At 42.2% G+C, this 121,896-nt stretch overlaps 17 protein-coding genes and 2 long non-coding RNA genes across 30 annotated transcripts; 9 read left to right on the top strand and 10 right to left on the bottom strand.

The window, feature by feature from the left end:
* On the top strand, positions 584-6,321 carry LOC8080689 (protein RFT1 homolog). Of its 3 annotated transcripts, none has more exons than XM_021454783.1 (14): positions 584-848; positions 976-1,112; positions 1,683-1,777; positions 2,645-2,793; positions 3,440-3,591; positions 3,783-3,901; positions 4,013-4,176; positions 4,276-4,347; positions 4,569-4,640; positions 4,834-4,971; positions 5,337-5,492; positions 5,592-5,644; positions 5,729-5,901; positions 5,986-6,321. In XM_021454783.1, the coding sequence occupies exons 1-14, from the start codon at positions 743-745 to the stop codon at positions 6,053-6,055; spliced, it is 1,656 nt and encodes a 551-aa protein (XP_021310458.1). In that variant the 5' UTR covers positions 584-742; the 3' UTR covers positions 6,056-6,321. The 3 variants fall into 3 exon arrangements, with proteins under 3 accessions (XP_021310458.1, XP_021310459.1, XP_002462871.2); XM_021454784.1 differs by having other exon boundaries at positions 585-848; positions 976-1,061; XM_002462826.2 differs by lacking the exon at positions 1,683-1,777 and having other exon boundaries at positions 587-848; positions 976-1,061.
* On the top strand, positions 8,171-8,908 carry LOC8077446 (mucin-7). The gene has a single exon (XM_002462825.1). It carries the CDS (start codon positions 8,171-8,173, stop codon positions 8,906-8,908), a length of 738 nt encoding a protein of 245 aa, XP_002462870.1.
* On the bottom strand, positions 10,159-23,584 carry LOC8080688 (DNA mismatch repair protein MSH4). The gene is made up of 24 exons (XM_021454747.1): positions 23,400-23,584; positions 21,964-22,167; positions 21,850-21,885; positions 21,638-21,750; positions 20,407-20,452; positions 19,772-19,818; positions 19,490-19,597; positions 19,206-19,281; positions 17,045-17,117; positions 16,823-16,968; positions 16,631-16,716; positions 15,981-16,120; positions 15,776-15,915; positions 15,644-15,694; positions 15,268-15,331; positions 14,210-14,353; positions 13,774-13,841; positions 13,609-13,667; positions 13,360-13,516; positions 12,096-12,148; positions 11,915-12,013; positions 11,310-11,424; positions 11,102-11,224; positions 10,159-10,701 (listed from the first exon to the last, which is right to left on the bottom strand). The coding sequence occupies exons 1-24, from the start codon at positions 23,493-23,495 to the stop codon at positions 10,534-10,536; spliced, it is 2,412 nt and encodes an 803-aa protein (XP_021310422.1). The 5' UTR covers positions 23,496-23,584; the 3' UTR covers positions 10,159-10,533.
* On the top strand, positions 23,696-26,560 carry LOC8080687. Its single transcript, XM_002462824.2, has 4 exons — positions 23,696-23,999; positions 25,203-25,293; positions 25,382-25,649; positions 26,077-26,560. Exons 2-4 carry the CDS (start codon positions 25,210-25,212, stop codon positions 26,262-26,264), a joined length of 540 nt encoding a protein of 179 aa, XP_002462869.1. The 5' UTR covers positions 23,696-23,999; positions 25,203-25,209; the 3' UTR covers positions 26,265-26,560.
* Positions 27,056-28,978, top strand: LOC8077443 (WAT1-related protein At5g47470). The gene is made up of 6 exons (XM_021454715.1): positions 27,056-27,426; positions 27,521-27,586; positions 27,668-27,784; positions 27,897-28,278; positions 28,370-28,521; positions 28,723-28,978. Exons 1-6 carry the CDS (start codon positions 27,164-27,166, stop codon positions 28,868-28,870), a joined length of 1,128 nt encoding a protein of 375 aa, XP_021310390.1. The 5' UTR covers positions 27,056-27,163; the 3' UTR covers positions 28,871-28,978.
* On the bottom strand, positions 31,253-36,700 carry LOC8080686 (asparagine--tRNA ligase, chloroplastic/mitochondrial). The gene is made up of 15 exons (XM_002460659.2): positions 36,252-36,700; positions 35,692-35,760; positions 35,458-35,562; positions 34,914-35,021; positions 34,321-34,458; positions 33,637-33,714; positions 33,428-33,505; positions 33,262-33,330; positions 33,098-33,172; positions 32,856-32,939; positions 32,643-32,729; positions 32,193-32,288; positions 32,046-32,120; positions 31,808-31,934; positions 31,253-31,669 (listed from the first exon to the last, which is right to left on the bottom strand). The coding sequence occupies exons 1-15, from the start codon at positions 36,603-36,605 to the stop codon at positions 31,554-31,556; spliced, it is 1,659 nt and encodes a 552-aa protein (XP_002460704.2). The 5' UTR covers positions 36,606-36,700; the 3' UTR covers positions 31,253-31,553.
* LOC8077442 (beta-ureidopropionase) lies at positions 37,426-40,229 on the top strand. The gene is made up of 6 exons (XM_002462822.2): positions 37,426-37,767; positions 38,404-38,511; positions 38,656-38,844; positions 38,960-39,187; positions 39,293-39,517; positions 39,619-40,229. Exons 1-6 carry the CDS (start codon positions 37,639-37,641, stop codon positions 39,979-39,981), a joined length of 1,242 nt encoding a protein of 413 aa, XP_002462867.1. The 5' UTR covers positions 37,426-37,638; the 3' UTR covers positions 39,982-40,229.
* On the bottom strand, positions 40,274-43,498 carry LOC8077441 (probable trehalose-phosphate phosphatase 10). The gene is given in 11 exon segments (XM_021454281.1): positions 40,274-40,573; positions 40,744-40,836; positions 40,915-41,055; positions 41,140-41,217; positions 42,231-42,332; positions 42,402-42,458; positions 42,591-42,663; positions 42,665-42,690; positions 42,770-42,841; positions 42,906-43,046; positions 43,136-43,498. Coding segments are annotated over 11 exon segments (1,044 nt in total). The 5' UTR covers positions 43,340-43,498; the 3' UTR covers positions 40,274-40,516.
* On the bottom strand, positions 47,661-56,458 carry LOC8077440 (spindle and kinetochore-associated protein 1 homolog). Of its 3 annotated transcripts, none has more exons than XM_021454997.1 (9): positions 56,097-56,458; positions 55,889-56,013; positions 53,986-54,128; positions 53,827-53,911; positions 53,659-53,717; positions 53,458-53,563; positions 53,339-53,368; positions 48,665-48,778; positions 47,661-48,151 (listed from the first exon to the last, which is right to left on the bottom strand). In XM_021454997.1, the coding sequence occupies exons 1-9, from the start codon at positions 56,200-56,202 to the stop codon at positions 48,074-48,076; spliced, it is 846 nt and encodes a 281-aa protein (XP_021310672.1). In that variant the 5' UTR covers positions 56,203-56,458; the 3' UTR covers positions 47,661-48,073. The 3 variants fall into 3 exon arrangements, with proteins under 3 accessions (XP_021310672.1, XP_021310671.1, XP_002460702.1); XM_021454996.1 differs by having other exon boundaries at positions 53,659-53,720; positions 56,097-56,456; XM_002460657.2 differs by having other exon boundaries at positions 53,659-53,720; positions 53,986-54,101; positions 56,097-56,454.
* LOC8080685 (probable inactive purple acid phosphatase 1) lies at positions 57,910-61,595 on the bottom strand. The gene is made up of 12 exons (XM_002460656.2): positions 61,242-61,595; positions 61,071-61,162; positions 60,877-60,937; positions 60,623-60,745; positions 60,406-60,498; positions 60,053-60,182; positions 59,837-59,918; positions 59,581-59,713; positions 59,273-59,478; positions 59,033-59,158; positions 58,611-58,920; positions 57,910-58,492 (listed from the first exon to the last, which is right to left on the bottom strand). The coding sequence occupies exons 1-12, from the start codon at positions 61,578-61,580 to the stop codon at positions 58,181-58,183; spliced, it is 2,007 nt and encodes a 668-aa protein (XP_002460701.2). The 5' UTR covers positions 61,581-61,595; the 3' UTR covers positions 57,910-58,180.
* On the top strand, positions 64,560-72,346 carry LOC8077439 (E3 ubiquitin protein ligase RIN2). Its single transcript, XM_002462821.2, has 12 exons — positions 64,560-65,023; positions 65,988-66,065; positions 67,556-67,642; positions 67,710-67,831; positions 68,232-68,328; positions 68,808-68,913; positions 69,419-69,576; positions 69,679-69,816; positions 69,902-69,969; positions 70,842-71,051; positions 71,533-71,896; positions 71,996-72,346. Exons 1-12 carry the CDS (start codon positions 64,811-64,813, stop codon positions 72,053-72,055), a joined length of 1,701 nt encoding a protein of 566 aa, XP_002462866.1. The 5' UTR covers positions 64,560-64,810; the 3' UTR covers positions 72,056-72,346.
* Positions 73,173-74,412, bottom strand: LOC8080684 (actin-depolymerizing factor 2). 2 transcript variants are annotated; one of them, XM_002460655.2, is made up of 3 exons: positions 74,280-74,412; positions 73,888-74,153; positions 73,173-73,750 (listed from the first exon to the last, which is right to left on the bottom strand). In XM_002460655.2, the coding sequence occupies exons 1-3, from the start codon at positions 74,280-74,282 to the stop codon at positions 73,600-73,602; spliced, it is 420 nt and encodes a 139-aa protein (XP_002460700.1). In that variant the 5' UTR covers positions 74,283-74,412; the 3' UTR covers positions 73,173-73,599. The 2 variants fall into 2 exon arrangements, with proteins under 2 accessions (XP_002460700.1, XP_021309437.1); XM_021453762.1 differs by lacking the exon at positions 74,280-74,412 and having other exon boundaries at positions 73,888-74,159.
* Positions 82,727-88,388, top strand: LOC8077438 (FT-interacting protein 1). Its single transcript, XM_002462820.2, has 2 exons — positions 82,727-83,215; positions 85,052-88,388. The coding sequence occupies exon 2, from the start codon at positions 85,099-85,101 to the stop codon at positions 88,117-88,119; it is 3,021 nt and encodes a 1,006-aa protein (XP_002462865.1). The 5' UTR covers positions 82,727-83,215; positions 85,052-85,098; the 3' UTR covers positions 88,120-88,388.
* On the bottom strand, positions 83,765-85,053 carry LOC110432253. Its single transcript, XR_002449664.1, has 2 exons — positions 84,458-85,053; positions 83,765-84,359 (listed from the first exon to the last, which is right to left on the bottom strand). It is a non-coding gene; the product is annotated as an uncharacterized LOC110432253 (long non-coding RNA).
* Positions 93,533-95,837, bottom strand: LOC8080683. The gene is made up of 6 exons (XM_002460654.2): positions 95,512-95,837; positions 95,325-95,391; positions 94,965-95,013; positions 94,477-94,521; positions 94,222-94,318; positions 93,533-93,851 (listed from the first exon to the last, which is right to left on the bottom strand). The coding sequence occupies exons 1-5, from the start codon at positions 95,770-95,772 to the stop codon at positions 94,252-94,254; spliced, it is 489 nt and encodes a 162-aa protein (XP_002460699.1). The 5' UTR covers positions 95,773-95,837; the 3' UTR covers positions 93,533-93,851; positions 94,222-94,251.
* LOC8077437 (putative disease resistance protein RGA3) lies at positions 102,147-108,755 on the top strand. 4 transcript variants are annotated; one of them, XM_021454601.1, is made up of 4 exons: positions 102,147-102,433; positions 102,782-102,908; positions 103,401-103,721; positions 105,587-108,755. In XM_021454601.1, the coding sequence occupies exons 3-4, from the start codon at positions 103,434-103,436 to the stop codon at positions 108,533-108,535; spliced, it is 3,237 nt and encodes a 1,078-aa protein (XP_021310276.1). In that variant the 5' UTR covers positions 102,147-102,433; positions 102,782-102,908; positions 103,401-103,433; the 3' UTR covers positions 108,536-108,755. The 4 variants fall into 4 exon arrangements, with proteins under 4 accessions (XP_021310276.1, XP_021310274.1, XP_021310275.1 ...); XM_021454599.1 differs by having other exon boundaries at positions 102,147-102,443; XM_021454600.1 differs by lacking the exon at positions 102,782-102,908.
* On the bottom strand, positions 111,701-115,996 carry LOC8077435 (putative disease resistance protein RGA3). Of its 2 annotated transcripts, none has more exons than XM_002460652.2 (2): positions 115,682-115,996; positions 111,701-114,854 (listed from the first exon to the last, which is right to left on the bottom strand). In XM_002460652.2, the coding sequence occupies exons 1-2, from the start codon at positions 115,955-115,957 to the stop codon at positions 111,780-111,782; spliced, it is 3,351 nt and encodes a 1,116-aa protein (XP_002460697.1). In that variant the 5' UTR covers positions 115,958-115,996; the 3' UTR covers positions 111,701-111,779. The 2 variants fall into 2 exon arrangements, with proteins under 2 accessions (XP_002460697.1, XP_021309428.1); XM_021453753.1 differs by lacking the exon at positions 115,682-115,996 and adding an exon at positions 115,547-115,674.
* LOC110432836 lies at positions 115,993-116,554 on the top strand. The gene is made up of 2 exons (XR_002450107.1): positions 115,993-116,122; positions 116,308-116,554. It is a non-coding gene; the product is annotated as an uncharacterized LOC110432836 (long non-coding RNA).
* On the bottom strand, positions 116,523-120,173 carry LOC8080682. 3 transcript variants are annotated; one of them, XM_002460651.2, is made up of 6 exons: positions 119,953-120,173; positions 118,535-119,297; positions 118,155-118,213; positions 117,919-118,047; positions 117,440-117,575; positions 116,547-117,156 (listed from the first exon to the last, which is right to left on the bottom strand). In XM_002460651.2, the coding sequence occupies exons 2-6, from the start codon at positions 119,237-119,239 to the stop codon at positions 116,857-116,859; spliced, it is 1,329 nt and encodes a 442-aa protein (XP_002460696.1). In that variant the 5' UTR covers positions 119,240-119,297; positions 119,953-120,173; the 3' UTR covers positions 116,547-116,856. The 3 variants fall into 3 exon arrangements, with proteins under 3 accessions (XP_021309430.1, XP_002460696.1, XP_021309429.1); XM_021453754.1 differs by lacking the exon at positions 119,953-120,173 and adding an exon at positions 119,436-119,946; XM_021453755.1 differs by lacking the exon at positions 119,953-120,173 and having other exon boundaries at positions 116,523-117,156; positions 118,535-119,239.

Raw genomic sequence — 121,896 nt, 5'->3', positions numbered from 1 at the left:
AAAAGAAATAACCTAGATCACATGTTATAGTCCTCGTCGAGCCCTGCCAACTAGTCACCGCTATCGTTTGGATTTTAAAAGGCTAGAACTTGGGTCCAGAGGTTTTGGTATTATCCACTGCAGCCGGTGATCGTGTGATGAACTAGTGATCGTATCACCGATACCGCTGCGTCTCTCCTCGCGGTCTCGCGGTCTCACAGAAAGTCAAGAAGTTACGACTCGTGTATGGGCACCGGCTCGGCTCCTTGGCTCACAATTTTTTAGTGATAGGTCGCTGCACTATATATATATATATATATATATATATATATATATATATATATATGTGTGTTAATAGACAAAGACTATAGCTAAAAGGTATGTGGTATTATATACTTAGGTTTGGACCCCATCCTGCGAGGACCTCTCGACTATCGCACTCCTGCCCTCTCTTTAAGGCTAGCACTGACTATTAATACATAACTTACTTATCTTTTTTACAAAGTTTATTGGTTCTTATGTCCAAGCTAACTGTTATCTCAGCATTTAGCCAGTACTTGCTGTCGGATTGAACGAACCGGATGGCGTTTTAGGGGTGCGAGGCCCGAGGTCAAGCTGACACGCGCCACTGCCCGATCTGTTTTTGCCGCATCAGCTTGGACTCCTTGCCGCCGCCCTCGCCTTCCTGCCGCCGCTGGGGCCGACTCCTCTCCTCCGTCCGCACGAAACACCGGCCGGCCGAGGCGCCACTCAGTAAGCCGCGATGGATGAGGCGGCACTTCTCGCTGGAGCAGGGGCGGCTGCCGCCGCGGCGCCCCCTGCAGCGGCTGCTGGAGCCGCCGTGATGGGCGTCTTCAAGTACAACTTCGGTTAGTGCGCCTCGCTCCCACATACCTAATTTGATCGCTCGATCTCCGGTTGGTTATTGACTGGCGGATGCCGAGGCTCTGGGGGTGGGGATCTAATACTCGGTGTGCTTTTCTCTGTCTGTATCAGCGGCGCAGTTCCTCTCGAGGGTTATCCCATTCGTGTTCAACATCTGGTTCGTGCGCCAGCTCGGCGCGGACGATGGCGCGGTGTCGGTGTGGATCTCTCCTCTGCTTTTTTTCATTCGTTTACTGCAGTGTAATGAGGTTAGGATTTCCGTTGCCTCCAGAAGCGAGCGTTTGCATTGTGGAATCCACTGGAGTTACTTTTACAGCATGATGCTAGAATTTGGTGCTTCAGGTTTCAACTATGTCGTAGTTCTCATGTGGACCTTAGAATTTTGTGCACGCCTTTTGTGTTTAGGTATCATTTTATTCTCAGACATATATTCTTTGGCTTTTGGTGATGATCTAGTTCAGCGTTAGAGGCTTTGTGATTCTATCCATGTGTGGCATCTGCTAAAGTGTTTAGGTATTATCAATCATGTCTTGGGTGGTTTAAGGTAACTTATGGCGTTATGCTGTTTTCTCTTCATGAAATCCAGTAGCAAAGATGTCAATGATTCAGAACACCTAGAATGCCCTGATCTGATAGATTTTTTTCAACCAATGGCGCTTTATGGGTTAATGTAAATGTATGCTTCTGTTTATTAATATTATGTAATAGAAATGCCATATAGATGTCTTAACCAATGACACTCGTACAAATGGATGCTTCTGTTTATTAATAGTATATGATAGAAATGTTTACTTATTTATTTCTTGTTCATTTGGCAGGCATTCGCATTGCAGCTTCCTCTATTTATGAACTGCATCTTATTTTTAAGCCGGGAGGGGTTTCGACGTGCATGTTTGCGTAATGATTCCCAGAGGTATTAAAATAAATCTATATATGTCATGAACCAATTTAGGCTCAAATTGCTCATCTATTTATGTTCAATTGTGTGGCATACCTATGCATTGTGATTTCGCAGAAGACTGCAATTACCAATTATGTACGATGCATAGACCATATTAAATCTAAGAATTTTCACTTGCCACAAAATACCACTTAATACGAAAGCAAATTGGTATGACCACCTGATTGTTGCTCCTATGTGGTATGATGTCTTTTTTTTCTTTTTGGATGGAGAGAATATGAAAAAAAAAATCTCAGAGAAATGGTTATCTTCTTTGTTAGGGTCTTTTAGGAGTGAAGAAAAAGGGGTACGAGAAACGAATCAGGGAAAATGAGCCGCATAGTCTGTCCTTTGGAGAAAGGGAAGTGTTAGTTTCACAAGTGTGACACAAACTTATGTAGGAGTAAGGCAGTCTATAAAATTGGATAAAGACTATTCTAATTCTTATTTCTTCCATTATTCCCCAATATCCAACCAAAGAGCACAAAATTTTGGCTTCATACTTTTCATATCCATTTCCAACCAAAGAGCAGTAAATCTCATTATATTATTGCCTAAGATAAAGCAGTCACAAGATGGCAGGATTACAAAACTTGTGGCTGCAGCAGATTGAACGTAATTCCTAGATTTTAAAATTGTACAAACGTGGCCATTCCATCTATACACTAGTCACCAAAAAAAAAAAAGAGAGTAGTTTCTATACACTACTGCAGTTGGTCAGTTCTATACTGCAAGAATTTAATTACACCTTACTCTGTGCTTGTAGTTCTTTCTAATCCTTGTTGCCTTGGAAATTGGAATAACCTTTTAAAATGACGGCTTTATATGTTTATGTTACAGTGATGTGTTGACTGACGAAGCGATACTAATGGTGGCTTGGATGGTAATTCCAATGTCCATCTTAATTACTTCTATTGGCAGCATACTTGTGTTGAGTTTAAAGAAAGTGAAGCTATCTGACCCCTATGCGAAAGCTGTATTGATCATCGGTATGCCATCTTGCGTGCACTAACTTTATCTTGCAGGCTGTTCTTCCCACTTCTCTATGTTCATTCATACTGAACACAAGTAGTTGATACTTGATATTCCTTTGAGGATTAATTATCTTGTGCCAATGATCTTGTTAGTTTATTGTTGGCTCAACTTGACAAACTAATAGGACGAACCAGTGAGTGGAATGGATTTGACATTTAGAATCAGATTGTTCGACAGTAGTGTGAGTACTGCACATGCAAACAATTCTTTTCAATGAAACAAATGCTTTGGTAGTTTGATGTGCCTTCTTCTGGAGTTGTTATGTGTCATAATCGAGTAGTTCAAGAGCTTGCTAATTTAGCTAAGCATATGGCCATGTGGTCTGGAGGGACCCCTGGACCATACCTGTATGTGCTAGGGAGCTGCTCATTTGTGATTGTAATGAGTCTGACCCAACATCCCTTTCCAAACCAAAAGGAGATAATCAATATGCACATTTTTCCTATTAGCTAACCATCTACTTCGGGATCGGGATGACACAAATAGCTGCATGAAAAATCTCAGACCTTGCCCTTGCACGTTACATGCTGTTACACCTTGTATTCTGGCACTTCCATATGCTAAGAGCTAACTTTTTTTTTTCCCTTTTTCAAATAACAGGATTTGCTTGTATTCTGGAGTTAATGGCAGAACCATTATACATTATTTCCCAGAAAAAGAAATACTATAATATAAGAGTGTACGTTGAACCGACAGCTACACTCTTCCGTTGTTTAACAACTTTCATCCTCATAAAAGGACGTATTAAAGTGGTAATAATCATGAACCATTTACTTTATTGAATCCCTATTATAGTTAATTGCCTGATTTACTCTTGTTCTTTTAGCTTAAAATTTTACTCATGTTATGAACTACCTTAAGCTCATCTTAGAAAAATAATATACTTTTCTTATTGTTTCAATTGATGAATACAGGACTAAAGTAACAATTTATTTTCTTGCAGGACAAGCTGGTTCTAGTTTCTTTGTCCCAGGTTGTCTATGGGGCCTGCATTTTCTTTGGGTATTGGTCATATTTTCTTATGTTTACTGATACTAAACCCTCACATCTTTTTCCGTTAAGGTTAGTTGTCAAATTGTTTTTGCATATTTTTTATATTTTTTATTATTAACTTTGATTTCTCATTAAGTTCAGTTCCATTTGCTTATCGATGCCAAACATGCCTATTGTCAGGTTATCAAACCTGATGGACTACGATAAACAGTTATTGCACATGTGCATGTTGTTTACAGGCCAGGCTTTCAGGAAGTTGATACTCCAAGAAGGCGAGAAATTTGTTCTTGTCTCATTTGATACTCCATACAACCAGGCCGCCTATGGTATTGTGGATAAATTAGGTAAGCATGAGAAGAATCTTTTTTCAGTTATTACTTTTGTCTGCTAGTATTGTAGTAGATGAAATTAATATATGTATTCATTTCATTTCATTTCTGCAGGGAGTCTGGTTGTTAGGATAGTTTTCTTGCCATTTGAGGAGAGTTCATATGCCACCTTTGCCCGATTGGCAGGTTCTTTCTTGTACACTTGAACTTTGAGCTGACTATTGTTTTACCTCAAGCTTTTGGCCTTATTGAACTTTGCACTCACATTATTGGTATGGGCTATTATATCTGGAGAAGGACCTATATATATTTTTTTGCCTACTAAGCATCTATTTATTAACAAAAAATACTGTGTACTGTTATCATATCTTTTGATTTATATTTACCTGTATGGCATTTTTCAACAGGAGAGAGTCCCCGAAATATATCCAATATTGAAGACTCTTTGCTTGGGGCTCTAAAGCTTATTATGCTAATAGGTACGTTTTTTTGACACTGTTATGCTAGTATTCCAGCATCAATCTACTCACACACCTTATCTAGTTGAAGAATCAGTCAATTGGATTGCTTGCATTCTTCTTAAGAATAACTTTTAGTTGCTATCATCTTCCTTGTCCTTGTTCATTCAAGAACTTCACAATCAGTGAATATAGTCATTCTCTAACTGTGCAGGTTTGGTGATCATTTCATTTGGTCCAAGTTATTCATATACCCTTCTAAAACTACTCTATGGGGAAAGACACAGTGATGGAGAGGCTCCAGTTATTCTTCGTTACTATTGTTTATATATCATCAGTTTAGCGATGAATGGTTTGTATTCATTACATCCACTTTGTGATTATTTCATGATTGTACTATATTTTTCATAAAGTTAGTTGATGTATGTTTCTTTTCTACTTTGACCTAACAGTTTATAGTTGCCTCTACTTATGTTGTTACATTTTGTCTCAGTTTTGATGCATATAGCACAGTAGACAGACAGAAGTTTAATGACCTATGTGGTCCCTGCTCATATTGAAAGCAATTACTAGGCTGAATAGTTGCTGTTACCACTGTTTAACTTAGCTTATAGTTCAGTACTGGGTAATCTTATCTTAACATAGATTATCATAAATGCTAGTATGTGGTTCCAGTACAGATGGAACTGTGCTGATTATGTTCATTTGTAATTTCAGGCACTTCTGAAGCTTTTCTTCATGCTGTTGCAAATGAAAACCAGCTTAAGCGGTCAAATGATATGTTGCTTCTGTTCTCGGTGATTTACATCATTCTAAATGTTGTTCTTATTAAATCTTCTGGAGCTGTTGGATTAATTGCAGCTAATTCCATTAGTATCCTTTGATTAACCATTGTCCAGTCTACGATTCTAATTTTTCTTGAATGCATTTTTCCTCTGCATAACTTGATTTGTGCCTTGACTATCTATAAAGATATGCTGCTACGAATAACGTATTCTGCAACATTTATAAAAGATTACTTCAAGGTATAATTTTGTTCATATTTCACATTGGGATCTCGCAGGTTCTGTTCTTAAATGGAAGTTAATACCTGATGATATTGTTTACAGGGCTCATTCTCTTTCTGGCGCTGTGTGCCAGCAGGCTGGGGCATTTTACTCATTTCTGGTCTGACCACTGTTTTCTCCGAGAGGGTTTTCTTGAACAGAAAGAGGTTCAAGCAAACTGTTCCCATTCACATAGCGGTTGGCATCATGTGCCTGAGCATCGCATCATTCGAGATGTAAGCACCAGATCACTGCATAAATGTGTGTTTGCTCAATATTTTTACTTGTGATAATCATTCTACTGTGCCCTGTTTGAACAGTTACCGTGGTGAAAAGCAGTTCCTGAGGCAGATAATCAGAACTTTGAAGCATCGTGACAAAGCTCAGTGATTTGAAGAGACAGTGCATTTCATAGCATATTCTGGCTTGAACACCTGATGAAAGAGAACTGGTAGTATAGTGGGTGACTAATAGTGTGTATACAGGAGATCGGTAGTTAAAAAAAAGAGGAGGATTTATAAACCAGTCAGATAGATAAATTGGTTGCTTATGGGAATCGCTGATTTTTCTTATTGACTGAAACTTTATATTACAGATCAATTGAGTTAGTGATTAGTGATTCTATATTTTATAATTAAAGAAGAAGTTTAGGTTCATTTTGTTAAGAACAGCTTGGTTGAATGTAACCACTGAGCCAGATGCCCAGATGGATCCCCAAGCGACCAAGCCCAACGGCTGGAAGCCATCCGACGCCGGCCCATATGCGAATCAGCTGCTAAAGTCACCTACTGATCACGTGGAGGAAGCTATTAACCGCTTAATCTGCCAATCCTAAACTACTTCCTCTATCTCTAAGGCTAATCTCAATGCATGTTTTATGAGAGTGTCATGCACATTAAACAGAGTGCTACATAAACAAAATTACTGACTTGGTAGAGTCATTAAATGAAGTAGTTTTATCAGATGAGAGAGAAGTTTTATCCCCATTCTATCTCTAAGGCTAATCTTAATGCATGTTTATGAGAGTGTCATGCACATTAAACAGGGTGCTACATAAACAAAATTACTGACTTGGTAGAGTCATTAAATGAAGTAGTTTTATCAGATGAGAGAGAAGTTTTATCCCCATGAAACTTATGTGGCTCGGTTACCTAGTTTATAGTCTTAGTAACCGTGCCATGAAACTATGCATTGAGACTGGCATAAAAGCTTTAACTTCTAGAATCCGTGCTAATCAAACTTTTTTAACTTTGACTGACTTTATAGAAAAGAGTATCAATATCTATGACATAAAATGAATATTTTATAAAAATATATTCTATAATAAATCTAATGGTATTAATTTGATACTTTCCTATAAAATTGGTCAAAATTTTAAAAGTTTGACTTAGGATAACTCTAAAGTTGCAGCTTTCAAGGATAGCAGGAGTACGTATATAGGGGATGTAGTTACCTTTCTATTCCAAAAAAGTTTGGGTTTTAGTTCATTCTTTTGCATAATGAAAGTAAACATCATGTAAAAATTTTAGTAAAATGGTGGTTATTCTCCATTTTGGATTTTAGCCTAAAGAGGTAAAAAAAAGCTCAAAAGAGTTTCAAGAGGCCCTAAAATTCTGCATTTTGGATGAAACTAAACATAACCCTAACATTTTTAGTATTTTATATTCCATCGTTCCAAAGTGGTTGATATTTTATATTTTGTTTTTTTAAACTAAACACCCCATAGTAACATTTTGTGTTAGACCATTGGAAGGGGTGGGTGTGGTGTTGGGAATTTGTCACATGCTTGTGATCAATCAAATCGGACTGTGCTGCTACTACAATCAATAAGGCCTTGTTTAGTTCGCGATTTTTTTTTGAATTTGGCTACTATAACATTTCTGTTTTATTTGACAATTTTTTTTAATCATAGACTAATTAGGCTCAAAAGATTTATCTCGCAAATTACAAACTGTGTAAATAGTTATTTTTCTCTATATTTAATGTTCATCTGTCCAAAGATTTGAACGAAAAGAATTTTTTTGGAAACTAAACAGGGTTTAAATCCTCCTATCAACCATATTGCTGCATTTGTGCTTTACTGTATTACTTTGCCGCAAATGGATTGATGCTTCTGTTTTAGGTCTAATCTCTTGTCGCAAATATTGCTGCAAAAATGTTTTAGTCAAATCTGTTTAGCAAATGATTGAAATGCTAAAAATAAACACCAAAATCCGGCACATTTTTTTTCCGCCTGTGGATTAAAAAAAAAATTCCGACCTCGATTTCCACCTGGCCCTCACGACAACTGGCCCATCCATCCGACTTCGGGTCGAACTCGAACGCGCGTCGTGGCTGGGCCAGATCTGAGATCCAGCCCAGCTGCTTAAATCCCACGCCCTCCCCTTCCCTTCTCCTGGCGCGTAATTCCTCTGCTCCCTTGCCGTCTCCTTCCTTCCGCAATCCACCCACTCTCTCTGCTTTTTCGTCGGTCCAATCCACCCACACATCTCTCCTCCGCCAGCCATGGTGATGTATCTGCCGCCGAGCTCCTCTTCCGCCGGATTGCGCAGCATCCGCCGCGATCTCCAGCGCAGGAGGTCCGAGCCCTTGGCGCCCACGAGGTCGGTCGGCAAGAAGCCGTCCGCGTCCCCGCCGCCGCGTCAGGGTTCGAGCGACGCCGTCCGAGATCCCCGCCCTCGTCCACCGCACCGGGAGATCCCACCGTTGACCATCTCCCATTCCCGAGGCTCCACCGTCACCGACGCGCCGCCACAGTCCCAGCCTCGCGCTTCGTCGTGCTGCTTCGCCGCCTCTCCGCCGCCGCCGCCGCTTCGGTGCAACCCCTCCTCCGCCGGGTCTGCGTTCAGAGCTACTACCGCCGTCCCCGCACAGCTGAAGCCTGGGACGGTGGTTCGTGTCCGCACGAGGACTGCGACGCTGAAGACGGGGCAGGTTCTCGTGCTCTGCCTCAAAGCCACGATCATGTCGTCGTCCACCGACGGAGGCTACGAGGTTGTCTACGACGCCAACTTGCCACGCGGCGATCCCAAGAGCACCGTCCACGTCGCGCCGGACCAGGTCAGGGTGATCGATCCGTCTCCGTCGCCGACAGCGACAACTCCACCGCCGTCCCTGCCTCCGCCCACCGCCACTGTCGCCGCGACTACGAAGAAGGAGATGCTGAGGCCAACCACGGCAGGGAAAAGCCTGCGCCTCATCCGCAGCCTCTTTCCGGAGATGGAGCTCCCCGCCCGGGCTTGACAATTTACCGTGAATCGGATTCTGTGCTGGATATGCTTTGCTTGTTCGTTCGTGAGTAGTCGATGTTTTTGTTTGATTAGTTCATGAATCGTGCAAGTCCCCGTGTGTTGTCGGCAAAACTATACTGCCAGTGCCCCGCATGGCTGTTGTAAATCCTCCCCTTTTGGTGACTCATATGTATGCTTGTATGATTATTATATGTTTGTAAACGTACGTTATTGATGACATCATCAGTGAGATTAATTTTCTTTTCTGAGTGATTGCTTTTTTTTTTGGTGAACACTTTTCCAATTTGAGACGGTTCATCAATACTTATGTGGTATTTTGCATTAATAAGCAATTGATAGTGCTGGTAGGCAACTAGGGATTTAAGCAATTGATGGTGCTGCATTCAAATCACTGGCTGCTGCTAGATGTGATGCATCGCATTGCATTGCTTGTTCAGTTGTATGTTCATAAGTTTGTCTCTGTTTTTAATTTGTTTTATTAGTTCATGAATCGTGCAAGTCCCAAGTGATCGTGTGTTATTGGCAAAACTAAACTGTCAGCATGGTTGGTGTAAATCCTTCCCCCTTTGGTGATTTACTATATACGTATATGCTCATATGATTATATATTTGTACGGTCAATTTGCTTCCATCTCATGTTATTGTTCTTCTTACTTCCCAATAATCTAAGACACGTCATTGTTCGAGATGATTGCTATGTGATGTTTTGCATTAAGGAGATGGAGGTTGGTAGGGTGATTTTTACATGAACCATGAGCCGTGGTGCTGCTCTCGAAACTCGTGCTGCTGCAGTCAGGATTCAGGAACCTACCACTTTCTCATTTTGTTGGGAGTATCTGCAAAAAGCGGTCATACAGGCTGGAAAGAATGCCCATGTGTAAAAAAATTGATGTCAAATGAAAGAGCTAGGCTAATTAACGGTCTACTAGTTGCCTAGTCTAGCAGCCGATTTCAGATGGATCTTTCAGCACAGCTGCTGGAAAGTGGAAACTATCCGGCCTCTGACCCACCCAGTACTTCCTCCCCAGCTCTCCACACAGCACGTGACCCACCCAGTACTTCCTCCCCAGCTCTCCCCACAGCACGTGACCACCCCTGCTCTCCTCCTCGCTCGGTACTTCCTCCAGCGCAATCCCCACAGCACGTGACCACCCCTGCTCTCCTCCTCACTCCTCAATCCTCCCCAGCTCGTGCTACTATGTATCGAATAATGTATTGGCAGAAAACAATCCAAAAAACCCGTTGTTTAAACCTACAATATGCATCGACCAATGTAATCTTTGTTTGGCGTTTCATCTTTTCCGGTAATTCTTTTTGTAAGAGCTAGGCTAATTCATAATAATCGCTTTGCTCTAGACATTCACATGCTCTGTCTTGCTTTGTAATCATCTATATGAAAAAAGGGATAAGATGCTGCATTACATGTGAGATAACAACTGATGTGCCATGTGCCCCAAGATAGTTTCGCATTGACAGAGGAACATATACATTGGATGATGGATCCTCCAGAGGCATACACATGCAAAACAACAAAACATGTCACGCGAACGAACACCTTGGAATCGAAAAACTCTTATTTAACATTTAAGGGCCAGAGCTCATACCAAGGAGAACATCTTATGTTAGCCGGCCTGCAGCATAGCTCTCCTTGAGATTCTGCAGTGCTTCACGGATGTAGTCTTCGTCATGGTTTGAGTACTTCAGGCAGATAAGCCGCTGCACAACCTGGTACGTCATCTGAAGCGACCGGTACTCCTCGCAGTTGGCATCCATCCTTGTCATTTCCTGCAAGAGGAAATACGAAAATTTACATGCACAATTGAGACAGATTCCTTCCCCCCCTGTCTGCTTCCTCGATAGTAGAGAAGGAAGTCCTAGAAAGGGCACTATTTCTTCTAAGAAGTGCAAGAGGGGAATAAGCTATTGACATCGCTGGTCCAAAGATAGAGAGGAGCCAGATTTCTATCAGCTAGTGCAAGCTCAGTTGTTTGTTTTGGGCACAAAGCCCTGCTCTCCCCAATCAAGGTATAATAGTTGGCTGGCTATTGCTACAAGCAAGCAATCATTGTTGTTCACTTAGTGAATATAGAACTATGGTTGGGAACCATAGAAAGATGACAATATCTCAGTTGCAAATGATCAGCAGTTGGGTGCATCCCTACATATCATATAGGTGCCAAGTTACCTGCTCCGTGATCTGTGAAGTGATACTTGTTGAGGTGTCAATCACTGAAGTAGGGATACCAGCTACTCTGGCCAGCAGAAGCCCATAGTGCGGTACCCGTCGGACGCCATCCTTTAGGCGGAACTGAAGCGGGAGTTGGTATAATGTTAATGTAACAGACATGAAGAAGCAAATTCCTGAAATCGCTAGTGTGACAGGTACTACTGACCTTGAAATCCAAGCGGTCATTTCTTAAGTCAACTTCAAAATGGAGGATCTTCACATTTGGATACATTGTTGCAAGTTCTGACAAGCGTTCCATATGAGTGGCAAAAACAGTGTATCTACACGGGTCAAAGACACAATGTTAATGAGGTGCAATTATATATCACTTTCCACCCAAAAATCAGTACAAAATAACCTTATATTTTATTGAAATCTCTGTTTACAAAGAATTGAGTCTATTGCAGAAAATGAATTGTAATAAGAGGCAGGCATCAGACATGGCTAGTGCCTATGGCTTGATATCTAACCATGTCAATACTAGTATAACTACTTTTGACAACTATAATTTGAAACCCAACAGTGCAGAGCTGGTCAGGGAGACAAATACACACTCTTGATATGCTAGACTATCAATAACTGTAAGCAGCCTAGAGGTTAGAAAGTACATTACATTATACATACTTGATCAAGAAATCAGTTTACTATAGAAGGGTGCAGGAAATGCACCAAAAGTCAAGAATGAAGAACAAGGAAAACCATGCAGTTGCACCAATGAAGAACACATTTCCTGTGAATCCTGAGATCTAACAAGAGGTTACTAGTTCTTACGCTTTCACAGAAAGAAGGTATTCACAGCAGCTCCATGCGATTGCCAATCCATCTGAGGAAGATGTTGCTCTTCCCAGCTCATCCACAACAACCAAGCTCCTACAAGTTCATGGCCATCAGAAGAAAGCAAGAGTAATACAAAGACATCAAATTTCAGTCTTCAGCGACGAGGTAGAAATACCTTGAAGTAACATTTTGCATGATGAAAGCAGTTTCTTTCATTTCTGTCATAAACTGTAAAGACACATTAAGGTACTTAGATACATCAAGAATAATATCATGTGTGACAAACAATAGTTGAACTCAATAGAAAATGGAAGCTGCTACGTACTTGCTCCATTCAAATTATAGTTCACTTTGGTTTTGTCCTAAGTCAACTTTTCTAACTTTGATAAAATTTTTAGAAAAATATATTAGGATCTACAAGTTTAAAAATGCATTATCAATTAAAAAAATAGTTCATGAAGAATTTAATGAAGCTAATTTGATGTTGTAGTTGTCAGTGCATTTTTCCTACAAACATGGTTTAAGTTAGAGAAGTTTGAATTAGGACAAAGCCAAAGTGAACTAGAGTATGTACGAAATCTGTGTACTCACTAGTTATGAAAAGATATAAATGAAATACAAAATCACACTTTTCCAAATCATATCAGTTTGATAAGAATCAACTGTTGCAGACTACTGTACTGATAAGAGTGGCAAACAGACTTCCTAGTGCCTATTGATGAATAATCTGTCCTCTGGAAGAAACAGTACATGTAAATTTCTTCTTCAAATAGTCCTATATAATAATCAGGTGCCATAAGGAAGCAGACTGCAATTGGTAAATAAGAACAAACTTAAACAATACCTCAGTCTAAATTTCACAGAAGTACAAACACAAAACCCAGTCTCACCAACATACTATCCAACCGTTTATTTTCCTCCTTCATATTCCAGATGTGTATTGAATGTACGACCAATGAGCTTTTATACCATTTCAAGAGTTTCATGCTCCAACCCAGTCTCACCAATGTACTATCCAGCTATATTTTTTCTACTTTTTTTCCTCGAACACGCAGCGCATCATTGTATTAATAGAAGAAGAAAGAGTCGTAATTGTCAAGGAAAGGTGGTAGCCAAGGAAAGAAATGTGTGTATTGAGAATTTGAGACTTGAGAGGTGGTAGCCAAGGAAAGAAATGTGAAGAATCTTAAGTAATTGTCAATGTCAATTATCATGGAAATATCATAGAAGTTAAACTTTGTGTGCATAGTTGTGGTATGACAGATATAAGGACAGTACTATTCATGTATTTGCAGAATACTTTGTAACTCCATGAACAGTTTGCATAACAAGGCACAATAAACAAGGTTGATAACTTGATATCACGTAGAAGAGATCCGGCTTATCCTTATCTGGAGATTACATGTTTTGCAATTAACACAACCTTTTCAAACACATACCGTACTCGAGTTGTTTTCAACATTGTCCCCGTTACCAATCCGTGTGAATATACGATCAACAACTCTTAAGGATGCAAACTGAGCTGGAACATAACAGCCAATTTGTGCAAGAATGACAATTAAACATATCTGTTGGAGATATGTGCTTTTCCCGCTCCTGCAACAGAAAAGAATCCAGATATTAGATGAACTTCCACAGATAAATGAATAGCCTGCAGCATCAACTAAGGTCCAAATTATACCACTCACATATTTGGCCCCATGATAAGAACCATATTAGATGCTTCAGAGAGAAAGATGTCGTTAGGCTGTATGGCAGAAACAATACTTAGGCCATGGATATAATCCACATAACTAACAACTAAAGTGATTATGAAGTACACATCAAGAACATCAACAAAAAAAGTAACTTACAACAAAATCAGTACGCAAGGTCTCAAGAATAGGATGTCGTCCGGCATTGATAGCCATTGGACCATCATCTGCTTAATTACAAAGAATCAAAATTCATGAACTAGAGATAGATACCTATGACACTAAAATGAAATAATTCACACTTGCAGTAGATCTTTCCACTATGTTTGTCCATGATCTTGGGATTATTCATTTCAAACATTGTCCAGATTTTAACTGAGGATGTTTTGTTGAGATTCTCCCTTTTATGCCTATCATAAAGTCCAGGGAATAGAAACTTTTTTTTCAACAAATGTTTAATTCAAAGTGTGCAATTACAGCACGCATGCATGTATAGAGCATTCAATTCACCCATGCACAACGGTTGGCTTCAACAAATATATATTACTGAAATGGATGGTCGAAGAAAATACATGACAGGAGCTAAATTGCACACCTGTGAACTCTGGTCTTGTGTAGCGATCAACGGGCTTTGTAGATATTGTATGCGCAAAAGAATTTACAATCATGTCCAGAAGACATAATACTTCCGCGAGCAATGTAAGGATACCAATGTCTCCTCTGATTTCGTCAATAAGCCCTGAAATGATAAACAAGCAACTCAGGCAGCTTAAAGATACTTGCATCGTAGTCAAAATGTAGCATTGCATGAAACTCAAGTGATCCAGTGCCCACAAGCTTCTTTTTTTATTTTTTTTACAACACTGTAATTTGATTTGCATGGAAATTTTCATATAAGATAATTACAAACAGCAGTGCATTCAATTTTGTAGATCCAGCTGTTCATTGGCATGATCTGCAATCCTGAAAGGTATCACTCCTTAGGTGACTAAAGGTATGGTTTATGTAATCTTGTTACCAAATTGCTGACTAAAGGTATCACTCCTAAATTGGAAGCATGGGAACAGAAACACAAATTTAGAATAATGGCATGCACTCTTCAGTAATGGTTAACTGCCGCCATTTGCTATATAGGATCTCTCTGGCTCTCTGCAATAGCAATATATGGAATAGGGCCTAAACTTGCTCATCATATTGGGTGTATGGATTTTGTGGAAACACAGAAATAAATGTGTTTAATGGTGCTACTCCGAACTTATTTACAGTATTATCTCTCACAGGGGAAGAATCACATCTCTGGGGTATGGCAGGAGCTAAGGGGCTCTTCCTTAACTCATTTACCCTGGGACCTGGTGGGTAGCTAAGTTTCTAGGTCAGGTCGTTCTCTTACTCATTTGGATAGGCGCTAATGTAATTGTTTTTTCATTGGGGTGTGTATGTTGTAACTCTCTTCTATTAATGCACTGATACACACCTGTGTGTTCCAGAAAAAGAATGGAACATGTTATATAGCAGTAAGTAGAAGCTTATAATTTTATTTCCTAAGAAAAAAAACTAAGTTTTAAGTAAGCTGAAGAACTGCTTGATCCGTGTGATGACTAAGATCAAGAAGTAAATGAAATAAAAATATCAGTGCTTAATTGCTACAGAAACCTTCCAAACAAAGTTCTGTGCGCGAGAAGCACTCAGCAGCAGCTGTCTTGTTCCTAACATTCAGCTGCAAAATTGGATAGAAAGTACTTGATCATAAAGCAATCTTGCAATATAATTGTGCTTGCCAGGGTTATGCACCAATTAATAAAAGGGAAGTGCAGCTTTTGAAAGAAATAAAGTAGTAGTGATCCCAAAGCTATATAGCCAACAAGCACATTTGCAGTTACAGAACAATGTAAGGGAAATGGATAAAGTATACGGGGGTAGTCATGCACTCTTGAGTAAGATTTATCACACTGGAAATTTGAGAGTCAGCAGAAAAACTTTTGTGGTCAATACTAAGATGTCTAAGAATAATGCAGGGAAGTTAACTTACTGAAGCAAGCTCCAAACTTGAGCAATGGATATTCTTCCCATGTCTAACAACCTTTCATCATCAAGAATTCAGAAATACTGGTTAGCATATTACAGCTAACAAGCTGATTTTGGAAGATCATGTTCATATTACCTGGATAAATTTATTAGGAAGCCTATCGGTGATGTCCTTTTGGGGTATCATAAAGTAAAATCCTTGCCTAGTATTATAGGGCATCTTCAAATTTGGCATATTATATTCTTCCCTGTACTGTTTGGCGAGGTTATGTACGGCTGCAACACAATTTGTTAAGAATGTGAATAATACGAATTAGAATGATGTACATAAGAAGCATCACCTTCACTGGTATCACAGAAAGATCGACGAGCAACATCAAGCAGCCCATCAATTCCTGCCTTAACAGCAAAACATTCCTGAGTGCAGGCTACAAATGGAGCCCTTGAATGAACCACATCCTCGTCAATGACATCTCCAATTCTAGAACCACAAAAAAAAAACATAAGAAGATAACTGTGGCAATAATTATAACTGTGGCCGAACACTAAATACAGGCATTCTGCACTCTGGCTAAGAACTAGAAATCTAAGACGAACCTGATCTAAGGATGCAATATGTAATCATTATGGTTGACTAAAAACATAACTGCTTCTGTAAGGTGAAACAGTAGAACTACAAGCAGAATTTGGAACAAACTGGTAAATATCTTGTTCGGAATTTAGTTTAAACCATAGAAGAGCTCTTGCTTTAATCATTAATACTTGGAGGAAACAAAGCAAGATATATTAGTGAAAATTATTTATTCATTGAAACTCCAAATTTGTTTTCAAGTGTAAAGTTACAGAAAAGGATACGTGAAATTCTGAAGGAAACCAAATTCTTATCGTGTAATTTACTTATCATGGTGCTACTGGATGATAGTCGCTACATATTCCGTGGATTGAAAAGATCATATGATTTTCTCTTTGAAGCAGGAGGTCATAAAACTACCTCTTTCTCATATTCGCATACTTGGGGTTTTCACATACAGTCTGATAAATGTTGTGAAGAAGAACACTTTTTGCCCCCTTCAAAACCTGGATGATGGAAAGAGTACACATTAAACACATTGATAATTAGTTACAATTCCAGTGATGATGTGCATTTCTTTTTACAGAAGGGAAATGAAATGGTTTATCAGACCTTGGACAAGAATGGTATGGCGTCCAGAGCAGTTTTAAGAACAATAATATCAGAAATCAACTTCTGGCTCTTTCTACCATTGGCAGGCTTCAATACCTCATCTCTAACCTTTTTGGGCTTGAAGCAGAAATGACAGAGAACCTTATCTAATGTAAACACAACAGTGAGAACTGAGAGTCGTATTTGTTTACAGAGCAGGATAACCAGAGAGCACTTTATTACCTGATTCTTTTGGAAATTTCCGTAGACCTTGAGTCAAACCAAAAAACAGCTCCTCATTGCTCATTAGCTCATCCTGGAAACAATTAATATTTTAGATCAGGAAACATGGTGCTAGTGTAACATATCATTGTCTGCTTCTGGGACTTAACATAAATGATAAGCAAATACTTATGAGATCCCAGATTTCAGTTTAATTGCACAATCATTGTTATGGGCTTGGGCCTGTGCAGCGGCGGCGGCATGGCCAGGGAGCAGCAATGGCAAGACCTAACAGCAGCAGACCATGGTGTGTGTAGCAGTTAGCACATTGCAGTCTTAACTTCTAGATGCATAAATTAATTAGCTAGTAGCCGCATGCAGATTAGCTTTGTTCAATGGCTAGCCTGTTAGATGCTTAGAGATAGAGTTTCTTAGTTGGACTTTCAGCATGCTGCTTATTTAGGGGAAGCTGTGCATCTATCTTGCTAAATGCTAAGCAATAACAAATAATCAAAGGAAGGTTTGCTACTAATCCTTCACATGTTGCATCAGCCTAGCGCCTCCCCTTCTTGAGTTCCCTTCTTCCTCTAGCACTTCCTTTTACTAGCATTTTCGACCACCGAGCGGTCACCGACTGGCTCCTCTCATACAGATGTTTACCCTCAAAATCCAATCCATATCACATGCTGAAGAGCATGCACATGAAGATTATAAGAGTGCACACTTTCTAAAATAAAAGAATCCTTCAGACAAATGTAGAGCTCTGCATCTGAACATGGTCAATTTTGTTCTGCCAAATGAAGGAACAGATGCAATTGGTACAATCACGATTGGAAGAAACCGTGCAACTTTTAAAATATAGAACTGGCAAGTTAGAAGTTAAGAGCATTCTCTCTCTCTCTCTCTCTCACACACACACACACACACACACAAACATTACTCTAACAGGAGGAAAACAGGTAGCATACAGCTTTTAAAATGCAATACCAGAACCTAACAATGATAGGCATATATTCTTATGAACAATATTTTGAATAAAAGAGGGCAGCTTAATAAATAATAATGTTCTGTATTTAAATTTGCTTTCGTGTGGATTTAATAGACATATCATACATCATAATTTACCATTTACCCTTTTATATGTCAAGGAAGTCTTTTGCACTAGATGCAGGAAGTGCAACCTACAGGTTGGAAGTTCTCTCCGTTCTCACCAAAAAAGGCCACTTGTGGTATTTTCAGTGAAATACGTGGTCAACTAACGGATGCAGCATGATACGTGGCCGCAGGCATGTCCTTGCTGTTAGTGCATGTCCTAACTAGCCCTGGTTTATGGCCTTTTCTTGACCCTGCAGAAGAGAATCTTCTACCTTTCAGTCAATGCCTCGGGGGAGGTCGTACCCCCAGGGGTCAAGTTTTTTTAGTATTCACTTTTCAAAGACATAGGTAAATGAAGTATGACATTGTCGAAACTCATTACTATTCACATCAAGACTCAAAAACTTCAGCTACAAGCCAATGCAGATGTATGGGAATGGGACAGTATTAAAATATGCTTACACGACAACAGAGTATTTCTGACAATTGTTTAGAAACAAAGCTTAAGAAAAAGGGGAAGCCAATATGCTTCGGACTTAAAGCAATCCGAAACGTCTAAACTGCATTCAGACATCCATTAGTTATATACTTATATGACACTTCAATTTAGCCCTCAGAACACAATGCTATCAGATGATTTTCAAAGAAGCCGACTTAAGGATTCAGTCAAGGGCTAAGCGTCTCGCCGGGCTGGGATGACCGATCAATACTTCAGCTGCAGGGGTTACATATTCTAGACAGTAATCACAGCACTAGGCTCTTTGGTTGTTCTAGTTGGTCGTATAATTCATGTAGTGCTTGCGTTCGTCAAGCATGCGTGCATCATTTTGGCCCATGTTATAAATAGTAAACTATTTTCTTCCTAATGAAAAGATACACAGGTCTCCTGCGTATTCTCGGGGAAAAAGAACACAACACCACAAGTAAAGCCAATGGGACCAAGCATGTAATACATATTCCAACATTAACTCAACAACATACAAATCAGAAGCTTTTACTATACTTCAATTGTTTTAAATGTTAAGCAATGATGAACCATAAATAAGCCGCAGGTATTCTTCCATAAATACATCTTAAATCTACTTACCAAGCAGCCTAGACGAGCATTGATGGTCTGAATATCTTTTAATGGTTGTAATAAATTGGCTCTCAGCAATCTAGCCCTGGAATAAGCACGTCAAAGAGAATAGCTTCATGTTCTCACATGTACAAGTAAAAAAAATGATTGGTGAATAGCTTACACTAGAATGATTTCTAGAGTACGCAAGATAAAAGTAGTTCTAAATTGAAAATTAGCATGATTGACCCTATTAGAAAACTATCAAGTGGCAACAAGTGTAAGAGGGAGTAATTGGTAGTCTGAAGGCATACCCTCCTGTAGTCTTTGTAGTCTTCAGCATCTGAAAGAGGCTTTTCTTTTTGTTGCTAGTGCCCCATAGTTCGGTATGGAGAGGATCAATAATTTCCAATGTTTGAACACTGTTGAGTGCATATAAAACAATTAAGGGAATTCAGGTCCATGCACAAGTTTTTGAGTATATCTTATTCTTTCTCATTCAGTCATTTGGTGCAGGAGATTGAGCAAAACAGCACTGATACAACTTTATTTGACTCAAAGGTTGACTCAAAGGTGCATCATACCAGAATAATTACCTAGTTGAGTCGATACTCATATGGTCAAATGACCCATTGAATGTAACCTGATAATAAAGAGAGATTTTTAATACTGATGAATATGGTTCTAATAGATAGAAAAGGGAGAACAACAACTTCCAAGTCCCAGTTTCCCAGTTTAGTAGTAGGACACATGATTTAATGGGCACACCAAAAGTTGTAGGAAACAATGAAGGGAATTGAAGTAACAAAATAATATATCTGCTTATTTTTTTTCTAAAAAAATCGCTCCCTGAACCTGAAGCAATTATCAAGATCCCAATGCATACAGAATGTAATGCATTAGCAATCACTAGAATAATTGTTATGTTAGGAATTGAAACGTCATAAAAGATACACACAATTAACTATCTATTGCCAATAGCAACCGGGATTCCACTTAGAGCAAGAACTTTCTGGAGACAGTGCATATACAGAGAAGGGGTCATCCAATGGGAACAATAGCGTGCATCAAATTTCTGCTTGTTCATAATAATGAATAAAAAAATAATGAACATCAAGGTGAAACAACAGTTCTCTTCTTAATGAAATGAGACACAGCTCTCCTGCGACGTTCGAGAAAAAAAAGGTGAAACGACAGCTGCAAAATAAGACCTTCCTGCCTAAGAACTTACTGATAATGAGTGATTGGTAATGAACACGCCCTTTTCTGATTCTATCCTGTAACAAAGTTTAAAAAGTTCGACATAAGATTCATGTAATAGGAGATATACTTGTAATTGCAAATGAACTGAATTACAGAAAAAGATGATATGACCATATCAACATTAGAGCATAAGTGAAATTTTTATTCAAAGAGAGATTCAACTTGAAACAGTTATTAAAAAGGGAATGACGGTGCAGAAAAAGAAAGAATGGCTGAGAAAGACAATTAAGGGCCTGTTTGGTTCCCTTCACGAAAATTTAGCTACAAAAACTATTTTAGCTAGTCTTGGGTAACTAGTGGGACTAAACTACTTTAGCTCCTTTTTCATCAGTGTGTTTGGAAGTTTAGCTATTAAAGTGACTAAAGTTTAGCTGACTAAAATTTAGCAAAGGGAACCAAACAGGTTCTAAATTAGTAAGCAAATGGACAATAACACCAACTTACAATATAAAGGTAATCAACTGTAAATGTATGAAAAATCAAACCAAGTATTGGAACAACAACATCTTTTTCAAGCTTGATTACTAGGACTACTGTTACTGAGATATTGTCTTCACAAAAAGACTCGTAGTTATCTATAACTTAAACTAAACAGAAGATAAGGTGATAAATTAAAAGTACAGCTTTATGTTGAAAATTTCTAGATGAAGCCATGTGGGATGCCTTCCTGGAGTTCAGAACTTAAACTTAAATCTGGCCCTTTATAACAGACCAAGTAAGAATGAATGTGCAGGAACATTACTAAATTGGTTATCATCAATGTCAAATGGAAGTGCTTAGATATGAGTATGATCCTTGTGTTATGGACAGAACAGTAAAGAGCACAATTTTATGGGTTTTATTACGATATTTCAACAACAAGAAAGCCTTTTTGTGTTATCATTCAAATCTGATCCAAAGAAATGTGGCAACACAGAGAACATCTCTAAAATTGGAACTGCATGGCCTAAAATTGAGTTGATTTTTCATGGAGTTGCAGTAACTTTTATGCTCCAGTAACTATTGGAACAATTGGAAACAAGACCTAGGTAATTGGCAGCATGAACAGATACTGAAGCAGTATTGCATTATACGCACAGCAGATATATTACAGTAAATAAACATGCAGTTACTTCAAAAGTTATTACTATTCCTTAACAGGGCAACCATAGATAAAAGTTAAAATCATGATGCTGTCATAGTGTGTTGAGCACACATACCATTTAATTGTTGCAGTGACAGCCGCAAGACAAAGATAATACTGCTTGCAGTAAGTATCTAAACCAAGCGCAGATGGGTCTCTAGCTGAAAGACTTTTCACAATGCCAGCACCCTTAAAAAAAAGGAACATGTACGGTGTTAAGGGGAAGTTAGTCAGCCTCAACAAAAGAAAGCAAGAGAGTGGGGTGGGGTAAAAGAGGAGAAAATGTACCTTTGTGTCATCAAAGCAACCACGTGCCATAGTGACCTATAAAAATTCTCTGTTATACTAGCACAATAGTTTTACTGAAAACATAGATAATAAATCCAAGTTAATATCAAATACCTTTTTGTTTGCTGGGTAATGCTTATCGATCAGTTCTGAAACTCCAACCATACCATCTGCTGCTGTTTTGTTCGGGGGCACAATGACAACCATGGGATCATAGAAATGAAGTAGTGTCCTTGTATTGTGGTATGAGCAACCTGTCTCAATATACTGAGATAGGTGCAATGAGGCTGATCTTAAATCAAAGGCTGCAACACCAACCTACAACAGTATATCATCTTCTATAATTAACAGATCATACTTGGTTTCTTCAAAAAAGGATGACCAAATCATTAAAAGGATAAATCATTTCACAAGATAATTCTCTATCTATGCATACATTGAATTGAGTTATTTTATTTATCATCATAATACATATCAGCTTATGCATAAAGGCATGTAAACAGAAACAACAGTACATGTCTATATTCCCAACTAGAATATTAACAGGCTACAAAAATAATATTTCCAAAACTTTCGCAACAAAGAATTGATACAATACAGCATGGGAGGGGACACACAAATTCAGATGCAACTTAAGAAAAGACTAATTAAATATAGAATTCTAAATTTGCAGTAGTTAATAAACAGTAAAACAGGTGAATAAAATTTTAATCTAATAAGGGAATAACTATATATTGATGTTTCCCATGAAAAACTTATTGCATATTCCTCTTTGCTGCTTCCTGCAACCCCCCCGGGGCCCTTTCGCTCTCTAGCATGCCATCTCTAAAAAAAAGTGTTCATGACATTTGTGTTTTTTCCCTGCTAATGATGAAGAGCTTGTAATCCATTATCAAAGTATAGTTACTGTAGGAAACCTTCTTCTACAGGACTTTCTGCTTAACTATAGTTACGGTGCTGCCCCCTTGTGATAAAATGGCAATGAAGTTTGTGCTATGTACTACTAGGAAGAAGAATGAACTCTGAGACAACGAAAATTGGAATATCTGACCAAATCAGATTTAGTGAACCATTCAACAGCAGGGTACTCAAATAGTTTTGCCCTCCTCGACAGCTGTGTTCATCTCAGACACAATTCGACTGTACAACAGCTGGATCAGACCGAGGAAAATAGTACACCGATAAACCAAAGGCCAATCCTCAGAACCCCTAAACCCTAGAAGAATAACTCGAGCACAATGGAAAGCGACGCTCGAACTAACTGAAAAAGTCCTACTCGAACCAATTGAAGCAAGCAATCGGACGAAGCAATAGCAGCGAACCAATCGAAGCAAACAATTCGACGAAGCAACTGTATCAGCGAACCAATCGAAGCAAACAATCTGACGAAGCAGCAGCTCACACAGTTGGAGCGCCCCGACACGCAAGCGAATGACGAACTGGGAGGGCGCCGGCGGAGGATAACGGGGTCACGAGAGGAATCGACCCAATTAATGCGGATTGATCGAGCAACCGGGGAAATGCGGAGGGGGCTTTAGAGCGTGACTAACCTCCTTGGCGCGGTTCTCGATGAGGCCGATCACGAAGCTAGACCGCTCTCCGCCGCCTCCTCCTCCTCCGTCAGCTCCGGCGGCGTCGCCCTCCATCTCCGCCGCGCTGAGCCGGGCACCGCAGCTGCGCCCGCGAGTGTGCGCGAACGCCGGCTTTTCTCGGGGGATATGTGCCGGATCCGGAATGCAATGCAGCTTGGCGCTTGACCGTTATATAGGGTGGGCCAACTCAGGCCCATGAGGCGGAGGCCTCGTATAGAGATGCCCCGTTCTAAACCGAGCCAGTGGCCCAGCCCAACTGAATTCCTGAAGGAAAGAAAAGGTAGCCCTAGGCCGCTAGGCGGCGCCGACGAGCGGACAAGGCGGTTGCGGTGGGCCGGTGGGGGGCGTGGGGCCAGCAGGGAATCGCCGGGCGCAGAACCAGGGGCAGCGAACGGCTAGTTGTGGGAGTCGGCGTTGCGACAGTGGCGCGGCCGGCACCCAGGCAGGCGGCGGCCTCTGGGCGTGGCATGCCGCGCACAGCACAGGAGGCGGCGAGTTCTAGGCGGTGCGTCCTGAGGTCCCGAGCGGTTTTGAGCTCTCAGGCATAGTCAGCTCCCTGTAAGTATAAACTGAACCGATTCTCTGCAATGTAGGGAAGGGTAATTTAGCAGTTGTATGAGGTTGTAATATGCACTTCAGCTTTTCGTATTTATCTGTATATTTATGTACATACTTTTCAAGAAAATAGAAGTAGTGCTCCACGCAACTAGTGGTACCATGACTCAACAATTAAGCCTCAGGTGACATTTTGTTTTAGTTCTGAGAATGTATTTGACTGCAAAATTAGAGATCGATTGAGGAAAGCTTTTGTGTTGAATAATCCAATTCAGGGTCTGTTTGAGCTGTTGTGAGCTGTTTTTTTTTGCCAAACACTTATTTTCAAAACAGCTTCATGGGTGAAGCTGTTTTTCTCCTCCTCTCACAAAGACATAAGTTGGATGAAGCTAAAAAAAGTAGCTTATTGCAGCTTCTCCCTCATTTCTCTCTCTCAACTATGCATGAAGTAGTTGGTGAAGCTATTTTGCCAAACACTTTTTCCAAAACAGCTCAGCTTCATCTAGAAAGTCACTCATGAAGCTATTTTCTAAAAAAACAGCTTTACTAGTGAAGTTGAGCTGTGCCAAACAAGCCCTCAATAATTGCTTCATAATTTTCTTTCATTCCACCTATTGTGCTGTAGAACATGCTGATTCACTTAAATGGATAGCTTTTTTATTGTCAATGAAACGTATAGGATGAACAGCAAGATCACTGGGACTATGAAATTTCAGATTTTATTTGCTGTGTCGAGTCATATGAGCAGGTGCTGCGTGGGAAGCCATGGGTCAAAGGACCAGGTGTTCTACAAGCTCATAACCGAGCAACTACTCTAATTTAATCCGTGTATGGCAGTTCTTTTTTATTTGGTATACCACATGAGGCTTCAATTTTAAAATTGAAGTAGCTAGAAAACCATACTATAAACCTGAGATGTGTTATTGCACCAGCTAGGAGCAATGTGGCCAATATATTGAAATAAAGAGAATTTTGATGCTACCTCACTTCAAGTGCTATTTTTGTACAAGCATTCTTTTTATTTATACCAGGTTCCGAAATTGTGTACCTTCTGTAATAGAAGATGCATAGCTACAATTGAGACGCTGAATATTATGTTTGCCAGTTTAAGATTGTAGTGTACAATACGAGGATGAGTGTTCTTCTTAAGCAATTTGCTGGGAATCTGAGACAATGAAAAAAAAAATGATTGACATTGTTTTTCAGCTCTATAATGGATCCTAACATGAAGCAGCTTCAAGAGGCTCTGGTTGACATTGAGACTGATGCAGAACAAGTTCTTCTAGCTAGGCATCAGGTTCATATATGTTATTGGCTTGCTTTATTGATACCAGATGAGAGTCTAAATATCACTCTTCTGATTTGTTGTTCTCTGTTACTGTCAGTTGGTGGAAAATGATAAGATAAGAAATGCAAACAGGGAGGCCCTGACAGCCCTCCGGAAACAAGCTAGGACAACCAAAAGCAGTGTGCCATCTCCCTTTGAGGTCATAATGAAAGAGATGGAAGGAAACTCTGGCAAGCAGCTGATAAAGGAGATATGCCCAACTTGTGGAGACCACGACCCCAAAGAACATACTTGGCTAATGTTTCCTGGATCTGATGTTTTTGCTCGTGTTCCATTTCATGTGGCACACACTGTTCTGGAGAAAGGTATGGTCAGGAATCGCGCTCCGCAAAAGTCAGTGCATTTGAATTTATTAGTGATGTACAGGTTCGTTTCGTTAGATATAATGGAGCAAGCATTTACAGTTGATTTTGAATTTCACGTAGACCATGCTTGGGCGGTAGCTCTTGCATTTTCTTTGCAGCTTTTTTGCACAGAAACTGTTAAAATGAGTACAGAAGCATGTAAGGAACTCTGCTGACATTGTTCTTTTTTTTTACCGACTATTGTGGCATCCAAACTATTTTCTTTCATGTTCATGAAAATCCAAGAAAAAGAATTGGTGAAGCATGTTCTCTTTTCTGCAAACAAGGAAACTTATGTGCCTATTTAGTTCAACTATTTATATTTAGCCAGTTCCTTGAGGCAATACTTATGATTAACAATTGCTTATTTCACTTTGTATTGGTGCAGACCAAGAACGCCTTGATTTCGATACCAAGAAACTGCAAAGCTTCATCAAGGAGAAATCACTTGTGATCGCTGAGAAAGGCGCCCTAGCATTAAGATTCGGTGCTGACACTGTGAAATCGTTGGTCAGCCTTACAGACACACCTAAGTTGACACGGGAGGGAGCAGAGGTGAAGTATCAGTTGGGTTAACGGTCCAACCACAATGTTGTTTCTTGAATACCTACTGTATAGATGTTTGCTTTCGTGTCGGAACAAAATTTTGTGTGACTGTTAGCACTTGCAAAAATTTGTTCCAAATGGATGTTGAGCTGTTGAACCACAGCTAATCTGGGTTTTTGAGTTCTGATTTGCTGTGACATTGTAACGGAATCAGTGTGTAGATCCTGATGGGGCATCCTTGATGATGGCCTAGCTGTAGTTCCTGATGGGAAATCCTTCCTGTTTCAAACTGAAGACAGGTTGAAAGACTTGAGTGCATTTCTGCACTGTGTCATAGCAGAACCAAAGGCAGCGGAAGGCAGGTTGCATTTACCCCTGCGGTAAACCAGCCATGTTGTATATTACAAGTCTATTTCCTATCATCCAAACAAGCTCCAACTGCTGCTAGTTGCTCTTCCCCAACTCCGGCTTGACGCGTCCTCTTCTTCCTCGTCTACGGCCATCCCATGATCCCATCCTCAATTCGACAGTTCAGTTGCATCGCTCGTTCTAAGGATGGGGATGGCTCTGATACTCGCAGTTCTTCTCTAATGTAATTTAATGAACTAAACAGACAATTTTTTTCCTTATTTTTTTCATTTAGTTCATTAAACTAGAGAAGAACCGTGGGTACCCGTTTGGAGCATAGTCCCCATTCCTAGCTCGTTCCTACTCCTACCATTTCGGTTCCAACAGTTCAGACAGTTGAGCATGGCTCGTTCCTACCATTTCAGGTTCAGTCCCGGAGGGGCGGTTGTAGCGGCCGTTGCGGGTGAAGGAGGGGCCATCGCCCCTCAGAATAGCAAGCACAGAAGAGTCGAGGCGCGCGCGACGTGCGCAGAGGCCACACCAGCGCGCGCGCGCGTGCACCAGAAGAGGAAATCGAGTGCATGGCCGGCGCGCCCGCCACCGACTCTGCCGCGGCGGCGACCGGCACTGCCGCCGTGCCGCTCGATGACGCCGTGGCGGGCGCAGGGTGCTGGGAGGACGCCGCCATCTCGCTGGGACTGGTGGGCGTGCAGCTGGCCAGCGCAGCGTACATGGTGGTGCTGACGCCCGTGCTGGAGCTGGGGCTGGACCCGCTCTTCCTCATCGCCTTCGGCAGCCTGTGCACCGGGATCCTCACCGTCCCCTTCGCCGTCAAGCTCGAGAGGTTTGAATCAGTCATGGACCGCCGTGGATTGTTCGCGTTGTTTTCTGTACTTTCTCTGATCGGTCTGCATGCCAATCCGGGATGGACGGAGCAGCAAGAAATGGCCGTCGGAGCTGACCAGCCGGCTGTTTTTCCGGTTCGTCGTGCTGGCTCTGGGAGGGTAAGAAACTCCAGCAATGGCAATGGCGTGCTGCTGCTGCTGCTCTGATCCCAAATGCGCTCCGTGGTTGGTCTCTTCCAGGGTGACTGGATTCCAGGCCCTGATGCTGCAAGGCATGAAGATGACGTCCCCGGCCATTGCTTCCGCCATGCCCAACCTGGCGCCCGGCTTCATCTTCGTCATCTCCGGTTGTCTCGGGTAGTACTCCCGCTGTCCACCGGCCGGGGCCCCCCAATCCACACCCTGACTGAGATGAATTGCGCAGGCGCATCATATATAACATTAGTTTGTGCATGTTCCAAGTTTGCAGGTTCGAGAGGGTTGACCTGAAATGCCGGTACACGAGAGCCAAGATCCTGGGCACCGTGGTCTGCCTGGGGGGCGCCGTGGCCATGAGTTTCCTGCAGAGCCCGGACGCCCGGTCGGGGCACGTGCTGCCGCGATCGCCGGACCACGCCGCGAGCTGGGTGGTGGGCTGCGTGTGCCTCCTCGCCGCGGTGCTCGTGCTCTCGGGCACGATCGTCATGCAGGCGGCGACCATGCTGCGCTTCCAGGCGCCCTTCACGCTCTGCTCCGTGACGTCGCTGATCGGCGCGGCGCTGACGGCGGCGTTCCGGGTGGCCACGTCGGGGCGGCTTAGCCCCGGGACGCTCCAGATCAGCCTTCAGATCGTCCTCTCCCTCGTGTTCTTGGTACTGCCCGAAATGACGTTACAGAATCTACGGCCATGGTTGAGCTGAAAATGACCGGTTTTCGCTGGTACGGTGGCCGGCGGTGGTGCAGGGAGGGGTGGTGAGCTCCGCGTGCATCATGTTCCAGACGTGGGCGCTGGAGAAGAAAGGCCCCGTCATGGTCTCCATGTTCAACCCCATGCAGACCGTCGGCACCGTCATCTTCTCGGTGCTCTTCCTCGGCAGCGCTATGCAGCTAGGAAGGTACTGGAAGGTTCCAGATTCACCCACGCTTTTGTCTTTGCATGCTTTGCCTCCCTTCCTTCGTGTTGAGATTTTTGATAAGCTAGCGATGCTGGGATTGACATGAATCAGAAGCTGATTCTGTGCTCTGGGTTTTTGTCTTCCAACCCCAAACACCAAATGCAAATAGACTGAATTGATATCTTGATGCTTGTCTTGCAGCATACTCGGGATGGTTTTCCTCTTCTCCGGGCTACACATAGTTCTGTGGGCCAAGAACAAAGAATGCCAGGTTCTTGCTGATGCTGCGGGCAGGATGGAAAAGAGTAAAACAGCCCACAACGACATGGAGAAGCAGCTCTTGTTTTGAGATGGAGCTAAAGTTTTGCTTGTTATATTAGGCTCTTCAACGTAATACATTTGTAAATTAATAAAATCTTCCTTTATCAAAAAAAGAAAACTTGCATCCTCTTTCAAATTCTGATTGCCTTAGCCATGCGACCTAGGCCTTGTTTAGTTCACCCCGAAATCCAAAAAGTTTTCAAGATTCCCCATCACATCGAATTTTGCGGCACATGCATGAAGCATTAAATATAGACGAAAATAAAAACTAGTTACACAGTTTGATTGTAAATCACGAGACGAATCTTTTGATCCTGGTTAGTTCATGATTGGACAATATTTGTCAAATAAAAACGAAAGTGCTATAGTAGCGAAATCTGAAAACTTTTCGGAACTAAACAAGGCCCTAGTTTGATATGCAATCATAGTAAGGCGTTGTTTATGTCCACTGATTATTCCCATGCAGCTTCAACTGTTTCAATTGTTCCCATGCAGCTTCCACTGATTTTACCCTGAAGCTAGGTTAAAAAATGAAGGATATGTCTCCATAAAGCCTAATCTGGAAGCATATGGGACTTGGGAGGCAAACCCAGAGATCCTCTCTGTCCTCAGAGATGCTACTCACTCCTGAACCCAATCGTCACTGAAGTATCTTGGGTTGGGCTTCCCAAGTCGCTGGGAACGCCGAGGGCCGAGGCCCAGCTTCTTCTTGTGCCGTCGCATCTGCTGCAGACTGCAGAGTCCTCCACTGCATTCACCACTCACCAGCACAGCATCAGCATCAGTATGACAGTATGACAGACAGTATTCATTCAGAGGAACACGACACGGTAAGCAAGGGGCACGGACAAACGAACCGTGGTTAACGACGACCTCCAACGGCGCGAGCTTGTCGGCGGCGTGAGGCGTCGAGCAGCGACGAGATCCTCGCGTCCCCGAGCTTCAGGTTGCCGGGGAGGTGAATGCAGAGCCGGTTGAGCTTGGGCCGGGCCTGCGCCAGCTCACCAAGCCGGCTGAGGGCGCCGGCGAGCGAGTCGAGATCAACGTCGCCGTCGAAGGTCAGGTCACGGAGCTGCGTCCAGACGCCGCGCCATGGCCTGGACACGGACAGGGCGCTGGTGCGCGCAGCTCCGCGCGCGCACCGGAGACGGGCGAGCACCTCCAGTTGCAGGTCCAAGGGGAGGCTGCTGAGCCGGTCCTCCCCAACGCCGTCGCCGTTGCCACCGTCCGGGCTGCGCCGGCGACGGACGCAGCGCCCGGCTCTACTGGGTGCGGCCACCGGCGAGACGAGGCGACGGCCCGATCGCAGCCTCATGGCTCGTCAACTTCACCTGCAACTCTGCAAAGGCGCACGAGATGCAGAGGACTAGCAAGACAGAGTGAGCCCAGAGCACCTGCTGGATCTGTGTATATTTATAGCCCCTCCCTCCCGTCCGCCGTCCCGCCGGTCTCCTCCACGACGGGATGGACGGGAGACGACTGACGAGCGCGGCAGTAAATGGGCAACGGCCTCGCCTGGCCAACTTCCGAGATGAGGATTGGATTTTGATTTCAAATTTGAACTTCTGCTGCGCTGATCACTTCGGCCGCCGGTGGCACCTCGTTTCCTGCACGTAGCAATTCGAATTTGAACTAAGCAACTGCACGCGCGCGAACGGCTGTGAGCACACGAGCATACTAGTACTAGAAGAGATCTGCGACGCAACGAAACTAGCATGTGTGAACGCAACCAGTAGCCAGTGGCATTTTTTTTTAAGCATGGCGCCTTTCAATTAAGGCCTTGTTTAGTTCCACAAAGATTTTGGTTTTTTTGCTACTGTAGCATTTTCATTTGTATTTAACAAACATTGTCCAATCATGGACTAACGAGACTCAAAAGATTCGTCTCGCAAATTACAGGCAAACTGTGTAATTAGTTTTTATTTTCGTTTATATTTAATGCTTTATGCATATGTCCAAACATTCGATATGACCGAGAATCTTGAAAAATTTTAGGATTTTGGGTGGAACTAAACAAGGCCTAAGTAAGAATGACAAAAAAGTTTATGTACAAGTAAAAAAGAGGCACGCTCCATAGTGGAGCATTACAGGGAAGCACTCTCCTTTGGGAGGCGCAGCTATACATAAGCAAAAGGTCTCTCTCTCCTCCATATTTTTCTTAATTCTTGCAGCCACATGTATTACTGTTTCAGTTGCGTTGTTGAAAAATCTCATGTTTCTCTCTTTCCAAATATTCCAGAATGCGTAGATTACAGGAAGCACTCTCTCTTGTAGCCAGTGGCAATTGCTTTGGACCCAAAGACTTATGAATAGTAAACTAGACACGTTTCTCACTTGAATATGAATCCAAAGCACAAAACCACTAGTTAAAAAACAAGGGAGCAATACAGAACCAACAGCATCTGAACACTAGCATCAGAATTGTGCTTGCATTGCATGGGCTAATAAACTGTACCCAACAGAATCTCAGCCTTTGCAGACAAAATTGATACATTCATATTATCCGAGAAAAGATTGTATCATCCTCGAGTTACATTTCTTTGACGAAATTTACATCAAACAATGAAGCTTGCCAGAGCACTGCTTGGCTTCAGATTAATCACGAGTCAGCTCAACTCTGTACAATTATGAGTACACGTATGCATTTCCTCATGTCACATCTTAGAAAAGAATGTATCTAAAGTATACGTATATGAAACACTTCCAGGGTGCTAAAACTCAGCAGAGCCAGGAACTCGGGGAAATGGGATGGCATCTCTGATGTTGTCTATTCCAGTAGCAAACTGTACAAGCCGCTCAAATCCAAGACCGAAACCAGCGTGGGGAACTGGGCCAAAGAAAAAGTCAAAGTTTGTTATGGGTCGTCACAAAGGGGAACAAAGGTGTCAACTATTTATAACTAAAACTGGAAAAATAACAGTATTCATCCTTTTCGAAATTTTTAACATGGCTAATGTATTATAACCTGATCCATATCGCCGTAGGTCCAAATACCACCAGTAGCTCTCCTTGTTCAGATTTTGCTCGTCTAATCGAGCTTCAAGGTAATCGAGGCGCTCTTCCCTCTGGCTTCCTCCAATAAGTTCACCAACCTGGCATTGAACAGACACAGTCAGTATTGGCAATAGCTAAAGCTTTTGTTCCATTTTATTCATTCACATGCTAAGAATTGTATATATGATCTATTACTTGTGTGTGCTTACCCGAGGAACCAACAGATCCATTGCAGCAACTGTCTTCCCATCATTATTTTCTCTCATATAGAAAGCTTTGATTTCCTAATGAAAATGGAAAGGTATGATACTTTGTTTCAAAACTAATATTAACACTCAAAACTGTACACTGCAAACCTTTGGGTAATCTCTAATTATTACAGGGCGCCCACCCAAGGCAACTTCTGTGATATATCGCTCATGCTCACTTTGAAGATCCAAACCCCACTTTACCTGATGATTTTTGGAGAGAGATAAAATGTCAGCTCAGACATTTATTTTCATATGAATATCACTTAAGCTTCTGCCTCTCTCATTCAAGCTCAGGGAACGAATATTGGTATGTGGGACTCAAGACAAGTAGAAAGCACATAGTGATTTCATACATAATAAAACAACCAGAATTTGTTCAGTCAACATTCAACTATGAAGACAAATATCAACATTTCAAGCATTCAGCCATTTTCAGAAGTGTATGCTTGAATCTTCATTACAATTGTATATAAAATTCAAAAAAAACGCGTCAGATAAGTATTACTGTGACAAACATGAAAAAAAAAATCTTAGAAGCTGTCACTCATGCATTACCGGGAACTCGAATTCCTTCTTGGACCCAAGAAGTAGCTCGACAGCATCAGTGTAAGACAAGTGAATGAAGTTCTTCTCTACTACATCCTGTGGGCAAGCAGAAGAGAATTCACTGACAGCATTCCTCTTGATCAAAATGTACAACTGAGTCAAAAGCTATATGCTGCAGCCATAGATATGATAACAAAGGAAAGCTGTATATAAGAGCTATACATTTAATCGATCTATGATGCCTTTCTCAACCCATGTATTGAAGAAATCCATATCCTCTTTGCAGTTCTCTAGAATGTACTTTACCTGCATGAAACAGTAGTAGTTAGGTTAAAAGGTGAGTCTAGACCACTGCTTGAAATTTCCCTAATTTAATAGACAAGAGGCTTTAATAAAACCACACTGCAGATATGGCTAGCAGTAGACTTGAGCATCAAACGAAAATGGTAGAGGAAGGCACCTACTACATACTGGAGATATGCAGTTGCACAAGCCATGTCATCGTTTAGATCGGCAAAGGCAAGCTCAGGTTCAATCATCTTCACTCACAACAACGAAACAGCAAAAGATGTGAATTCAGTGTTTAGTCGGATTCTAAAGATAGAGAAGGTGTGAGGATTTCAAATACCCAAAATTCAGCCAGATGCCTTGCAGTGTTTGAATTTTCAGCCCTGAACGTTGGACCAAAAGTGTAAATCTGGAGCGAAAAAATGAATGAGGAAATAAAAAAACTAATTAAAGCTATCAAACATGACAGGGTTAACTGTTTCAAATGAATGTAGCAAAGGAGTTACATCAGATAGAGCTGAAGCATATGTTTCACCATTAAGCTGTCCAGAGACTGTCAGAAATGCTGGTTTGCAGAAGAAATCCTAGCATAAGTAACATTGGAAAGATTCATATTACTTGTACAGTTTTGAGAAACTAAATAACATTAAATATAGGGCATCATATGATATAATCAAATTGACTCAGGTAACATGCTAACAAGGGCAAAGGCTACCTGTGACCAATCAACCCTTCCATCCTTGGTAGCAGGAATATCTTTGAGTAGGGAACCACCTTCAGCGCTGTTTGAAAGCTATATTATAGAAGTGGACAAAAATATTAAATATATTCAAACCAGAATGCAACAAGGAAAACCAAGGAACAAGAAGGCAAAATGGATGGCTACATATCATTCTAAGGAAAAGTTTTGTGGAAAGACAACGATGCCACTAGTAATCATGAACTTAGTTATATATACTTATACATATATGCATTAAAACACATATGGGATAATGATTGAATGATTCTGGTATGACTGTTATGGTATAACTTCAATGATTACATTTACAATTCTCCAAATAATGCATGTGACCTGATCTAACAGTAAACCTGATGATGACATTTCTATGGCTTCCATACACCAGATATTTGATAGGCACAACTTTAAGGAAGTTCTATAAGCAATATAGGTTAAAAAAAAGCAACATGTCCACTCCAATAATAATACAGCTGGATTGGGCAGCTTGTTAGGCTGTATGGTTTCTGATTCAGAGCATAGGCTCAACTGAAATATTTGGGTAAACATAGAAATGGGCATAGATTCAGTTTAATATAGATGAACAGAACATTTTCTATACAGCAACCAAATTCTAAGAGTGTAAGTAGTCTATGTAAAGAAACATATTGAAGAAAAACTGACCAAAGTAGTCACATAAAACTGCTCCCCAGCTCCTTCACAATCTGAGGCAGTAATAATTGGGCTTGAAACCCAAACAAATCCATTGTCTTGAAAGAATTTATGAGTTGCATATGCCAGAGCATTTCTCACTCTTGCCACCTAAATATCCAGTTCCAGTAAGCAAATCCACAGGAGAAACTTTCATAATTACTGAACAAGAAAACTTCGGGTAAAGAATCATATTTCATATCATTTTTTAAGAGAGATTTGTGTAACTAGATCATCAGCATAGACGATAACCCATTATCTTGCAAGTCAGTGTCCAGGGGAAAAAACTCTATAACCATATGACTTCAAAACCTAGAAATTTGCATGGGCAACCATTTTAAGATGTGTACGAAATTGTAAGCTAACATATAGGGAACTAATAACACAAATAGAAAAATGGTAGCACTTGATAAAGGGCGTTCAATTTCTGTTTGAGTAATGGAAGGAAAGAAAATTTATCATCCCCAATCTCTTGGTCAACGAATCTATGTGCCTTCATACTAACTGGCAGCTTTTCAATTCCTCAGAATGCCAGAAAAGGGGGGTCAGCAGTGAGTAGAACATACTGCACCAAAAGTGTTTGTCCGAGGACGGAGATGGGCTACAGTTCTAAGGAATTCTCTTGATGCCCGCTTCTTCTGTATAGGAAAAGATGTGGGGTCACTCTTACCAATCTGCAAAAATAAAGTAAAAATAAACATTAGCACAAGAAAAGAAATAAAGGCACCAAAAATAAGGTCGTGAGACTGCAAGTTCTTGGTCTACAATCCGACAAATGAAAGGTAACTGTAGAGGCCAGATTAGTATAAAAAATTAGTTAAGCATAGCATATAGCAAAGAAAGTTACATAACATGTGTACAACTTGAAACAAAAAAACAAAAGAGAATATCGCCTCATAGGATGCTTCAGTTGACTACAGTTGGCATGCAAAATGACTAAATGAGACATTAACATTAACTAACTACAAAATAAGTATACCCTGTACTTCTTTAGAAATGAAGAAACAGACAGAAACTTCTTGACATCTTAACAAGCTAGTTAGTTACAGACTATTCTCTTTCAAAAGAATGTGTGAACTAAAAGTAATTCTAAAATACTAGAATAATTACCACAGTGATCTTTGAAACCTTCAGCTCCACTTTTTGCTTACCACCTTGGCTGCTTGCAACAACTCCCTCAACTAGTACAGATGCTCCAGTAGTGACAGAGTCTATCTGACAGCCATCATTGAAAATAATGGCGGATAAAACGTATTATAGCCTTATCAACTGCAACCATGCAGTGTAAGAGAATCTTACAAAAGTATAAATTGCAACCTTCGCTAAATGGGCAGAACATAGTACCTGGTCATAGCCTTCTGTGTCAGGAGTCAATACACATTGCATATTGGACAAGCAAGAGCCATCATTGACCTAAAAGTTAAAAGTTTTAGAATGCATTAGACTCTTAAAGTATAAATTGACTCCATAATCATAAATTCCTCTGGATAGTAATCACACATGTGCAGAAGATAAGAGCTACTTGACTACATAATCATAAATTCCTTTGTGACGCGCATAAGCATTATGGTCTGAATGGCTCGTTAGCCGAGTGTTATTACATGTTATCTAGGGTCTCTCTGTTCAGTAATTACTAAAGCAAAGGAGATACACTATCAGTTGAAACATGCAGCACTACATTCCGCTCAGAATATTTAGCCAAATATCAAGGCATTGATAACATTGTTGAAATGCTGATTGAGAACCCTAGACTGGTTCCTAGTACAAAAGCAAGACACATAACTACATTCACAAGAGTCCTAAATCACCCAGCTGCTAATCATATGTACTAACGGCACGCATCACCATTGCACCAAATTCCAATTGACCAAAACCATAGCAAAATGAAGTTGCAAGTGTGCCACCTCGACGAAGGTGACGGTCCTCTGGGCGCGGCAGGTGCGCACCCAGCCGCGCACGGTGAGCTCCTTGCCCACCCACGCGGCGCCCTCGTCCTCCCCGCCCTTCACGTCCGCCACCCGCAGCCGCTTCCTGAACTCCCCCACGGCCTCGCCCGCCGCCCCCGTCGCCGCGGCTGCGGGGGCGGAGGCGGAGGCCTGCGCCGCGGCGCAGAAACGCTGCCGCCGCCCCGAGGCAGCGGCGGCGAGCGGCGCCGTACGCGGGAGTGGGAACGAGAGCGCGGCGAGCGGGGAGGCCTTGGGAACCTGGAGCCGGCGCGGGGCCAGGCGGAGCAGCCGGGCGGCGGCTGCGGCCGCCATCGGCAGCGAGGTGGCGGCGGTGGCCCGTGGGGCTGTAAGCTGAATTTCCTGTCGCGGCGGGCCTATCTGCTTCTGCTTTCCCCCGCCTAGGAGCCGTCCGTTTCGTTTATGATCGAGCGGTTAACACGTCTCCTGCGGCTGTTAACGTATTTCAGGAACCCGCCTTTGTACCTTGGTTAACGGTTTCGCATTTTTTATTTGGCAAAACATAAAGTTTGCTCACTCATAAATAAAAATACCGAAGCTAAAAAAAGAGGTCATCTTCAGTTCGCCTGGTCGCCGGTGATTGCATCCAGCCGCCCAGCAAGTCTTCCTAGGGAGGCACGCCAAGCTAACTAGCAGACATGACACCGATGGATTGCAGGTCGCTGGAGACTCCACCAAACCGGCAACTGGAACTTCGATGGACGGAGCAATCGCACGGGAACTCCAACGGCGGCACGCGGGAGGAGTAGGCGTGCGGGAGAAGGATACGCGCGCGAGAGGAGTCTCTCTGTTGCACAAAAACACTAATGTCAAGCCTCGTGGGACTTTTGCATATATGCATAGTTTGATCCTCTATTTGCCAAGTTGCTAATTTTGTCTAAGCCAATTGCCAAACCGTTGAAAAGTAATTTTTTAGATTTTTTTTTTAAATAAGAATGTCTAACTTAATTGTAAAACCGTTTGAGTTGCTCTTACCTATCAAGAAGGGACACGTCTTTTTGTTTTGTTATTATTAATAAAGTATATAATCCTATAATTATCCCATTCCCGGCATCAGACGTCATCAGGCACATGGGTTTATCTATTCTTCAATCTAATTCCCATTTTAATTTGAAGCCAATCCAATCTTCCAACGAAAAAGCATGCAAGAAGCCAATCAAGATCATCACATCACATGTGTTTCGTCGTCACGTCTCACTACTAGTAGTGGTTGATTGAAAAAGAAGAAGAGACCTGCTCGCTTCTCCCTCTCCCCCGGCGCCCCGAGACGGTCCAATCCGAGGGAGTAAGGAAGCTCCCGGCACGCGCGCAACGCAAGCGAGAGGATATGGCGACCAGCAACGGCAAGGCGGCGCAGGGGGAGGAGGGGAAGACGCCACCGCCGGCGGGGTCGATCGGCGGGTACGAGTCCCTGCACAGGCTCCTGGAGGCCAACCTCTCCCCGGAGCTATTCCAGGTATACTACCCTACCACTCTCTCATTCCCTCGTTGGGTGGGGGCAGATTCGTCCCACCGTGCCGTCGCCCGTGCCCGTTTCCAAATTCAGTTGCGCACGCCTGCTCGGGTGAACTTTTTTCACATGCTAAATGAACGCTGTTGGATAACCAAATTATTACCGGGAAGAGTGCTAGCGGCAGATGATCGAGGGAAATCTGGTGAATTTTGTGTACAGTTTTGGTGCTATGGATTGGCCTAATAATTAAGTAATTAATGATCTAGCCGCTGTGTGTGTTGTACGTCAACTAGTCACTTTCTCTTCATATAGGTGATGTGCTACTTACTGAGTTAAGTATCTCACGTGGACTGTAAACATGCTTCTTCTAAAATTCATACTGATGGTTTGGTATGTGTCCTATGTGTGTTTGCAGCTCTCTTTGAACAGAAAAAAAATTCGATGGAAATTTATGTGTCTTTTTTCGTTCGTCAGAGAACGGTTGCTGTGAAATTTACCTATGGTCTGAGGGATCTTAAATACTACACTCTGCTGTATTCACCTCCCTTTCTGTTTCATTGTGTTGGGTCATAGGCATATGGATATCTAGATGGCATTTAGGTTCAGTTTGTGATATTGGCAACTTTTTCCTGTTGGCAGGAAGCAAGCCGGTTGCTGTTGGGACTGAATTGTGCACAGCCGCTTGAGGCTATCTCACTGCCTGACGCCACAACCACTCTTGCAGAAACACACAATTTTGATGTGCAGGTTATCTCGTAATAAATTGCCATTTTTCATGAGCAGTGCTTGTCAAGTGATTATGTGATTGCAGAGACATAGCATCAACATCAGCAGCTATCGTACAGAAACTGATTATATTGGTTACTGGATTTAAATCTATTTGTGCTACAGGCATTCCGTTTTAGTGCAGACAAAGAGTTTCTAAGGCAACCACGAGTTGTTCGAGTTGGTCTAGTTCAGAACTCAATCGCCGTTCCCACTACTTGTCACTTTGCTGACCAAAAGAAGGCAATCATGGACAAAATAAAACCTGTAATTGATGCAGCTGGTGCTTCTGGTGTCAATATTTTGTGCCTACAAGTGAGTAACTTGTACTTATTCTTTGGAACATTTGAAATGATCGTATACAGTTCAGGACATTGAGTTATATTTCCAAAAGGAAGATCGTTTCTAATGATTTATATACCAAATTCAGGAAGCCTGGACTATGCCTTTTGCTTTCTGCACACGCGAGAAAAGATGGTGTGAATTTGCTGAACCAGTTGATGGAGAATCTACTCAATTCCTTCAGGAACTTGCACAGAAATATAACATGGTAATAGTGAGCCCAATCCTTGAAAGGGATGTAAACCATGGGGAGACTATTTGGAATACTGCTGTCATTATTGGAAACAATGGCAACATAATTGGGATTCATCGAAAGGTATGCACATCGCTACATGTTTCTTTTCCTTTGGCTGCATTTTCTATTCCTTCTTTTTCCTTCTGTCAGAAAGCTTTTACAGTGTCTTAATAAACACTACTGTAGAATCACATTCCAAGAGTTGGTGATTTCAATGAGAGCACATACTACATGGAGGGTAACACTGGGCATCCAGTGTTTGAAACAGCTTATGGCAAAATAGGAGTGAACATTTGCTATGGAAGACATCATCCCCTTAATTGGCTTGCATTTGGCCTCAATGGAGCTGAAATAGTGTTCAACCCATCTGCGACTGTTGGTGAACTCAGTGAACCAATGTGGCCCATTGAGGTCAGACAAAATCCATGTGCTCTTCTGTGCGCTATAGAACACTTTTTTATATAAATGCATATTTAAATTTGGGGTGTATGATTATTTTTTTGCTACTTCAGGCAAGGAACGCCGCAATTGCAAACAGCTACTTTGTTGGATCAATTAACCGGGTTGGCACAGAAGTGTTCCCAAATCCATTCACATCTGGTGATGGGAAACCTCAACATGCAGACTTCGGCCATTTCTATGGATCTAGCCATTTCTCAGCACCTGATGCCTCTTGCACCCCGTCACTATCACGCTATCGAGATGGCTTGATCATCTCCGATATGGACCTCAACCTATGCCGCCAGATCAAAGACAAGTGGGCCTTCCGCATGACTGCTCGTTATGAGATGTATGCTTCCTTGCTCTCAGAGTACTTGAAACCAGATTTCAAACCTCAAGTCATTGTTGATCCCTTGATTAATAAGAAGGCATAAAACTGAGGTATGCTGGATACTTGGGCTTAAAAGGAGGCCACTTTGTGCTTTGACTTGAACAGGAAAGGTTTACCATTTAGCAGAATAATGCCTATGTTGAAGGTGCAAATTAGAGGAAGTTTCTTTTTTTTCCTCATCCTGTAAAAATGTGTTTGGTGTAGTTTGAGCTACTTTTACTCAATAGTCGAAACAATAATGCTTGTTTTGTTTTCATTGTATAATTTGCAAGGTATTTTTCTGTGAAGACATTCAACAATCTTGAAACCACTGAGAATAACTTAGAAACTCCATAAAACATAATGCTTAACTAATTGATGGTTGTCGTTCATATCACTGACTGGCACAGAATGCTTTGGATTCTTTGACATGACGTATGACGATATACAATGCAGTAATGTATTACCAGGCTACAATAAAGAGATTGGCTACAGAATGTAGAATTGGCATCAGGTGCAGTTGAGTTCCCTATTCCTCTTTGTCAGAGATTAACCCTAAAATCATGAACAGATATTAACAACTACTTCATTGTTATTCATTATGTTTCTTCTTCTTCCTCCTTCCATTTCACTAGTCTCTTCAGGAAGTCCATCACCTACAATTGGAATGGCACAGAGTTCAGTATCTGAATCCAAACAGCTGTTTTTCCCTGAAAACTAATGCATTGCATAAAGTTTGATATATGGCGGAGAACAAAGCAATCCAGTTATATAGATTGTTGTGCAGCAAGTGATACAGTCAGCCCTGCGCAAATCATGAATTTACCTCAGGTGGATCCACCAGGGAGTACAAGGCATGAGATTCCTTTGGTACAGATGACACCAAGATTCCAAAGCCCCGTTTATCTTCCCGTAAAACCTGCAGATTTAAACCATCAAATCCGTATCTACATGAAAAAAAGGCATGGATTTTCTGCATCTACACCAAACCACGGACCTTGAACGCGTCCTCATCTGTTCGGTCATCTCCGATGTAGATAGGGAGCACCTTGTCAGAGTCAGCTAGCCCTAGGGAGTCCAGCAAGAACTCCACAGCCTTCCCCTTGTTCCAGTCTATCACTGGACGAACTTCTAAAACCTGCATTGCAGCAGTCAGTTCCATTTCATATCTTTCAAGAGCATGCACACAGTGCCAGTGGCTTTCATTTACAGGGGTGTATACCTTTCGTCCATGGCACAGTCGGAGGCGAGGGTAGGCTTTCAGGACGTCGTCTGTGCACCGTGCAACGAGTGGCCAGTCCTGAAAATCAAATGAATCAGCAATGGCCTGAAAACCAGCTTTTGGCATGATCGTTAGCTGAATGGATCAGCGCCTGAAGACATTGCACCCCTATAAGGCTATACTACCCTTTAGCGTGGCACAAGAATCAAACAATCTAAGCTGCTATGAACCGAAAAAGTTGGATGCATGGGCTTAGGCGGATGGCAAGTGGTGCACAGGTTAGACAATTTGTTGAGTTGTGGCACCAACTAAGAGGGATTCAGCTCAACTCACAGCCAGATCAAATACAATGGCGTTTCTCAGCAGATGGTCAATACTCATCCAGATCAGCCTATAGAATGCAGTTCAAAGGGTCCATACAGGACTACTCATGGGACAAAATTTGGAAAGTTCTTCCTCTGGCTACTACTGCAAAAGAAGCTCCTAACAACGTATTGAATAATTAAGTGGGGAGGACAAGCAAATCCGGTCTGCCAATTGTGCAGGGTAAGGAATGAATCAATGACGCACATGGTGGCGAATTGCTCTTACTCCAAGAGAGTATGGCAACTAATAGAGCAGCAAACAGGTCAGCAGAACACTCATCCACAACAACTTGAAATCATGGTGGTCTGATCTTGTGGGTATGGTATCGCTCGATCCAGAATACAGAAATCAGATTATCACCACGATATGGAACATTTGGAAAGAACAGTGTCGCCGAGTTTACGATAACAAGGCGATGACAGAAACACAACTGACGGCCTTGATACGGCAGGAAGTGGCGGTGTTCAGGCAAGCCATGGAGGCACTGGACCTCTAGCAGGCTAGGAAGCCGTTTATAGTTCTGTACAGCTCTTTTTATTTCCTTCTTCTTTTCTTGTCTTGGATGTTTCTTCCAAACGCTGAGACAACTATGTAAATGTTCTTTCCAACTCTAATGAAAAGGCAGAGCACCTGCTGTTCCCCCCTCAAAAAGAAGCAGGAAACCTGTAAATGTGACTGAGTGGTTCTCCCTTCCAAATCATCTTTTAGAAAATTAAAATTTTCACCTTCTCATTGACATTGCGGTAGTGCACCGACACGCAGAATTTGTTGTTTTCAACTTTCGCACCATCAATTCCCCTGACCTTGTCAACGAGCAATCTAAAGACCTGCATCGCATGGCTGCTTTGAATACCTTAATCTCAGTATATGGAGTTGTGAAGCCTGAAAACTTCTACCTCGTCAATCATTGGTAAGAATTCGCTAGCAGCCTGAAAGATCTTCATCTCCTTGTTCTACCAAAAAACAGTAATGAGAAAAAAAAACCTCCAAACTGAAGAAATATGCATTGTTCTTTGCACTGAACATGCTAAAGATTGAAAATACATCATAACTAGTTGGCTTAATTGTTAAAAGCATTTTCACACCTGCTTCTTACTGGAGTTAGTGTTGCTTCTATGGTCAGTGATAGAACCAGTTTTTCCCACTGGACCAATGATGTTCGGTGAGTTTAACAAAATCAAACACCTAAAATGGTTTCAAAGGAATTAAGTTAAAGCCCAGGAAGAGATAAACCATGGTGAAGGATAATCTATAATGTATTCACCTTATCACAAGACCTTCCACTGATAATCGCAGTGGGAAGATGCAGTGCAGCACTCCTCACCACCTCCCGCATCTGTAAAATTCAACTGAGAGAAGGGAACTCTTTAATTAAGAGATTGATGCTACAATGCAATTACCTGATCAGACATGACAGCATGGTCAGGTTCATCAACAATTGGCGAGAGGGTTCCATCATAATCCAAGAACAGCGCTATCTTCTTGCCTTTGCCGTAGGCAACAATTTTTTCAAATGCGTTCAGAGCTGAAGGATACTTCTTCTGCAAATGACAAGAAATTGGCTATTGGTACCAGCTCTTACAGTTTCAAGGCTACAGCTACAAGGTATATAAGTAAAATGTGGACTCACAGTCCAAGCTCGGTAGATGGGATCAAAAGCAACATTGTTACCAATGTTCACTCGGATAGCAGTAGGCGAGGATATCTTCATGTCATTCAACCAGGCATTTGCATGCAGTGGCATTGTTTTAAGAGGAATAGCCGGTTCTTTCAGCTTCTCCACTGATGGAGGATCATCATCTGCACGGGTGCTGCCATTAGCATAGGAACCCATTCTGATCTTTCTCTAAAAGACCGCCGAATAGCCTAAGGGTTTGTTCTTGTTCACTGAACGATATTCAGATTCTGCTGGGCTCCTGGCTACAAAGAAACACATATCTTGAGCACCTTCCTGCCATCATAGCGCATTTGCAATGAAGTCAAAGCACCAGAGTAACAACAGACTTCTGCTTCCTGTTCATAGAAATTCAGAAGAACAAGAAAAAAAAAGAGGAGACAATGTTCTACATACTTCAAGAAGCCCCTTAGTTGCTAGATCAGCAGCACCAGGCAATTGCAAAGGGAACAGTCTTTATATACACTTCATAGACATTGATAAATGATAAATAATAGTCACCTGCAGAGGAATCCAATGGATCAAGCAACTTATGGTTCAGAAGTCAAGAAAAGGTTATGCTAGCTATCAGGGATTAATGAAATGGGTGGCTTCAAGTCAACAACAACCGATGGGACAAAGTCTTACGAACAACGACAGAATCCTCTGTACACACACATCAAGGCAGAACATATATATATTTAATCCAAACAATCACAGTCAATTAGGATTCAAAGACAGCAAGGTCGACTTCTGCTCGCACCATGAATATGCAGTAATATACTACATGTATTATATAAAAGAATCTAGCAAGCAACAATGACGACGACTAAAGAAGTTTAGCCTCACCAAGAAAGAATGGCCCGATCGCGGGAAAAAAAAAGCCTCACCAAGAAAGACCAATGGTAGAGACAATGAAGGAACGGGATTGTGTGACCATACTTGTCCAAGAAGACAATGCAGTAAGCAGTGACATCTGCTGTAACTTTGGCGATTGGTATCCTCTAATGAAATTCTAATCACATAAGGCAACATGTTCACTGATTTCAAGAAAGAAGAACCAAAATTGTTTGCTAATGTCCTTGTATAATCATACAAGTTAAGGGTATCTTCTTGGTTAGTTAGCTTTGGTTGTTTTCAAACTCCCTGCTATTTCCTTCTTAATAATGGTGAAGTGACATTCTTGGACAGTCTCAAAGAGGAAAATGGGGTATATATAACTCAAGAAAAAAAAAGAAGCAAATTAAGATTCTGCCTACCTTGATAGCTCAGCAAAATAAGTTGGAAGAAGGCACAAAATTCAGGAACGTGGACGTACATCGGCATCGAATTTATGTCATGGTTTGAAACTTCAGGTGCATTAAACAATCTCAATTAGGAGGTCATTTTCACTCTTAAAAGAAGTTCTCTCTGCAAAAAGCTAACAGACCAGTAGCACAGCGATGGACTGGCCTTCCTTTGCCAATCATAGAAGCATCGGATTACATGAAGCAAAACTCAAAGCACTAGTAACAGTAATAGAAATAGGGTGCATTTACAAGCAACAAAACAAATTGCAGCTTTGTCAAGGCATGACGCAAGCATGCTTGACAAACTAGAAGATGGTGTGTACAACATCAAAATTCAAAATGATGTGGCATTTGTCACAACATTTAAAACTCCCAGAAAATGGAAGTAAGTCAAAGACTCAATACAGTAGTCTGCTGGGTAAAAGTCTATCTGATTACTCAATACAGTAGTCTATATGCTACGTCGGTGGACCAGCTCTACGAGCTGTATGTTCTCTTTTTTTTCGAAAACCACCCAGGAGCTCTGTCTTTCAATTATAGAAGAAAAGAAATTCATAATACAGCTAGAAGACCGGAAAGCCCCACCGGGCACACACATAAAAAAAAGGAGGAACCCAGCACATCCCCCCACGGGGGTTATTTTAACGAAAGCTGTATGTTCTCATTTAATAAAAGACAATTAAGACTGCAAACATAATGCAATATAAAACCATGAATCAACGTAATTGTGTGCTAATATTGAATGACAAAGAACCTCAAATGAGGACATTTTACCCATCAAGATAGTGCCTAGTTTGAATCCTATAGTAGTTTCCTGTGACATTTGAAGGTGTTACATACTAAATTGGAACTTTTCCCGTTCTAACTGACTTCCATTGAAAATTTACATGAAGCAAGCTGAATAACAAGAAATCACATAGATAAAATCAAGAAATCTTCTACATTAGCTCCAAAGTACACAAGAACAAACATATCCACGCAATTATTAAATTTCTCCACCTAAAATATTTTATAGTCTCTAGCACATTTCATCAATTAGTTAAAATTAAAATGAACCGGCAAGCGCGTCAATAGATTGATATGGAACAGAAACAAACTCAATTTCATCATATATATATTATGTTACAGCGATTTTGTGTCTGATCTAATAACATTTTTTGCAGGTTTCTTAAACCAAATAAAAGTCGATGGGGACAAAATAGTTTCCTTCATATTCATTGCAATGAATTCAATCCATCATGTACAAATATCTAGTGGTTACTAGGAATTAAATTAGTCACAAGATATATGATCTTACCTGATTTGGAGAGGGTGGCGGAGCTAGAATTGTGGCAATCAAGAAAACAAAATTGCACAAGAGAGCTTTGCATGTAACAATTAGCCAAAGAGAGAAAAGAGGAAGAGAGACATAGAAGGTGGCTATATATAGACATCGATGCAATAATGAGAAATAAGTGGATCTTCTATCTTTCATTTTTAGAGGGGGATGTGATTCAGTGTCTTCAACCTTAGCGAAATGTTGCTTGTCAGCCTTACAACCATCAAAAAGAAGATTTTAGTTACTCTTATTTGTTTTAAAAAAATGATGTTTGTTTCTTAAAAAAATTGCTACTTTGACTTTTTTTTTTCAGGCACTTGCCCTAGTGAAAGACAACATGCACTCAGACCAGTGGCAAACACATGATGATTGTACATATATATAATATATTGTATATTATGTCATGACTATTTTTAGGTAACTATTTTTTAGAAATATAATACAGAGCATTGTAGAAAACCTTTTGTAAATATGTTCATGCATTATTATCTAATTTATGTACACTTATAATTTCATAGACTATGACCATAACAATATTGTCCTAAAAATATGGAGTCTACTCTTATGAGCGACTATAACTTATCATGGTGGCTTGGTGTGAATGAGGATGTAATACCTCTTTCCATAGGTGTTTATGGTCATTATCACATTAGAAACAAACATGGCTACTTAAGGTAGCATCGATGACTAGCAATGCTTTAGGGGGAAGCAGAGTGGCGAAGCTAGAGCAACATAAAGAGAGATGTGCTATGTCACTTGTACTAGAAGAATACCTCATGCGTTGCTGCGAGATTCTTAAAAATAAAATGGTTGCATATATAAGTTAAATCATCTACATATTCTTATATCCATTCTTATCAAAATTAGTTGCATTAAGAGGTTGAAAGTTAGTGCGATGCCATAGCTACTAGTGGAAGATGACATGGATGACTTGCATGAGGATTAGCTTTATAAGAGATATAGATTACCTAAAATCCCAAATATCAATTCTAAACTTGTATTTTTGGAAAATGATAAAAAAATATAATATAAAGTTCAATCTAACAATTTAGATTATCTTGCTTTGCTTAAAGAAACTAAAGAATTTGTGAAACATCTAGACCCGGGCTGTAGCCTGTTTGTGGGTGCAGAAGCCTAGGCAGAGGGGGTGCATAGCAGGTGAAGAACTAGGGGTTAGCAGTATTTTTTATTTTTTATTTTTCCGTTCAACAGAGCTTCACCTCTGGGGGAAAGGTAAACTATAAATACATAAGAGGCATAAAATGATCCCAAATTCATAAGAGGGCTAAGAAACTAAACAATTTATGAAAGACTTAGACATTGATTTTATCGTGGGATGGAGCTCACCAAGAACAACCTAAAACCTACCTTCATTTGACATTGACAGAAATTGCACGTAACATAGGATATGAGTGAGGGGGAAACAAGGGGGGAGGGGGGGACATGGCACGATTATGCCAAGGATATGGTTGATGCTAGCGATATGAAATTTGTGCCGATGGATAGAATTAGGGCCCATGGAACCAGGACAATTCTAATTATATAAATAAACAATCCATTTGCAAAAAGATATTTTTCAACTAATAAAGGAATACAAATGTATGGTGAATTGGTGACTAATACTTCGAAGTCGAAACCTAATCTTGCTTATATAACTTAAATGAGACATTAAGAGGGAAGAGGCGACACCGGACCAAGGCCAGCCAACGGGATATGAGGCTAGTCATAACGCAATTCAATGCAAAGCAGTTCACTGGTCAGAATTTTAGCTTCAAAGCAAATACTGTAACAGCTTAGCCTGCCAAATGAGCACAAAAAAAAAGGACATCTCACTTTCATTTTCTAGAGCTGGCAGCAAATTTCTGTTGCCTCTACACCTTGGTACAGGCTTCCAAACAAAGATTACCATAACTATGTAGGTAGCTCAGGCAATCAAGAACTTGATGCTCTGCAATCTGCAACACTAGCTATTCTATGAAACATCACGCTCGTCCAGGTATCTCTGCACACAGCTCCAAAAAAAGAAAAAAAAAAGGCTGAAATTACAGCATGCTCTCACATTACTCATTCAGGAAATTAGAGCTTGCACGGCATGGATAAGCTTGCAACCGCACATATACATCCCATGGGAACTTTGGCCTAATATAACCCCGGTACAAATGAAAACACACCGCCAAGCAGATCACTGATGAAAGCACAGACATCTTCTGAATCAAGTAAGCACATGTGAGATGCATTTTGCAATATTACGGTTTGGAGGCTACCGGATTACAGAATGTGCACCAACTCAAATCAAACGAAATATCTTCAGGCCTGCTTTGAGAGTATAAAGACCCGATGGTGCCCAATCCGAACTTCCTGGAAGCGCCCAAGATGGCGAAGGACCTGGAAGAAAGTCAACGTAAGCAACTTACACTGCTAAGAAAACGAGTATGCCATGACCAGCAAGTTCAATTTCCACGCCTATCAAACATATTTACATCTTTTTGAGATGACAAACTTTGTCGAGGGTATTGCAAGATAATTGCCCTAACCAGTGCATCTTATAGCCTACTGTTCTTAAGGGTTGCAGACTGGAATGCAGGGTATCCATGATTTGTAGCATAAGGTATAAAAGCCATAACGAAACTGCATATTTGTAATTGTGTATTTGTTCATCTAACATGTAATGTAAGATTATAGTATCATTTTCTCTTCTCCTCTCTTCTTCAGTGGTGGTTCAAGTTTGACAAAACACAGACAAAAGAAACAACATATTTTCCCAAATAACAGCTTGCAAAAAAGCCAAACATTCTATCTAACATTAATTATCTTCAGTGATGTAAATGGTTATTTAAAAAATATAGTGACATGATCTACGCATCGTTGTAGTAAGTAGCCAAAGTTGTATATACTTACAGTAAGAATAGCTTTGCCAGTATGGTCAAGTTTTAGACCAGGTCCTTTGATATCTGCTTCCAGGAAGAAATGGTTGCCCTTTACTGCTTCTTTTGCTGCAATGTCCCTTAGTTCCTGAATAAAATATAAAAATAAATTTATTTTTCCAAATAAAAGAAGAAAAATATATCTGATTGACTACCATGGAGAGGAATGAGAGGATGGCAAGGAAGAGAAATCTGGAATGTAACGATTCTCGTAGCAACTTATTTTCTATGCTTCCCACTGAAGAAGTTACTTTATTTCTTTAACTAGTGATATAGGAGTTATAACTGATCATGGTGACTTTAGAACGTTTGATGTGTTAAAAGGTTTGGAGTTGGCTAGGTATAACCTCATGTTAAACAAAAAAAATACACATAACTCTCATACTGATACAGTTGAGAGTAATATGGAAATGCAATCTCCTCCAGTTGAGTGAATCCAGGTTCCAGGATGAGCCCTCTGAACAGAGGACTTTATCCTGGTGGAATCCGAAAAGAAAATAATAGAAAATAAGAAAAATATTAAAATATGTGCCAATGTAAAAGGGAAAAGCCAAGACCAGGAAAATCTTGGCTTTTGCATGCCTCTAAAAACACAAATATAAATAAAAAGGAAAAAGTCTACATAACCCCCTCCGCTTTAGCACTATGGTTACTCCATCCCCTGAACTTCGAAACCATCTAACGAGCACTCTAAAGTTTTTCAAACCGTTTAAGGAACCCCCTACATGGTTTTGGCACCCGGTTTTGCTTCTGTGGCACTCCAACCTGAAACTAAATGACATGTGGTTTTGGCACCCGGTTTTGCCTACGTGGCGCTCCAACCTGGAACCAAATGACACACTGCAAGTGGCAGACAATCCCTCCTGTCAGACACGTTTGGCCCCAAAAAAACAAACCGTGCCCCTTCCTCTCTCCCTCTCCGCCTGTCTCTCTCTCTTGTTCCCTTCATAGCCTGTGCACGCCTTCTCTCTCCGGCAACACGGACAACGAGGCCATGATCAGGAGGAAGTAGTCCTGAGAAGATTGAAGATTTTTGCAGCAGGTCAAGGTGAATCCACCTGTGCTCCTTGTCCAGTTGTCCCCTTGATTTCCCCAATTTTGTATGCGGATTTGATGGGTACTGTGGGTTAATGGGATTTTGTGTAGCATTTGAATCGTTGTTGTAGTCAAGTATTGGCTGATTTCTAGATGCATACTTGTGTTTTTTGTGTAGTCTGGTCCATCAGATTACAGGCATGAACGTTGTTAAGGTTTATGCGGTATGATGGACTAATGCATGGCAAAATATTCAGTGCAAACCACATCTTCGGTGCAATCCATGAAAACCCTATTAAAACTATACTTAAGAGTTTTCAAAAAATTTGAAACTATGCACACCAATAGTGCATATGCAGATGTGCATTGTCACAAAATTTGAGATTCAAACTCATTTAGCAAAAATACGTATGAAAATAACAAATTTCATTTGCATATGCACTAGAGGGGGGAGAGATTGCTATGAGTTACATTGACTCAGGACAAGATTTCGTTTCCTGAGATCAAGGTTCACCTAGAAGATAACTTCAAAATTGACAATGTAGCACTCATGCATTGGCTGAAACCAGGGAGGGAGCTGTCCAATGGGCTACTGCTACTTGTTGATGATGGTTCATGTAAACTCATGGCAGATCAAACAACAGATGGTGAAATTGCAGACATATATGTTCAGGAATTAGCAGCTCAGGAAACTAAGGTAGACAGGATAGCAGAGCAAGTGTTTGATGACAAGGCAGAGGAGATTGGTGGTGCTGAGATAGAATGGATCTATATTTCTCCTCAGAGAAATTGCAGAATGAGAATGAAGAAGGTTGCAATGAGGAAGAAGATTGTGAAACTGCTGAAGAACAAGGGGGTGGTTCTGAGGAAGATTGTGACACTGATGATGAACAACAGGGTGGCAATGAGGAAGAAGATTGTGACAGTGCTGATGAACAGGGTGGCAATCATGGTTCAGATGACACTTCAGATGAAGAGTACAGGCAACCTACAGATGAGGACAGTTCTGCAGAGGATGAAGAAATAAAAGAATTGAGGATGTTTGCCAAGGAAATTAAGAGGAACATCTATTAGAATACAGAGCTTATCACATTCTAGACTCTCTGTATTCTAATAACATCAAAGCTAAGAAGTTTGGTCTGCATGGTAGTCAGCCTAGAGAAATCAAAGAGAAAGCTTTGGTGGTCGCAGAAATTCCCAACTTAGAAACCCAGGAAGTCCAATATGTGATTTCAAGTGATGAGTACTCATATGAGGAGAACAGTGAAGGAGAAACAGAGAGGTGGAAGAGTCAGTATAAAAGGTACGACAGCAAAGCACCAATTCATGTTTTTGCTCTTGGGATGGCGTGCAGCAAGCAGTTTAAGAAAGCCCTGATCAAGTATGGACTCAAGACACATAGGCATCTCAATTTCATCAAGGATGAGAAGGCTAGGGTCAGAGCTATTTGTACTTGGACTAGTTGCAATTGGCTCATATATGGATCAAAGACTAGCAGATCAGAGTGGTTCGGTTTTCTTCTTTGCTTCCCCTTCTGTTTTCTTCTTTGCTTCCCCTTCTGGATCCATCAACTGAACAAGCAGTGACACCTTCTTCCCCACAGCCCACACAATAGTACAGAGCAACAGCACCTCCTTCCTCTTCTCAGTTCTCCTGCAAGCTCCTTCTCCCTCTATCTTGAGCAGCAGCATACCAACGCCTTCTTCCTCTCCGACAGCAGACACCAGGAGCCTGCCAGCCTCCTCCTTCTCTGCTCCTGAGTCCTGACCACAGCCACGCACAGCCTGAGCACAAGCCTGCCGCCCGCACCTGCACGAGTAGCCGAGCACAAGCCTCGCGCCCCAACCTGCACCCGCAGCTCCGCGTCCGTACACACGTGCCGCCTGGTCCGCACACACGTCCTCACGCCCGCGCGTCGCTCCTGCACACGCCTGCACACACCGAGCCAGGCCCGCGCGTGCTTCACCTCCACTTCGCCTGGCCGCGCAGCCCCTGCCGGCGCACCGTCACAGCAACTCGCCCGCGCCGCCGCCTCCTGAGGTAAACTAACCCTAGCTCTACCATATTGGAATTTGGGGGAAGTTTTCTGGCTGGCATTCTTCCCAGCACAGACTTACTCTATTTTATCTTCTCATTCTTACATAAAAATCCTCTTACAAACTATTATTTACACCAACAGTACTTAATGCTGCTTTGGATTCTATGAAGGGAGAATACACAAGGACCTATAACTACAAAGCTGAGTTAGAGGAGCAACCCAGGTTCAACAGTTGTAGTATGCCTTAATGCAGAATTTGAAGACAGGAAAGTATTTGAGAGATTTTATTGCTGCTTTGATGCTTGGTTGGGTAATCAGCCGTCTAGCAGTAGAAAAAACTTGGGCTGCGGGGGTAAACACCCCCGAGCTATTTTAGCTTAAGGTAGAGGACTTTTCACCCAGCCCGAGAAGACCCCCGAACCCCATGCCCCGCCCGCACACAGGGGTCCATTACCCAGTGAGAGGGCCGGTCCATTTTACCTGTGCTTTGGGAATGTGGGACAGGCGAGGGGGGTTTTTCCACACCGCCGACCAGAAATTCGCCTGACAGCCGACCAGAAGTTCGGTCTCCAAACCATATCCCCTCAACCTATAGAGCTTTCCTTCCATGCTTGGTGGGAAAATGCCATCAGCAGCACCAAGGATGGACTGTTGAAGCAAGGAGTGAATTCACTTATTATTCTTGGAGCCTGGACAATTTGGAATCATCGCAATAGTTGTGTTTTTGATGGAGCAGCCCCTAACTTAGCTCAAGCGCTGATCTTAGCCGGAAATGAACGCCGCTTGTGGTCTATGGCAGGGGCTCGGGGGCTATCCTTCTTGGCTGCCCTCCTCCCCGGTAGTTAGAGTGTTTGGCTCAGCTGTGGTCGTGTTATGTTATGGAGTCTCCGGCGCGATAGTAACCCTTGAGACTGGTGGTGTGCTTGTGTGAGTGTTGTATGGGCTCTTGCCCTTTACTCTCTTCTTAATATAATGAAGTGCAGCTCTCCTGCGTTTTCGAGAAAAAAAAAATTCGCCTGACCAAGGATTCAAACTAAGAAGAAGTAAAGACTAGCAGTAAAGAGGGGGAATAAATAGGTGACAGCTAGGGGAGGTTCCTAGGCATCAGCCAGCTAGTAACAAAAGGAAGCAGGAAACATGCTATGATGCTAACACTGTAGATTGTGTCGAAGCTCCTAGCCAAGCAACTGAGGTGGTGAAGCAGCTGCCAGACACTAAGCATCAGGATGGGGAAGATCAGACCTGGCATCCAAGAGAGAAGGTAATATCCAGCAAGGCAGGATGGCAGTTGTGGTGATCTGTATATATAGTTTTTGTTTTTTTTTTATGTGTGGAGCTCAAACTGTATGGTGTGTAGCGCTAGGTCATTGGTTTGCTGCTTTTGGTTATACGATCTGAATCAGATTGTCATAACTAAAAAGCAGGTGATCTGCTTCTGGCATTTTCCTTTTCTGCCTGAACTCATCTCAAACTGTGCCTCGGTTATATGCCTCAGTCATCTCAAACTGGCATTTTTCATTATATGCTTAAGAGCTGGAGAATGCCTCTGTTCAAAAAAAAATGCCAAGAGCTTACCAAAGCTTTATCCCATGTGTCTTCTGACAACTGCAAGAACATTGACAACACACTCAACAGGCAATCATATAATAGAAACAGTTGTTCACTGTCGAAAAGAGGAATTGAATGAAATGAACCTTTCTCTTAGGGCATGTAACAAGATGAGCATTGGCCTCTGCATATGAAGCCACTTCATTTATTGCGATATTAACCTTTTCCAAAGTCAGTCTTCCCCTCATGTACCTGCATGACAACAGAATACATAATTCACATCCAGTCACAATAACATATTGTTGAATTTGAATGCAAGAAAAAGACAAGGTAGATTGAGAACTAACGATGAGAGCGAATCAAGCTCCTCGGTTGAGATATACCAACGAGGTGCAGGTGCTCTTCCCTTCTTCTCAGCAATACAAGAAAGCATAAGTTCACGCAACTACTACAACTCTTATGAAAAAGAAATCCAGCTAGAATCAATGAACAGTCCACAAGATATGTAACTTTACCCTAGGAGCTGCAACTGGCTCATCCTTAATCTTCACATCACATTCATTAGCTTCAGTAAAATAAGAGTCAAAATGAGGCAGCATCCTGGAAGACAAACAGCATGCTGTTACTGCTAAATGAAGGCAGAAGCAAATGATTTAACTATATTTAGAAAATACTTTGATGTGCTCTGTTCAAGCTGAGTAGCAAAAGCATCCTTGCGCATTCCGGAAGGTAAGTTCGCAAGCATGTGCTGCAGCTTCTCTTCCTGCTTCAAGAGACGCTGGACTAGCTTCTGCATATGGATGCAATAAAGTACTCCCTGAGTTACAAATTATAAGTCACTTTGACTTTTTTGGTTCATCTATTTTGCTATGTATCTAGACATATTATCATATCTAGATGCATAGTAAAATGGATGTACCAAAAAAGTAAAAGTGACTTATAATTTGGAAGGGAGGGAGCAGCAAGTAAGAAAATAACCCATCTACTGCCAAGAGATTGAATAGAATTGATATATCCATTTTTCATCAAACAATTTTCCAAGCAAACAAAATGTAACACCACTGGTGTTCACGCACATAGTTTAATATTGCTTAAGCATGGCATTCAGGTTACTAAGCATTGGGGGAAATTTTTCCCATAAGATGGCAAAGCCAAGGTAGAGTTTTAAGTTATGGAACAAACCTTCACTGAGTAAAAAAAAGGAATGCTAAGAGAATGATCAAGGATAGTAATATCAATTATGAACGATGAAAGTTTGTGAGAAGAATAGGTTCTAATTGGGTTTCATTCTAGAGAAAATGCAGAAATATTAGAGCAACCAGTACACGTGAAAAGGAAAACTGCGCGAAATTGTTTAAGCATTTCAAAATTTAATGCCAAATGAATTTATAAATTTAGTTCATGTCAACTATAACAGTAAAACCAAGAACAAGGGAGAAACACCCAAGTGTATGAATTGTAGTTAGTCTTTTTCGAAGATGTTCAATTGAAGTTTTGTTTGAACTCAACTAGTATTCATCTTGTACCAATCGAATATAGGAAAGTGCAAGATAAGAGAAGAAAAAAAATTAAAATCCCCATGTTATCTACTCCCACCCCAGCCACCTTATCCATCCACTCTTTAGAGCCTCCGTCCAGCTCCCTCCTCCAACGGCAGCAGCTGCTGTGCCACCCCTTCTGCTCCTCCCTCCCTATGTTGCCCCCTTGTTGTTCCTCTCCCTCCTAGCAAGATGCAGTCCCTCCCTGTTACTCCTCCAGTGCGCCACTCCTCCCCAGGGGCGGAGCCAGTATTTGAACATGGGGGGAGGAGCCCTCAAACCAACAACAATCATGCATGTCGAAATACATACACGACAAAGGTATACATAACAGTGAGGACATAGGTCAGGATAAACTAGCAGCTGTCCAGAAGTATTCAAATCTGTTTTTACTAGTAGCTGGGACAGCAGCAGTCACTTGAAGAGAGAGCAAAAATCATAGAAACCAGGTCTAAGTTAGAAACCATGTCTACACAAGAACCAAGACATGAATGGATGTGACTGGTGGAGAATGGAGAGAGAATGTAGACGATTGGATAAAAAAATGTTTCGTAGAAACTATCCATTAGAACCATAGTTTCTATATATATTGTGTCTATAGAAATTAATAGGTGTAGAAATTATATGTAGTTTCTAGCATTGGAACTGCCCTAAGGGCACCACTATGCGGTTTGTTGAACTGTTTCCTTGGCTCCTGGGGTAGGAGCAATTCAGACATGGATAATTGCAGCAACAATCACATTTGAGTAACCGTCTGGGACGTGGCCTGTGGAGTGAGTGAATGTGGGAAAGGTTGATGTGTGTGATCCCTTTGGGAAGATGCATCGTGCGTCTGGGTTTACCCAGCTAGATGTAAATCGATTCGAATCGCCACATGTATCTCTCGGATATGAGTACCTTGCTCTTTATGCTAACATCATAGTTAATGCAAGTGAAACATGGTATGATTATGAGGAGGACAACATGATTATTGTTGATTATGAGGAGGTCAGCATCCGTAGGAACATCAGGACTCAAATCAAAGGAGCACCGTTTATACCTTGGCCTTGGGGATGGCACCAAGCTCCTCCTGAAGACGGAGGCGGATGTTTTGCACCTGCGTCTCCATCGCAGTCACCAGCGCGTCCACGTTGCCGAGTTCGGGCAGCGCCGTGGCCGGGAACACTGAAAAACGGTGTGGAAAATGAGGAACGGGTCAGTACCCCACGGGTTTAGGTGAGCGGCGGGTAAACGGAGGAGAAGCGTACTGCTGCGTGCGAGGACGAGGTCCTGCAGCTCCATGACTTGAGACTTGAAGGCGGCGGCCGTGGCGTCCAGTGGCGGGGTGGCACGGCTACCGTCGTCGGCGTCCATGGGAAGTACGGGAGGCGGGACACTGATCCTGACCTCGGGGATCGATTTGGACCCGCTCCCTACAACTGCGTGCTGGCGGCGGTGCGGGAGGTGAGGGCGAGGCGAGTGGCGGCGGAGCGGCCGTGCGGGAGGAAGGAGCGAGTGGCGACCGTGCGGTCACTCCGAAAAAGCTGAAGCGCGGAAGCGGGCGGGCGGCGGCGGCGGCGGCTTGGATTTGGGGGCTTTGGGTTTTTCTTTTTTTTTTCGAAAATTTTGGGGTTTTGGGTCGGACGGGATGCGGGAAGTGAACGGATTTTGAGTCCTTTGGCCCGCGCTCCACAGCACTAGTTTTTGAGCGAATAGCATACAGTAGTTTTTTTAAGGAAGTATGTTAAGGCCTTGTTTAGTTCGCAAAATTTTTCAAGATTCCCCGTCACATCGAATCTTGCGGCATATGCATGGAGCATTAAATATACATGAAAACAAAAACTATTTGCACAGTTCATCTGTAAACCGCGAGATGAATCTTTTGAGTCTAGTTACTCTATAATTGGACAATGTTTGTCAAATAAAAACGAAAGTGCTACAGTGCCGTTTTTCACCAGTTTTTGCGAACTGAACAAGGCCTAAAACTGGAAACAATACATTCTCAAATTACATATAAAATATCTGAAATAAATAATATATGATAGTCTATCCAGATTTTTTTCATCGTTTTTTTCTCTACTTCCTCCATCGCAGACTTTCTCAACCTGAACTAAATTTAAATTTATAGAAAATATGTGTAACATTTATATCCCCAAATTAATTTATTATAATAGCATATTCATTGATCTATCTAACCATACTAATTGTATAATATAAATATTATTATTATTTTATATATAATTAGTCAAAGTTTAAAAACTGACTTCTCGTGAAGCGAGAATAAACTTCTATTTTGAGACAGAGGGAGTAGTAATTTTTCGATACAGTTAACACAGACACAGTCCTTATGCCAGATTCAACGATCAACCACAAAGAATTAGACATTGCCGCAAGATCTAATATTCTGAAACAATTCCAAAACATATCTGAATCAATGAAAAAATATCAATAGTTACATCGTTGGGTACAATGACATATGATACATATTCATTATCTTCAATCCTTGATTTCCTCTTTGCGACCATCGACGGCGAGATTGATGAACCAGAGTAATTGTCCTTGTTGGGAGTGCCCATGAGCACCGATTTGTAGATAATGGCCACAAATTGGTCGTCTACCGATGAAATCGATGCATGCAATGGTGATTTTGTTATGGCAATCATCAAAGTTATCACAGGTAATAATATCCCGACTAAAAATCATTTAATTTTATCCGTATATTTATTTGGACTAAACCTTAAACAAAAGGATATAAAAACTAAAAAAAGAGAGAGATATCCCCTCTCTTTCTTATCGCCACCAAACACATCGAAGAGAAAGAATGAGAGGGCCCCTAGACAGAGGCGCGGCGAAAATGGAGGACCTAAGAACAATGTCAGCAACAGCGTTTTTCTTGGCCCTAGATGACAACATAGTCATAACTCCGTTGGTTTTAAATTATATATGTCGTTTTAACTTTTCTAGTACGTCAAATTTACTATGTATCTAAATAAAACTTGACGTACCAAAAAAACCAAAGTGACTTATAATTTAAAACAGATGGAGTATATTCTAATATTCTTTTAAAAAAATATCCCTCGATTTTGAGGCCCAGTAACACCTTTTCGTCTTAGTTGACAGAGCATTATTTAAAGAAGAATATTTGAAGCTGCACCTCATATTGATATACTGCAACACCTACACATTTAAGCAACATATACAAGAGGGCACTCACTGTCACCTGTAGCCTGTAGGTGCAACAAAACAATGCAGGTATATAGTATTAAACAGAAAATGCCTCATTTATTGGTGCGCTCCAAAAACTACGAACTAAATTTCTTCTCTGCAGCTACTGTGGCCTGTGGGATCAACTTCAGGAAGCCAGTGTGGTCCGGGGACAGTTGTCGATGGAGCAAGCGAGGATGTCCCGGTAATCGCGTGAGATGGTGAAATGGTCATACACGTTGCCGTCCCGGCTCTTCTTGTACTCGAACAGCAGGGAGGAGTGGTTGAGGGCCGTGAGCTTGACGAACCCGTGGTCGAAGTCGGTGAAGTGGCTCCACTGGATCTTCGAGGTGGTGAACTCAGAATCGAGAACGCTGGCCCCTGCGCCGCCGACGACGACGTGCGTCGTCGCCTGGAACGGCCCGCTGTAGTGGTCGGATCCGTCGACGACGCACTGAGACTGCGAAAAAAAATTGGAAGATCATAGTCAGGTGTGCCGTCAGAGGACATGTAAGTTTCAGACGACAGGTAATGGTTCTTGATCTGGTTGTAGATGGAAACGGAAGGCACACACACACCTGGTAGACGGGGCATGTCCTTTCGTAGCTGTGGACGTGGCCATAGAAGGCGAGGTCGACCTTGTGCTTCTGCCAGAGCTCCTGCAGCGCTTCCCGCCCCATGGGCTCCTCGAAAGTGCCCTCAGATTCGTAGTAGGTGCAGGACGAGTAGCCGAGAACACGGTGCGCGAGGAAGATGAGCCACGGCTGCTTCTGCCTGTCCACCGACGACAGGCATTGCTCGATGAACTTGTACTGCTCGGTGCCCGGCCTCCAGTCCTCTTCGGTGTTTGCGATGCAGAACCTGAACATGCCGTAGTCTGTCGCGTACCTGATCAAGGGATTAAGAGATGTTCAGTCAGTCAGTAAAACCGAGGCATGGCGTCTGAAGAAACTGCTATGGAGTCTGAAGGGATTACTGACTGAGCCACTGTGTGGTTTACCAGAATTTCGCACGGTTCTCAGCTGGAGTGTAGAAGACAGTTTGGGCAGGAACACCGCACTCTCCGCCGGAGTCACGGTTTCCGTAGAATGAACCAGTGCCAGGCCAATCCCTCTCATGATTACCACTGCAGAAAAACAAAAAAAACACTAATTCTTGTAAACGGTGTGCAAGAATATATACATGGATGGGAGGAAGAGGAACATAACAAGGAAGTACTGAAATGAGACACCCAACTGACCTGCCAATCATGTATGGCACCGTCGAAGCGATTGGTTCGATCTGTGCGGTGAACTGATCCCATTGAGACAAGTATCCATTCGCGTAGCAGATGTCTCCAATGTGGACCACCATGTCGATGTTTTCAAGGTCCCTGATGATCTGGTAAGTAGTGTTCAGCGAACCGGGCTGGAAGTCGTTGAACTCATTTGAACCATCAGCCTCTGCCTGTGAAGAGTTTATCAGAAGATTCAGTACAGTTGCGAATGAAAACACCACGCTTTGTTTTATTTGACTGGAACTAGGATCGACATGGAAGAAAACAGGTACCTTTCCCATGTCTCCAAATATGATAACTCGTTGCAAAGAATCTTGTCCAGGGTAAGGCGATGCTTTGAAGCTGTATGACTTGCTCCAGATTCGGGTCCCGTTCATCAGCCTATGGCCAAGCCTGTAAGTATACCTGAAATTTTGCAAATTAACATGTTGCTTATGAGCTGAATCTGTCACAGTTCCAGAACATGTTAAAAACACCTCGCAAAAAAAAAGGAAACTTTTGAATAGATAAGGCAAGACAGAACCATACGGTGCGTCTGGCCACAGATCCTTCAGGTAGCTAGTATGAATGTAACCAGGATGGCGCCAACCAACAGTTCGTGCTGGTGAACCTGAGTTTTAAGGTTATGATTTTTTTTTGACAACAACAGGTTATGATTAAAAGAATGACACATCACATGTAAACAGTGAACTTTCAAAAGTTTGTTTGTTCATCCCTAGAGATATTAGCAGAATCATAGCTTACCACACATGCTATTTCTGTCAAATGTTAATGTCCCAGCTGGAGCAAGAAGCCGGCGACCTCCTTTCTCACCCCACTCAACAAAAGGAACTGCTTCTGTAATATCGTAGCCACTCGTCCAGGTGACTGTCATCTGTGAAAAACAATAATAATACATCGCATTCTTAGATTGGTGATTACAGGTCTACAGGTAAGTTATTTCCACAATCTATCTTCTCCTTTGTTGATTCAAAGTTGAGTTGAGAGCAGAATACTACAATAACTTCTTGTAAAAAAACATACACTGCCCACAATGGTTTGTCGAATCTAGACAACTGAAACGGTTATTGCAGTTGTCGAATGACAAGAAGACTTACTTCATTCCAAGACTTCCCTTGTGCTAAACGTGGGTACACTGGTGCCTTTGGGTTCGCAAATGCTACCTTGTTGGAGACAGCAATCAGCTTAGGCTGTCACAGAAGTGTGTTAGTTTTGTTCATCAGATGGAGAACATGAACGAACGTATCTTCAGAAATTCAGAATTACAGTGAAAAGCAGAGAAGTTTAAAAGACACAGTCTTTTTTCAGAGTTACCTTCGAAAGACCGCCTGAGAAAAGTGCGAATGAGAAATCTTCCCTCTGGTTGATCAACTGAAGCTTCAGATAGCCCTTTCCAGTCATGTTATAGCCATCATTTTTGAAGTTTGCAAACTGGTACTGCAATGAAGATATAGAGAGAAAAAAAAACCAGTCAAGGTTGAAAACTCTACGTACGCATTCAGGAAATCTGAAACTCGACATGCTGGCGTACACAAAGTCAAGTTAAACGGAACAGGGCTGATGCTGACCTTGATAGGCGCAGTGCACAGCACTGGGGGACCCGTATTCTCAGACTCACAGATCGCATCACTGACAGTGCTCAAACAAGAACATCAAATCATCATATGTCTTGCAAATTTAGCATCGCGATGAGAAATAGAATACCCCAAAGTCCCCGTTCGATTGGGTCTGTGCCAATCAGTTCACTCATGATGGATGGTACCTGAAATTTGCAGGAGAAAAAACGCCGATCCAATCGTCGTCGGATGGCTCCGGGTGGAAGAACTCTACATCCACCCATTCACTGTTCTCGCCCTGCAGTGAACCACAAATCGACTCACTCTCCAACAAGTCTACAAGAGTGGTGGTGAGAAGTGAACTGGAGCTTAACTACCTTGTGCCCGAGAACCAAAGGGGACGCCTTGACGTGCGCCGCGTCGTTGACGGCGAGGACCACCCTCTCGACGGCGATCCTGGACAGCGGCTGCTCCCCGGCGCCGCCTCTGCCAGTGCCAGCAGGGTGCGCCGCCACGGCGCTGACGGCCAGCCATGTGAGCAGCAGCAGCCCCCTCACCCTCATGCTGCCCTGCCCTGACGATACGAATTCCCAGGTCGTGCTGTCCTGCTCCTGCACCTGGTTTGGCAGCAAAACTAGGCGGCGGCGACGACGACGACCGGGATGACGAGCCGTGTACTGGATTGGCGGAAGGGATGACCCATGGCCCGTGGCCATATATACCCAGTCACTCGTCGTGTTGGTAGGGCGCGCCCATCAAGCACGCGCGTCGCCATTGACTCTGCCAGTCGGTGTCACTGCTGAGACTGCAAGTGTGCCGTATGGAAACAGACGAAGCTGCCATGCGTACACACAAGGTTCGTAGGATCTGGACCTGAGAAACCGAGATAATGCCCACTATTTTATATATCATGTGGGAGTATCTGATGCCCCGAGGTTCTAAACTAGATTACATATATATACTACTCCTATAGGACGGCATCTTAGAAGCATCACATACCATGGTACCATTGTGACGGTGCGATGAACCGAAGCCCCCTAAAATTCGCCTCAAGAACTAGCTTGTTTCGTGTGTCAAGGTGCGATTGAACGGACCCGCGAGAATTGGCCTACTAAGCAAGCGCTTCAGATGGATCTAGATGTGTAAACATCCGAAGATCCAATATTCATGTCTATTTTAGCGTTAATAAGTATATTTGTATTTGTATGTGATTTTAATACAGATGCTAACTAGATATATACGGATCCGCCTTTCATTTTATTCGACTCTAGAATTATATTCGAAAAATGTAAAATATCCAATATTATATGTATTCTTCAAAAGCAAAATACCATGTAAACCTTGTATTTATGAATAACTAATAATGTAAATAATACTTATTTTGATATAACTTATTGAAACTACTTAAAAGGTATCTCCATGGCTAATCAATAATCATAGAGGTTATTTTATGATAATTTTGAAACTTTTATTTATGTTAATCTAAAACTATTAAAAACTTATATTTATGATACTTTTAATTTTGTAATGAATGACATATATTAAGTTTAGTTAACTTTAGTATGAGTAATCATATTTATTTTAAGTACTCAGATTATTTATGTGTTTATGCATTTTTTATATATTTAAATTTATTTATACATAAATATTTATGTGTATTCAAATATTTAACTACGCTTTTTATTGATTCTTTATATATTTCATTATTGGAATATTTATGAATAGAGTAAATTGCACGACCGGTCCTTAAAGTATTACATGGTTTTCATCTAGGTCCCCAAACTATAAAATCACACGTCTAACTCTAATGTGTTTAAGTGATCTCATCTAGGTCTAAAACACATATAAGAAGGGTCAGAAGTTGACATGATCATCCATATGGATATGATTTAAGCATATGATCCCTGATTTAAGCCTACGCGTGCAGCCGTTGGCTCGCCCCTGCTCACTATCATAGCCTGCAATATACGACCTGGTCATGTAGACGACAATAGCGGGCGGTTACACGAGTGAGCATAACACCGGATGACCGCAAACCAAGCCCCTCCCCTCCCATGTCTACCTCACCCCGCTCGGCAACGTAACCGGCGTCATTGCCGCCTACATGACCTATGCTGCGGTCGTTGTGATGGTGAGCAGGGGCAAAACGACGGCCGCACGCGTGGGCTTAAATCAGGGGGCATGTGCTTAAATCATATCCATGTGGATCACCGTGTCAGTTTCTAACCCTCCTTATGTGTATTTTGGACCTAGATGAGATCACTTAAATACATTAGAAAGTCAGACGTGCAATTTCATAGTTCGGAGACCTAGATGAGATCACTTAAACACATTAAGGAGTTAGACGTACGATTTTGTAGTTTGGGAACTTAGATGAAAACCACATAATACTTTAAGGACTGCCATGCAATTTACTCTTATGAATATATTGTATGTTATTTACACTAATTATTTACTTAATCAAATATTTGATAAAAATCTGTATTTGTATTCAAATTCAAATTGAAATGTGATAAATAATGCAATTCACATTCAATTTTATAAGCGAGTTCATTCATATGGATGAACTCACTTGTAGAATTGAATATAGTTCTTCCTTCCATTATACTCTTTGCGTCCACGAAAGAGTCAATTTCTAGAGTTGTCTTAAGTCAAAATTTTTAAACTTTGACCAAATTTCTAGAAAAAATGCTAAGATTTATGGTATCGAATTAGTATCACTACATTCATCATAAAATATATTTTGGCCTTGTTTAGATGCGAAAAGATTTTGGATTTCGTTACTGTAGCACTTTCGTTTGTTTGTGGTAAATATTGTCCAATTATAGACTAACTAGGATTAAAAGATTCGTTTCGCGATTTACAGGTAAACTGTGTAATTAGTTTTTATTTTCGTCTATATTTAATACTTCATGCATATGTCGAAAGATTCGGGGAATCTTAAAAACTTTTTGGTTTTCAGAGTGAACTAAACAAGGTCTTTCATATGATGCGTATTTTATGTCATAGATGTTATTACTCTTTTTTATAAAGTTGGTCAAGTTTTAAAAAATTTAACTGATACGAATTATAGAAATTGATTCTTTTATGGACGGAGTAAAAAATAGTGCTTGGTCAATCAATGATGATGACACACTATCTGTTCACAGCACTGTAGAGCCCACCAAATGAAGGTCTGGAATAGAAGTCTCCGTGCGTCGGCGCGCGGCGGCCAGACTGGGTCACGCGGCACGCGACACCGACAGCGCCCCCAAACCGAACGTCCGTGGCGCCACTGGCTGACTGCCATGCGGATGCGGCCATGCCTGCCTCCCCCACGGGGCTCACCTACCGAACTCCCTTTCCGGTACCCGCTGACGCTCGGGACCCACCTGACGAAAACCCGATCTCCTCGCGGGCGCATGACGCTCGCGCCGTACCGACTACCGATGAACTCCTTCCAGAAGTGACAGATTTACGCAAACCCCCCTTCTGTACAAAGTATTCGCGCCATTCATCCATTCCTGCTTCGCGAAAGGGTAGACGACACTATGAACACAATTATACGTACTGTGAAGGACCGCTATGCGAAAGTCTCTAGACTTTAAACCCCGTCAAATAAATACTGCTAGCCCTGGATTAATCAAGCCTATCCTCGTAATTAAACTGATCTAGAAATCTAGAAATAAAATATTCCCCTCGCTGCCGCAATAATTCTGTCCCCACTCCGCTTCGGCCCTCCCCTGTTCCTCGCGTTCCCGTCACGGCTTCGCCTGCCATCGCTCGCGGCATCGCCGCCTGCCCTCCCCTTCCCCACGCGAATAAAGCGCCGGTACCGGAAGCGCGCGCGCGCCAAGCAAAGCCCCCCCCCCCCCCCCCCCCCCGCCGCGCTCGGGATCGGGAGCCACGACACCTAGGGTTAGGGCTCGGTTTCGCCTCGTTCCGGGCGTCGACCGATGCGCGGCGCATGGCGGCGGTGAACTGCCTCTACGTCGCGGCCGCCTCCACGGCGGCCAGCGCCGCCGCGCTGCAGTGGTGGGCGTCCTCGCTCCTCGACGGAGACGCTGGGGCCGGCGGGGATGGGGACTGGCTTGGAGCCGTGCTGCGGTCGAGGGTCACCGTCGCGCTCCTGGCGAATCTGGCGGCCCACGTGTTCCTCGTCGTCATCCTCGCGCTCAAGGTGTCTTTTGGCTCCTTTGTTCCTTATCTATTTGGTGTGATTTTCGTGGGTGGCACCATTGATGCTAGTGTGTGTTTCAATGAAGGAGATTGGATTCTTCTGGTGTAGGCACGATTGGTCAGCTCATTGAGCTGTCTACTTCTGTAGTGGCTCGTGTAATCTATCGCTTGGATGGGTCAATTTTGATTGGAGATTTGTTTGACTTCCCTATAATTTGGAATTTAGAAGCTGGTTCCCCAAATGAAGGTGTTTTGAATGAGCAATAAGCAACATGTTGATTGAATTAGCAAACTCCGGATTTTCTCTTTCAAGGGAATGCTAGAATGAGCTAACTGATGTACAGTAGCTGGTACCGCAAATATTGTACATCTAGCTATGATTCCTTGGCTTATGCAGTTCTATTTGACTGTAAAACGTAAAAGTTCTGGAGTGTATGGATGAGGAATGCTTGTCCTTGTAATTTGATGCATATCTCCTTGGTTTTCTTCTCCTCTCTCTATTTTTTTTTATTTTTTTTTATTTTTGCGACGAGGATGGTATTCCCTCTTGGCAGTTGATAGCTTCATGTTTTGTTTTCTTGATTTGAATTGCTGCAGTGGTAGCCATTGACTATGACTATTGTGGTATTTGGGAGGGTGCTAGTCATGATGTTATGTTTATTACCAATGCTGATTAGTAAAGAAATGTCAGGGGCAAGAAGCATTTCAGTATCAAACTGTTGTCTGTTGTAAGACCTTTAGGCTTTTTATGGATGGAGTTCAATATGGGAGATGAGCATTTATTTATTAAAAAAACATGGGAGATGAGCATTTGAACATCTTATTGTTATTTCACTAGTCACTAGTGTAAAAACCTCTCTACGGATACATTTGAATTCTGCAACTTACCTATATATCAAGCATATTTCTGTCTTTCCATTGTTTATGGTGCAGCAGTGTTAATGCTGTTTCCTTTTGCCATGCAGACTCTATTTTTTGTTCAGCTAACTTCTATAGAGACCAGAAAAGTGTTGGAGCACATCATTAACTATGTAATTTACAAGGTACTTTCTCTCTTGTATTTTCTGTGCCCTTCTGCGGAGCATCCTAAGAAAAAAAATCCTGCACTGAATCAGCTGAGGGTTTCTAGTTGCTTCTGGCAATCTTACCACTAATGAACATGTTTTAACCTTGTAATGTTCTGTCATTTATAAAGATCAACATCATATCCATGTACTATGAATAATCATTTAAATGTTCAACATCATTTGTATAATGTTCACTTTCTACAACCATGTATGTTTGATAAGATAGCACTTCAATGTAGTGCCCTAATCAGCAGTGAGACTCAAAACAGCATGAATGCATGATAGTGAACTTCTACTTCGTGATGAAAGAAAATGCAACATAATTTTTGTCAACCAAAATAAAATGTGGTAGAATGGTTGTGCGTTCTGATAGTGTTTGCATATTTGCAGTATAACATAACCTTTTCTAATTTACTATTCACTACCTCCTCTGATGACAAATATAAAGCCCATCTGTCAACTTTGCTAATTTTGACCATCAAATATCTGAAAAATTATATAGATTGAACACAACCTTGACATAACTAGATTTATTATGAAAAATACTTTTTATAATATATAACTCTTCATTTAAGATATACTCCCTCTGTTTCAAATTGTAAGTTGTTTTAGCATTTTGTCCTAAATCAAAGTTCCCTAGCTTTGACCAAGTTTATAGATAAATGCACAAATATCTACAACATCAAACAATATTCATTAGATACACCATGAAATATATTTCGATAGTGCATTTATTTCATATTTTGGATGTTAATAATTTTCTATAAAACTTGGTTAATGCTGGAGAAGTTTGACTTAGTACAAAGCTAAAAGAACTTGCAATTTGGAACATACGGAGTGCATCTTCCTAGATATCACCAATCAAGTTTGAAAAAGAAATTTGACATAAGACAAACATAGATGGACTTGTATTACTATTTTTTATTGGAGGAAGTATAAGATAATTCACTTAATCACCATTGTGCATGTTTTTAAGTATTTGTTTAGCTTGAAGTGCCTCTGGAAGTAGCAGTTATGATTTGTTTATAATTTTGCACTTCTAATGTTGCAAAGGTATGTTTATAACTGTGTCAGTGTACAATGCACTAACTGTTCTTCATAGTTTAAGGCATGTTTATCAACTCAACAGAAGAACAAACACACAAGTTTTAACATACATCTACAAACTGGATAGCTGATCAATAAAAAAAAGACTAATTAGCTGTATCGGTATGGTTGATACATGCTAGATGTCATGTATCCATCAAGTACAGTAGATGAGGTCTTTGATCAATCCTAGGTCTTAACAGCCGTTCTTGAAATGCTGCACAAAATATGTTATTAAGTTGCAATGGGCTATCCTTTGTATACCTTTTGTTAGCTCTGTTGTAATCCTTTGTCATTCATTCATTATGTTCTTGCTGTCCGCAATTTGACTAATGACGAGGACGCTATTTGCGATACAAGTAATCAAAGTTCTGTTACAGGGAACTTTTCTCCCACTGGTTGTGCCTCCTACTACTCAGCAAATTATCCTTTGGTCAACTTGGTTGGTCATTCTTTGTTCACTGAAGGTACTCTGCAACTTGTGCTTGTTGAAGTTCTACCAATCACATTAACTGAAATGCATGTCACATCCAGATGTTTCAATCATTGGCCAGAGAACGTCTAGAGCAGCTCAATGCTTCTCCCTCAGCGACCCCTTCAAAATATTTTCGTGTGTACTCAGCATTGCTTCTGGTTTTATCAGCTGATCTACTCTGGTAATATTCCCTGGTTAGTTTGTCTTTAGCCATTTATTTTATACCTGCATATAGCACAGTGGTCATCTTTCAATATGCACAAGGTAATCCTTGAGTATTGCATTTTCATCATGACATTTTATCTATTTACACACCGCTTCCATAGATGGTAACCGGCAGTCCAGCAGTTTTTTTTTTGTTTTTTTTTTGGGTGAAGAAAACAGTCCAGCAGTATCACATATTAATGGAGAATTCTTTTGCTGCCTATGCTAGCTGTTTTATTTCTTACAATTTACTGTATCAAGGCTGTCTCTATACATTATAATATTTAGCATTTTTACAACCTTTAGGCCTATTTGTTTTAGTATGTTCTTTCTGTTAAAATGGACTCACCAGTGCTAATTATCTATATATTCTCCAGGATGTGGCTCTGTGTAGGGTTCTGCAGCTACTGTAATTCCAAGTTGTTTTGGCTCCTGTTCTTTGAGCCACTTAGTATTGCCTTTGATACACTGCAGGTAATTAAATCAGGGTTATTCGAGATGTCACTCATTGAGTCCTTTCCATTGACCATTTGGCCTGGAAGCTTGATTTTGGTTAATACTAGCTGTCTGTTACATCTGTTGCTATGGATCTTAAATAAACTATCGTTACAATCTGAAACACTATATGTGGACCTATTTATCATTCACAACTAATTATCTTTAAATAAAGAACATGTAAAACATTCAACAAATCATGAAGTCATATTCATATTATAAGAGCCCTACGAATACAACTGTGCATGGATGATCACATCCTACACATGGCAACACGGATAGAAAACCAATGCACATAGAATTCCCAAATGGTGGAGCTTGTCACTCAAATCTTCATAAGTAGTAATTATAAACTGTGAATTTTAAAAAGCATATCATGAAGGTTTGTGTTCATACTGTGGATGTTCAGTACTTCTGAGTCTCTTCATGACTTATCTCACAGTGATTTCTGTTGGCAGTCTATCATGGTGCATGGATTTCAGTTATTTGACATCTGGCAACGGCATCTAATGGAAAGTGGTACAGACTTTCTTGATTTCCAGAAATCTTATAAGCAAGCAGCAGGTGATAAACTGCTATTCCCTCTGTTTCGCTAAGGTTGCAGTTCTAGCTTTGTCGTAAGTCAAGCATTTATATGTTACAAAAACATTTCTCATGGTGGATTTAAAAACATAAATCTTATGTTGTTAAACTATATGAATTTATTGAAATTGATGGCCAAGGGTAGAAAGTTTTTGACTTTGGATAAAACTAAAACAACCACCTTTCAGCAATGGTGGGAGTATTAGTGTTTTATATGATTTTAAAAATATAAAGGGAAATGAAAATTGGTATTTAGAGTTGCTATCTGAGGTCGTGTCAGCGACCAATGTGGTGGCACTTGATGGCTGGATGCAGTTAAAAAAAAAACAGCTCTTTTATTGCATGTTTGTTACTGGTTTTGTTTGTTTGATCTATCTGTAAACTGTGCTTCATTGTCTATTGGAATGTGTCAGTCCAATCACGGTCCATCCACTTGATGATTTCTTATCACTTTTCACCAGGATCTGATCATTCTTCGTAATTGCAGGATCTTTTTCTGAATGGAGGGGCAAGCTTACTAGGAACTTTGGTTTTGCCATTGATTTGATAAGCTTGTTGATGTCACTTGGTCATTACTCTATGATCTTTTGGCTTCGTGGTATGGCGTTTCATCTGGTTGATGCAGTTCTCTTATTGAACTTGCGTGTAAGTGACCTTTTGGTTAACAATTGAATAATGTTGTGACGTTTACATAATATATTTTTATATATATAGTGTGTTGATATCATTCATTTGAAACATTCCCAGGCTCTTATAGTTTCCTTTTTGAAGAGGATTAAAACTTACATCAAGTTACGGAAGGCACTTAGTTCACTCGATGGAGCACTTCCAGATGCTACGTATGATGAAATTTGTGCATATGATGACGAGTGTGCCATCTGCAGGGTAAATAATTACCTAGATCTACAGAATCACATGGGGCTTCAGTCCTTGTGTATCTGAACCCTTTTCTTGCTCCTGCAACTTGCAGGGACCAATGGGTCGAGCTAAAAAGTTGTCCTGCAACCATCTATTTCATCTAGCTTGTTTGCGATCATGGTATGCCCTTACTTTTCATATATAATGCAATTTCCTCTTGATAGTTTGCAGTACAGTTAATAGGTTATATTCATAATACATCCCTTTTAGCTTACTTCATCTGCCCTAAATTATAGGTCGTTTTTGCTTTTCTATGTACATAGATTTTGCTGTGCACTTAGATAGACGCTATGTCTAGCCAAAACGACCTATAATTTGGAATGGAAGGAGCATTATTCTGCATGCTCTAGAAATGATGCATCTACTGTTTGTTTGAGGAAGTGCTGCTTATATTACTGTAATTGGCTCGCTGATACTATAATTTAAATTGTCTTGCAAGACCAGTGCTCCTGGCTTGGTTCTTAGTTTTCTTGTTGTAATGAGATATGTGAAGAAATGGAAACTTTAGGGTATGTTTGGTTGGGTATGCTAACTTAATATGCCAAAGCTTGGCCATTCTAGTGTCTACGCATGTAGCTTAGTTTGCCACCAAAAGTTTGGCCTACCCATGAATTTTGGTCATCCCCATACAATTCCTTGTGGCGATATAATCTCAAAACTAGAGGTGTCAAATTTTATTGCCAAAACATTGGTGAGTCGATTGGATTCTCACCAGCCTTTGACAGGGTGGCTGAGGCATAATTGATATGATCCCTTTTATTTCTGAGCAGGCCAGCAGGGAATACTTTATCAAAATGAATTCGAAGTTTGTATGCATATGAATAGGTGAAAGAATGAATTAGTAGATTGAGCTATGAAAGGAGTAGTGCTGGAAGTTTTTCCCTCTAAAAGAAAGGGACATTGGCTGAATTAGTAGCATTGATTGTATGCAGTATCTACATGGAAATTATCGCATTTTTTATTTTATTCTGAAATTACATTGTCATGTCTAGGTTGGATCAAGGACTAATGGAAGGTTACTCCTGTCCAACTTGTCGGAGACCGCTCTTGTTGTCATCTGAAGGGCAAACAAGGTCTACTACTGCAGAGGTAGCAAATGTTCAGCGAATTGCGGAACAGCTTACTATGGGGATGAATCAGCAGAGAGTTCCTGGTAATGAACATCCTGTTGAACAGCAGAACCCTTCAGATGCTGTTTGGAGGTATGTATCAGTACTAGGTTTTTTCTATCATCTTATTTTATTTTCACTGTATTCACCATGATACTGAATTAAAGGTGTGAATTGGGGGCACTAGCTACATTAGCATAGCAGTTAATTTATCAGAGCATAGTGGAATATGCAATTTATTGCATTTGAGAAAGTAATATTAAAAAGATACCCATGTTTGATGTGTACATCAGCCCTAGAAAGATTGCTTTGGTGCATACAGTTAACTAGCTGTGTGAGCATTTGGGTTAATGTATGTCTTCTTTCCGATTCTTTGAACAAAATGGTTGGGGACCTGAACCACATTGGAAAGTGTTTCGTGGAAAAGTGAGTGCACCCTGCACCCTAGCCAAGACCTTTTCAATGCATCAGTGCTGATATAAGATGAGGAGGAAAATCTTAGATTATATGGTTGGTTTTGCATCAGCGATATTAATCTTTTGGTTCCTTGACCTGTTCCTTGTTGGGGATGCAGAGGTGCTGGTCTGGATGCTAGCTGGATTCCACCGTGGTCAAGCCCTGTGATGGACAATCCCAGTTCCTCCAGTGCAGTGAGGTCAGTAGGTCTCACTGGAGTTCAGATGATGATGAGGCAGTTGGCTTCTGTGACCGACAATTATGGGCATGCTGATGGTACCTGGAACCTATGGCCCGAGCCGATGGCAGGGTCCTCTCTTGTTCCATCCACTTCCTCGATGCCTGGTAGTGCATCTGCTTCTGGATTGCGGCTCCGTGGTAGTGCAGGCACAGGCAATAATGGAAGTCTTTCAGAGGTACTCACTATGGTAGATAGAGTGCGGGAAGTTCTACCTCATATCCCTGATGAGCTAATTATAGAGGTAGTATGTGCCTGTCTCGCACAACTCAGGTCATAGGTAATTCTTGTGACTTCACATATACTGACGATTTTCCTTGTTTGTTCTCATTTCTTGCTGTAGGATTTGATGAGGACAAACAACATAAACGCCACTGTGAATAATCTTCTGCTGATGCAATAGTAGATACGTCAATACAACATATAAGTATGACGTTTACTGGCTATAAAAGCTTATAAGAAAAGTATGTATAGTTAAAGGCGAGCCTGGGTGTAACAACACTCTTTGGTTCTGTAATAAAAGCCTTTTTTTTTCCTTTATTATTTTTGTTCGCAGAGGTTTGTATAGCAACCATAGTTGTATAATATGATGCTCGATATGCTATAGGTTAGTGTATCTAGAAAGATGTTATCGGAATAAAATTTGTTTTTGGACTATAGTATATAGCATGCGTCCAGAAAACACTTGTCGGTACGTATCATCTTCCGGCTTCTATTTGGGCACGCGGAGTTATAACCTGCAGCTATATGATGAACATTTAACTGAAGGAAAAATAGTGTGTTTGTCAATGCAAAACTATCAGTTGTGCAGTAGTAATGTTCTGCTGGTACTACTTGAGTTGCATTTAGTCTGGTTAGGAGTTTGAAAAGGGGGCTTCCTAGGGATAGTTACCATTTCGTTTTGCTGAAATTTGGGTTATGTTAATGCTCCTGTTGAAATGGTGTGAGAGAAATATACTGCTGAACAGGGCTATATCACTTGGATGCTGTGGCTGCATGCTTGCAATTTAGATGCATGCTTCCAGTTGGTCATATCTCCATGTTGAAATGCGACATTTCAAATGTTTTAAAGTTTATTAAGGGCACCTGCAATGGTATAAGCTAGTCAGTAATTCTAAACCAACTTCTTAATAGTGCTAACTTTTAGCATATAAGCTCATAACACGGAAGGCTTTATATAACATTTTTACACAATCTTGGAATATGTGTATGAATCTAACTTTTGATCAGAGATAGCTTTTCTCTTTCTTCCATTAAAATATATATAAAAAATTGATTAGAGCTGGCTTATAAATCACCCATTATGGGTGCCCTGAGGTTGCAGTTGTTTTTGTGAAGGAGATAAAATGGGATGATCTCGTCATCCCAAGAGGATTGAAAGGATTAAAGGGAGTTTTATCACCTCAAAATCCTCTGAACCGCCTTCAATTTCTCTTGGATTGAGAATTAAAGTCCGTGGTGCTTTGTTAATGTACGGTGTGACGGTTATACTAAGGTTATACAAGTGGACACGTGGTATGGAATTTGTTCTCAAGAACTTGTTGCTCAAAATATATAAATTTCTATATTACATAAACAAAATGCATTCTTATGCCCAACAATTGGCATAGCCACGTACATGCTCCGATCGATCCTTACAGAAAGAATTGAGGAATGGTTACAAGTAAAATGAACCTGGAATACATAATAGTTAGTAGAATAGAAAGGTTTCAAATTGTGTATCGTACGAAAGAGATCGAGCATAGTCCAAATTAGTAAAATAGAAAGGTTTCAAATTGTGTGTCGTACGAAAGAGATGGAGCATAGCTAGTCCACGGATGAATCTCTCATATATGGACGATTAGCAGTGGGTGGGTCTGAAATTAATAAATGATAATATATAATGGAGAGGTGGTTGTGTTGTGTGTTGTTGTTGTTGTTGCTTGGTGATGGATGGAAAGATGATCATCAGTTGGTCCGGCTCCTGACGATGTCGAGGCTCATCTCGCTGGGGTCGGTGGCCTGGATCTCGCACTGGATGCCGTCCAGCTCCCTCCTGAACCTGTCCTTGGAGCTGGCGTACAGCATCTTGCTCCGGGTACGTGCAGTGTCAGGGGACCTGTAATACACTCACATTGATCAGTAATGGCCACTAAATTTATTTTCAGTTAGTTATTAATCATCAGATGTACATTGCTGCTGCATATATACGTGAGCTACGCATGCATCCACAGCACATGATGAATATATGATTACCAGGAGAAGAAGAAGATCTTGCTCTTCTGGCAGTTCTCGACGGTGGTGAAGTCGAGGTCGTAGATTGCGTAGCGGCACTCGTCGGCGGGGAGGCTGTCGGTGAAGTCGCCGTAGCCCTGGTTTGGCTCGCCGAGGCGGTCCACCTTGATCTCCATGTCCTTGTCGTCGATCCTGAAGACGATGAACCGGAAGCTCCGCCGCGCCTTCAGCTCCCTGAACTTCACCTTGCACTCGTCGTTCACCGCCAGGCCGGACGCAGAGTTCGCCTGCATGCAGGAACAACAATATTATGTATAGTATAGTATGCATGATCAGCTATTAGCAAGTTATCTAATAGCTAGAGAGAGAGATCAGGATATATGCGGAGGAGAGGAGGTATCATATCATATCACCATGGCTGTGCTGCTTGTGCCTGCCTTCTGAGCTCGAGCAATGCGATAGAGAGAGAGAGAGATGGCAATGGAGAGGGGGATCGAGAGCAGCTAGCAGGTGTTTGTTGCGGGAGAGGAGAGGAGAGGACGGGAGAGAAACGCGCTCACATCACGGGGGCAGCGGACAGCCCAGAGAGATAACAGGAGGATCGACGCATCACTTGCTTTTGGCGCCACGTCTTGCGGCCTTGGTTCAAAAAGGACCAAAACGCAAACGTTTGACTTGGTCGTCCCTCAGCTATGTTTAGGCAAAACATGCATGCTCATCATGCTCCTTTGCTCCCCATGTTGTTGCTACACCTACACAAATGACAGTTCCTGATTCCAATTAAAGGGCTTCTAATTTAACTTGGCGGAGTATGTACTAGTTCCTACATAAATAAACAAAACATTTGCTTCAAAACAACATAAGTAGAGACGAAACACATTATTTTTTTCCATAAGAACGTGCAACTCAGAGTCTTGCAAATTGCAGATTATATTTAAGCAGTGCTCTCGCGTCGCTCGCTTTCGTATACGGTCATCGCTACCGTAGCTGCTTTCTTTAAGCTCTTGCGTACTGTAGGTGTCTAATTCCTTTCTTAATCTTTGCTACAATCTCGACTCCATTTTTTTTTCCCCTTGCGATACCAATTTTGATTCATACATATAAATGCACGGCCACGGCCGATAATTTCAACTCAAATTCATTTGTGAATGGATAGCTAGTACCAACTAGGTTTGGGTCTCGATCGGCTCGTCCAAAAGATCCAAATTGTTCCGTTAGAGAGAAAAAAAATTCAGAGCTGTTCAACCAAAGGAGTAGTCCCATGCACTTTGCACTACGAATAACTACGATTGACCTTGAAGCGTTAGAAGTGCAGCAAAATTGTTCGAGTTGAGGCAGGCCTACTTTGTCTAGCCCATTAATCTATACTACGCTGACCTTGAGCCCATTACGGATGATTACCTGGCCTTTGACTGGTTAAGAAAGTGCTCCCTTTTCTATAAAAATAATTAACTCCCCCCCCCCCCCCCCACACACACACTGACACACACATCTAACTGTGATTTTGTACCCCCTTTTTTCTCAAAACGAAGACATAGTTTAAATCCTGTTTCATTTTTCGTTTACAGAAATTAATGGTGTTAGTCAACTAGAAACGACTAGTTTTCCCATGTGAATTTGCCTCCAAATTTTTTAGAACTACGAAGCCCCGCGTTGCGCGGGGTAGGGAAGTGATAAAATGTTGTGATATCAAATATGTAAAACTTTTGTTTGTTATTAAAAGTATAGTGTAGAAACATAAAGCGGTAAAAGCAGAAGTGAATATTTATATATAGCCTGCAGCTCCAATCGCGAAAACTGTGCTCGGGTCTGAAGCGAGGATATAGCAGATGCAGTACTTTTTTTTTTTTGAGATGAGGGAATACGAATATACGATAGGGGATGCAGTAGTTTTCACAGCACATTTTGCAAGTTTTTAAAATTTAAGCAAAGTTTAGCAGGTTACATGTGCTTAATCAACCATAAATGGAAGCTAGGATTAGGACACAGTTACGATAAGGTTAGAGATTAGTACTGTCTTTTAATTTTTTTTCCTTTGATTCGTTTATTCAGCCTTCAGTTAATTAATAGAGTCTAAATCAGGGACAAACGATGGCTTTCTATTCAAAAAGTGAGGGTAAAAAAAAATCATAGAATTGCAAAAGAAAAAAGGGTAAAGTCACGATTAGCCTCCAAAGCAGAGGCGGAAACACTAAGCCCCGTTTAGTTCCCTTTGCTAAATTTTAGCTAGCTAAAATTATTGTAGCTACTCTTAGGTGATTAATGGAACTAAACTATTTTAGCTTTATTTAGTCAATGTGTTTGAAACTTTAGCTATTAAATTGACTAAAGTTTAGCTAGCTAAAATTTAGCAAAGTGAACCAAATAAGGTCTAATTCTCCTTAAAATTTAAGGCTTTTCAGAGCGAGCAAAGTTGTAGCATCCTGTTCTGTGAGAAAATAACATACCATGATGAATCCACATAACATGTTGTACATTTACAACAGCCACCGGAAAAAAAATGGTAGACTATTGAAATTTACTCATCAATACATGTAGAAGGCAAAATTGGAGCAAGATCTCTCTCTCTTTTTTTTTTTAAAAAAAAGGTGATGTATTACCGCTCTACAGTATGCCGCGGCAGGGCAGATGGACGTGCACACGTACGCTCAGGCGGTTCAACGACTCGTGACTCGTGAGATTGGCGTCGTCGGTCCACCGGTTCGCGCGGCGGTCGCTGTCGCGCTGGCTGGCCGGGTCCACGCACGGGCCCCACAAGTGGGCAGCTCACAAGCCACGATGGAGAGAAAGCGGGACCCGGGAAGTCGTCGTCGTATATGCCCGTATGCACGTACAAGGTGGGGCCCACGATGGTTATGTCGTGTACGGAACGTCCACGTCTTGGGACGACAAAATCGCTAGAAAGCTTGATTCTGAATTTCTTTTCTTTTCTTTATTTTGAAACTTTGTCTCGTGCCTCTCTCGTATAATTTGATTAAATTTCATAAGAAAAATATAAATGTTCATAAAATCAGATAAATATAATATCGACATATATTCAATAAAGTCTCTAATAAATATTTATCCTATTTTGTAAATATTAATATTTTTCTATATAAATTTAATCAAACTGAAAATGCTTTTAATTTTGTACCTTTGAATTGTATTTTTTTGGATGGACGGAGGTAGTGGATATGCAAGGCACAATATTAGATATTAGATGGAGGCAGTACTCCAGTGGAAGCTTTAGAATTCGTGTCAGTTAAACTTCTTTAAATTTAACTAACTTTATAGAAAAGAGCATCTTTATGACACAAAATGAGTATTTTATGAAAATACATTCTATGATAAATCTAATTATATTAATTTAGTACTATAAATCTTAGCTTTTTTTATAAATTCAATCAGAAGTTTTAAAAGTTTGACTTAGAACAATTCTAAAAGTTGAAGTTTTCAGAGATATAGTCGCAAAATTAGTGTTAACTACAGTACCACGACCTCGAAGCGCCACCGTTTTAGCCGGTGATCTATGTAAGTGTGTTTGTCATCGGGAGCCCAAGGCAACTCGCCTTAGCGTCTTTCGGTGACTTGTATCGAACTCCTTTTTCCCTTAAAGCAATACATGCGTTAGCATGATTTTCGAAAAAAAAAGAGAGAGTACATATGCAAGATACAATATTAGATGGAGGTAGTACTCCCATTCTGAAGATTTTTCCCTATTCTCTGGAGGAGGTAAATAAAATGAGAAATATTCAATATAAAACCTCTGTTTAGTGGAACCATGAAAACTCTTCAGAGAAACACACTTAAAAGTTTCCCAAAAAAATATAAAACTATGTATATCCATAGTGCATCTGTAGGGCACATTATTTTATAATAGTGAAGGAAACATGATGTTACTACATTGAAAGTTCTTTTTTCAGTTTCGATGGAGGATTTTATTTTCATTGAATAAGGTAGCACAAGAGTTATGGATAGATAGAGGGGACAAGTTTGATCTAGATAAAAAAAACTGGATGTACATCACACTAGCATTTCTTTGGTGGGTGCAGACTCATTTCACCTTATAATCCTCCAATTCCAACCAACAAAATTGGAACTATGCATTTGGAAGAGACTTATTTTTGTTCATCCACAAAAATTTACGATGAAGGGTGGGTGACAACAAAATGTTACTCTCTATTATGAAGTGTGATGTTGACTATATATATAGCACATTTTTTCTTTTACCAAAGTAAAAAGTGGTTTGCGGGGATAACATTATTGGGTCATTGGCAACGGCGGAGTGCAGGGTGAAGACCGGAGTCGGCGGATAGTACATGCTAATAACTTTGGGGGCAAAATATTCGTCGTTTGTCTCTTTCCTTAGCATCTCCAAGAGTTTGCCAAATGAGATTGCTATTCTTAAAAATTTAGCAAAACAAGAAATTGTAGTCTCCAACAGATTGGTAAATCAACTTGGTAATTTTAGCAAGTTGCCATCCTTCCCCTGCGCACGCGCATATATGCGCACGCGTATCGACCGCGCATCGTAGCATCGCGTGCCGTAGCGGCTCCTTCCCGCGCGCCCGAGGAAACTTCGTCGTCTTCCTCCCGCGAGATCGGATCCGCACACAGCCATCTGGTTCACGCGCGTAGGGCCGGCCTCCTCCTCGACGGCTGTTGCGTGAACCATCTCATCAATTCATGGCGCAAGGCCGGCCTCCTCCCCAACGGCTGCTGCGTGAGTCATCTCATCAGTTCACGCGCGCACGGCCGGCCTCTGCTCCGACGACTCCTGCTGCTGCGTGGTGCCCTTGATCCAATCAGGTGCTGCGTGGTGCCCTTGATCCAGTCAAGTACGTGGCTGCTTGAGGAGATGGCCGGCGGTGGAGATAATTGCTGGGAGAGGGAACCTTCACGTGCAGCATAGGAAGGACGACGCGGCGGCGGCATCAATCTTGCTGATTCTGCGACAACAGACTGATCGGTAAAAAAAAATCTTGTGGGCCTTCTATTTTTGGTTATGGCAAGTCAAGAATAGCAAACTCTTGGAAATGGTCTCTTTTTTTACTTGGTATTTTGTTTTAGGAGTTGGCAAAACACAAGATTTGCTAAGTAAAAAATAGCAAACTCTTGGAGATGCTCGTACAAGAAACTCCAAATTTCTTTTCTAAAACGCGTGAAACTAGCGTGTGATTGTTGTGCTTTATTTGTTCTCTCCACAGAAAAACTATACCATATCCAGGTCAACGTCAACTGCAGTATTAGTTGGAGACTTGCAGTTGGCATTGCTCAGGTCTGGATCCACGCTCCTGCTCCTTCTCTGTCCTTGCAATTGCACAAGTGACGCCACCTCCTTTTCGTTGCACAAGTCAAGCCGGTCTTCTGCGGTTGTGCTGTTACAGTACTAGACAGCTACTTCAATTCATTTTTTTTTTTGGCGAGACAGCTGCTTCAGGCCTTGTTTAGTTTTTTTAAAAAATAAGATTCTCCTTCACATCAAATTTTTAGATATATACATGGAGCATTAATATACATGGAGCATTAATATAGATAAAAAAAACTAATTATACAATTTGTCTGTAATTTACGAGTCGAATCTTTTAAATCTAGTTAGTCCATGATTGGATAACAATTACCAAATACAAACGAAAGTGCTAAAGTAGCTAAAGTCAAAAATTTTCCCCAACGACTAAACAAAGCCAATTCAATTTAGTGCCAAATTCACAGGAAATTAAGAAAAAGTGAACATAAATTAAGAGAAGATGCTGCTAGTTGTTAGTGCGTTTCCTTCTTTTTATAACACAGATTAAATAGGCACTCAAACTTGTTTACTCTATGTTACAAATTACAAGTGCACATGGCGAGACAGTGACACAGATCATGGGAGATCACTGTGAAGGCTGAGGTGGATTAGTTTAAGCAAGCACGACAAAACACAAAGGGCACGAGCACTAATCTACAGTCACTGGCACATGCAAATACCAGTGTTGAGTCCAGATGTCAAAAAAAAAAAAAGAGAGGCGAGAGATGGTACTACTATGGACAGCCACGGTCCATTATATTGTCTCCATAGACATGCTGTATGTACTGCTGAAGTACCAATTGGTCTGCAAATCGCAGTTAAGGTCTTGTTTACTTCCATCAAAAATCTAAAATTTTTCAAAATTTTCCGTCACATCGAATCTTTAGACGCATACGTGGAGTATTAAATATAGACGAAAATAAAAACTAATTGCACAGTTTGGTCGAAATTTACGAGACGAATCTTTTGAGCCTAATTAGTCCATAGTTGGACAATAATTACCACAAACAAACGAAAGTGTTAGGCTCTGTTTAGTTCCCCACCCAAAAATTTTTCATCCATCCCATCGAATCTTTGGACACATGCATGGAACATTAAATGTATATAAAAAAATAAACTAATTACACAGTTTGGTTGAAAATCACGAGATGAATCTTTTAAGCCTAGTTACTCCATGATTAGCCGTAAGTGCTACAGTAACCCACATGTGCTAATAATAGATTAATTATGCTTAATAGATTTGTCTTCCAGTTTCCTGATGAGCTATGTAATTTATTTTTTTATTAGTTTCTAAAAACCCTTTCCGATATCCTTCCGACACATTTGATGTGACATCCAAAAAATTTCCATCCTCAATCTAAACAGGCCCTTATAGTGTCGTGAAATTTTTTCCTTTAAACTAAACACGGCCTAAGTCTGGCTGGTCGTTTTCCAACGTCCAAACAGGGGTCTTTGCAAAGACTCAAGGTTGACCAATGAATTTTGAGTTCATAGTGATAAAGTGAGAATAACCATGGGAAAAAATTACCACCAGAGAATTATTGCTATGAATATATTATTTGGATAATAGAAAGAAACCCGTTCAACTTTGGACTCTGAAGAAGAAAGCAACCGTAGGCTGTGACTGTGAGCGCACTACATACTCGTCATGGCAGAGAAAAATAAAACTATACTTGACAGTTCAATGGCAACTCGTTTGTGAAAAAGTATTAGCAGATTCTGTCGAGGACTTTATCCATAAGGTACAAAGATTTGCATGACCATCGACTCCACCATGTGGCATGCAAAGATCATCTCCTTGTGTTATTTACTTTGTTGTAACAACACCTAGCTAGAACACGATCCAATTAATGTGTCATGCATAATAAGAACATGAATACAAGGTTTATAACCCTGTTTAGCATAGCTCTAGCTCTAAGATTCACCTCAAATCTAGTGTTTATGTGCCTATAACGAAGAACATTGACACTCTTTTCTTTTACCTGACAGAAAAGTTAAATACTTCAATCAATAAACTCAAGTGTACTCACAGCTCTAGCTTTATTTTTTTTACCACGCCAAGGCGCGTTTTTCAGCTCTATCTTTATTTCAGAAGCTACAAATTTCCAGCTCCAAGAGTCATAACTCTAATAAATAGGGTTGTCATATGTATAAGTGTATACCATTCCTATAGAGCCACAAAGCCTAGTTGGTACACTGTTAAACGCAATGCTACATGCCTACATGATGACGGGAATAAACTTAGCAAAATGACAATAGAAAAAAAAAGAGAGATGTTGAAATGTCCATGTTTATTAACTAGCATGGCAAGGTTGATCGCTAACATGTTGATAACTATACTAATTAATAAATAGAATCTCGGAGAGAATGAATCACCTCACCTCATCACTTTTAAAAGTAAAAAGTATATAATCCGTGTGGTCACTATACTTTTTAAAAAGAAAAGAAGTGACAGAATATAAATAAATTTATAGTAACTTTGTTCCCTTATTTTATTAAAAAAAATTATAGTAACCGACAACATGCAAGCATTGTTAGGTCATTTTCCAACATACAAACACATGGTCAAGTCATTTTCCAACATGCAAACACAGGAGCGTTAAAACTAGGGCCCTGTTTGGTTCCACCAACTAAATTTTAGCTAGCTAAACTTTAGTCACTTTAGTAGCTAAAGTTCCAAACACATTGACTAAAAGGAGCTAAAATAGTTTAGTTCCATTAGTCACCCAAGAGTAGCTAAAATAATTTTAGCTAGCTAAAATTTAGTTGGTGGAACCAAACAGAGCCTAAATATATACGACGCGCGATTGACAGACAATAGTCCGTTTCGCAATGATAACTATATAAACTATAACTTGGTGAGCAAGGATGTCCCAGAAAAAAAAATCTTGACGATGATGATCATCACAGGAGGACTCGGGACATAAAAGGACGAGAGATGAAAGGAGGGAAGAAAAGGATGTGATAACAAGCAAACAGGCACAAGGGGAAGCGAACAAAACAATGGTGGCCACAGCCACAGCCACAGCCACAGTGATGTGATTGTGATGAGTAATAATGGTCAATGTGGGAAGGCGGCAGGCGATAGAAATGAATAATGACGCCACCATTCCAACACAGCAAAACGCCCATCACCACGGTCTTTTCTACTCAGGCCTTGTTCAGTTTGCAAAAATTTTTGGCCTTGGGTACTGTAGCACTTTCGTTTGTTTGTGGCAAATATTGTCCAATCATAGACTAACTAGGGTCAAAAGATTCTTCTCGCGATTTACAGGTAAACTGTGTAATTAGTTTTTATTTTTATCCATATTTAATACTTCATGCATGTGTTGTAAGATTCGATGTGATGGAGAATCTTGAAAATTTTTGGTAGTTTTTGGGAACTAAACAAGGCCTCACCTGTCGCTATTAATTTCCCAGACCTTGCCTGTCAAGCAGTACAGTAATTAATTAAACCAAACTGTAGTGCTCCGGGGTAGACGATGTCACCACCTCGCGTTATTATATTTATATATAATATACCTGCAGTGTTAATCTCTCTGCTCTTCTCTTGAGTTCACACTGACACACGCTCCCGCTCGTTCTCCTCTTTTTCCGGCTAAATTATAGACGTCGTCCAACACGGCACCACCACCAAGCAGCAGCGACCGCACCCAACAACAAGAACCACCACCACACCAGATATGCGTGTGCTCCCTCTCCATCTATCTCTTCTAGTGCGATAGGTTGTTGCACGTTTTGCAGCACCCCCGGCCCTTGTTTTCCTTCCTCCTCTCCTCTCTGCATCAGTTTCCTGACCTACTGCCGCCTTGGATTGGATTGCTGGAGCTCTCTCTCATCAGCTCTTCGGTGGCCACTTGTCTTCTCTCCTCCTATCAGCAGAGCCAGAGCCAGAGCAAGAGCCAAAGCCAGATAGATAGTCCTCATCTCCGTCTCCGTCTCCATCTTCATCTTCCTCGCTCCTTGAGGAATCTCCATCTTCGTCTTCGTCGTCCTCCTCCTTGAGGAAACCATCATCAAGGAGAAGAAACCACCAAGAGCAAGAGCAGAAGCGCTCAACTTCTCTCCTCTGTGTTTCTCAAGGTTAGCTAGCTTCCGATCCTCTTGCCTGTTGTATTTACTTCTGAATTTTGAGAGCTTTTCTTGTCTTGCTCGTGTTTCTCGGTAAATCCGGTGGTGTAGTCAAGACTGCTGTCGTCTCGCTCCCCTTGAATTTCTTGCTCAGTCAAAATTCTCTTTGATTGATGAGCTTGGCGGTGGCTTATAATCGGTGGATCCGATACTTTTGATTGATCCCCCCTTCCTTTTGTGTCATGTGATAAAATGATTGAACGGCAAAAGGGATGCAACAAGATCCCAGGTTCAGGAATATACCCACCAAAAAGAGTAATTTTGGGAGACACTTTTTATGCGAACTGAGCATCTTATTACATGCTACGAGTACGAGCATATACTATTATGCTTTTCTTCTGTATATGCGTACTCCTTCATGGTTTGTTATTTCTCAAATTCATAGCATGTGCTCTCTGAAAAACCACACCACTGAAAGAAAGTCTCATCAATCAAAATGCGGAAGCCAAGTCAGTTTCTCTCTCTCCAAATCCGCTCCCTGATTGGCTGATACGCCTGTGGTTTAGCAATTAATCATGTATTTAATGAAGTAGCGAAATTTCCGTAGAGGTAGACAGGGCTCCAAAGACAAATATCAAATTTTGTGGACTATTCTTATTCTGGAATATCCAGCGATGTATGTATGTATGTATGGATGGATGGGCACAAGCAACATCATGGAGCACATCTTCACTTGCCTCAATGTTGACACCCACAACCCCATCCCGTCCTCCCATCACCTGCCTTCCTGCCTGCCTGCCTTTCTTCACCAAAGGGGGGATCCGAAGAATGGTCCCTCCTAATCTCTTGATTGAACTCAACAAGCTCAGCTGCCACTTTCTGGACGTTAGACTTGTGCCGCTTCATTTATGCCTCCAGATCTCCTTTCCATGATAACCTTGCATATCCTGCAGTATCAGAAATAAATAAACATCACATTCATACTAAACATGTGCTCTTTGTTATGAAATTGGATTGAGAGTTTCGGTTAAGAACTGATATTTCGCCAATAATTACGATCCACTGTGGCTATAGTGGCAGTCACAATCACAAAAGGGGAAGGCTGGACGGGCAGGACAGGACGGCTGGTGGCATCTCTCTTTCCCTGCATCAGCATCTGGCAAGCAAAATATGGCTGATAGTTAGAGCCTATATCAGCACACAATGTTGATGCTTTGCCTTAATCTGGCTTGGATTTTAAATGTGTTTACACACCTAAGTTTTAGTTGTTGACTCTGTGCACTGGTAAATATATCGAGCTGTATTGAAAAAGGCACACTTAATCACCAGATGGTTGCTCAATAATGGTCTGTTTATGATATATACTAGTTCAATATGCATGAGCTTTAACGTAAAAAAAAAACATGCATGAGTTGCAGTAACCTTATCCTTCGAAAAAAAGTTGTGATAGCATTTCAGAGGCTTCAAGTAGAAGCTCCCATCATAACATGGCTTCTAAGGTGTACAAACGTTAATCTGAATCAGAAGTTGAGGACCAAATTTCTCCTATATCTACTACTGCTATATGGGTATACAATGACTTGCAAAAGAATAAAAGACAACTTTTCCTTTTATTTGCTTTATTTATGTTGTTATCAACACCTCGCCTGTCTAACTTTTCAGTACCCCACATGCCTCAAACCACATTTGATTCCTCAACCAAAGGAAAACTTGTGGGCATCACTGAGAAAATTTGTTCCAACCAACCACCTATTGATTGAATATCTGTCAAACTGGTAGTTAAAATGCTGGCTGTTGCCGTAGTTTCTGCACCAAAGATTTCTAACACTTGTTTTGTTCTTATTCCAGAATAATAAGGTGCATCTCTTCTGTGCTACAAGATCTGGCGGTGGGGCATGATGAGCAATCTTAAACTTGGTGTTGAGGTTACCAGTGCTCATGATCTCCTCCCGAAAGAGCAGGGCACAGCCAATACTTTTGTTGAGGTCGAGTTCGATGGCCAGAAGTTCCGCACAGCCATCAAAGACAGGGACATCAACCCTGTCTGGAACGAGCAGTTCTACTTCAACATATCTGATCCATCCCGCCTCCCAGAGCTACACCTTGAGGCCTATGTGTACCATGCAGACCGTGCCAGTAATTCCAAGGCCTGCCTAGGCAAGGTTCGCATATCGGGTACATCCTTTGTCAGCCAACCTGATGCTACGCCCCTGCACTACCCCCTGGAGAAGCGCACAATCTTATCACGTGCGCGTGGTGAGCTTGGTCTAAGAGTCTTCCTCACAGATGATCCATCGGTGAGGGTGTCTGCTCCAGGTCACCAGGAGTTTGATATGTTAAGCACGCCTACCACTGCACAGGAGCAGGCAGCAGCCAACTCCATTCCAAATCCTTTCCAAGAGACGAGAGCAAATCCAGTGAGACAATTCCAGCACTTACCAAAAGAACAGCAGCGTCCGGCACAGCCATACTACGCTGAAGGTTCATATGGAGACCAGCAACAAAGAAGCTTTTCTGCAGTTGGGAATAAAGCTGCAGCCCCTCAGCCTCAGGTTCAGGTATCAAGGATGTATGCTCCAGGTCCACAGCAGCCAATAGATTTCCAACTAAAGGAAACAAGCCCAACGCTTGGTGGTGGCCGTGTTATTGGTGGCCGGGTGTACCCTGGTGAGAAGGCTGGGGCATACGACCTTGTTGAGAAGATGCAGTACCTCTTTGTGCGTGTGGTCAAGGCCCGCGATCTGCCCAACATGGACATCACTGGAAGTCTTGATCCTTTTGTGGAGGTGCACCTTGGGAACTACAAAATGAAAACAAAGTACTTTGAGAAGAATCAGAGGCCCGAGTGGGATGAGGTGTTCGCATTCCCTAAGGAAGTCATGCAGTCAACGATGCTTGAAGTTGTTGTGAAGGACAAGGATGTCGTTAGGGATGACTATGTCGGTCGAGTGAGTATTGACCTGAATGAGGTCCCTCTAAGGGTCCCTCCAGACAGTCCATTGGCACCAGAGTGGTATCGTCTTATGGGCAAGGATGGCATGAGGGACAGAGGGGAGTTGATGCTTGCAGTCTGGTATGGTACTCAAGCAGATGAATGCTTCCCAAGCGCCATTCATGCAGGGTCAACACCAGTTGAATCCCATCTTCACAATTATATCCGTGGGAAGGTTTACCCTGCGCCAAGAATGTGGTATGTGAGAGTCAATGTAATTGAGGCACATGATATATACCCAATGGAGAACCACATACCTGATGTACTGGTAAAAGTGAGACTGGGCCATCAATTGTTGAAGACAAGGCAAGTTCGCTCACCAACCAGAAACTTCATGTGGAATGAGGAGCTGATGTTTGTCGCAGCAGAGCCTTTTGAGGACGACTTGATCATATCAGTAGAAGACCGTGTAGCACAAAACAAAGATGAGGTGATTGGTGAAACTATCATACCACTCGCAAGGCTTCCAAGGCGGGCTGATCACAAGCCGGTACGGCCAGCATGGTTTGATTTAAGAAGACCAGGAATAATTGATGTGAACCAGCTAAAGGAAGACAAGTTCTATGCAAAGGTAAACCTTCGTGTTTGCCTTGAAGGTGGTTATCATGTGCTTGATGAGTCCACACAATATTGCAGTGATCTCCGTCCAACAATGAAGCAGTTGTGGAAGCCACCAATTGGCATGCTTGAAGTTGGCATTTTAAGTGCAAATGGTCTCAATCCAACAAAAACCAGAAACGACCGTGGGTCGTGTGATGCATATTGTGTTGCCAAGTATGGTTCAAAATGGGTCCGGACACGCACAATAGTTGACAACTTGAGCCCTCGATTCAATGAGCAGTACACATGGGAAGTCTTTGATCATGGAACTGTACTCACAATTGGTCTATTTGACAACTGCCACATAAGTGGAGATAACAACCACGGTTCCTCAGGCCACATGGATAAACCCATCGGCAAAGTGAGAATTCGGCTTTCAACACTTGAGACGTCGCGTGTGTACACACACTCATATCCATTGCTCGTCCTCAGCCCATCAGGAGTTAAAAAGATGGGTGAACTACATCTTGCCATCCGGTTCACAACATCATCCCTTATCAATGTGCTCTTTACATACTCTAGGCCCCTCTTGCCCAAGATGCATTATGCACAGCCTCTGTCAATAGTTCAGCAGGAAATACTCCGCCACCAGGCTGTGCAGCTTGTTGCGCAGCGCCTGGGGCGCATGGAGCCACCAGTTCGCAGGGAAGTTGTTGAGTTTATGTCAGATGCTCGCTCTCATCTGTGGAGCATGCGACGGAGCAAAGCTAACTTCTTCCGTCTTATGCAAGTCTTCTCAGGGGTCATTGCTGCAGGGAAGTGGTTCGGTGATGTTTGTCAGTGGAAAAACCCGGTCACCACAGTGTTGGTTCATGTGCTCTTTATCATGCTTGTGTTCTATCCAGACCTTATCCTGCCAACAGTCTTCCTCTACATGTTCTTGATAGGGTTGTGGAATTACCGGTTCCGGCCACGCTTCCCACCACATATGAACACAAGAATATCTTACGCTGATGTTGCACATCCAGATGAGCTTGATGAAGAATTTGACACATTCCCAACCTCAAGGAGCCCAGATCTCATTAGGATGAGGTATGATAGGTTACGACATGTTGCTGGGAGGATACAGACAGTTGTTGGGGACATTGCCACTCAGGGAGAGAGATTACAGTCACTGCTGAGCTGGAGGGACCCAAGGGCAACAGCTATGTTCCTAATATTTTGCCTGATTACTGCGATTATACTATATGTGACACCATTCCAAGTGATTGCACTCTGCCTTGGGTTCTTCTGGATGAGGCATCCTCGGTTTCGCCACAAGGTGCCGTCAGCACCAGCAAACTTCTTCAGGAGGCTACCTGCAAAGACAGATTCTTTGCTGTAAAGTTCCTTGGAGAGCAGCTGTCAACGATGTCTAATGTACCTCTTTGTGCCTGTTTTTGTTACCCATATATTGTTGTATAATAGCCTTAAGTGAGACATATATAATTGCCGCTTCATGTGAGAGAACAAAATAAGTTGATTTCATTAGATGATTTTCCTGCTTTTAGAAGTTAAGACATTCCAACTTCTTTATAGCATGAAAATGTATGTAAGATGCCTGCTTCAACAACAGTTTCTCCAATTAGTCAAGTTTGTCATGGTGAAAGACTACTGACTTTGGTAGGTACTAGACATACACTTCCGTTATAAGCTGATATGAGACTTTGAATATCATCTGGATGGGAATATGTAAATAAAGTAAATGAAATAAACAGCGATTCTAGAGCATATTTTCCATGTCTGAGCATCAAAACCTTCCTGTATTATAAAGATGAGAATCAGAACCTTAATGTATCTGAGAACAGGTAACTGTTGGCACAGCAACCCTGCACCGAGGTGAGCAGCACCTGCTCTCCTCCCCTCTCCCTCTCCCCTGCTCCAAGGTAGAAGGAAAGCCCTGAGCTACTACTACACACGCACACAGCACACACACAGTTTCAGACTTGAACTGAAACTGGAACTGAATGAGTGGCAATGAACTTGCTCTTCCTCTTGTCCGCCGGTCCCTTGCTCTGCTGCTTGCCGCCGCCGCGATCGCCGCCACCACGGCTGGAGCCTTCCCCGGACCGCCTCTTCTCCTTCATGCGTGCTGACCATTCCTCCTCGGTCAGCAGGAGCTTGGGCTTCTCCTTCTCCGGCGCCGGTGTGATGCGGCTCTCTGCTACCCGCAGCCGCCCGGCCACGTCCTCTAGAGACAGCGTGGAGATATCCAGCATGGTCTCGATGGACATGGCGAGCTGCGAGTATCTTGCCGGCACGGTGCACAACAACTTGGTGACGAGGTCCTCGTCGTCCACCTTCTTGCCGTAGGTGGCCAGTTGCGTGGCCAGGGACTGGAGGCGAAGAGTGAAGTCCTCCACCGATTCCCCGGGCTTGAACTTGATGTCGTTCAGCTCCCTGCGCAGCTGCTGAATCCTCGCCCTCTTAGCTCGATCCGAGCCAATGCGCAGGGACTCCAGCATCTCCCAGGCCTGCTTCGCGGTGTCCTTCGCGCCCAGCGCCTCATGGTACTCCGCCGGCGTCAAGGCCATGAGCGCCTCCATGACTCCCACCTGGGCATCCTCGGTGCGGTCATCCTCCTCAATCGCCCGCCACCACTTGCGCGCGCGAAGCTTCCACTTCATCTGCGTTGCCCACTCACCGTAGTTGGTGCGGGTGAGCATGGGCCAGGAGCCGCTGCCACCGACCTCCTTCACCACGCGCACCTCCACCTGCGGTGGCGCCGGCGGGAGCTGTCGCTCACCACCCTCCCCGCCACCATTCCGGCCCGCACTCTCCGCCATTGCTGGTCAGAGGACCTAGCTATGGCTTGTACGGCTCCGATACCAATTGTTGTGCACCGTGCCAGCAAGATACTCGCAGCTCGCCATGTCCATCGAGACCATGCTGGATATCTCCACGTTGTCTCTAGAGGACGTGGCCGGGCGGCTGCGGGTAGCAGAGAGCCGCATCACACCGGCGCCGGAGAAGGAGAAGCCCAAGCTCCTGCTGACCGAGGAGGAATGGTCAGCACGCATGAAGGAGAAGAGGCGGTCCGGGGAAGGCTCCAGCCGTGGTGGCGGCGATCGCGGCGGCGGCAAGCAGCAGAGCAAGGGGCCGGCGGACAAGAGGAAGAGCAAGTTCATTGCCACTCATTCAGTTCCAGTTTCAGTTCAAGTCTGAAATTGTGTGTGTGCTGTGTGCGTGTGTAGTAGTAGCTCAGGGCTTTCCTTCTACCTTGGAGCAGGGGAGAGGGAGAGGGGAGGAGAGCAGGTGCTGCTCACCTCGGTGCAGGGTTGTTGTGCCAACAAGTGGTATCAAAGCCGTACAAGCCATAGCTAGGTCCTCTGACCAGCAATGGCGGAGAGTGCGGGCCGGAATGGTGGCGGGGAGGGTGGTGAGCGACAGCTCCAGCCGGCGCCACCGCAGGTGGAGGTGCGCGTGGTGAAGGAGTTCGGTGGCAGCGGCTCCTGGCCCATGCTCACCCGCACCAACTACGGTGAGTGGGCAACGCAGATGAAGTGGAAGCTTCGCGCGCGCAAGTGGTGGCGGGCGATTGAGGAGGATGACCGCACCGAGGATGCCCAGGTGGGAGTCATGGAGGCGCTCATGGCCTCGACGCCGGCGGAGTACCATGAGGCGCTGGGCGCGAAGGACACCGCGAAGCAGGCCTGGGAGATGCTGGGCATGGCCCAATCGATGATGAAGGCCAAGAGCATGCCGCCGGAGTTCTGGGGGGAGGCAGTCACCACGGCCGTGTTCATCCTGAACCGGTCACCAACGAAGGCACTGAAGGGAGTGACACCGTACGAGGCATGGCATGGGCGCAAGCCTAATGTCTCGTACCTGAAGACGTTCGGCTGCATCGGGCACGTCAAGAAGGTGAAGCCTGGACTGGCTAAACTCGAAGACAGGAGCGTCAAGGCGGTGTTTCTCGGCTATGAGTCGGGGACGAAGGCTTACCGGCTCTATGACCCGATTCGGGGTAAAGTGCTGGTATCCAGGGACGTCGTCTTCGACGAAGCTGCAGCCTGGAGGTGGGAGGAGGCCAAGGCCGGAGGTCGACGAGGCGACGGAGGGATCCGGGACTCCTTCACCGTGGAGCACCTGGTGATCCATGGCCACGGCGAGACAGCAAGGCAGCCGGTGACCGGGGAAGCGCCCAACGGGGCGGCAAGCGCTGAGCCGCCAGCTGCGGTCGAAGCAGAGGAGCCTCCTAGCCCGGGCGGGGCTGGGAGCGTGGGCGTGCCAGGATCGATGGGGGATGAATCCCCTGTCTCGCCTGCGCAGAGGACGCCGACGACGGCCACGGTTGAGTATGCCTCGCCGCCGTCCGATGTCTCTGAGTTCGTGGACGCTTTCCACGAAGGGGAGGAGGTACGGTTCCGCAGGATCGACAACGTCATCGGGGAAGCAGAGGTGCCGGGCCTGGCGGCTCGTGGGCTCGGCAGCGACGCTCTGCTCCTCATGAGTGCGGAGGAGCCAACCACGTTTGCCGTTGCGGAGCGCGACGCGGCGTGGCGCAAGGCGATGCTAGAAGAGATGGAGGCCATCGAGCAGAATGGGACCTGGGACTTGGTCGATCCGCCGGCAGGCTGTCGGCCGATCGGGCTCAAGTGGGTCTTCAAAGTGAAGCGGGACGAGCGCGGCGCAGTGGTGAAGCACAAGGCGCGACTCGTGGCCCGTGGATTCGTGCAACGCGAGGGGATTGATTTCGAAGAAGTTCTCCGACCCAAACGCCTGTCGCAAGTGCGGCAAGGTTGGGCACTGGGCGCGGGAGTGCCCAGAGCGCAAGGAGAAGAAGGATGAGGCGCACCTGGCTCAGGACGACAGTGACGGTGATCACGCACTCCTGATGGGTGTATACTGCGCAGGGGCGTGCGGTGAGGCAGAGCTGGAGGTGGTGGAGCAGAGGAGTGCACCGCCGGTCATCCATCAGCTCGAGGAGCCCCGCGTGCAGGGGCAGGCTCATCTGGGAGTCGTCGGGGAAGAGACGGAGCAGCGGTGGTACCTGGACTCCGGCGCCAGCAACCACATGACTGGTCTTCGGGCGGCCTTCTCCGAGCTGGACGAAGGACACACAGGGAGTGTCAAGTTCGGCGACGGCTCGCGGGTTCAGATTCGTGGGCGCGGCACAGTGCTGTTCCGGTGCAAGGACGGCGAACACCGCGCGCTCACGGACGTGTACTTCATCCCGGAGCTGCGTTCGAGCATCATCAGCCTTGGGCAGATGGACGAGCACGGAGCGGAGGTCATCATCCGCAACGGCTTGCTCAGGATCAAGGACCAGGATGGCCGACTCCTGGCGAAGGTACAGAGAACGCGTAATCGTCTCTATCTCCTTGATCTGAAGGTTGAGCAGCCAGTGTGTCTGGCGGCGGCGTGCGCGGAGGAGCCCTGGTTGTGGCACGGCCGGCTCGGCCACCTCAACTTCGACGCACTGGGGCGGCTCGGGAAGATGGTGACCGGCATGCCAAGCATCAAGCACGCCGGGGAGCTATGTGATAGCTGCCTCGCCGGGAAGCAGAGGAGGATGGCGTTCCCCAAGGCGGCCAAGTATCGCGCGGCGGAACGGCTCGAGCTGGTCCACTTGCGGGCCCATTACGCCGGCGACGCACGGAGGCCGGCGCTACTTCCTGCTGCTCGTGGACGACAGCAGCAGGTACATGTGGCTCCGGCTGCTGTCAAGCAAGGACGAGGCAGCGGACGCCATCAAGGCCGTCAAGGAAGGCGCAGAGGCGGAGTCTGGGAGGAAGCTTCGGGTGCTGCGTACCGATCGCGGCGGCGAGTTCACGGCGGTGCAGTTCGCCGAGTACTGCGCAGGCGAGGGAGTTGAGCGCCATCTTACTGCGCCATACTCGCCACAACAGAACGGTGTGGTGGAGCGGCGGAATCAACAGTAACAGCACCAGTAGGACTGGAAAGTCATTCTTTGCCTCCTTTGAAGAAGCCACCTTATCATTCTGGGACCTGAAGAACATAAAAAGGCAAGTAGGCAAAACATAAAGCAACGATATTTAATGCTGAAGATTTGAAGAACAAATCCAGAAAGCATTTCCACATACTTAGGTCTCCTAGTTATTTACCAAGTATCATCTCAGGACAAATTTTGAAGTACATGCAGCCCTCCAAAGAGTGATGAAGGAACCGATTACCTTATTATCAATATGGTCATCTGATTGCTTTTCTGTTAGAACCACTAATACAGCATCTGATGTTTTCAACTATCACTTTTTCTGTGTAATCAAAAGATTCAAAAGATTATCTGGAAACAAACTAACACTGGTTCTCAACATTCACCAAAACAAACATTCAGTTTGTCTAGTATAGAAGAGGCAAAATAGGAACTACATCAGCTCCACACTAAGAAGTGCATTTGTTCCAGTGTTACCTATGGGTACTATACTACATGTAGTGCTGTAGCTACTAGTAGCGAAATGTTTATTGATTTTAATGAGTACACATTATATGTTTTGTGATGCTACAAATTCCAAAAAATACATAAAAATCGAGAGATGACTGGTAATAAGGCTAAACAGATACCACCCAGGGTCCAGCAATCTTTTTGAAATCAGTTTTTCTAACCCTGACACCATCAAGGACAAGAAAGTTGTGTGCAGAGTCCTAATGTAGGAGCAAAGTAGCAAAGGTATTTGGAACATTTGGGATCACAATTTTTGAACTGCCTAAAAAAAGGAAGTTAGGAAGTTACCATTTTCGTGTTAAGCTCAAGTCCGAATCTAAATAAAGATAAGAAATGGTAGAGCAAAGATATATAACAGGAAAACCTCTATTGCCATTTCCCTCCAATTTACACAGACAGTCCATGGGCTGAATGACCCATTTTACATACAAACTTCATGCACGCATCACAAGAAGATAAAGATGTTTTCAATAAATGCATATTATAGTTTACAAGTACAGATAAGATGGAAACATAAATCAAATCAAGAATTAGTAGTGTTTTATCATGCCATGAAAAGGGGAAGTCCTCTGGTCCTCCTTTGTTGCTATAAGCCACTTCTATTTCCAGCAGTTGGTTGCCTTGGAACTAAAATGCATGACATATATTTGGTATATGAATTTCCTTAGAACCTGAAGCAATATAGAAGAATCAGTACATGTGCAGCACAGCGGGAAAATAACCAGTAGTCTATAACTCTGTATTCATGTCAAATCAAAATTAAACACATGCTGAACTAGTAGTCTGTATTGATGTCAAAAGTAAACATTCGACAAACATTCAGCAAAGATGGTGGATAATAAGCCATTAGGTATTATCTTAGAGTTATTGAGTACCTTCCTACATTTCAAATTAGTTGGTGATGGTACATATAAAAACATAACATAAATGGGCCTATCAACAGATGCACCTGCACCTGTACCTGTACAGTAAGGCGTCCATTCACCAAAGCCTACTCATAGTAACCCAAAAGGCACGTCACAGATTTCCAGTGGTAGTTACCTTGTATGAGGTACTGATAGTATCCATAAACTAGGGAAGGCGAAGCAATTGACTGACAACCAAATCTAATGAATCAACATTCTTCCGTAGAATCTTCCTTTCAAAATATTAAGATTTAACAAGTAACTCCGAAATGAACAGCATTAAGCTAGCTACAGAAAGTACACAAATTGGGAGAATCATATTAAGATGGCCACTCACCAATTCCACAGCATATAATAGAACTAAATTTGTCAGGAACTAACAAAAGGATACAGTTGCATAGCTAAACTTTCCAAGCCTCTCATTTCTTCATTCAACCTGCAAAAGTATATTGAATAAATTTCTTCCCTACCATAGGCTTTTCCCAGTCCCTTATTTGTCATAGTCAGTGACAGGCAGGCTCCATGTGCCAGTAATGGATAATAAGAGATTGCAAAATTTTGCAATCGAAAATAAGAAATTGCCCCTATATTATCAGAGAATGCTAGCAAGAATAAAAAAACACAAAATGGGCTAACCATTGCAAATATATAAAAAGAACATTATTCCGACAAAGAAGTACACATTTTTCATACATCTTTTGCTTTTAAGAATCACAGTAGTCATGTAATCAGCAAGGATTTTAGCCAATATTGACAGTTCGCTATTAATTCCAAAATCATTACTATTCAGAGCTAGAACATAAGCTGCCTACATATTGTACTAGCACAGTAAAGCATGCCAAGATGAAAGATGAAGAACATTTTGGTCAAGCTAATCACCTCAAGCACGAATTGATGTATTTATTTCCTTTCGAAGATGCTTCAAGTGCTGCAAAACATAATATAGTAGAGGTAATGATCACAACTGGAGCACCAACAAAGCAATGGATGTTCAGACATTTCAGTCCAATGAAATCATATATGATACAACCCCAAACAGAGCAAGCTACATCTTACAGAAATCCACACACCAACCTACGGAAACCTTGCAATCAATGCTGCTACGTTAAAATATGCGACCTCTGATTTGGAAGGCTCGCACTTTCCAATATCAGAGATTTAGTTTCCCCCAACCCGAACATAAAAATCCGAACAATCGAGAGAAGAGACTAGTAGATGTCAACAGTCTCGCGGCCTCACCGGATTCCTGTAAGCGGCCGACGACGTCCCCCAAGCACTCCATGTTCTCCGCGGACGTCGAGGTGACCTTCGGTTCCGCGCGTCAAAACAGTAAGATTCATCGTAATCTATCAGTGAACGGGAGCAGTACTAGCAGCAGAGCTCCAAAAGCCCGCCCCGTTTTGTAAGTTAAAGAGAGGGTGCGTACGTTTGAGAGGGCGACGCGGAGGGAGGCGAAGAGGGAGGCGTAGCTCTCGGCGATGGCAGCCGCGTCCCGCTCCACCGCCTCCATCGCCGCCGCGACCTCCCGCGCCCCGGGAGGCGCCGGCGCCGGCGCCTGCGTTCCCGGGGCAACACCGGCTGTGGCGGAGGAAGAGGGTAAAGGCTCCACAGTAGAGAGACCCTCCGGGGGTGGCGGCGGCGGCGGATCACGGAACTCTCCGGCGGCCGCGGCGGGTTCCATGTCCATCTCGTTGTCCTGTCCGGTTGGGATTACTGTGCCGTGGAACGGAAAGGAGACGGAGCGTCGAATGTACAGTATGTAATGTGACGTGTCTTGACCCGTCAGGTGCCGGATAGAGCCTGACGTGAATTTCATTTCAGTAAAATTTCAATGCACAGTAATATAAAAACTATACGAAGTTAAAATATACAAACTAACATACTATTCTGATCCACTTGTAAATAAAAAAGCATAAATTATTTTAAAAAAAAACATCAATTCGCTATATGTATTATCAATATGTACTTCTTTTTATTTTTTCTTGGCCACCGTCTGCTCTGGCCCACCCTGGTGACTCACTGTGTCTCGCCAACGCCCGCTGCGCTGAAGACGTCGTGCTCGAGTTTGGCCCGGGCACCCGCTCGCTCACCGTCACGCTGCTCCACACATACGCTACCATCTCCACTATCGAGAAGGTCCGTAACATTTGTTTTGTGTGTTGTTTCCGTAGCTGGGCTGTGTGCTAAATGTCGTTTGCTGAAACTTATAGAGACCTCCTGAAATGAATTGGAATTGTGTGAAATGGTTCAACGTGTTTGGATGAAGAAAGTGGGTGATGCAATACTATCCTTGATGAGTCAATAACTGCGAGTTGCCCATTGTCAGTAAGTGATGTTGTAACATCGCTAAATAAATTAGAGAACATTGTATATATTACGCGAACATCACTAAATACATCATATAACATCATCTGTATATTACACGAACATCGCAAAAAAACACCATAAAACATCATCATGTATAGTATATGAACATAACATCTCATAAAATACAAAAATTTAAAAATAAACATTTAATAAATAAATAATTAAGTAGTATAAAATTATAAAATAAAAATAATTATAAAATACATAAAGACAAAGATAAAAAGGGTAAAGAAAGAAAAGGAAAAATAATAAAATATAAAAAATGAAATAAGACAAACAATTAATTAATTATAGTAAAATCAAAAAAGATATATAAAAATGAAAGGAATAATGTAAAATAAAAAATAAACAAAAAATACAAATACAAATAAATAATTAAAAGTACGAGCAAAAATAAAAATAAGATAAATAAAGATATAAAAGTTGGAAAGAAAAATAAAAAAATCACATAAAACAAAAAAAATTAAAATAAATTAACAAAAGGAAAACAAAATAATAAAAAAAGGAAATGAAAACAATAAAAGGAAATAAAAGAAAATATACAAAATAAAAAGAATAATAAAAAATCAAATAAAACAAAAGGAAAAAAATGAAGCACGGAAAGAAAAAAGAGATAGGAAAAAGAAAGGAAAAGAGAAAGAAAAAATAAGGAAATGAGAAAATATGAAAAAAAGAAGAATAAAGTTGAAAAAGATAAGAAAACTTACGTACATGAGAAGAATAAGAAAAAAGAAAAAAGAAAGAGAAAAGAAAAAAAAGAAAAAAATAAAGAGAAAAGAAAACTTACGTACATGTATTGTGGTACTGTGCTGCAATTCCCGCCCGAGTTTAGTTCCCACACATTGCGTGTGAGATGTGAGTGCGTGGGGCCCACCTGTCGGCGCAGCTTGCTGGAGCGGGAGGGGGACGCGGCGGAGGCACGTTGAAGTGCGTTGTTGGCGTCTCCTGTTTGATCTTTTTAGGAGTGAGATTTCTTCCCTCATGAAATGACACGTTTTTAGCACCCCATGACACCATCTCCAACAATACCAAAAAAACAATCCTCTCAAATCTAAAAATAGTGGCAAAAGATCCAATTAAGATGAACTTTCTAGCTTTGGTGATGACAATCACCTGCAACCATGCTAATTGTTGCCGTCATCTTGACACCTTGATAAGAAAAGAGAACCGTGACTTAAGTATTGGATAGTGGGGCAACCATTGATACAACACTTCAACTATGGTAGTCTGCTATGCTATGTGATGAGAATGATAATCGGTATATTGCTGCAAGTGAAGTGGGGTTAGGGCTCATAAAAACAATGAGAACATGGTTTGAGTAATTTTAACCACGATAGCTGTTTCGAGATAGTGCAGCTTTCTATGCAGCAATTTGTACTTAGAGGGTATGTATGATGTAGTTATATCAACTTTTTGTTGCTAATTTATCTTCCTACACTATTTCAGCAGATGTTTGGAAGATTTTTGCCAAATCAATGTTGAAATGTGCTTCTTCCATCTATTTTTTTTAAAGATTTACTTTCAACAGTAGCTAAGGGTTAAAATGGTCTAGTAAGAACTGATCACAAATGTTCAAACTTTTAACAGATTGTTTGAACTTTGTTGGTACTTAAGTTACAGTCAACACCCCTAGTTTGATGCAAAAATTGGTTGCCCCAATTGTAGATACAATATCGTGACTAATATTTGTATGAATTTGTAAAAAAAAACAATAACATAATATCTACTACAAGTTTTGTTTCTACACACTAATTTTTAAAACATTTCTATGGTGTGAAAATATTAGATATGGTGTTATGATAATGCATTTAGAGCATCTTCGAGTGACTCTTTATATCCTTCCTAAATGCTAGGAATAAAGATTTTGATCTAAATATAGCTATCTTCTATTTAGGATTTTTCGCTAACCAAATATAGAAGACGAAAATGACTCTCTAGAGTGCACATAGGAGTGAAAAGATATAGAAAACAATTTTTATACAAATGACTCTTCAAATAATAATTTAGAGAGTGAGATTTAGAGGATCTTGGAGATGCTCTCAGATTAGCTAATAAGCACACCAAGAGATGAAAAGTAGAGAAGTATGGAGAGACTATAAATGTCAAGAGACTAGACACAGTCATGAATGTTGTAAGGATAAAAAGTGCCTTGGCAAATTTTGAATCCAATGGCTAATAACTATTGCATTGAAAAAAATATACTTAAATTACTCATCGTTTTAGAGATACATGTGGAACTTTCTCGTGATGTTTGGCAAATGGAATAGAAAAATGATATCCCCACATCTGAGATCCGAAGTTCGATGGGTTTTTCTCTATTAAGGTAAAGATATAGGTCAATTTTATTATCATGGATTTGTTAATGGGGCAAAAGCTAGACCCAGCGGGTATATGGGTATGGATCTGAGTGTGTAGTATCCAAACACGCAAACCCATGAGTTTTTTATAAACCCAATTCACCATATCATCACACAATAAAATTATAGTACACAAAGTATGAAATGTAAAATAAAATAAACAAAACAAAAAATATATATGCTCTATACGTTTTTTAGCAGAAGCTCCTTATGTGAAAGCTGCAGTTAGCTAGTGAGTCTTAGTGCATGCGCTCAGTCCGTTTGGACTTAAGGATATGATGGGTGTTGACACTGAGCATTAGCAGGTCGTGGCCCAGTGCATACTGGAGCTGAGTGTTTCTATCACAACTTGCAAACGTCTATTGCGGAGGCACGGTAACACACAACATGAATCCCACCTCGCTAACGCTAAGTGATTCAACTTTAAGTATTTTGGTTTGCTATAAAGTAGACGTGCTTACTTCACTGGATGACCATCTTGTGGCGTACTGTGGCGGGCACAAGCAACTTATTAGATACCTGTGACCCGATGGACATGGGTTTATGCATAAAATTAAACTCATGACGAATCATGGTTTTTTAGTGGGTATATTTTATGTTTATGGGCACGAGTTTAGAACGGCAAAACCTAGCGGGTTTGCACCTGGTTGCCGTCTTTAATTCCACCCTTTAAAAGGTAACATTGTATCTCATTACATCTTATTTAATCATTTTCTTAGCCCAATCCAACCTCTCATTACCCATTTGCCAAACATTGCCTCAGATTACTTGTTAGTGGATACTTCGTGGCCTAATCTTTTTGATGATACAATATGTTTTATATCACGGTATAACTTACATATAAAAGCTACAAAGTACTTAGAGCATCTCCAAGAGTATCCTATAATCCACTCCTCAAATCTTTAGTTTTAGGAAATCGATAAAAGTTTTAGGAAGTGTAAAATCTTGTTATCTCCAACAGTTCCTTAAAAATGCTTTCCTAAACTCTAAGACTTGGGCCCACCTCTACCTAATCTTAACCGTACCCCTTCATTTTCCCGTGAACGGACTCCCACGGCGCCGCCAACCCCCTTCGCGCGATCGGCTTCGTCATCTCGCGCGATCGTGCTCCTCCTCCCGTGCGCGGACGGCAAGTGCGCTGCCGTAGGTGATCTTCTCCGCGTGCGGCAAGAGAGCTTCTCCACCCAACAGGTATTCAACCTTCCATCCATCCCTCCTCGATCTAGGTCCTCAATTGTTCATACAACATCGGTACAATGGTTCTCTAGATTCACAGCGAAACAATTGTTGATCAGGAATCATGCCTAGGAAGAGATCCCGTGCGCAACGACAATTGGATGAGTCATCATCCGATGATGATGCTACTCTGATTTCTTCGCTTGCTCAAATTGTTGAAACCGCTAGCAACGAAAAAGGTCCACATGGTGGCTCTGTCATGGGCCATAGAGTTCTTTACCGTGATAGAGAAGGCGGCCATAAAAGGATGTTCCAAGATTATTTGGCTGAGAATCCAACATACACTCCCGAACAATTTCGTAGAAGGTTATTTCTCTCAAATTTCAGAATAGTTTTTTTATGTGATGAATTATTTTGTGTGTTCTCAAAGTTCAATTACATATTGTTCAGGATGTCCAAGGATCTTTTCGTACGCATAATGAATGCCGTAGAGGCGCATGACGACTACTTTGTGAAGAAAAGAAATGCAGCCAATGTAGTTGGCTTGAGTCAATTAGTAACCATCAACAAATTACCAAATGATGAAAATTAATAATGTGAACATGTGTTACCTTGTCTTCGATAGTAACACCACTTTGATTTCTACGGGTAATCGCTTCATAACACGAACAAAACTTATTCACTTGAGTTTGAATGATGAGCCATCTATGCATAATTGAACTTTGTGACCTTGGAATGTTACGCTTGTTGTGCTCATTAAAATAAGCAAGAACTCTACCCCAAAACCTCGTCCGATTTTGATTGGCCCCGTGGAGAGGATCTTTGCTAGCATTCAACCATGCCGAGCAAACAATTGCGTCTTCATCGGAATTAAAATTTTTAGCCCTCTTTACCTTGGTACCAACCACTTGCATGTCGAGATCGTCACTGATATTGTCAGTTTCCTGAGGAGTGTTTGGAATTGACAGGTTACCCAAACCATCAACTTGTCCATCGGCCAGAATTCCCGACAAAAAGTCATCTCCTTGCGTCTCCATGAGTCTAAAAAAAAAAACTATGCAAGTCTTACCTGAATCAACATGTCCATCGGTATTTAAAAAAATTACTGTATGTAGATTCTAGACAAAGAACGATGTTCCTACTGAATCAAGTACATACTGAATGTTCCTAATGAAAACTACTTGATTAAAAGGAAGAACATAACAGTACTGCATGTGGGCGATTTCAGTAACAATTCAAAATCAATCCATGTTAATAAAACTGAAAAAAAACAAACTATACGCAGCAACTACCGATGTGCTTCGCAAGAACAACAACACAAGATCATCAAGTACTGAATATCAGATATCAACGATTCCGGGAGATGGTCATCTCGATTGGCAGATCAAGAACCCTAGAAAGATGAACGACCATACGCGAGCGATGAAGATTACCTCCTGGCGATCTCTCCTCCTCGGAATATCTCCTACTCGCCGGCCACGATCTCTTCTCCAACCAGGCCGGCGCGCGATCGATCTTGGCGAGATCGGTCCTGGCGAGATCGAGTTCCTCCTCAGTGACGGCTCTTGGCGAGATCGACGTCCTCCTCGCGACGGTCAAGTGACCCTGAACGATCTGGAGTGCTAGATATATATGGCCGGGCTTCGACAAGTTTTTTTCGGCGTGTAAAGAAAAGCCGCGGGAAAGAATTTTCACGTAACGCGAAACAACGACGGCCGAGCGAGAGAGGAAATACGCAGTGAGAATTGACGCGTAAATTTCCGCCCTACGGGAGTATTTTACCGCAACTCAGGATTGGGTTTTAGGAAACCGTTGGAGATGGGTTTTTCATGTTTTATCACAATTTTAAGAATACCAACATGTTTTAGGATACTCTTGGAGATGCTCTATGTATATACTTCCTCTGTTCTACTCCATAATGTTTTAGTTTTTAAAATACATTGTTTTGATATCTATCTAGATATAATTAATATATATTTAAATGCATAGCAAAAGATATATATCTAAAAACTCAAAGCGTCTTATAATGTTTCAAATTATGGTATATTTCATTTCGTTTTTCTTTTTATACCACTAAAAGTAATAAGTATCAGATACGGGGGGTTGACTGCGAATTATGCGTATGCGTCAACTAGTGAATTTCGTGACAGCTGCATCTTGGCCGGCCACCCCTCCTGGAGCGAGGACTGGTGGAGCATTTAAAACTCAGGCGATGCTGCGGGGGCGATCGGATATGGAAGCTGCAGCGAAGACGACGCCCCTCCAACTCGCCGCATTGCGCAGCGGCAGTAGTCCCAAGATCTGCTCCGTGCAAGGCGCCCTTCAGGTTCTCAGGAAGCTTGGTGCCGTCAACGGCTCACAGCTTCCGCCTTTCTTTGGCGGCATCGCCCAAGCTCAAGGTTCGGGTGGGGCGGGCGAGCACTGCTGCGGCCTTCAAGACCCAAGAAGGTGTGAAAAGGTGCATCTTTTTATTCTATTGACTATTGAGTCTTGTGCATCTAATTTCTTCCGGGAATTGTGGATTGCGAGTACACTGTTGCAGTATTAGGATGATAGCTATGCGCAAAAAAAAAAGTATTAAGATGATAGCATCCTGGCAAACTACCCAAGAGGTGCAGTCTTTGATATATGACCTTGTTTTATTCTGGATCCATTTTGTTGTTTAGTTGATGGATCAATTTTGTTGTTTAGTTGATGGTTCTGTGTGCAATGTTGCGTATTTAGTAGCATCCTGGAGGGAGCTCAGTAGCAATTGAGGTGCATTCATGATTCATGTTGTTGGATGATTTTGGCCAGTTTGCAGTGTAGGAGTCCAAAAGGTAGGCAGGATCATGCAAAGTATTGGTTAATCCGAAGGAAGGAATGCTTGGAGGGTGGTAGATTCAGGAAACATGTCTTCAGATGTGCTATTAAGCTAATACAGGTCATTCAGTCATTGTCAAATTAAGTTGTTGTGCATATTAAGTGCTAGGGGCAAATGAACAATGATGTAGTACTATTTGGAAGTCTAGAATCTGGTGCATAATTTATTGACACCCACCGGCACGAAGGAACATTGACTTGTTCCTTTCTTCTGTACATCAATAACAATAATGTGGCTGGGCCACAGTGGACATCTGCCATTACCTTCACAAACTCCCTTCTTAATTTTTTTTAGTTAAATAACAAATAAGGAAACACATTTTTGAGGCAAACTTTTTTTGCGAGTGCCTCTAGCAAGTTGTAACATGGAAAAATGTATTTAGTTGTAGGGATCCCTTGCTTCAAAAATATCTACAGATCCAAAATCATAACATTCATATAGCTTGGTCGTTAAAAATATTTGATAAAACTATGCATGGTTCTCAATGATGGTGAACGGCAAGAGGGGATGTGATTTTTATTTTTCTAACATAACAAGTTTGATTCCTTGCAGAGAAGATAGTATTTGAACACTTCCAAGTCAGTTATGATGGAGATGATTCTATCTGAGTTCACAAAACAAGTTATCATCTCACTTGGCAATTTAGCCACTAATGAAATAGCCAAAGTCTTGTGCATCAGAAACGAGATTAACAAACTGTCAAGAAAACTTGAGAGTATGGGAGCTATCATTACAGATGCAGAGCAGACAGTTGTGCAAAATGAAACTACTAGGGATTGGCTGAAGAGGTCACGAGAAATTATTTATGAGGCAGAAAACATAATTGACCGATGTAGGATTGAAAAGGAGAGGTTCCAAACATCACAGCCACAGGTCAGGAAATGTCTTGAATCTTCCTTGATTTTACTTTTGTACATTGAGGGTTGTATCTCTGCACTATAGTTTTGTTATTCAGTATTCACTTAGAAGTCTTGACTCCCAAGAGGCCGAGACAAAGAAGTTTTGCTAAAGTCCAATGCATGTCCATCTAAGTGTTCTTGCATAGACTACAACTGAATTTCCTTGGCTTTGAGAGTTCACCTAGTGGTCATTACCATCCTCTGACATCTTCACATATTTGTAGAGCCTCAGCTCAGAGATGTGGCTGAGGCTAGGTGATATCCTTCAAAAGATGTCAATCCTTACAGGAATTTTCCAACCAAACGCAACAGCACGTGAAAAGTTGAAACAACAGATGTTAGTGTCTGTTTTTCTTTTTGCAGACAGCACGATGTAGTGATTATTTCTGGCTGCTAAGTTTCTCGAATTTTTCTCAAGTCTATGAATGTCTCGCAAGATTCACAGCATGCTAATTGGATGAACCTTCTCACTGGTTCCACACATGCTTGTGTGCTTAGAACATTATTTGGGTACCGGCTAGGAATTTAAGAAGGATTGATTGAGCTGTTCCAAGCATCATACACTACAGGCCAACTGATACTCCCTCCATTTAGAAGTACAAGGTTTATGTTTTGGAAAGAGTTAAGTTTTGCATGTGCTGATCAACACTTTGTCAAATTACACAACTATGTTCATATTTTTTAGAAGATCACATTACATTGCGTTTTTAGTAATATATGATTTATTCTATGAACAAACAGTTTAACAATAAAGACTGAGCCAAAACAAAATATGCCTTGCATTCCTTTTTTTCCTCGAACCCGCAAGAGAGATGCATATCATTTCATTAAGGGAGAAAATGCATGAGATGGGGAGCAAAAACCTCATCTCTACAAAGACTCAACACACACTGACTCACACACCAAAAAACACTCTAAACACACACAAATAACAGATCAGGCAAGAAATAAACAGGTGGCCAGAAGAACTACCCATGGATGGGGACTGTCTGCTGAAAATGACCTAACCAAAAATTTGTGCAGCCCTTTAGCTCCAGCCAAGCACCACAAAACACACTCGGTCTTGTACCATTGAGAATATAGTCATTTCGATGTTTCCAAGTTTCCCAAGCCACTAAGATGCTGAGTGAGTTCAGCCCTTTCCTAAGTTGTTTTGGTGCTAGGGGCGGGTCTAGACAAAAGAACCATAGGTGTTGTCTCTATTGTGCCACTGTGCCATCTAATCATTTGAGCACTAATAAGCATAATTCAAGGGAGATTTCCAAAAGCCATTGGTGTCATAGAACACCACAAGAGATCTGCCACGTTTTGGTACTGTCTTGCTGGGCTGTGGGGGCAATGGGAAGTAAATCAAGTTTCTGGAGATTTCACGAGCAAAAGCACAAGATGTCAAAATATGCTGAACTGTCTCTTTGTCTTGGTCACAAAGTACGCCTTGTATTCTTCGAAGGAGGGAGTGCTTGACTTTACTGTGGGCCAAGTAAATAAGAGAGTATGCGAATATTTGATTAATCCAAGACTAATATTATCTTTTGCATCATAGACATATCTTGGCATGTCTTTTAGTTAGCAAAATCTGCCTCCATGGCCACCTATTGTCAATACACTAGTAAGTTAGAAAAAAAAAACTTACTATATAACTACAAGTCAGTGTCATATGAACTGTGGAAATCTTTAGTATCTTTAATGTGCTTTTCATGAATAGTATGCACCACGAAGCAGTTTAATGGATTTACTTTGCTGATTCATGGCTAAATAATGAATTTCTAGATGTTCATTTATCTTTCATCCAAATTTGGCTATCCTGGTCAAGAATTAAATCATTTCCTTTCTGTATAGGAATGCAATCCTTCATCAGTCTTTAAGTGCTGCAGAGATGTTGGTATTGACTACATAGTCGCAAGTGATATACATGAACTGAATCAGAAACTTGACAGCATCATTGAAGAGGGTAAGAGGCTGCATGTAGAGCCAGCGATTGAGAATCAAATAAGATTAGATCAAACAAGATCTGATCTTGACTTTGCTCCAGATCTAGAGCCTGATATTGTGGGCAGAGAGGTGGAAAACGACTGTGAAAATCTCATTGAACTTCTAATAAAGAGAGATGACATTCCTAGTCGTCCCAATCGTCCTTTGTTTGCTATTATAGGAACAATTGGAGTTGGCAAGACTACTCTTGCTAGAAAGGTATACCACAAGACAGAAACGTTCTTTGAACCTAGGGTATGGGTTCATGTCTCCCAAGACTTGCAGCATATGACAATGTGGTCAGGTGAGAGATTCAGTAAAGGAGATACTGCACGACAACAGGCGGAGCTGCGCACATGGTTACAAGGTAAAAAGTTTCTGCTGGTCATTGATGATGTCTGGGGAGAGAATGTTTGGGATGGGCTGCTAGAGATACAAGCACAGCATGGCAGCCCTGGCAGTAGAGTCCTTATAACAACCCGAAATGAGCGTGTTGCAAGGAGGATGGGGGCAGTTCATCTTCACCATGTGAAGGGTTTGAATGAGGATGACGGTTGGTGGCTACTTCGTACAAGGGCTTTCCTTTATGAGAGCACTGGAAACATGCAAGATATTGGTAGGCGAATTGTGCAAAAGTGCAATGGCCTTCCAATGGCAATAAGGAGAATTGGATGCCATCTAAGGGAAGTGGACCTTAAAGAAGATGACTGGGAGAGAATCTGCTCTAGTGATTTTTGTGGCCTTTCTTCGAGGATAAGAAATGCTATCAATACGAGCTACCTTGAGTTGCCATATTATCTGAAAAGGTGCTTTCTTTATTGCTCGTTATATCCAGAGGGGTCTGTGATTGATCGGCAGTGTATCACCCAGCAGTGGATTGCGGAGGGGTTTATTGTGACCCAGCAGAACACAACTGTTGAAGAGGAAGCTAAAAAATGCTATGAGGAATTGTTAGGTAGGGGTCTTCTTTTGCCCGAAAATCAAACTTATGGTGGAGAGAGATCAAAGATGCCTCATCTCTTCAGATCATTTGCACTTCTCCAGTCACAAGATGAATACTTTATCGGCAATCCTCAAGACATAGGTGATGCTTTGAGGCCATGCCGCTTAACTATTACAACTGGAGGTGCAGAAGCTATCAGAAATGGCATTAGGAAGTTGAAGAGCTTGAGGACAATAATCCTTCGTGGGAGTCCACTAAATGACAGGACCCTGGGTGATATTTTTCAGAAGTGCACACATCTAAGAGTTCTAGATCTTGGAGATACACAGATTGAGTGTGTTGCAAGGAGTTTGGGATCCATGATGCACCTTAGATATCTTAGCTTCGCAAACACCCAAGTTAGAGAGATTCCATCTGCCATTGAGAATCTTAGGATGTTACAGTTCTTAATTCTAAAAAATTGCACTTGTCTGAATGCTCTCCCAGAATCCCTTGGCCGCCTAACAAACTTGAGAACACTTGACATCTCAGGATCTGGACTAAATCAAGTGAAATTTGGATTCTCCATGATGAAAGAGCTCAAATGCCTACATGGTTTTCTTGTAAGCTCAAGAGGTTCAGAAAATAGAAATGGTTGGTCATTTCAAGAGCTGGGGTCGTTATATAAGCTGACAAGCCTCAAGATTCTTAGGCTGGAAAGAACATTAACCAGGGAAGATGCAATACAATCAGCACTTGAGGCAAAACATCATCTCAAAGAGCTTGAGCTATGCTGCAGCACTGATGATGAAACGACAGAAATTAGTAGAGCAGCAAAAATTAAAGATGTGTTTGAAGCACTCAAGCCAGGACCTTCTATTGTCTCTCTCAAGCTAGAAAACTATTATGGCCACGGATTCCCATCTTGGCTAGACCCATTCCATCTCGGGGAACTAAAGCAATTGACGCTTGATGGCTGTTTGCATTGCCAATATCTCCCATCTCTGGGCCAGATGAAGAATCTAAAATTCCTAGCAATAAATGGTTCCCATTTGTCAACTCACATTGGCCATGAAATTCGTGGGACACCAGATGATGGGGTGGCATTTCCGAAGCTGGAGCAGCTGGTTATCAGCAAGATGAGCAACTTGAAGTCATGGCAGGGCCTCGGAAAAAGAGATATGCCTTTGCTCATGAATTTCAGGATCATTGGATGCCCCAAGATTGATTCACTTCCTTCCTGGCTCAAGCATTGTATGGCATTGAGAAGCTTGCATATAGATCATGCTGATAACCTGGAAGCAATTGAGAACATACCTGCACTTAAAAAACTTGAAGTTTGTGAGAACAGCAAGCTGAAGGTGATCTCGAACCTTAGAAGACTTGAAGATCTGAAAGTAGTGGCTTGCTCGCTTTTGGATGTTGTGCAGGATGTCCCCTCATTGCGCACCGTGCATTCATATGAAAGGAATTCAACCAAGCTTCCGCAGTGGCTACAGCCAGAAAAACCTTTCATGCTCAGGAGATTGGAGATTGTTGGAACTGAGGAGCTACTTGATAGCTGCTCCTCTGCAACTGCCCCATACTGGCCTATCATCCAAAATGCTGATCATGTATATGCACATCTGCCAGATGGCTCCTTCTACTTCTCATATGCCAAAAGCAGTAGCTACTTCCACAAAAGCGCAAGGAACCTTGCACGGTCCTCTTTACTGAGCTCAGCTAGCTTCATTGTGCCGATTCTTCCACAAGCTGAAGAAATTGTTTCGACGGATGAAATCAGAAACATCAGTGAGCCAACTGGTCAATCCTCGAGTCAGTCATGGATGAGGATACTCTTCACAGTTCTCCTCTTTGTTGCTGCCCATATCTTCTCATTGTCAAGCGAATATTGATCACAGAAGAGTTCTGTGTTTGGTCACCCTAAATGTTGATTAACTATGCTATTGCTGTTCTGAATTCTGATGTGCCTTGTTTCTTGGATCGCAAAATTCATTTAGTGCATCTTTCTTGAACCATTTTATATTATTCTGTACATTCATCAAGGCTTAAGTGATTTATATGATAATTAGAATGGACTTCCTCATAAATGATATTCTTGAATTGTTCGGAGTCCTCTGTATTTATATGTTATTTGATATTGCTTGTACACTTTATCATTCTTTTCCCCATATTTTCTTTTCAAATAGTAAACCAAAAACGAATTTTAATTTCAATTATCTTCTTTTGTTGCTATTCATGCAATGATGAGCTGTACTCTGTAACTTTGGAGACCTACAACAAATGTCGCCAGCACCTGGCCTGTCCCCATGTAAAAAATACACCTTGAAGTATGAATGTAGCTTCAGTTTTAAACTGGTAGATACATGAAACTCAACATAACATCAGAGCTAAATGGCTCCAAATTTGTAGCGCAGCTGTAACGATTTTCAAAGAAAAATTGTGGATCCATGTCGAACATCATCGATGTAATACGAGTGTAATCACTGTATTGCCTATAACTCTCATTAACTTTATATTAGCTCGTTGGTGTATGGAATTGGACGTGATGCTAATAATTTCTCTAGTGATGTTGTGATAAAGATTCTTGATCAATACACAGCTTATAAACAAACAAAATATTATGAGTTGCATTATCTAATTCAGTATCATGGATAACTAATTTTAAATATAAGATATTAAGACCGCCATTTTCATTTTTCAGATCGAGATGCGGTGTTATGCACGAGGTGGGTATTTTGGGATAACTAGACCTTATCCTTTGCCAAAAGCTTAAGAGATTGAGAGAGACTAGAATTGTTTCTCATAATTCATTGATTATATCAATCGAGTCTACAAATATTTATGTCCCTTCTACTTCACTTTTTTGCTAAATAATCTATTTGGGACTAATATAAATTATAAATACAAAGATAACTAAACTTATAAAGATAACTGGGCCGAACTATCAGCCTGTCGGCCCAGGCAGCCTGTGGCTGCCTATGACATCTCCCTCGCCCTTGGAGACCCAGCTCGTCCTCGAGCTGGATAGTTGCCGCAGAACTATTGGACACGACCGTGGATTGAGTCTTTTACATATCGGCTTACCTTTATTATTTAAAACAAAAATATGAAATAAAGGTGGACTACAACTATGTTGTCCGGGATCCCATGAAAAAGACCCAACAGCTAGCGTCGTGTAGGCTGAAAAGAGGAAGATATAGCAGCCAACGAGTCCGCTGGGCGCCTGAACAGATGAGATGGCCGCTGCAATTCGTGGCACGGGTTGAACCGCTGGTGGTGCGTCGCTGCGTTGCCATGGTTGTTGCCGGAAGACACCAGACAAGGAAGAACAGGCGAGCTCGAGTAGTCAAACCATCCGGCTGTGATTTGCCAGCGCGCCGGAATGAGGAACATGCGTCTCATCCGCACCCTACGGCGGACAAGAAATCCTCGCACTGCTGCTTGTAGGCGCACCGCTGCTTGCTCTTTTGATGCTTTTGTTGCATGAAAAGCCTGCGCTCGGCGGCGTGCCAAGAGTCCCCGTGCTGCTGCCTGTCGGCGTATAACCGCCCGGCGTTCATGTTCCTCCTTGTCCTTCGCCTGGAGACGCGCCCTGAGGCGATCCAGCTGTGTGGTGGACACATCAACAAGGATGCGTAGGGCGTTGTCGACACGAAAGGATACCTGATGGAGCAGGTTAGGGCATGGGGGCGATTTGAAGCGCAGGTGCAGGAGCTCGGTGAAGCGACGCCACGCCGGGGTGCCTTCGGCGTGCTGGACTTGGAGGAACCAAACCCGGGCGTCATCTTCCAAATTACGGAAACCAGTCATACCTTTTCTTCCTCCATGATGCGCTCTCGGCGAAAGTAGGAGTCGCACTGGTTGACGAAGGCCACAGGATCAGATTTCCCAGCAGATTTAGGGAAGTCCATCGAGGCAAAGCGTGGTGGCGGCGGCGTGTTATGGCGGATCTGGATCGATGATTGCGGCGGCGGCGGCGGATGGCGGTGCGGCGTGGCGGCTGTGGTGATGGGGGTGCGGCGGCGGCTGGTGGCTGGTGGCGTTGTTGTGGTGGCGCGGCACAATGGATGAGGCAGGGGACGCGGCGATATGGATCGGTATTTGTTTTTTTAAACGGCTGATGGAGGATCGGATCGGAGGTGCTGGAGGATCCGGCTGATGAAGGATCGGAGGTGCTGGAGGATCTGGCTGATGGAGGAGGATCGCTGGACTCACGAGGTGGGTATTTTGGAATAACTGGGCCTTATGCTTTGCCAAGAGCTTAAGAGATTGAGGAAGACTATAATTGTTTTTTCATAATTCATTGCTTGATTATATCAATAGAGTCTACAAATATTTATATCTCTTCTACTTCACCTCTTTTGCTAAATAACCTATTTAGGACTAATATAAATTGCAAATACAAAGATAACTAAACTTATAAAGATAACTGGGCCGAACTATCCGCCCGTCGGCCCATGCGGCCTCTGGAAATTTGTAATGTAACTAATCAATACAAGTGTAACTCACACTCATAATGTCTTTTACAAAGTCAGGTCTCATATAGTGGAATATTAAAAATTGAGATGTGAATATAAACTGTCAATCCATCATACAATTCAAACCAACTCAAAGCAGAACAAAAGGTAAAACCACATCCGTTACAGAACCTGCTTTCATGATTCATTACTTCATTTGCAGGTAACAGCTTCAGTATACAACTTTTATGAACATTCCTAGACGGGCAAGTACCAATTTATCTTTATCTTTGCAGCAAATATACATACACATAAATTACCAGCAGACTGATGCAACAAACTGACGATCAAGCTGAGTAACTTATATTCTGGGAATTTTGCAAATAAATGATATTTCCATATTCTTTTCTTTCACTGTTGCAGCACATCATTTTTTTTTTGAGAATTACAGCACATACAGTTATTAAAACCTTGACAAATGTGTCTTCTTCTTCTAAGCACTCTGCAGTAGCAACTTTAGAATTCTGCCGAGAATGATACAGTTTCAAAAACTATTTGTGGATGTGCAATTGCTGAAAATTGCATAAAGTGGACACACACTTGTGCTGAGAATGTTACAATTTCGAAATTTATTTGTGGTTTCCTTTTCATCTGATCACAGTTTGATATGAGAGAACCCTCACTCAAGAAATACAAGCAACAGCAAGAACACTGTTGTGAAGAAAATGAAGAGGGTCTGAACAAGCCAATTCTCTCTGCTTGTCCTATTCTTCAGCAAATAGGACATAACTTGCATAAGAATGGCAGCCACAATAAGATACGGAACAAGGTAGCGTCTTATGGCCCCCTTTAGCGTGGAAATCCGTCTGAGTGGTACTCTGGGCGCACCAACTCGAGATGTTCTCGCAACAGAATTATCAAGTGAAATGTTCAGCGCTTCGTGTGGAATGTCAGCTGCTAACAGGACAGATGGGTTTCCTCGTTCACAGATTCTTTGATCAACATGGAAATCAGCAGAGCTTTTTGTGTAGGTGAAGAATGGAGATTCATCAGGTAGGTTTGCATAAACTTTGCTTATGTGACGGATGATTTCCCAGTCTTCATGATTGGGAAGTAATCTTTGAAGCAGTTCTGCTCTGCCAACTATAGTGAATGTCTGCAGCATGGATGCATTAGTAGCAACCCAATCTGGAAGCTCTCTTATCTCTCTATCTACAATGCGGACATGACTAAGGTGGACTTCAGTGACATCCTTCAACCGAGAGCAACCATGGACTATCAGAACTTCAAGTAATGGAATATTTGAGATTTTTTGAAGATCATTGCAGGCCTGGATAACCAATTCTTTGAGCACAGGCAGGTCCTCAATAATTTGTAGGCTATCAATATGGTGTAGTTTCATGCTTGTCAGGACTTTCGAGTTCTTGATGCCAGATGGCAGGTTACACAGCTTAGGACAATTCTCCAGACGGAATTTCACAAGGGAAGGCATATCACCAGGTGAAAATCCTATCCATGATTCAAGATTGGGCATGTCTCGAAGGTGCAACTGCTCTAGCCTTGGAAACGCCTGATGGGTACCTGTTTGCTCTTGCTTAATGGTAACTAACTTGGAACAGGCTGTTATAGTCAGGAACTTGAGTTCGGTTAGCTGGCCCAGGTTGGGAAGATGCTCACAGAATTTGCAATCAGTAAGGACAAGGCGCTGGAGGTTTGAGAGATTAGGTAGCCAATCAGGGAAAACTTTTCCATAATAGCTCACTATTTTGAGAGATTTCAAGCAGTGTGGAGGAGAAAGGCAACCAAATACGTCCTTAATTGTTTTAGCATCTTCTTCTTGTACTTCAGACTGTCTATCATCATTGCTACAACATAGTTCAAGTTCCTTGAGGTGTGACTTCTTCTCCAGCATGGCTTCTTGCACCCTCAAAGGATCTGAGACTCTTTCCAACCTCATAATCTGCAGGCTTCTCAATGCATCTAGAGATTTTAAGTCTTCCAAAGGCCACCCAGTTGGATCATCCTCACGCTTGGATTTACGGTTTACTACAAAGCCATGTAGCGTGGAGAGCTGCTTCAGATTTAACAAACTTGGCAGGACTTGATGCAAGTTGGTTCCTCGAAGATCAAGATATCGCAAATATTGCAGTTTACCAATTCCACTTGGAAGATTATGTAGCCAATTGCAGTATCGAAGACCCAAGAACTGTAGATTTGTTAGGCACTCAATGGACTCTGGAAGCTCTGTAATTCGCGTTAGTGAAAGATTTAGCAGTCTAAGGTGATATAGAGATTCTAATGTCCTTGGAATATACTTAATTTCAGTACCACCAAGGTCCAACACCTGCAAATATTTGAGCCCCTTAAACAACTTGTCTAAGCTGCGATTCCCCAATGGGTTTTTGTATAGAATAACTGTCTTCAAGCTTTCCACTGTTCCTATTTCTTCCACAGTAGTCCTTAGTAGGTTGCTTCTAATCCACACATGTCGCAGTCCTTCGCTGGAATTTCCATTGATGCTAGTCTTCAGTTCACCAGTAAAAATTTTGTCATTGACAAAGAACTGCAGAAAGGATCTAATTTGATCATGAATTGTGCATCTTGTTATGTCGTCATTCCCAATTTCAGGCTGCAGAAGGTTCCTTGATAACAACTCCCTGTAATACTCCTCTGCAGTCTTTTCAGGACTGCAGTTATCTCTTTCATCAATTAAACCCTCCGAAATCCACAGCTGACTGACAAACTGCTGCCTGATGACAAAGCCTTCAGGGAACAGTGATAAATAAATAAAGCATTGCTTCAGATGCAAGGGCAAATCATGGTAGCCCAAATAGATGGCCCCAGTTAAGCCATGGACATAGTCTCGAAGCTCCCTGAAGGACCATCCTTCGCTTTCATACACTCTTTGCCAGGCCTCACAGGTCGGTTCTTTTGTTCTTAGGACAGCCCCTATAATCTTGGCAGCCATTGGAAGCTTGTTACATTTTTGGATAATCGCTATTCCGATATTCCTTAAAATGTCACCATGTAGGCTCTCATCCAGACAAGAAGACTGGCAAAGCAAGGACCAACAATCCTGAAAAGTAAAATTTTTAACCCTGTAGATGTAAGCATCCTTCATCTGTGTCGAAATACTCTCATCACGAGTGGTGATCAAAATCCGGCTTCCATGACCACAGACATGCAAGTGAGCCTCTAGGGAATTCTCATAAATTTGATTGCTGCGGACATCATCAAGAACCATAAAGAATCTCTTTCCTTTAAGAATGGCTGCCAACATGGCCTCAAGTTGTACCCTATTTTCTTCTCCACTGGGATTTCCACCAGCAGCCTTCACAATCGCAGAGAGTAATCCAATATCATCCAAGTTGTTGAAAACACTCACCCATACAACAATAGTGAATGCATTTCTGGTGCGATGATCGTCATGAATTTTCCTTGCCAGTGTAGTTTTTCCCATTCCACTATCCCCAACAATTATTATGGCTTTGTTTGGACTCTTCCTCTCTGTCAATACGTCAATCAATTTATTTTTCTCATTTTGAATGTCACCCAGGGTATCATCATCGGGCACCACCCCCCAAGAAAATTCAGCGCTCCCACTCTGACCTTCCTGGTTGATTGCTTGAAGTCCCAATTCGGAGCCTTTCTGTAGAATACCATCCATTTGTTTATTGAGGCTACTGATACTGGATTTGAAAGTCTTGTACTGGTTTCTGTCCATGTTTGATGGTAATGTAAACCAATGGCGTAACTGTCCACATTAAGATTGTAGATGATATTAGAAACCCACACAAATACTTTGAGAAATACTAACAAATAAATATATAAAAAACTTTGAAAAAAAAATGTTGTGGATCACACTGTTACTGATGTCCTGGTTGAATCATTTTAATTTTCTTTAACCTTTTCCTGAGGCTGGCTGGACAGACAAAACAACTCAGATCCACCATGCGATTGAAAGCCCGGCTAGCGGTTAAGGGCTTGGGAATTGGGCTGTCATCAGGCACTGAGGGAAAAAGCAACAATGTTTGGCTCTCATCCATAAGCTGACACTATTTTCCAAAAAAAAAAACAATTGTCACACTTACGGACTTGCCTAATGTTAGGGGCTCAAAATTACATTTTTATGAGTCATTAACGTGTGTGACATAATTTACTGGAAGTGAATCTTGCCATATTTTGTGGTGGCAACAAAACAACGGCCAAAGTTGGTTATACTTGCCCAACCTTAAACGTCATAAATCATGGCAAGTTGCAACTAACAATCACAACCAGATACCTCCCTATCTGAAAAAAGCAAGCATAGGTTCATGGTAGTAATCATTCCACTGATACTCGGTGGCATGCTGGCTCATAGCCAATTAGCCATAGCATGGCGAGGTCTAAGTCTAACGGCTAAGGATCCGATCGGAGTACTGAAAATGCAGGCAATTCAGTACCTACCATTCAATGTAGGCTACTTATGCCCCGATCTTCTCTCTCTTTTCATTTCTTTGCAACGAAAATGAATTCCTTTCCATGGTTTCAAAATTGCTCGGCATCATGAGATCCAAGAGAAGGCAGGGAGACCGCGCGTACCGATCTCCGGCCCTGCTGGTGCCGCCGGGCGGCGGCGCGGCGGAAGTCGTCGACCGAGTCTCCGAGCACGTAGAGCGCGTCCCGCAGATCGCGCAGCCACGCCCTGGCGCCGGCGTCGCGGCCCTCCTTCGCCTCGGCGTCCGCTGCCAGGCCCCGCGCCTTGTCGAGCTTCCGCTCCAGTCGCCGCAGCTCATCTGCGGGTACCCCGCCTTCGCCCGCGAGGAGCGCCGCCACCGAACGGGACGCGGCCGGCAGCGCCGCAGTCGCGATCATCATGGCTACGGCGACGTCGGCAGTTCGGCACGGCAGCGCCTCGGATGGAACGAGGAGGAGCTCTCGCGACCACGGCAGTAAGGTCAACGCGCGGCAACTTGAGGCAACCGGGGGATGATCGTGGGCGACATCATCTGACGCCAGCAATGCAGCTTGCTAATACTCCTGGTTAGCACATCGTGATTACTAAATCAACTAAAATTAGTGATTAGTAATAACAGTTCATTAGAAAAATTCTGGCAATCCTGACTGCCTGCTTTGGATCCTTCGTCCAACTGTTGCGCCAATAGAAAAACTGAGCTGCAATTTGAACTGTTACCGTTTTTTGACCAGGGATTTGTCTGAATATGTAGTTCGAAGACCATGGAAATTGAAAAAGAACTTCAGCTGACCACGGTACTCAGCTCAGGAACCGCAGAATTGGTCATGCAAGTCAAAGCCGGGACGGCCAAGCAATGCAAGCTGACACAACAAGCCACAGTAGTTTGTTGCTTTCCTGCTAATGCTACTTCCACTGGTTAGCAAAAAGTTGGTGTTTCAGACATTGCTTTTTCACAGGGCATGCATCTCAAAACAACGAGCCGAATTTGAATGTGAGTATGCCCAAGATTCTACACTATCTTATCCAATGATATATATACAAGTTACAGCTCTGCACATCCACATTTGTTAAGACTACCACATTAATGATGTGGAAGTACAATAGGCAGCCACCTTTTTATTAGCCAGAGGGCAAATTATTCATTGCTACACACTACTTCACCCCTAAATACCTGCTCTAATCCCTAACTCCTACTCCCCTTCCATCACCGTTTCAAAGTTTCAAAATAGGCCTTGAAACAGAGTGGAAAACAGCATCAACAAAACCGACCCATCAAGCATGTCTTGAGCTGTTGCCATGATCATCTCCGTGGAACCATTTGCCCTGATTCATCCTTCTCAAATATCCTTGCGATCCACTCCTCCCATACTGCCCTGCGCCTTCCGCTGTCTGATAGCAGTGGGGCCTCTTCTGCTTCAGAAGTAGGATTTTCATCGAACGTACCATATGCAGATGGCATTTTTACATCAGCAACCCCTAGCGTGATTGCACGCCTCAGTGCTTCCTGCTGCTCCTCGTCATGATCTCTTGTAACAGTGATCTCATCGCTCATCCTTTGAACCTCAGGTGCTTTCGTGGTCTTCTCACTCTCCAGCAATAACTGAAATGACAGAGCTGTTAGTTTGCATCCCGTTTATGCACATTTACTCACCAAACAGGCTGATGCTGAAAGTGTCACAGCCAAGAAAGGAAAAAAAAAATCCTCTGCAATTGGAGAGTGGAAAAGGAAAGGTCTAAAAACTTCTCACCTGGACTATTGTGATTTGTGAAGCAGTTTTAGGCAGTTGTTACAGGCTTGTGGTTTGGTATTACCATAGGCGAATACCACTAACAAGCATTTCAAAGGGAATAGAGTCAATTTCGATGACAAAATGCAAACTTACATCTAATGCCCTTTGGGCCTCTCTTTCTATCCATATAATAGCATGATCAGATGTTGCGTTGCAAGAGAGAACAATGCGTTCAAATCTCCCATCCACCGGAACTGCTGTTCTCACAAGAGGGGGGTATCTTCCACATCTGCAGCAATCAGGAATTGTTTCAATAAAATTTCTGAAGTATGTATCAAAGAGGAAAAGCAAAATAACTATTTTTTTCTAGAAGTTTGTCCTGTACATATTCATTGCTCAAAAATGAATTGAAACCTACTTTGCATTAGCATGAAAATTTGCACACAACAAATTGGTGAACTATCAAAGGGAGGTATATCATCACAAGTCACAATGACAGTAATCATAGCTACAGATTAACAATGGCAGATCTCTGGATTTATTATTTTGACAATAGCATCCAGTTCTGTTGAAATAGCAAGCATTACTTACATGCTTTTTTCAGGAAAAAAAGTATAAAGGAAAATTCATACCTGAAAGGTTTCCTTTCAACAATGTGGTAAAGCCTACCAGGTGCATAGAGGCGTCTTGGATCTCTCAACATCACACTTTCAGGTATACAGGTGTCTATTAGGCACCTTCCACATAGAAGGCATGGTAAGCTGTACAAAGAGGACTACATCAGGTACCCTGAAAACAATCAGAGATCATAAATCCCTACCAATATGCATTGTCATGTTGGTGATACATAAGAGTTAAGTTACATTACCAGAAGAGTGACTTGAAGATGTCTTCCAAAGGAATGTCTGTGCGAGGCAAAAAATCATCCTGGTTCACCAGATAGGAATATCAGAAAGATTCAACAGTATATTTCAGCTGGATTCTTGATCCAAGTAATGATAGTAGAAATTGTCAATGGCACTGTGTTGCCAGTGCTCCACGAAACAACAGTTCATCATATAGGTTTGATATAAGCATCAGTGGTTGTTAAGAAATTTGAAATTGAACGGAAGGGGAGTTTATTTTAGGCTCTGAAGTGGCAACAGCATAACTGAATTACAGGAGATTACCAATTTAATGCCCAAACACTTATAAAACAAGTACACATAATGACACTGTTGTGGTAATTAACTACTGATGGAAGCTTACCTGAAGAATCACTGCATTGATGACATCCGCATAACGGACAGCCAAATTGAGCGACATACATCGGGCTGGTGCCATTGCAAAACATCGAATCCTCTTCCTGTCTATGCCACCCAGCAGCTCCCTGTCGTGTACCGCCAGCAAAGCTAGCATTGACGCCACACCAGAGCCAAGAGAATGCCCAGCAAATGTGAGTGTATAACCAGGGTTCCTCTCCAGAAGGTCCTTCAGAACATCACGCTCAGCATCAAAAACCCACTCAGCAGCCTTAAGCAAGCCATTATGCACGTAGCCACCATCGAACCTCCTCTGCCCAAGCTTGTTATCCAGAAGGACAGCATAGTCACTCTCCTTCATCATGTCCATTCCCCGAACAGCAAGCACGACATCTGAATGTTGGTGATCAACATACAGAAGGTAAGTTGGTGCATGACCATGAGTGTCTTCATATGTCCTCCGGTGCACCACCCAACGTGGCTCCATGCCATAACCACCTGGAGGCGCCCATTGGGGGTTCTCAAGGTCATCCTCATAGACCGAGAGGATGATCCGGCACAACCGTGGCACGGGCTCAAACTCTTCAGCCGATGCAACACCCCAGGTCTCACTGTCGTAGGCTCCAGAGTGGAGGCAGCGCTGCCACACCCACCGCGCACAAGCCAGGCAGTACACGCACTCCACGACCGGCAAGCAGCACGCGATTGACATCACATTAGTCGACCTTCAGAAATCGCTGTTGCAGTACTGGTACTGACTATCAGATAAGCTGAAAACACACACAAAAAAAAAGGGGTTTGTGTTAGACAGATTTCAAAGAAGCGTTTTGTTGCCATTGTGGAGCAGTGAGAAGATTGTGTTTTGTGGATTTCAATGAAGATCAGGTAAACCAGTTGAGGCAGAATACCATAACCATTACAGTGTAGGAGGGAAGGCTGAATCTTTCCGGTATCACAGAAACAACTAAGAGGAAATCCCAGAAACATGAAAATGACGAATGGGGGCGTAGCAATGGACTGCCTGACAGATCAATCATCAATCAAGGGTACTTGTAAACGAAAGGAAGGTAGGAAAATATCTCAGTAATTAATCTATGGGTTTTGTCCCCTGAGGCACCAGCAAAGCAAAGGGTGGCCTTAGCACGTAGCACTAGAAGGCGCTACCTGAAAAGAGTCAAGACCAAGAACTGATACTATACTAATTCTAATTTTGCTGGGGGAAAGAAGGACGGGCTCTTGCCGTGCAGGCACCGTACACCTTGACCAACCGGCACTCCTGTTCCACCCCTCAGGAAGGAATTACTGGAGTGAACTTTTACCTTCCGATTCCCAGGCCTCGAAGCATGGGACGTCAAGCAAGTCGATTAAGCAACCGAAGACAGTAATCAACCGGCGGAAACGGAGCGAGGGGAAGGAGAATCTCACCACCCTGAAGTTGAAGCTGCAGGAAGGGAGGCATCTGCTGAGACGGGATCACGGGGAGAGGGAGAGAGGTGCAGGCGAGGCGAGGCAGGGGATAGTCGCGGCGGCAAGCCCCGCAGAGCTGAGTGCTCGGCTGTCGGCTCCCAGTCTCGCATCGCAGGTAGTACTTTTCTTCGCGTGAAGGCAAATAGGTGGCAGCTCGCAAGACCAGTGGCTGCAACTACTACGAGTCCAGAGTCCAGACTCGAGAGGACGGTGGGAAGGGTAGGTGTTGTGTCCTGCGTCCTGCGTCCTGCCGGAAGACCCAGCCACGTGGCTGTGGGTACCTGTGTTTTCTGCCCACCGTTCAACTTCACGTCTTCGGGCCTGTTTGGTTCCACCAACTAAATTTTAGCTAGCTAAACTTTAGTCACTTTAGTAGGTAAAGTTCCAAACACATTGACTAAAAAGGGCTAAAATAGTTTAGTTTCATTAGTCACCTAAGAGTAGCTAAAATAATTTTAGCTAGCTAAAATTTAGTTGGTGGAACCAAACAGGGCCTTCATTGAGATCTAGGCTAAAGTCCGGTTTGGTTGCGTCTGATCAATTTTATCGTTACATTGAATGTTTGGACACATACATAGAGTATTAAATATAAATTATTTATAAAACTAAAAATACAACTAGAGAGTAATTTACGAGACGAATCTTTTAAGTCTAATTAGTCCATAATTGAACACTAATTATCAAATAAAACAAAAATATTATAGTACCTGTTAAACTTTAACGACTCTAACCAAACATCCCCTTAATATATAGAATAAAAATGAAAATACTAACATAAACTTAACAGATAGTCTTACACATTTCACACTACATCCATCTTACAGAACGTGATGTCTTCTATATTTTAGAAGCTAGGTTTTTAGAAATAGTCCCGAATTCATAATATAAAATTATCTTCTATATTTTAGAAGCTAGATTTTTGAAACCGTTGGATGAATCCAACTGATATGTTCCTTACTTTTTAGCCACTTAAAGTCACTGATTACCAAATTTTTTTTGGAAAACTATTAGAGATGTTCTTTAGCATCTTTTGTGATCTAGCTTAGAGCTAGTTGAAACAATTTTTTATTTACTAAAAAAAAGATACATCCATGATACATCCATCTTATAGTGTGATGTCTAGGACTGCATGTTGTAGCCTTTCTCTCATTCATATTTATTAGATTAGAGCTAGTGTGTTAGCTTATATTATTGAAGACGCTCTTAGTAGAATTATATGACTAGCATTGATACAATGACTTTTTTTCAATCCATGTATATCTCGTTTTTCGATGCCAATCTTAAGTTAAAAATACTAATATTTATGATACTAAATTAGTATCATTAGAGTAATCATGTCATACATTTTTATAATATAAAATTATTTAGAAATATAAGTGTTGTTATTATTTTATACAAAATATAGTTAATTTTAAATTAATTGTCTACTTAAAATATGATATGCATTTATTTTAGGATGGAGAAGTATATGAAATGAAGGAGATTTTGTGCATAGTTCCAGCAGACTTGTTGCGGCAGCCAAAGGCAGGCCAATCTAAAAGATGTAATGGGCCCACTCTCACGGCACGTTGAGGACCCAATATGGCCATGGTCTAGTACCGTCCATATAAGGGCCTGTACTGAATGGGCCGATTCCTGGCCCCTCCACATGACCACATGGGTTCGGCCGGGCCGAGATGCATTCCAAACAAAAGCCTAACAAACCTTTTTTTTTTCTTTTACTTGTTATATATTTTTTCTTACTTAATATAAATAAATAGACTATTATGTCAAGGCCACACACAAACTGGTGAAACATGGAATAACAAAGAGGAAATGATGAGTTACCTCAGGATATGCCATTGTCATCCTTATCTGTGTTTCTTGGTTTGCGTGGATAAATGGATCCTCTCCGGTCTCCAT

The sequence above is a fragment of the Sorghum bicolor genome, chromosome 2 (genome assembly GCF_000003195.3).
Source record: "Sorghum bicolor cultivar BTx623 chromosome 2, Sorghum_bicolor_NCBIv3, whole genome shotgun sequence".
NCBI classification, from domain to species: Eukaryota; Viridiplantae; Streptophyta; class Magnoliopsida; order Poales; family Poaceae; genus Sorghum; species Sorghum bicolor.
The sequence above is the reverse complement of the archived record's forward strand: the minus strand, read 5'-3'. Positions and strand labels throughout refer to the sequence as shown.

Excerpts from the sequence above, each read along its gene's own strand:
- LOC8080689 (XM_021454783.1), top strand. The coding sequence starts at position 743 with ATGGATGAGGCGGCACTTCTCGCTGGAGCAGGGGCGGCTGCCGCCGCG. Across the intron at positions 1,113-1,682 it reads GTTTACTGCAGTGTAATGAG|GCATTCGCATTGCAGCTTCC; the intron begins GTTAGGATTTCC and ends TTCATTTGGCAG. Across the intron at positions 4,177-4,275 it reads TGGTATTGTGGATAAATTAG|GGAGTCTGGTTGTTAGGATA; the intron begins GTAAGCATGAGA and ends TCATTTCTGCAG.
- LOC8077446 (XM_002462825.1), top strand. The coding sequence starts at position 8,171 with ATGGTGATGTATCTGCCGCCGAGCTCCTCTTCCGCCGGATTGCGCAGC.
- LOC8080688 (XM_021454747.1), bottom strand. The coding sequence starts at position 23,495 with ATGGAGGGCGACGCCGCCGGAGCTGACGGAGGAGGAGGAGGCGGCGGA. Across the intron at positions 21,886-21,963 it reads ATTACCCAGCAAACAAAAAG|GTCACTATGGCACGTGGTTG; the intron begins GTATTTGATATT and ends GAATTTTTATAG. Across the intron at positions 15,916-15,980 it reads TTTCTGTGATACCAGTGAAG|CCGTACATAACCTCGCCAAA; the intron begins GTGATGCTTCTT and ends ATTGTGTTGCAG.
- LOC8080687 (XM_002462824.2), top strand. The coding sequence starts at position 25,210 with ATGGATCCTAACATGAAGCAGCTTCAAGAGGCTCTGGTTGACATTGAG. Across the intron at positions 25,294-25,381 it reads TTCTTCTAGCTAGGCATCAG|TTGGTGGAAAATGATAAGAT; the intron begins GTTCATATATGT and ends TGTTACTGTCAG. Across the intron at positions 25,650-26,076 it reads ACACACTGTTCTGGAGAAAG|ACCAAGAACGCCTTGATTTC; the intron begins GTATGGTCAGGA and ends GTATTGGTGCAG.
- LOC8077443 (XM_021454715.1), top strand. The coding sequence starts at position 27,164 with ATGGCCGGCGCGCCCGCCACCGACTCTGCCGCGGCGGCGACCGGCACT. Across the intron at positions 27,427-27,520 it reads TTCGCCGTCAAGCTCGAGAG|CAAGAAATGGCCGTCGGAGC; the intron begins GTTTGAATCAGT and ends TGGACGGAGCAG. Across the intron at positions 27,587-27,667 it reads GTCGTGCTGGCTCTGGGAGG|GGTGACTGGATTCCAGGCCC; the intron begins GTAAGAAACTCC and ends GGTCTCTTCCAG.
- LOC8080686 (XM_002460659.2), bottom strand. The coding sequence starts at position 36,605 with ATGGCGGCCGCAGCCGCCGCCCGGCTGCTCCGCCTGGCCCCGCGCCGG. Across the intron at positions 34,459-34,913 it reads GGACAAACACTTTTGGTGCA|GTGGCAAGAGTGAGAAATGC; the intron begins GTATGTTCTACT and ends CTGGATATTTAG. Across the intron at positions 33,715-34,320 it reads AGTTTTATGTGACTACTTTG|CTTTCAAACAGCGCTGAAGG; the intron begins GTCAGTTTTTCT and ends TCTATAATATAG.
- LOC8077442 (XM_002462822.2), top strand. The coding sequence starts at position 37,639 with ATGGCGACCAGCAACGGCAAGGCGGCGCAGGGGGAGGAGGGGAAGACG. Across the intron at positions 38,512-38,655 it reads CACACAATTTTGATGTGCAG|GCATTCCGTTTTAGTGCAGA; the intron begins GTTATCTCGTAA and ends TTTGTGCTACAG. Across the intron at positions 38,845-38,959 it reads TCAATATTTTGTGCCTACAA|GAAGCCTGGACTATGCCTTT; the intron begins GTGAGTAACTTG and ends TACCAAATTCAG.
- LOC8077440 (XM_021454996.1), bottom strand. The coding sequence starts at position 56,202 with ATGGACGCCGACGACGGTAGCCGTGCCACCCCGCCACTGGACGCCACG. Across the intron at positions 56,014-56,096 it reads CCTCGTCCTCGCACGCAGCA|TGTTCCCGGCCACGGCGCTG; the intron begins GTACGCTTCTCC and ends ACCGTTTTTCAG. Across the intron at positions 53,721-53,826 it reads AGCCAGTTGCAGCTCCTAGG|AAGGGAAGAGCACCTGCACC; the intron begins GTAAAGTTACAT and ends ATTGCTGAGAAG.
- LOC8080685 (XM_002460656.2), bottom strand. The coding sequence starts at position 61,580 with ATGGCCACGGGCCATGGGTCATCCCTTCCGCCAATCCAGTACACGGCT. Across the intron at positions 60,938-61,070 it reads TTTTCTCCTGCAAATTTCAG|TGATGCGATCTGTGAGTCTG; the intron begins GTACCATCCATC and ends GAGCACTGTCAG. Across the intron at positions 58,493-58,610 it reads GGACATGCCCCGTCTACCAG|TCTCAGTGCGTCGTCGACGG; the intron begins GTGTGTGTGTGC and ends TTTTTTTCGCAG.
- LOC8077439 (XM_002462821.2), top strand. The coding sequence starts at position 64,811 with ATGGCGGCGGTGAACTGCCTCTACGTCGCGGCCGCCTCCACGGCGGCC. Across the intron at positions 65,024-65,987 it reads TCGTCATCCTCGCGCTCAAG|ACTCTATTTTTTGTTCAGCT; the intron begins GTGTCTTTTGGC and ends TTTGCCATGCAG. Across the intron at positions 71,897-71,995 it reads CTGATGAGCTAATTATAGAG|GATTTGATGAGGACAAACAA; the intron begins GTAGTATGTGCC and ends TTCTTGCTGTAG.
- LOC8080684 (XM_021453762.1), bottom strand. The coding sequence starts at position 74,159 with ATGCAGGCGAACTCTGCGTCCGGCCTGGCGGTGAACGACGAGTGCAAG. Across the intron at positions 73,751-73,887 it reads AAGATCTTCTTCTTCTCCTG|GTCCCCTGACACTGCACGTA; the intron begins GTAATCATATAT and ends AGTGTATTACAG.
- LOC8077438 (XM_002462820.2), top strand. The coding sequence starts at position 85,099 with ATGATGAGCAATCTTAAACTTGGTGTTGAGGTTACCAGTGCTCATGAT.
- LOC8080683 (XM_002460654.2), bottom strand. The coding sequence starts at position 95,772 with ATGGACATGGAACCCGCCGCGGCCGCCGGAGAGTTCCGTGATCCGCCG. Across the intron at positions 95,392-95,511 it reads TCCGCGTCGCCCTCTCAAAC|GTCACCTCGACGTCCGCGGA; the intron begins GTACGCACCCTC and ends GCGGAACCGAAG. Across the intron at positions 94,319-94,476 it reads GAAAGTTTAGCTATGCAACT|GAAGATTCTACGGAAGAATG; the intron begins GTATCCTTTTGT and ends ATATTTTGAAAG.
- LOC8077437 (XM_021454600.1), top strand. The coding sequence starts at position 103,434 with ATGATGGAGATGATTCTATCTGAGTTCACAAAACAAGTTATCATCTCA. Across the intron at positions 103,722-105,586 it reads TCCAAACATCACAGCCACAG|GAATGCAATCCTTCATCAGT; the intron begins GTCAGGAAATGT and ends CTTTCTGTATAG.
- LOC8077435 (XM_002460652.2), bottom strand. The coding sequence starts at position 115,957 with ATGATGATCGCGACTGCGGCGCTGCCGGCCGCGTCCCGTTCGGTGGCG. Across the intron at positions 114,855-115,681 it reads ACCAGCAGGGCCGGAGATCG|TTACGCCATTGGTTTACATT; the intron begins GTACGCGCGGTC and ends TAATGTGGACAG.
- LOC8080682 (XM_002460651.2), bottom strand. The coding sequence starts at position 119,239 with ATGTCAATCGCGTGCTGCTTGCCGGTCGTGGAGTGCGTGTACTGCCTG. Across the intron at positions 118,214-118,534 it reads TCAATGCAGTGATTCTTCAG|GATGATTTTTTGCCTCGCAC; the intron begins GTAAGCTTCCAT and ends CTGGTGAACCAG. Across the intron at positions 117,576-117,918 it reads GTTGAAAGGAAACCTTTCAG|ATGTGGAAGATACCCCCCTC; the intron begins GTATGAATTTTC and ends TGATTGCTGCAG.